We start from the raw sequence: 139,634 nt of genomic DNA, 5'->3' as shown, positions 1-139,634 counted from the left end.
TTTATTCATATTATTGTTGAAAAAATTGTATTCATAGTTATTTAATAAATTTTAAATTGTATAAATAAAAAAATTGAAAATTAGTTTAGAATATTTTTAATATGGAATTTATTTTAACATTTTAACATTTAATTTACTTTATATATTTTTTAATTCAATACAAAACTAAATAATCATTTCTCTAAATATTTCTTTTTCTAACAGATTAAATTTTCACATTTTTTAATTTTCAGTTAATTGGTTTTTAAAATGATTAATTTTCTAAACAATTATTTTTAAGTTATAATATTTTTTAAATAATTCTTTCTTAATATAAGTAGTTTTCTAAATTATTATATTATTAATGATTTATTTTTCTAAAATATTCTTCAATATAAGTACTCTTCTAAACTTTAATTTTTAAAATATATATTTTTCAAGACAATATTTTTTTAAAAAAATTTAAAAATTTCTCTCTCTTCATTTTTAAATAGAAAATAACATTTGAAAACAACTTTTAAATCTTCTTTAATCTAGATAGATAATATAATAGGTGTTAGATTGAGGATGTGTCACCAAGCAACTTAAGCAAGTTAATCTTAACTTTTGTAATTGCGTACAACTTATGTTATGTCCCACAACATGCAAAATTGATAGAGAAAACTGAATTGATTTCCATACGATTTGATTGATGATCCATCAGGAAATGTAGAGGATAAGAGGAGTGGGTGGTGGTTCTCATCTTATACCAGCAAGTGGTTAGGACAACCTTGGGCACTTTCCCTTTTACCAATCTGATTCTTGTGCAAATCCAAAATAATGTGAAATATTTTTGTTCAATTATTAAGGCTGCATTCTAAATACTTTTGTCACAGATCAGAATCTATAGGCACCAAACAGTGAAACTGCAGCAATTTACTGACAAAAAAGTATTAAAGGAATTCAATTATTTTCCAACGAACTTTGAAAGCACAAAAATAATAAATTGAACAATAGAAGGAATTCAACTACTTCCCTCACCCGCTGTACAAAATTAATGAGTAAAAAATAAAGATCTGGTGTTAGTTGTTTATATAGATATATACATAACTAGAACTATATAGAATGAATGATGAGTATTATCTATAAGAATGGACTAGCAAGAATTTCAGCAGAAAAATAGAGTGATCAGCGACTCAACCCATCAACCCATCCATAATATCCAAAACGTTATAGTTTTGGTGGTTTATGACAACTCTTGTACCGAAGATTTCCTTGGCAGGTGAACTCCCAGCACTTTTGGTCCCATGTAAATCCTTCATTTGTCGTTTCTTAGCCAAACCAAGATCCTCGCTTTTGCTGAGTCCTGAGTTGTTTCTCCTAGCAATAACCTCCTCCAATAATCTCCTATCCTCTTGGGAAATTTGGCTTCCCAATTGCTTGTTGCCACTGTCCACGGAAAGAATTAAAAATTGTCGCATCTTAGACTGAAGTTCAAGTACCTTGGGAGGAGACCGCATAGGCATGGGTCTCAAGGTGTTTTGCTTAGATTTTATAAAGCTAATCAAATGGTGAAGCCATGCCAACAATTCAATTATGTAAACATCTATCTTCCTCTTGTCGGCATAATAAAGTGTCTGCAGACGAATCAGGTTACTTTCTCTGGAGGTGTTATCATCGAAGTCATTACTGCAATATCAGAGGAAGACTAATTGTGAACTTTTCTTCTAACTGCATATGTAAACACAACAGTAATTGCCAACAAATATTAAGATATCCAAGTTTACACCAAACCTTGTGTTTGCCCATTCACCAACCCATCCGAAACCTTGATGTGCTCTGTCATGTACATAAACAATTAGCATATTTTCACAAAAGGAAATAAGACCAACACGAAGAAGAGAAAAATGAAAGTATAAGCTAATCCAAACAAATATATCACACATCTTACTTGACAGTATTTGTGGCAGCCGGTACAAGCCACTGAAGAATCTTCTCCATTTCTGCCTTGATCTGAGTGATGGAGAGCTACAGAACATTTATGTCAATTAACATAATCCAAAACAAAATAAAACTGTTTCCTTTAAGTCAATGTGATTACTCGCATAAAAAATTGGCACCATAAAACGGACTATAAAACGGAAGGTCACGGATATTCAGCGTAGGGAGAGTATACCTCTTTCATGTCAGCAATGGTTTGCAACTGAGATGGAAGAGCAGTCTTAATATTGTTGGGCAAACCATGATACAATGTGTCTCTCATGTTTGGAGGAAGTGCTGTGGGACGAGATGCCTAGTATAAACAATTGTTATTTTATCAAAATTATTTCTATTTGTAAGGTCATTACAATCTTGTTCAGCATGATACTTACAATCATATTTATTTGATTGATGATGTTAGCATAGTGCAGCGCAAGACCAGCTCCTCCTAGTCTTTCATGACCTTCACAGTAATTGGTTGTGATTGTACCTGCCACGAATCCACGATTTCACGTGTCTTATTATTATGACCAGGCAACAAGATATAGATCTACACAATAGAAAAGACAAAAATAAAAGGTAGATTTCCACAAGTCAATACATGACTGAAACACAAATATTAAAAATGATGATGCAATTCACTTGATTGTATTGTAGTTTTCCCAAATGCTTTTTCTCAGAAAGTCAATCCAAGCGGAACCGATGATTTAGGAGGAGAACAATTGTAATGTCATTAGTTTATTAGAGTCACATAACGTTTGCTGTAAGGGATGCATAACATGATTCCATATTGATCTTCAGCATTAAGAATATACACTAGACTATATGAAGTGTTTCATTTCAAGAGTTTATTTTCTTTGTAATGCAGATATGCATTTAATTTCGGCCTATAAAAAAAAAAATTGTCTTCAATTTCAAGTGGCTCAACCACAAAGAAAAAGGCAGCTGGTTATTTCCAATCACATCTGAATAAAAAACAAGAGCATAGAAAACATTGGAAAATTTCATCTACGATCTGCTTAGTTCAAAAAATTAGAATGCCTTCGATTTGATTTTTTTTTTCTCGTAACAGGATTAAATGAAAAGTTCAGACTTCAAACCCTTAGTTAATTCCTAGGCTCCTAGTGCAAAAAGAGATGCATATCTTCTAGCTATATAAGGTACAACATTGATTTGTATCCTTAAGAGATAAAATCTCATACCATGGTTTCCCAGGAGCTCATAAATTGCTTGATTTATATAGGTAACAATATCAACGAGCTTTTCAACTATCTGCAATAGCCAAATTGAGTTCCAACAAAGTAAGTCTGTTGTTATGAATCCGCAGCTATAAAACATTCACTTCAAAGAAGTAAACATGAGTAAATACGAAATTCAAAAATAGTAGATGCAAATCAGGAACAGTTCGTTGAGTGAAAATATACCTCTTCCAAAGTTCTGGACCAAAGAGACTTCTTCTTCAAGCTCCTCACAAGCTTTCTTTGGTGCTTTAGCTCACTTTGAAACATCGTGATACTCTCCCCTACGATTTTAAAGAGAATGTAGCTGTCAATGATCGGTTAACTTCAGCAGAATTACATTTTGAAGCGTGCTGCAGATAGTATGTACGTCGAACTGAAAATCCAAACTGGGGTCACCCGAAGCTAAACCCACCAATAATAAGAATATATTTCAGCCGAAAACAAAAATATATCCTCCGCTAGAAGTATTATTTATTTATTTGGAAAGACTTGAGGAAAACTATATTATGAAATTTCTAACCTTTTAGAGGAAGATTTAAGGACTCCATTTCCTTAATCTTTTGCAGATAATCTTGTTCAAAACGTTCATAAGCATTCAATTCATGGTATAATTCCTACACAACAAGGAGAAAATCCGTAAGGAAGAAACTGCTAAAAAAAAATCAATTGAAACTCTAACCATAACAAATAAACATCTTAGAAAGCACATCCGAATTAGGAAACAAATAGTGTGAACAAATATAAATAAACACGGTAGTATGCATCAAAACTGCACAAAGGTCATACCAAAGCTCCATGAATCAAAATCATGCAAGCATAAATCCAAGAAACCAAAATGATAAAGACCGCTTTACTGAGTCATCAATTCACTGATAAAATTAAAAAATATTTAGAACATTATTTAAAATGACAATGAGCTTACAGCGGTATTCCGAACTAGATTGGTAAACTCCTGCATTGTCTTTTCTGCCTCTGCCTGATATTGTTTGTCATCCAGAACATCCAAGTCTAGTCTGATAATTTTTTTAGTCAAAGGTTTGAATGTGAAATTTGTGTGATTGTAATCAGCCAAGAAATCAATCAAGACATGTTAGCTTAATCTTGTCAATAACAATGTACATGGAAACTCACCGTGAAAAATATCTGTCTAGGTTGTGCCACTGCGGATCTTTACACATATTTCCAAATCTAGCTACTTCCCGTGAGAAGACATTGAGTTCTCCCCTACAAGTTCCCCAGAAAAATCATAAACAAAAAGCATAAACAAAATAACCAGCAATGAAAAACAAAAATTCTATTATTTGAACAAGCTAGAACCTTTTGTCCGCCTCAGCAAGAGTTATTAACTCCTTCATGTCAGTCGAGACTAACAGTTGAACCCCCTCCGACTGTAAAACATCCTTTTTAAGAATCTGGATATTTTCTTCAGAAAGCGATTGAAACAAAATTGCTCCTTTGGTTATTGTATTAGCTACTTCAAATGCCAGTATTGATATTTTTTTCCCTCTGGAAGTCACGCCAGAGACAAACCCACTACTAGTATTTAACTTTGGCATGCCACTTCCAATTGTGTCCAAAACTCCCACCGCCCTCTCGCCAGCTTTTCCGAGAAAAGAACCCCTCTGGCTCACCTATGAAAAAAATGACGTCAATCATGAACCATTAAGATTCCAATTTAGAAGATCCCTAACATACCATCAAATGCATCCATAACTACAGAGGCGTGACCCTAACATATTAAACTATTCACACCTGGCGGCCATTCAGAAATTGCAGGCACTAATGTAACTCCCCTCAACATCCAACTATAGAATAACAGGAAAGCCCTCATTCCAACCAATCAATTTCCACATAAACAGTCCTAAGGATACGCATATTTTCAAACCTTTTAAGAACATAGAAAAACGATGCAAGCTGCGCAAAAACAGACCTGTTTTCCTCCAGTTGACGTAGGAGTCGATAACCCAAGTTCAAAGGAAAGCCCAGAGTCGTGCCTCTTTTGCTTTCTACCTTGACCAGTATCAGACCTGGAATCTGAAATAGCATCTCCACGATTCACAAAGCTATTTTCCTTCTTAAGCTTCCCAGAAAACTCGAAGCTCTTCCCTCCAAGTTCAGCATTTCTCTCCACCATGCCAGCCGAACAAACCGCTCCCATTATCGCTGTCCTCAACAATGACCAGGAAAAGAAATGCAACAGAACGGAGGAAACGAAAACCTAACGCTGCGAAAAAAAAAAAGAATAAAGAGCGTAACTGAAGTTGAAGAAACGAGGATTGTTGGATTGGTAGCTTCAGAAGGGAAGCGTACCTATTTACAGAGAGTGTTGAGAATGGAGAAGAAGATTGAGATTAGAAAAGAAGGGGATGGGAATGGCGAGAGAAGGTATAAAAAGGGGAAAGTGGCCGCGAATTTACGACTCTGGAGTTTGACTAAAACCTGGAAAGATAGAGATGAAGGAAAGACATTAGTTCTTGTTGGTGTCATTCATTCATTTATTCATATGGTTGAAATATTTGAACGAATCATAAATAAAATAGTAAAAGTAAGCAATTAATGAAAAGAGGAAACGCGCAAATGGAATGAAGGGTTTGACTCTAGGGAAAAGGAGGCGACGTGGCACTCCCACAATCAATGCCAGCGACGACTATTTCCCTTTCTTCCCATCAAACACCTAAACGTGAAAACACAGCAAATCCAAGTCGCGCCCACCATGTGGACCACCACCACGCTAATTTACACTCCCGTGTCTTAACAACACTTTAATCCCTTTTTACATATTAATTCATTCTAAATACATTACTAATTCAACAGTATCAATTACTTAATTTCATCATTTTTTTTTTCAAAACATGATACGATAATTGGTGTTTCTAATAGCAGCCAAGATTTTAAATTAAATGTAGCGATTCGTACTTAAAGGAATGTTCCATGGGTTGGTGGATGCATGAAAATGCTTTAACATTGAGCTTGATGACAATAAAGAAACAAATAGCCTTCTCAATGGCAATGGGTTTTGGATAACACTTCATACACTTTTTATTTTATATACAAGGAGAATTTTAATTTATTTGATCACGGATCATGTATCATGAAATTGTCAATATTTATACTTGTTTTAATCTTGTATCTAAAACTCGACTGCAGCAAGTTATGAGTGTCTCAATTTCTTTTTCAAATACTAAACTAAACTATCAATTTTCATTTTCACAACCCAACAAATAATACTTGTTTTCTCACGGGTTTGATAGCAGTAAATAAATGCAGATACTTACATCAACTACAAATCATCATTATTTGCATTTTATGGTCTAATGAGTTATCACTAACACCAAATTAACTTATCATGTCGATGAATTTACTTCTGATCAGAAAACATCAGACATAAACAAAATGTATGGTAATATGTTCGTAAATAATCGGTTAAAATTTACGTTTGATCATTTTCTCATTCATTCGTACGGAATTTAATTTGTCACTTACAAAAAAAATATATATGAAAACAAATAAATATTATTATATTGACATGACTTTTAAGTTAAATCTAACAAAATTGTTTTGAATTGACATTATTTCTTTCCTTTAAAGTTGGAACACAACCTTGTTCAACCTCAATCTTTTTAAAACATTCCATTGTTTTTTTAATTTTGAAAACAAAATTTCTTTGATGGATAAAACAAGCCATCACAAGTTTTTAATATTTGCAATTAAGTAGAAAACAAATGTAATGAGATAAAAAAATTAAATCTCTCATTCTCAAAACCAAGCAAATTTAGGAAATTTGAAGATTAGTTTTTTTTTTCTTTTTTTCCTTTGCAACAATAAACATGTGTTTATTGATTATATATATATAGAGAGAGAGAAAAATTAAAAAAAAAATCCGGAGAGACATGCTTTAATCTCTTAGTTAATGAAATAATCAATACAGTTAATTGCCTTTTCCTTAAATCAAATAGATTTGTTTTTAAATTTACACAACAAATATATATTTTTATTACTTTTAAATGAAAAATATATTAATCATTGATATCTATTCAGATAAGGAAAAAAATATACAAATATAGAAATTTAATAAAATAACTAATAGAATTTTGCACCTTTCTCCAAAAGACAAATTTTTTAAAATTGTACAACACAAATTCAGGTTTTCTTTTTCTTTTTTCTAACAAATATATATATTGATTAATAATGTCTCGATATATAAGCAAAACAATCATAAAAAGACAGCTAACATTCAGGGGAATCGAGAGACTTAGTTTTCCACCGACAAAAAAGCTATCGAATGAATCAAAATTTTCACTCCTTCTCAAAATGAATAATTTTCTTAAGAAATTGAACTGCAATAACAGATTTTGTATATTTTTAAAAATAAGTATATTAACTAGTCATAATTAGCTACAGAAGTCAAATAATTTTTTGGAGAGAACATGTGATATTTTGATAGATAAAAGGGGTTTTAATTATATATATATATATATATATATATATATATATATTCTAATATTTTAGTTTTTATAAGAATACTTATCATTTTTAAAACGGTTGGACATATTAGAGATTAACCTATGTTTATATAAATTCTACATTAAACAAATCAAACGGAAATTTGTTTAGTTCAATTTAAATTTAAGATTTCTTTTTGGTCAGTTTTCTTTACACCTTCATAACTTCATTCGACATATCGTATACTAGGAAAATTCAATTTAGCTTCTAATTTAGAATCTTCATTTTGAATTTCTATATTTCATAATTTAAAATATAGTTTTTAACATAATACAATTTAAAAAAAAAAGTAAAAGAGAGAAACAAACTGGTGGAGAAAGAATCTATTTTTTTTAACCTTAACTGGATATGGTTATCGTGAATCCAATCTTGCATTGTCTTTTTTTACAATAATAAGCTAAGTCATCAGTAAATGACATTGAGGGAGATGACAACCATGCACATGATCTTGATCTACAAAATAAATAAAAACAGAGGATGAGTCTCCATTTTTCTTAAACTTTTAATTTTTAGACTCACATGGTACTAGCTAAAATAAATAAATAAAAACAATAATGTGATGATGTGGACCCATGTCGTATCTTTCTTTGGGGAATAAAATATCGGTTTCAGTCAAAACTAATTAATATGAGACAAATTTTGAAGTATCTATACATTATCTTTTTTTCTTACCTTTTTTAATCCGAGATGCTAAATAAAATAAAAAAATGAATTTGAGTGATTGAAAAAATAAATTATCCCAAGCTTTAAATAAATAGCATATTTGGTAAAAAATAACACTAAGATGGTAAATAAAATATAATTAAGGTTGTTGCATCTACTATGAATGTTCCGTCAATGAAAAGCAAGGCGTTAACGTATCATTAGTTATAATAAATGTGTTATGCTCTTTACAATAAATGAAAGATTACATCTGCAAAGGTACGGATAGTTGCATGCATGGTAACTTAATTTTTATAAGTTTATATTGATATTGAACTTAATTTTTGTCAATACATATATTACCATGATTACAATAGTTATACACACTTATAACAACGGTAAACTAATGTTGTAACATTCAGCATTAACAAAATATATATGTATAACAACTCGATTCAATCCGCACATATATTATTTAGTTGTTAATATTTTTTCTAACATTCAATGTTATGAAAAGTTTTATATGATTTATGTTCCACCAAACATTAATAAAAACATTTGAAGCTTCATTCTCAGTTCTTTTATTTCAAGGTAGTACATAAAATTATATGTATACATATGTTCATAATATTTATCAATTTTAAAATATATTAGTTCAATCATATAAAAGTCACTTGAATGATAGACAGAATTTCTCAACAAGAATAATGAAATTTTGCTTCTCAAAATTTTAATTATTTATTATAATGTATAGTTTAGCAGCTGTCTAGCTTTAGCGAATAATATAATTCTAGCTGCGTGATATAAAATAAAAGTTATTTTATTTATTGTTTTACTTCTAATCACAATTCTCTCGACTGAACAAAGCACGTGTCTGAGTGAAACAACTATAAAGAAATTTTATTATTTTATTATTTTAGTCTTGTTTTTCTTAAGTGATAAGTTTGCATAATAAATTTGTTTCCGCAAAGTTATACCATGAACACAATTTCACATCAACTAACTTATACAATAACTCAAATCTTTAAAAAAAAAAAACACTTACAAAATCTCAATTATAAAACTATAAATTATGAGATCATATATTTATGATATTATAAAATTAAAAGATTATAATATTATAAAATTATAAAACTGTAGTTTCATAAATTCATAAAAATATAAAAATATAAAATAATATATCCGAGACAACTAAGTAAAATAATAAAATTATATAATCCAATTAACCACCACATCATCGAATTTAAATAAAAAATAAACAACGAAAACTCAATTGATTTTTTTAATTTTCAATAAACCATGAAAATTTTTTATGACCGAAATTTTCTAAATTAACATAAGCAACCAAACTCTCCAAAAATCTTACCAAATTATAAATTATTTATTTTACTAATTATAATGTTTTTAATAAATTGAAATCAACAACAATTAATACAACATTAATAATGTAAATTTCAAAAAAAATATAATTTAAATATTTTCGCTCATGTGGAAACTACTCGTCTGGGTGAAATCATCAGAATTTCGAGTTGTCTCAACATGCAAGCCACACAATTCATGCCCAATACGAATTCTACCACATACAATTGTTCACACTCATCAGTCAACATCCAATTCATGCAATTCTAACCTATATCAATGATTTGTTCGCAAAAATATGATGATAGGTTAGTTTCCCTTGCCTTAATTGATCACCAAACCACTATTATGGCTTCTCATAGTGAGGCACTCCAATTTACAACCTAAGAGACTGAAATGAAGGTTCATACAGTAAGGATAGGGCCCTAATTTCTGTTTGGCTCGAAAATAACTTCCAGAATTCGAAATTGATGAGACGTGAGAAGAAATTTCTACTTACTTTGAGAGGATGGAGGTTTAGCTAGGAGGGAGGTATCAACTGACCCTTCTGATTTGTTTGCTGAAAATCAAGAAGAAGGATGGGTCAGTATGAATGTTGAACTCTGGTTGAGAGAAAGAGAGGGACCAGTGCAGAGTAAAGGAGAGTTGGGTATGTGGGGTGTTTTTCAGTGAGTGTGAAGTGGTAGAGAAGAGAGAAATAAAATGGGGTTTTACACTAAACTCTAAAAATTAACACATTCCACTTAACTCTAGAAAATGGCATGCAAATTATGAAAGTCATACAAACGAAAACTAAGAGTGTGAGTGAACAAAACAAAAAAAAACTTACTAAAAAATACAATCGAATGGGTTCAAAGTGTTGTGTTCTCTATTATCTCCTAGATTGCAAATTTAAAAAAAAAATTGAGAAATTATTTAAAAATCTTAAAAAAGACAAAGAAAAATAGAAAAAAAAATGTTATTTTTATTAATAAAACTAAATCATTAAACTTTAATATATATATATATATATAATTTATTTATTTCATCACATATTTTTATATGATTTCTTAAAAAATATACTAGACAACCATAAATTTATTTATTATCTTAATTTTAGATTATAAACATTTTATAATTATGAATAGTTATTATTATGTTAACCATAAAATTAAAATTCCATAAAATATGCCCACAACATGCACGTATTGATGTTTTTAGAAATATCCTGTATCATGTCACAGTACACGTAACATCCAAAAGCGAAATTAGTCTATAATTTAATAACTAAAAAACACTTCAGTAGAATAAAAAAAAAAAAACATATACCACATGGATAAATATATCCGGAGAGGGTGAGGGGTCATTTTTTTTTCCCTCTAATTTAGAGGTATTTCCTTTGTTTGTCCTTGTATTCAATTTTTCATTTATTTCTAACATTAACTGCACCTTTATCACTTATAATTCATTTCTAAACTGAACTTTAATTCAAAATTATTTCTCTAGCTAAATTAAAGTTTAGATTAGGTGATTGAAGTACACAATTTAATAAAACAACTAAAGTTGTGTATATATATCATTCAAAATTTTCATTTATATATACAAGATATTTATCTGCATTTTTTTAAATTATATTTAAATTATAAATCAGTTGTAGTAAAATTCAAACAAAACTATTTAATCCTCCAATTAAATAAAAATCTTTAAGAAGTTAATTTAATCTTATTCATTCTTTATTCAATCTCTTTTCACTTTTTCGAGTGAATAACTATTTTTTTAATCAATTATTTATTCTTCATCCATTAAAATAAAAAAAATTATTAAATTAAACATTATAATTAATAGTAACATTACTTTTTTTATTTAAAAAATGTAAAGTACAAGACAATGAATGTCAATTGATATTATTAGGAACAAAAGATGTGTGTAACGACCACTCTTGTACCAATTGATTGTAAGTTTATAACTAATATCTAATGTCAAAATTTGTTATTTAAGAATGTGACAATGAAAATAACTAGTAAAAACATGTCTAATAATTACATAATAATACATTTTTGTCTAAAAATATAAGTTTTATTTACACAATGAAATATTTGCACTTATATTGTTTTGTAACATTTTACCTTTAACATTTAGTTTTGTCAAAAACTTATAATTCAATAAACTGGTTTATCATATGAGAACTTATTGATTAAGAGTATATTAATTATATCGTATGCCAACTTATAAATATACTTTATAGTGAGTTTTTTTTTTTTCTTATAATGATTTTTGTCATTGTTTGGTTACTTTGCATTATACCTCTAGTTGGGAGTAACTTAATATAATAAGTTGTGGAACTTTAACTTTAGGAAAATTTATTTTAAGACAAGGAAAGCTAGCAAAAATTTAGAGTACTATTATTTTTAATTTATGTAGGTAATGATATATATATATATATATATATATATATATATATATATATATATATATATATATATATATTCAATTGTAATTCTTAAAACAATTTGTTATGACAATTTTTAAAACCAAGTTATTTTGTTCTACAATTAATATACTCTAATAATCTTAGGTTAGATTTTGTTTAGGCGTTTTCATAAATTTAAAAATTAACTGTAATTTATTTATTCAAATATAATAGTTACAGGTTTATCTCAGCAATACCTTTAATAATACTTACATAACATAAATATTATGTTTTTAATATATCATGTATTTATAAAATCAGGTGTTAAATGTACATATAGAAAGATGTAACTATTGTGAACTAATTTAAAAAAAAAATGCTAATGCATTCTCAATACCAACATATGTTATAATTAATTATTAAATAACATGTTATTAAGTAGCGAAGTGTATGTTTGGTTACTTCCTAGATGTTTGGTTACTTCCTAGAATCCATTATATGTATCATAAATCATATTGTAAATTTGAAATTTCCGGAAGGAGTTATCTTTTAAAAGGTAGATACTGTAAGAATAGTGAATCAGTTAAGTTAAACTAGACAACGTCTAAATACAAAATTGAAAAATTAGAAAATGAATTATGTAACTAAATTCTTACAAAAACAACATAATTGGACCTAAAACAGTAAAATATATATATTTTTATGCAGAGATAATTAACATTATAATAATAGAATTACGGGTACTTGACAGACGATGAATTTAAGTTTGTATTGTTTTAATTTTGAAAGAAAAAAAAAAACTAAAGAGAAAATTATGATTGGGTGTTGCAATGGATTTGATCTGAATAGAAAATGCACCGAATATAGGCAATGATGGATGGGTAAGAACGTAAATGAAGAATGAGAGAGTGGGGTCTGAGGGATAACGTGAACGAAGTTATGCGCTGGTATGGTTGGTAGCGGTAACATGGCTGTCACCCTTGAAGAATGAACGGCACAGGATACCTCACTCGAAAACAAAATATCCCGCCCTCCATTATTACCATCTTAACCTCCGAATATCCCTCTCTTCTCTCTCCCCAATTCCATAAATGACTGCACTCTCCTGAACGCATCGCACTGCATTTGGGTTCCTTTCCCTCCCACCGCCAAACAAAACTCCAAACCCTAAATCTCTCTCTTCCTTTCTTCCTCCCTTCGTCGGAAACATGAGAGAGATCTTGCACGTTCAGGGAGGCCAATGTGGCAACCAAATCGGTTCCAAATTCTGGGAGGTCATCTGCGACGAGCACGGCATAGATCCCACCGGAAAGTACAACGGTCTTGGAAACTCCGACATCCAACTCGAAAGAATCAATGTCTATTACAATGAGGCATCTGGCGGAAGGTACGTTCCTAGAGCTGTTCTTATGGATCTCGAACCTGGGACCATGGACAGCATCAGATCTGGCCCCTACGGCAAGATCTTCCGCCCTGATAACTTTGTCTTCGGACAGTCCGGTGCTGGTAACAATTGGGCCAAAGGTCATTACACAGAAGGCGCTGAGTTGATCGACTCCGTTCTCGATGTTGTTCGTAAAGAGGCTGAAAACTGTGATTGCTTGCAAGGTATGTTTTAATACACCTATTTCTTCGCTTTCCATTTCAAACGTTCACATATGTAATCTCTGCATTTGTCATCTTTTGATTGGAGTGGGTTAACTTTTCTCTGTCTTTCTATTTTCTAATGCCTTAATACCTGAACAAGGATGGATCTTCAGATCTGTATAGTTTCCGTATTGACGCCTGCCTCTCTCTCTCTTCTATTGCCGTGTATTGCAATTGTTTCGAACTTCCTTTGTCATTTAGAGTAGACGGTCATGGACTGGATCTATGTGTTTCTTTCAGTCTCATGGATGTCGAAGACTTAGATCTGAATGGTAACAGATTTTGAACATTATGATAAATGGAGCATAAGATCCAGATTCATTTTAAATTCTAATGGAAGAATGAGTTTACTGAAATCTTTTATGTATGTGGTTCTATGAGATCCAATGTTCAAGTTGAACTCAACCTGCATAAAAAGCTGCTGTTAGTTTTTGCTCCATTGTTGTATATCTGGTGACTATGTTTAGGAACTGGTCATGTTTGGTTTTGGCATGATAGTGGACCCTATATATTGAATCTTAGATACAAATTGAACATGGACCGGCATCTACTCTTCCCTTTCCTGGTTACTTGGATAGTGCTACATTCACTGCCCTTGCACAATGTTTAATTTTTTTAGATCTATCATAATCAAAAAATAATATAGTAGATCTGGAGTTGTATCACTGTATCAAGAATCAGGATTTTTTTTATGCCATATTTCTACTTCAATAATTGCTTTCTCAAATCTTAATTATTTATTTTATTTTATCTTTCTTGTTGACATTATGCAATTGTATTGCTTGTTTTTGGGAGAATATGACTGGGCTGAGCTGTTAAATATGACCCCTGTTGTCTTCAATGACGACAGGTAGGGACCATCTTAACTTTCTCTATTTTATAATTAATTAAATAGAACTTTATGAAATCTGGTTATTTTTCTACTTACATTGTGGTTGGGATGATATTTGACTATTTCTTAATATAATAATAATAGTAACATTGATGATAATCCAACATTGATACTCTCTATCTGTACTTTCTCAATCAAGCAACTGTCTAAATTGTTATTTTGATGTATAAATGTAATTTTTCTCATTATCTTTCGCTGGTTCTCAAACACTGCACATAGTACATGAAAGTATGTATTCAAATTGGATTTTAATTCTGGGAATAAGTTACTGCAGTATATTAATTTACCCCTTGCACCTGAATTCATAGATTGAAATGGAAAACAACTTCATACTAGCAATGCAGATTCATGAAACAAGTTTTGTTTAATTTTGTTCAGCTATGAGTTATTACATAGCAAACTCATAATATTAATCCAGGAGAGCATGACCCACAACAGAATGTGGTTGGTATGCTTTCATCGTCTTGTAATGGGGTTTCAATTACATTTGAATTTTATTGAAATGCTTAAATGTCGAATGTCATTTGTCTCATACTTGGCCGCTGCTGCTGGGAATCAGAGTTCGTTTCACTAATGCTATATGGCTAATTTAATTTCCTCAGGTTTTCAAGTGTGCCACTCTCTTGGAGGAGGCACAGGTTCCGGCATGGGAACACTTTTGATATCAAAGATTAGGGAGGAATACCCAGACCGAATGATGCTCACTTTCTCTGTTTTCCCATCTCCCAAGGTTTCTGACACAGTTGTGGAGCCGTACAATGCCACTTTATCTGTACACCAACTGGTTGAAAATGCAGACGAGTGCATGGTTCTTGACAATGAGGCTCTTTATGACATTTGCTTTAGGACATTGAAACTCAGCACTCCTAGCTGTGAGTATTGTCTTGTAGTGACACATTTGTTCTCAGATTAGGCATAGAAATAAATATAAGTTTTACTGATTTATCTCCTCATGGTGTATTGCAGTTGGCGATCTCAACCATCTTATTTCTGCAACCATGAGTGGGGTTACATGTTGTCTTAGGTTCCCTGGACAACTGAACTCTGACCTCAGGAAGCTGGCTGTGAATCTGATTCCATTTCCCCGTCTTCACTTCTTTATGGTGGGGTTTGCACCTCTCACTTCTCGTGGGTCTCAGCAGTATGTCTCCCTTACGGTCCCAGAGCTGACTCAGCAGATGTGGGATGCCAAAAATATGATGTGTGCTGCTGATCCTAGGCATGGCCGATACCTGACTGCATCTGCTATGTTCAGGGGAAAGATGAGCACCAAAGAGGTAGATGAACAGATGATCAATGTGCAGAACAAGAACTCGTCGTACTTTGTTGAATGGATTCCCAACAATGTGAAGTCCAGTGTGTGTGATATTCCTCCCAAGAATTTAAAGATGTCATCCACTTTTATTGGGAACTCAACATCAATTCAGGAGATGTTTAGGAGGGTGAGTGAGCAGTTCACTGCTATGTACAGGCGCAAGGCCTTTTTGCATTGGTACACTGGGGAAGGAATGGACGAGATGGAGTTCACAGAGGCAGAGAGCAATATGAATGATTTGGTGGCAGAGTACCAGCAGTACCAAGATGCAACTGCAGATGAGGAAGAAGACTTTGATGAAGAAGGTGAGGAGGAGCAGTATGATCATTAGCTGGATCAAACTTAGGCTATGCCTAATGGTAACTACCAATGCATCATCTACCTTTGCTGCTATTCGTGTATCTACAACCTATGAACTTTCACTTTCATTCCCATTTATCCGTTCTTACATTTTGCCAATTTCGTTGTTAAATGTACTGCTTTTGAATTGTTTGGAATGTGCGCGGTGGGACAATAGTCGATTATTCTATCTGTTTATCCAAAAGCTTCAAGTCACTATTAATTATTTTTTATTTCAGTGCCTATTTCTACTTAATTTATAACAATTTAATTCAAATATGTCGACAACAAGTTTATTTTGCATTGGCCCGCAATCATGGTATGATTGGCTTTTGTAATTTTTTTAATGTCATACTTTGGACCACATTAAACTGATTATGTTTAAATGTTACTAATTTTGAAAACTCGTTATTGTTACCGTAAATAACAGATTAAAAAAAACACCAGACATGAATTTTAATGTAGAACAACTTTTGGTTTATAGTTTGTGTTGCATAAGTTATATAAAAGATAAAAAAATTTATTTGAAGTAGAATATTAATTTTACTTCGACGCATTTCTAAGTGAATGTTAAAAGGATGCTGAAACGGCCTCTCTAACGTCAATTAGTGGATAATAAAATTTTAGTAGGTGGTGAAATAACAATTATTGTCTGTCTTAACTCTACACATTACCAAAACATAAGTTAACTTTTCTTTTATCACTTGTATTTTGTCTTTTCCTTTTTCCGAGAGTGTTTGGTGCAGAAAAGGAGTAAGGAGTAATATTCTATTCTATCATTTACTCCATTAATCATTCTTCAATCATCATCAGTTATTATTGTTCAGAAAGTAACCTCCTCTTTTTAGACTTCAAAGTCTTCGGAAAAACACTTTAGGAATAGGTCTAGTTGTTTCTTACTCTCGTGACCAAAGTAAAAATTATGAGATCATTGTAATTGATTCTCAACAACAAAAAATATAAAAATCTAAGTAAACTGTATTATAATAATTTTTTTAATCATTAAATAGCAATATTTTCTATTATAATAAAAATTTCTTAAAAAATAAAATAAAATAAATTTAAATTTAAAAGTATATTGATACACATGAATAAGTTATGTTTTACAACAAAAGAAATTATAACAAATTTATATCATTTAATAAGAAGTTATCTTTAATTTATAGAGAGCAATATAAAATATTTTAATATTTTATTTCAATGTATTTATTGCAATAATAAAATATTTTACAAATCATGAAAATTGTTGGATTGAGACGAGCATTACAATAATAAAATATTTTCAATCACAAACCAATTTAGGTCGACATTATTTTAATGATGTAAGTGTATCAGAATAATGTGAGTACGAGTACAAATTAATATATCAACTTTTAATTTCAACTATATCTATTTAGATGAATTCAATAATATAGATTAATTTTACTGTAACTATACAAGTCATACAACATAAAAAAAAAATAGTTATATATTTTTTTGCATTGTTAAAGAAGGTGGTGCATTTGATTTGTAGTCAAATTATTTTATACATTATCACATATATGCATAAAAAAAATCCAAAATTCAAAATTTCGTCATCAAAACAAATAGCAGTGGACTATGGAGTAGTATCATGGCCCATGCATTTTGTCTTCTGGCACCTCCGTATATATTTTTCTTAACCTCGGTATATTTCTTTCTGAACTTTAATATATTTCTTCTTGTACACTCATAAATTGTGTAATATAAAATGAAAATTTTGTATTCCGAGTACAGTCTGAAATGTTTCTTTCTTATATATATATTTAAAACATACAATCCAAAATATAATTTTTTATATTTTAGAGTACATAATTCAAAATATAATTTTTATATTTCAAACTATATAATTCAAAATTTATTTATATTCTTGACAATACAATTCAAAATGATTTTTTTATTTTATATTTCAAAATATTTTATAAAACATAAAAATTTATATTTGAAATATAAAATTTTATGGAATGTGGGCTGAAATTACTAAAGTAGATGAAGAATTGATTTTCTAATAAGCTTCTTTTATGGATTAAACCGTAAAAGAAATTTAGTTACAGGTTGATTTTTTGTTTTTTTAAAAAGCTTGCACACACTTTCCAAGAAAAAACAAAAACAGTTAGAAGAAATTAGCCTTTATGAATAACATTTTGACAAATTATTACATCCAACCATTATCACTGTACTAAAATTTATTAGGGAGTACTATTCATTCATATTTTTTAATAATAAGCATAATTTATTCGTGTCTGAAAACAAGATAGTTAAAATAGTTAAAATTATGAAAGATATATATATATATATATATATATATATATATATATATTAATTAAGTTTGGAGAACCAAAATAATATTTAAAATTTAGATGTTTTATAATTATTACTAATACAACCAAAAAATATATATAATATACAATTTAATTATAATTAATAATTTTTTGTGCTTTTAGATTATTGAACCCATAATTAAATCAAAACATATATTATTAAAAAAAAACATTTCCTGTTAATTTTGTTTTGAAATTATTTTCATAAAAAATATTTATAAATTTTGTTTTGAAAAGTAATTTGTAGAAAATTGTTATCAATATTTTAGTAAAATAGTTAGGGTTTCATAAAGTAAAACTTGTAAAAAATATTTACAAAATTCATAATTTTGTAAAAAATAATTATCTATAAAAGAATTAATAGTCAATTAAAAATCTTAAAAAAATGTAAAAAGAAAATATTTTCTTGAAGAATTTAATAAAAAGATTACAGGAAAAATATCATGAAATATAAAGAATTTTAGTAGTTATCAATTTTCCGTTATATATTTTTTTCAATATAAATAATTATATTATGTACAAAAAATTTATCTTCTATTTTATTTCATAATTTTGTTTAATTAAAATAATTTTTTTGTTTAAGTAGGACGTACTTCTTATTCTTATTAAAAATTCTATAGTTCAAAGATGATTAGTAAATTTTTTAAATTTGAATAATTAAGAGTATTGATAATAAAATTTTGAAGTAAAAATTTTAAATTAATTTTTAGTTGAATATGATATTAGCAATTAAATTATAACATTAGTAATCAATAGTAAATGAATGAGTAAGTAAAAAGGTAATAATTTTTTTTATCTTTTTAAATTTATTAAATAATTAAATTTTACCTATAATTATTTTTTTTTAAATTATAAATATAATATAAATTTTACTAATTAATCTATATGAAAAAAATCAGGAGGGGAGCATGCCTCCGACGTCGTAGAATATATATATATATATATATATATATATATATATATAAATCAAATACACATTCATAAAAATAATTTATTTTCATAAATACTTAATCAAATTTAAGTTTATAAAATTTATCAATTTATCAATATTTTATTAAACTTAATTCATCTGATATAAATTATTTAAATTAAATTAAAAACTAGAAAGAAAAATAATGAAATAACAAAAGCATCTTCTCTACGTCACCTTAGGTGTAACCTTTAACCAAATATGCTAGATGTTTTTTTTTAATGCAAAGTAACAAACACTTTTTATTTTATTGATTTTGAGTGAAAGTATAAATTAATCCAGTTTTAACCTTTACGATTTATCTAATAAAATATAAAAATACAATGAAATTATACAGGTAAAATAAATGTTTTGTGTATTCAAAATTTGTGACGAAAAAAAAGAAGAATAAAATTTAAATTATATTAATATGTAATTGAGTAGTATTATTATGTTACAATTTTGTATTAATTTTTAATTAAAAAATAAATTTTAATAATAATTGTATTAGTTTTTAATTTGTTGAAATGTGATGACAACACGCATATCAATGAAATTTTTTAATTATGTTAATTTTTCGGTAAGTTTAGGTTTAATTTAAGTTTTTATTTGGTGAGAAGAGTAAACAAGTAATACGACATAAAATTAAAAAAAAAATGTAAACTTATTTAATTTTTACTAGAATTTTACTATTTTTTATTATGCATAGAATTTAACTTGTGAATACTATAAAAAAATATATGATGTTATGATTTAAATATTTTGACTATTTGTGTAAAAGTATAATTTTTATCATATATTTGATATGGTTTCTATATTTTGTATTCTTTTATGATAATAAATTTGATATGGTTTCTATATTTTGTATTCTTTTATGATAATAAATTATTGATAAATTTTAAAATCTTAATTTCGTTGAGATATCAAAGTTTATTATGATACTTAATATGACCCGAAGTTGTTTGTATTTAATAAAGTAATAATCTAAACTTACCATTAAAATAAAAAAAATTAAAAAAGAAAAATATCAAAATATAGTTTAATATTTCTATAAGTTAAATTACTTTGTACTCAAATTACAATAAAATTTTGAAAGATTATACTAGACAACTTCTATTAATTAAATTACACAACCTAATTTTAAATTTTAAAAAATTTTATTTTGTTTAATATTCTTATATAAAAAAGCTACATTTTATATACAGGGCAATGAGTGAAAGTCCGAAAGGTATATAATGACACATTTTTCAGAATGAGATTGAATATTGTGTTGCAGTAAGATATAATTTAATATTTAAGAGAAATAAATTATCCAATGCAAATCATAATTATATTGTTAGATAATGTTTAATATTGTCTTATTATTTGCACCCGTAAATAAATTTATCACCATAGAAATATATTTTATTTTATTTTATTTTTAATTTAACGTGCAACCATTCTTGTATGATATTAGCAAAAACTTCAGGTAACATTTTTTCTTAAAGGATTTCACTGTTACACATGACAGCTAACAATCCCCTCCCAAATCTGATATTTTTCTTTCAAGATAGACAAAACTCAAAGTGTGTTATAAATAATATTTGAAGCTTTTGCAGAATTCAAAAATTTAAAAATGTCAGTTGGTTGAAGTGAATTTCATCATGTCTAAATAATTAAATTAATCTGACAGAACTTCTAACATCTTAATTTCTTCTAAAAAATTTACCAAGAGAATAATTTTATTGTAAATTATTTCAAAATTTCTGTAAAAATGAATTGCCATTTAAAATTTGTCATCCAAACATTTTTTTGTCTGTATTCTTTAGATGACTAGGGTAAGCACGTAAACAGAGGCGTTATGCATAATATTTTTTAAAATATATATAAATTATTTAAATTAAAAAATTATTTTTTATAATTATAGATATATAATCATAGATAAAATAATTTTAATATTTAAAATAAAAATATTATAAAAAATTTGTGTAAATAATAATTATTAAAATATTTAAATTTGAAAAGTATTACCAAAATAATAAAAGAAAATAATTATTTTATAATAAATAATTATTTGAAGTAAAAAATAATTACTAAAATGATAAGAGTAAAAAATATTAAAGTAATATTATATAAATAATTTTTTATTAGGTATAATTATTTAAATTAAAAAAAAAAGTTACTAAATAATAAAATAAAAAATATTTTTTTATTATAAATAATTATTTAAATTTAAAAATTAGTAATTAAGAGGGTGAAATTAGAAAAACAAAATGGAGAAGAGGTGTATCTGTTTATAGTTATAGATTTTAGATTATTTGAGATGTGATTCACCGAAAATGAGGAGCATAGGCTAAAGAAGATATCAATACAATCTACAAATAAACTGGGGTTTTCCTTGGTCTAGAGTAGGAAAAAAAAAACAAAATCCATGCATAAGCCCAAAAGACAGGCCCAATCTAAAACAGGTACAAGACTGAAACAAACCCTAACTAAAAACACAACAAGGCGGCGCGTGACTTAGATTTTTATTTATTTAAAAAAAAATTAAATTGAATCTTATTTTACTCAGAGGGTAGAGTTACTGAAGTGCATCAACCTTATCCCACGTGCGTTGATACTCATAGTCTTGCACGGTCTAAAGACAAAAAAAATATAGTTAAACAGCACACAAACATGCACCATTATCTCATACTAATCGATTCCTTTCTGCACAAGCTAATATTTGGTTCATTTTTAAGAAATTCCATTTATGAGAGATCGAGGCCGATAAAAAAAAATAATTAAAAACACAACATTGTCATCATCATTATTTTCATGCATTCATTTATGACTAGTAATTAAAATCTTTAAAAACTAAACGTAATCGTATAATTATAGAAAAAAAAAACATCTAATGAGACATAAACAAAAATATTTATATTTAAAAGTAGATAGTTTGAAAAAATAACTAGAAGACACAGTGACCAGTGAGTAGGTAATGCTAAATGCTACACCGTTGCATCGATTGGTGCTTTTAAATTGCCTTAAACTCTGAATCAGAAACGTTATTATCATTATCATCATTCACGAAACAAAAATCCGACAAAATCTGAGAGAGCTTCCCTGATATATATACATTATGTTCTGTGAACAGAACACACTTTAAATTCCTTAGGAATAATACCAACACTAATGCTAAAGAGTGAGAGAAAGAATAGGAAGAAGAATTCTATGTGTATGAAAATAAAGGATTTGGTTAATATAATGATAGTAATAATATTATAATTATTATGATTATTATATCATCATCATCATCTACAAGAGTAACGGGGTTTACTAATTCCTATTGAATTCTTGAACCTGTAAATGTGAAGCCTATTCTGACGGGCCTGAGCTGCCATGGCCCTACTCAGATTCCTGTTAGCCACATTCACACTCATATCCAACGGTTCACAAAACTCCAAACCCATGGACTCTTCCAGTGGTAGGTTCAGATCGGGAATTCCAATTGGGCCCACATCGTTACTACTCGAGGATGCTACTCCCGACGACGCCGTTGCGACTCCGCACGCCGACTGATTCAAGATCAACGGTGGATGATGCGCCACACCGGAGAACTGCGGTTGCTTGTGTTCTACAACACCTTGCATTGGGCCATGACTTAGCTGTAAAAAAAAAATAGCAATTCAATAATCAATAAATCAATAAATCTAAATAAAGAAGTGGACCCACCATCAGAAAAACAAAAGATAAAGCAACATAAATATAACTAGAACGAGAAATACCCAACAAAAAAGAAAAAAAAAAAAAAAGAGATAAACCCAAAAAGAAAAGAAAAGAAAATTGGCATACTAGTGGGAGTAGTAGCAGTAGCGGCAGTAATAATACCTCTTGTTTTCTTGCTTTCAACTTCAAATTGTAGTCTTTCAACTTGTCAAAGTAACACTGGACGTTCTTAATCTCCTGCAAGGAATTTTTCACAGATCAACGACGGTTAAGCAAGATTTCTTCTTTCCTTTTCAAAATTTCACTCTTCTATTTAAGACGGTCCAAATCCAAACACCGGAAACTCGGGAAACAACCCGTGTTACCGGGTTACTCGCTAAACCCCATCTCTTACAATCGATTAAATTCAAACAGAGGAAGAAAGAGAGAGAAGTTACCCCGGAGAGTAAATCGTTGTCTTTGCTCAAATCCTGTATAATCTTCACACAGTGTTCTCTCTTCTGCGAGTTTTCAAGTAAACCCACAAATTACGAGGACGAAAGAAGAGACGCAGAAGAAAAAACATAGATTTGAAAGATTAAAGATAAAAGATAAAAGATAAAAGGAAAAGGAAAATACCCTTTTGAGAGAAACGTTTCGTCTGAAGAGAGAGGTTGGGTTTTCATCGGATTCACTGGGAGAGAAGGAGAGAGGGGTTGCGGGGCTCGAAGCTTCCTCTGCTTTCGGATTAGCACTAATCACAGATCTCTTTTTCTTCCGACCCCACGACTGTGGAAGGATTCCGCGGACGCACCCGAATTCCAATATAAAACTTCGGAGCTTCACGAGGATTTCCGCTACTTCGTTCTCCCTCGTACTGTACGATGAGACACTGGACCCAGTCCTCTGTTTCATCCTCGTAATCTTTCTCCACTGGTTCTACTAATCTCCGTTTGGCGTTCCTCTAAATTTGAATTCCCATTGCAGAGAACAAAGAGGATGAGCGAAACAGATAGAGTAAGAAGGATGAAGAAGAGATAGGAGAGAGAGAGAGAGAGAGAGTTTGTGTTTTTGTGTTGGTAGGAAGAAAGAGGCTCCTTCTGCGTCTGCTTAATAAAAAGAGAATTTGGAAATCCACAGCACGCGCTGAAGGTTGACACGTGTCGTGTGTGGAAGAATTGAGGTGACTAGGGTTTATGGTTGCTTTGAGTGATTTTTTGGTCGCGCTCTTTTTTGCAATCCGATAGGATTCATTGGTCGTGCCATTCATTCAACCAAACCAGAGACTTATCACTTTTTCTTATGCAGATCGTTACCACACTATTCATATTATTTCTTTTAATACTTTTTTTTTTACCAGATTTTATGTATGTTTAAATATTCTTTTAAAAATATTTGATATTGTTTCAAGTAAGCAGCTTATAAGTTATTAGAGTGTATTTCAAAGAAAGCAAGTGGCCTGTTAAATACAATAATTAGTTGTTTTTGTTAATTTACGTGTTATTTTTTAAATAGATAAAAAAAAATAACAATGAAATATCCAAATATTAAAAAGTAAAAGATTACTGCTAAAATATAAATTTCTGTCGAATCTCCTTATAATATTTAGAACATTTTTTATTGAATGTTTTAAATAGGTGTAGAAAATAAAATCTTATGGGATACATACGATACTTTCTAAAATAGAGAATGATATTACTTTTTATCAATTAGATTCTTAATGTTATTTTTCATTCTCGTTGTTGGTCATGTAAAAGAAATAAAAACTCATTGGATTATAAGTTACAATGCATAATAGATTTTGACATTTATAATAATTATTTAAAAACTAATATCTAAAGAAATTTTAGTTTAATAATAAGGATTTAAATACACCTATGTTGACTAATAATACTATCATACGTGTCAATTTTGTTGGACATAATTAAAATGTATCTTAACTGCTATACCACTGTTTTATTTTTCCTTTTTTTAATTATTAAGTTACGTTAAACTTTTATAAATATTTATTTTTTATTCTTTTAAATGAGTCGGAGCTATCTTAAATCATCTTAGTTATGTAATCTGATTTAATAAAATACATTATCATATGAAAAAAACTGTTAGTTATCTTCAAATTATATTTCTGAAAATATATTTGGGAAATTTAAATATGAATTATTGGTGTACGTATATTATGCAAAACGACAAAGTATTCTTGTAATTTTATATGGTTTAATTTGATTCTATTGTTCATGTTTTAGTTTTTACTTGTTCGTACAACTTTTACCCTCTTTTATTATGGTATTTGTATATAGGAATTTATAATATTTTCAAACATTTAAATTCATTATACACAAAATTTATATATTTCCATAAATATACTACATTTAAAATAAAAGAAATTACTGCCAAAATATCTCAAAATATAAATACATGACAATTTTTCAACAGATTCGGTGATAGTATTATTCCTCGAACATAATAACAGTTTAAAAATATAATAGTGCAATGTATTGAACAAGTAACATAATAAGATATAAACTAATTCAAATTCATAAATGTATAATAATCTATAATACATGGATAATACAGGAACATGATACATGTATCGAATATGACACTTATCTTATATTTATTTTAAAAATAACAAGATACGACATGTGATATATGTATATTGAAAAATATACAAAAATTCTTAAAATCATGATAAATATATTATTATTATTTTTGTGAATCCAAACTAAAATTATATATACTAAGCACTGTTAAAATAAGGGTTAAATATGTTTTTGGTCCTTTAATTTTTAATGAATTTTGGAATTAATATAATTCAAAATTTTGGACCAATTTAATCATTCATTTATCAAAATACGTGAATTTAGTCATTTTAATCAAATTTTGTTAAGTTTAATTCATATATTCTAAAATTCTTATATTTAATAAGAAAAGTAAACTAATATTTATAACAATTAGAAATATTCTATTTAACAATTCAATATAAGTATTATATTCAATTTATAATTAAATTTAAAAAATAATTAATAAAAATGTCAATTTTAAAAAGTATTAGTATAATTTTTATAAAAGGTATTAAATTTAAGATAAATTTTAAAGGAAAAAAATTTATTCATTTTAATAAAATTAGGATTAAATTGAACAAAAATAACGAATATAAAGACTAAATTGAACACAAAAAATAAAACAACTACAAACTAACACGTGACATTAACATGTGACACAATTATGACTTGTCACATGATCAATTTTTATAAAATTTAAAAAGTTAAAAAATTTTAAAAATTAAAAAAAAAAGGAATTGACATGTGACATGTACAGTTTAAAAAACGTTAATTACTTAAACACTGTTAGTAAAAATAACTAAATTAACCAAAATTTAACAAAAATGAAAACCTAAATGAACACAAAAAAAAAAGACCAAATTAAATAAAAACAATAAAAATAAAAACAAAATATATATTTAAACCTATAAAGTATTAGCGTTACTTATCGTGCCACGGGACTTGACATGTGAAAAAGAAAAATTACAAATTGATGCAGAACAATACTAATAACAAAATTTGTAAGATACTAATGAAACTAACTTAATTAAGTCAACTTTTTTTAAAATTATAAATCAATTAAAACAAAAATTTAGATAGCATAAATCAAAATTGAGACCAAATAAATAATTAAATAATTTGTTTAAGTTTAACACTTTTGTCCACGGCATAGATAAGAATTTAACTACATGTCTAATCAATAAAAAAAATGTTTTACAATTCAGATTAAATCCACTTTTTGTCCTTTCAATCATGAAATGTACTTTAATTACTCGTAAACATGTATATAAAATGTATGATGACAAATCCACTATCTATTATGTCATAAGAAAAAAAAACACTAGTTGAAAATGGAAACGATTTGGCTAGGTAAAGTTTAAAAAACAATGCCAAATCGATGATCAATAACTTATGTATGGCTTGCAGTAGCTACCTCAACAAAATTAAATTTGCAAATGTAACTTACAAGATTCTGATTCCTGCAACCTTCCCCATCCTTATACTCCTTATAATAAGCTCTCATCTCCGATAAAATCCCACAATCCTTAAACTCAATCTCCTTGCACAAGAGTCTATTTTTCTCTAAGATGCATGCCCTCTGAGAACAAAAAAATCATGAATATCTCAAAGTTACACATCAAAAAGAAATCATCAATCCTCGATTCCTCTGCTGATGAAACCGCATGCGTGCAAGTGAATGATAAAGGAAAAACAGGAAAGAGATACAAAAATAAAAAAGCAAAAACAATTAGAAGTGAAGGAATAGTTTTCCACCAGCTATTCACCATAGTTTTGCATAAGAACAATCCTTTTCTCTTAATTTACCCCCTCATCTTTCTCTTCCTCATCCTATCCAAATCCACAAAGAAAAAGTAATACATCAGACAAGACATACACGTGTGTCAGAGTGAAAGTTCAGATGTGAGTATTGAAGCATACTGTGGTTAACATTTCAAAAGTTAAATAACATCATATCAAAATAAAAATGTTGTTACGGATGGGCATAATTAAGCCATTTTTCTCCTCTTTGCTGCGGCTATAATAACTTCATCATCAGAATCAGTGACATCGTCATCTTCTGAGCTGAGAGCCTTAGACTTCCTCTTGTTAGACTGCTTCGCCGTGGGGTTCGTAGTGCTCTTTTTAAGAGAAGACAAAGGGGAAGTTGGGTTTTTCTTCTTAACAGTCACAGACTTGGTGCTACTCTTGGTGCTACTCTTCGCAGCCGATACCACCTTAACTGGAGAAGACAGCTTCTGCGGGAATTTCTTTTGTTTCTTCTCGAATACTTTTTTTGCAATTTCCTTAGGAAGCAACCCCGATTCCATCAGCCTGAAATTATGCGCAGTCATGGTCATGATAAATAAACAGTCTATATTCTTCATTAACTATGGAATGCATGCTTTATTGCTTGAAAGATAAACCGCAGATATAGATTTTTCTTATTTAAACAATGATTGCATTTTGAAACATGCTTAATGTAAAGTTTCAATAGTATGTGTCGCTTGTTGCTTAAGGTTTGTCACAACATGTTGAGGAGTGATTTAATGAGTGATCATAAACATGGGAAGTGGGGAAATACACATCTATTGTCAAAACTATTAACTATAAATAAAAAACTGATGTCACATCTACCACTTTAATCACTCTGATCTGATATAAAATGTATGAGTGTTGGCAACTGCTAGGTGCTACATACCCTTGGGATATAGGAGGGGACTCAGTTGAGCCAACATATCCTCCTTTTTTTCCCCTTCACTCTTATTTCTGTTTTCAAGTTGAGAATCAGAATTTGTCCATCTCCCTCAACATTTGAGAGGGATGAAAAATGGGTCAATCTCCACATAGGGGAGGAAAAACAGGGGGGCCTCCAGATCTGCCTTGAAAATGGTTTCTCGTTTGCCCAAACAATTTAATATGTTACCAAGACTCACTTGAGGTGTTATGAAAGCTGTGAAATTACTATTGAGCCAAATGCCCACCTCTTAACAGAATTGGTTTCATTCAACTGCGTTCAAGGTTACACATGAAACAGCATTCTACCACCCGTACAAAGTCCACTTCATTGGCAAAGATCTTTAGCCTGATATTATATCCCTAACAAATGAAAACTATCCACAGGGCATTTAGCCAACTGAGACCCTAAAATATTCATTAGTTTAAGCGTTTGAAAAGTTGCTCTTTATTCCAGTTACATGTGTCAAGATTTTTTAGCTAAAAGCATGCTAACTGTTCTTTCATCGCTGCATTCATTATTAACTCAAAAAACAAGCATAATTAGTTTATTCACAGTGAGAGCTTCACGGGCTCTTTCGGTGTTTTTGCTGGAGCCAAATGAGTATTTCAGCTAAATTATTAAATTCTACAAATATTGTTATAAGGGTTAAATTTTTTTTTGTAAGAGCTAACAAAGTCCTAATGGGGCAGAAAACAATAACAAAGCAATTCTACCTCCCTTGATAAATCACAACCTAGTTCCTTCCCTTCTTCATTCTCCAAAGTAAAGTTCCAGATGAAAAGAAGAAAAAAAAAAAAACTCACCAGATTTGTGACATTTCGCTCTGGGGAATTTGCTCGTATAAACTCTCGTAGAAAATTCGAAGAGGATCTTTCTGAAACATAGGAAGAATTACAACCCTGTTACTCAATTCAAAACTTTACATGACCCTAAACAAAAACGAGGGCAAAGAGAAGCATTCGGATACCTCCTCGGGTGGATCACGTTTCTGGCCAGGTAAATCATAAACCTTTTTCGCTCTCTTCTTCTCCTGCTCCTTTTCTTTCTCCTTTGTCTTCTTCTTTTTATTCACTTCCTACAATTTTAAACCCAAACAAATGAAGTAAAAACACAGTCAACTCCATATCATACCATAAACCTTTGAAAACAAATAAAATAATAAAAATGAAAAAGCAGAACTCAAAAACAAAAATGTAAGAGAAACCTTGGAGTTGGAGGTCCTTCTGGCGAGGGGAAGGTCGTCGTCGTCGTCGATTTCCTTCTTCACTTTAAGTTCCTTCTTTATGGGCACAGCTTTAGGTTTCTTCTTCATGGATTCGGGCTCTTCTTTCTTAACTTTTGCGACCATTTTGGAAACGGAACTCTTGTTGTTGGACTCCTCCTCTTTCTTCACCGGCTTAGAGTCATCCGAAGTCATTTCTCTGGAAAATCAACTTCAATCTGCAGTAAGGGGAAAATTCACATCGGGGTTATGAATACCAAAACTTTGTGTTTTGGACAGGCAAGATAGGCCTGGGCCCAAACAAGGTCCATATTACGTTTTTGTTCAACCCAACTTTCAAACATGGAGAATATTAGAAATATGATTACTTGGTTCCTTTTGTATTTACTAACAAAAACACAGTCTCAATATACTTTCGCATATTTTAAATTTCATATAAATTTAAGTTAAGATTATTAAAAATATATAATTAATTTTTAAATAGTTGTTAAATATAAATTTAAACAAATAACATATGTACATTAAATAAATTTTCAAAGTATTATAATGTTTTTTAGAATTTAAAGATAAAATATTTATAAAATAATTTATTTTTAAAATGATTATTAAAAATAAAAATGAGATAACAAGATATGAATATAAAAGAGAATATTTTTTTTTATATATTACTATAGATTAAATAAATATTTTTAGGAAATATTGATGGACAACATATATGTATATTAGTTCTGATATTTATAAAATAGACAACGATATTATAATGAGTGGATACTTGTTACTTGTTAATATATTCATCACTAAATTTTATTTAAATATTTTAAAAATAAGTAATTAAAATGAAATTATTAATTGAAAAATATTAATTATTAAAAAATTCTTTAAAATCGATTTTATAAAGTTGAAATTATTTTATCTTATGTATAAGTTTTTTATTCATTATATTTTTTTAAATAATTGATTATCTAATTTTTAAAGAAAAAATCACGAGTGTCCTATATTTTGATAAATATCACATCCAAATTTTAATGGAAAGTACACATTAAGTCCTTATTAAAAAAAAGATTTTCAATTAATTTTATTTTTAACTAGGAACTTAATTAAATAAAAAGATATAGAGACTAAAAATACATAAATATAGAAACTAAATTATTAAATAAGCCACCTTTTTATTATAAAAGAAAATTAATATAATTTGTTTCTATTTTGAAGTTTAATGAGTTACCATTTTTATATATCATTACTGTATTAAAGGTATTATCATTTTTGAAATTCTGAGAGTCCACTAAATTTTTGTTCTTGTAAGACATTTAAAAGAATTTTTGTTCTTTAAGACATTTAAGAGGTTAAGATAAAAAAATATATTTGTATTACTATTGGTCTTAACTCTTATTGAAGAAAAAGTTCAGATTGAAATGTTTAGTGATACTCTAAATTTGTGATTTTTTTTTGCGTGAAATCTTACAAAAGAAATTCACAAAAAAAAAGAAGTTTGCATGTAATTATTATATGTTGGACTATAATATTTGACAAACCTTTTATTTATAAAATTTTATTTTCAAAATATATATATATATATATATATATATATATATATATATATATATATATATTAAATGACAAACAATTTGGTGACAAAGTTAATAAAATTTCTAAATAAAGTAACTTTTTATTTTTTAATAAAAATTACAAAAATAAAATAATAAAATTTTAGAATTTTTTTTATAAAAATGGTTATTTATGAAATAAATAAAAGTTTGTCAAATATCATTTTCCATATAAAACATTTTTCTTCTCTTTGTAAATCATATTAAACTTTTTTTTTCATCAATTGAAATCCCGCCGCCGCCGCATATACATTGTGAACAATTTAAAGTTTAGCGTCATTTGTTAAAAAATAATTTTCAATTATATGTTATATTTTGATGAGACGATGAAGCATCGGTAGCCCAAACATGAGAATTTGTCCCTCCATTCCATATAAAAAGCTTTGGGTGGAAAAGCAACAAAGAATATATTCATGCAGTTCACCGCCCTCCAGTGGCTTTTCCTTTGGTATCAATCCCAAAGAGAAGACCTTAGAATTTATGCTAAAGCCAACACACAAATAATACACCAAATTCTGTGCTCTTCTGCACTATAAATAGTAGCCACCACACACTGCAGAAGTGAGAGAAACTAAAATGGTGTGGCCGTTGAAGGAGAGAAGGGGTCCAGCATGGAAGCAGGGGTGGACAACAAACACTTTGTGCTCTTTATCTGCGCCACCTCTGCAACTCCTCGCCATAGTTGCCATAGTCATGTTTTTGTTATTTGTTCCGTCTTACGTTAACTTCAAGTCCACCGTGCACACCGCCACTGTCGGTTTCCACCTCTTCCTCTTGCTGTTGCCCCTTTTCTTGATTGTCGTTGCCTACGCCATCTCTAAACATGGATCGCGCCTTGTGCTTCCGGCGCCGCCACCATTCTTGGGTGGCATACGACTGAGAACAGACGGCGGGGGGTTTCCCTGGGGCGTGGCGGCGTTGGTGGTGTTGCTTTTGGTTTTGGCCTCTTACCTCTCCAATTTCAGGTCCATGTGGTCACCTCTCATTTGGACACCCTACTAGATGCTGCAACTATCGTATCGTGTGTAATGTAAGTCATCGCCAATTTTGTGTACCAGTTCAAAATATATATTTTACTTTTGTTTTTGAGTTAGATAACTTTGTATCTTAAATTTTTCAAGAAAATTATGAAATTAAAAGGAGAGGGTTTCTGTTTCTACTTATTATTTTTTTTAATAAATAAATAATTCTCCATCAGGTTACACAGGATGTAATAGCCAGATCCTTTACATGCAATAGTGTCTGAGGTTTTCAGATTCCAAACACGTCATTAATTCCGAAAGTAGAAGAAACACTGTTACTGAAATGAAGTATGCGAGAAAAATATTATATACAATCATTCCTACCATCACAATCTCTTAGCAAATCAAATAAATGATATCATACTCTTCTGTCTCTCTCCCTCTCTCACACACACATATGTATATGTTTTCTTTTTCTAAATATATCAATACTTCTAATTATTTTTTTTGGGGGGTTTTTTCATTAAATAAGACCACTTTGATATGAATATGAGCAAGATTTACGAGTTGTTACATTTTGTATTAAAAATATGCCCCTTTTAACTAAATTAATGTTCTTAGGAATTTCTTTTATTTCAATTGCATTTTTTTAGGAAGCGTGTCCAAAAGAAAACTGAGTTTTCAATATTTAATTTATCTTTTAAAAAAAAAATACATGAAACAATATATTTTTTTCCAACTTTTCTGAAAAGACATGGTCACGAGAGATGAGGATAGATCGATTGAAATAAAAATTATGTTATTCCTATTAAATCATTTAATAGGATAAAAAAGGAATATTTTAATAAAAAGAAACATTAGTATTTACTTTTTTAAAATTTATACAATTATTCTCAATGATATTTAAATAATCAAAGTTTAATTACTTATAAGAATAAAATAAAAATTATAATTTTCAGAGTTGATTTTTTTTGATATGGAAACATTTGTCTAGCACAAAAGGAAATATCTTTCAAATCATACTAAAACAAAACATAGTTAAAAGGTAATATAGTGAATAAAGTTTTTCTTAACATTAATTTTATTAGGTTAAGTTTCTTTCTTTATCCTAATTCTTTCGTTATTTATACCACTGATTATTTAAGAAAAAAATTTCTTTCTGTCCATATTAAACCAGCATTTATTCTCTTGATAATGATCGGTTATTCAAGTATTTGTTGCGTAATGAACGGAAGTTGACTTTAATTTTAGTTTTTGTCTGTCTTTAAATATTATTTGTAAAAAAGTCCCCAGAAAATTGGTAAAATAATTTTACCCTCTCCTTTAGCATTTGCATTAATGGGCCATTACCAAATTCGTGAGTGGGCCGTGTCGTGTACGCACCCACCCACCTTCATAAACGAAAGATGCAGGGACGAGATGAAGTGGGAAGAAGAGTGGTTGAGCAACCCACCCGTCGCATATAAAACTAGTAAACAAAAACATCCAAACTAATGTCACACGTGTCGTTCTAAATCATCGTCAACTGAGAACACAGATTACATTAGATTGGATTGTATTTTTAGCTTCTTTCGGAACAAGTTAGAAAACACAAGACCAGACAAAGTGACAAACAAATAATCTGTTGGGAAAAGAAAAAAAGAAGAAGAATGAAGGGAAGCAAGAGGCCGATCCACACCGTCACGACATGGTTTCGGCGGCAACCGCCCAAGATGAAGGTCTTTCTTGCGGTGCTAATCGGCCTGGCCGCCTTGCTCTTCCTCAGAATCGTTGTTCATGACCACGATAGCCTTTTCGTTGCCGCGGAGTTTGTCCATGCATTAGGAATCTCCGTCCTCATTTACAAACTCACCAAGGAAAAAACCTGTGCCGGTACAAATCCCTTCATTTTCATTGCAATTTTACCTTCAACGCCTTTTTCCCCCCAAAAAAGATAAAAATTACCGTTGACATTTCAGGGTAGGGTTGTGTTAAATTGGACCTTTGGGTTGATGTGGTTTTCGCAGTGTTTTTCTATCCTGTTACGGTATTAGCAGAAATTAATGTTGCATGTTTTTTGTTTGAATGTAACGGGCGATTTAAATATTCGCAGGGCTTTCGCTGAAATCGCAGGAGCTGACGGCAATATTCCTAGGCGTAAGACTTTACTGCAGTTTTGTGATGGAATATGATATACACACCCTACTCGATATGGCAACATTGGGAACGACCATCTGGGTTATCTATATGATACGCTTCAAACTCAAATCTAGTTATATGGATGATAAGGATAACCTTGCAATATACTATGTGGTAAGTCATCTATTTTTTTATGTATAGACTATAGAGTATGTTTCCTTTTGTAAGTGAACAATATACCGTGCACTTCTTTTCTTTTCAGTTTGCAATGTTGCTTTCGTTCTGCCTTGCTCTTAAGCATCTCACAATTTCGTATGTAATTTTTATCTACGGACTAATGCCTGAGGAACTCTTGCATAAGAAACTTTTTTTTGTCCGGTTAGGCGTTAAATACAAAAAACTGCAGTTGGTCAAATTTGAGGTTTCTAATTGGATTAGGGTTGTGTTGAAAACAGTTTAGGAGCTTCTCAAATTTGTAAAATTATTATGTTATGTTATCTTTATGTTTATTGTTAGATGGATTTCCTTTTTTTCCTGCCTGTGTACTACAATTCTACTTGAAGTTTAGTTTCCAATAGATATTGTTGATTCCTTGTGTACTTTCTCCTCCTTAAGAGGAGTATGGATTTCAAGAAAAAGGAGAAGGGAAGGAGATCGTTTCAATGTGTTCTGTTATTCCTGCTAGTTTATTTGGCTGGATTACCTGTTCAGAAACAGAGTTATTAATGTCTGACTTTGAGGAAGTTGATATATGACATGTGCTTAATTCAATTTTTTGTTTTAAAAATCTTCATTGATGACTGAATGAATGGATGATTCAGTTCCTCTTCCTTTGAGTATGTGGTGTTCTGATTTTCTTTTACCAAAATGTAGGTGATACCTTGTGCTGTGCTGTCCTTGTTTATTCATCCAACAACCCGGCATCATACAGTTAATAGGATTCTCTGGGCATTTTGTGTTTATCTTGAAGCTGTCTCTGTTCTCCCTCAACTGCGGGTTATGCAGAACACTAAGGTCTCAGAGATATACTTTTCTGCCTATACCTTTTCCTTATTATCTATTATTTGTTTGAAATGCTGCTGCTGCTACTGATGTAATTATTTCCTTTGCCCGTTAGTCATCCTAAATACAGTGATCTGATCACCCAATTTTGCCTCTTAGTCTTTCTAAATAACGTTGGATTTAATTCTTAAATTCATGTTTCAGATCGTTGAACCATTCACAGCACACTATGTTTTTGCCCTGGGAGTTGCAAGGTTCTTGAGTTGTGCACATTGGGTTCTCCAGGTTTGTCAGATTTTGAACTTCTCCAAGTTTTTTTATCAACTAATTCTTTGAAATACATATAATAATAACATGTAGATTTGTGGTTGGAGAAATTTCATATTTAGAACCTTGAATTATGCATACTTTATTAGAAGCATTTGCTTGAATGTTTCTAAGAGAGTTGTTGCGTAAGAGTTTTGGCATCGAGACCTTTTGTTTGACAGTTATATCTTTTGATCTTCTCAACCATGTAGTTAACCTCTATCATGTTGATAATAGGTGACTATAAACAAGTTAGATGAATGAGCTTTTGATAAAGTTGAAGTGAATAAATGAACGTTAACTCATGCAAGAAATTGAAATCATTTACCTCCTTGAATCAATTTTTTCTTCTTTTCCTGTGAGTACTAGTTTAGTTCATTTTAACTGATTGTGTGATGAAGAAAATGACTGCTTTGTCTCCCTCAGGTAATAGATACTCATGGACGTCTACTAACTGCATTGGGTTACGGATTGTGGCCTTCATTTGTTCTTCTATCAGAAATTGTTCAAACTTTCATCCTGGCAGATTTTTGCTATTACTACGTCAAAAGGTGGATAGTAAAATTCAAAGAATATGCAATATCTTAATATGCTCTTTTGTCAACTTTCTAACGCTTTTCATTCTTCCTTGACTGCAGTCTTGTCGGAGGACAACTTGTTGTTCGGCTTCCTGCAGGAGTGGTGTAATTTTCACATTCCTTCTCAGATTCCTCAAGTTGAGAAATCCTTTGGCTTGTGGCACTTAGAAAGTCAGAATAGATATAGCAGCTAGAGGAGTTTGATAGGTTATGTATACGCGTCACCGAGTGAATTTGAGTTGAGAATGTACTACACATGTAACTTTCTGAAATTTTAGTTTATCTTTTGTTTTCATCACAGTTCTTCAACTTAGTATTAAGAAAAAGAGGAGTTTGACACTCATCCACTAAAATTACACTCACCTTGCAACTGTTTTAATAACATAATAATATATATTAGCATTTTAAATTAAAAACAAAAAGGATTCAATTAAAATATTAGTCAATCATTATTGTACATTTTTTTTATAAGAATTTGTTTTCATATATTTTAATATTTCATTGCTTTTTAATACACATATTTCAGTTCTTAGCACCGTCATTACTATAATCTCTTACACGACGGTAATGATATGGTGCATAAACTTGCGATAAGTAGAATGTTTTTTCCCAACACTGTAAACTACCTCTTTCACTACACATGCAAAAATCTTTATGTACTCGGTTATATTTATTTTTCATCTATGATTCGAAGAAAATAGAGAAAAAGATAATCTGATATATGATCAAGTAACAGCTGTGGTGGCAAAGCATATACAGCTGTAAGGATTGCGTTGTGTTCTGTAATAACCCTTTTCCTATATTTCAGCTTACTTTATTTATTTCCTACTTTCTCTTCCCATCTCACACTCCCAGATTCACACATCACAATCTCCCAAAGCCATAGTTGGCGGCGAGCCACTTAACAAATTTCTTGGCTGTTATAATAATAATCCAGCACCTGTACTTTTCCTTCATAACATTCAATTCCGTATCATATAATATATCTCCCACCCAATAATGCACTCTATAGTGCGTAATCAAATTGCATTTCCCACTCTTCTCTCATACCGTTTGCGTTAGCTTTGTTGCATTGCGTTATCCTTCCGAAAGCTTCCCATGTTAATAGTATGTTTAACAAGTCTATGAGAGTCATCATGTAGAACAAGTATTCAGACAAAAATCGCGTTTTTGGCTTAATGAAGGAGCCACGTGAACAGTTAGTGACGAAGCAAAAGCACTTTGTCGCCTGTTTTTTTATGCTTCCGAAAGCTCTTTTCTTTCACCACCAAATGTCCTCATCACTCACTTATAAACACTTTCAATTTCATGTCTCTTCCGCGTCGCATCACAACAAAGAGTATCCCACTCCCATTTTTGTAGATATATATGGAATACTGTTCTCAATCCATGTTATTGCTATGCCAATACATGAATTGATTTACGTTTTTATACTTATAATTGTTAGAGTGGAGTGTCGTAAACTGTTTATGTTTCAACTATAAATAAAGGGTCCAACTTCACATGCCATGCACTTTTCATTTTCAAGTAAAACACCTCTTCAAATCTAACCATGCCTCTCTCTAAGCTTCTTATCGCATCCCTTCTGCTATCCTTTCTCCTCTTCCATCTACTCCAAGCTGATCAAACGGTGATTAAAATTATAAAGATGTCGCTTCTTCGTTTATTTGTTTACTCAAATACTCCTTCTGCACTGTTTTCATAGCTAACTGATTTATCGTGTTCTTGGGAAACCGCAGGTGCAGGCACAGACCCAGGGTTCTCTTGTTCAGCAGATAGGTATTGTAATGAAATTCAGGAAGATCTAGTATACGTAATTTGATGTAGCTATTTTTGATTTGATTTGATTGAACAGGATTTAGAATTTTCGTTGATTTTGCAGATTGTAACGCTGCATGTGGTGCGAGGTGCCGTTTAGCATCTCGTCAGCGCATGTGTCACAGAGCGTGTGGAACCTGCTGCAGACGCTGCAACTGCGTACCACCGGGAACTGCCGGTAACCAAGAAGTGTGTCCCTGCTATGCCAGTCTCACCACCCACGGTGGCAGACGCAAGTGCCCCTAAGCGTGATGAAGCCATGCAATGCACGTTTCTATTTATATATAAGACATACACGATATATATGTCCTTGCTTTGGTGTGTTGTGTGTTGTGTGTTGCGTGCACAAATAAAGCGTGCTTATTCAACGCGTGTTCAATCCTTGCGTTGCCACAGTTTGTGAGTGTTGTGCCTTTTCTGTCTCTGCTGTTGTATTGTATCCTCAAACTTATATAAAGAAGAGCGCTTTCTGTTATTGCTATTTTGGGTGAGCCTTCCTTCTACACTGTTCAATATCAATTCTTAAACAGAAACATCTGTTAATCAAATTTAATAATACAAATCAAAACTTAAGTTAAAAACTCAATATGTTTTAATTTTTCGTAATCATTATTTTTATCACTGACTGTTTTTAGCAAATGTAGATGAAAAGTTTACTAAGAGAACTAAAAGCTAGTTAACTAGCTAAAGGCTTAAAAGCTTAAAGCTATTCACTTAACATATTGGGTTAGACTTTATGGATAAATTTTTAATTTTAAATCATTGATACAAATCTATTTTGGAACATTTACTGTTTAATTTGTTAATTAATTTTCAACTATTTAAAAATTAATTTGTAGAAAATTATTTGAATTATTTCCATTGTCATCCAGTATATACACTTTTTTTCATTTTGTACATCTACAATTCATCTTATTTCATATTTTAAATATTCTCAATCAAGTTCAAAATAAAATAAAAATAGCATACCTTATTGTCATCATATTTGTATTAAGTAATATAAGAAGTACTTGATAAAAAATAACATAAAATAAACCTATCATATAGTATTATTCATTTCTTGAAGAATGGTGTTAAAATCATAACTGAGTATAGCAATATGTTTTTTCTCAAAATAATTAGACTAAAAAATTTAGAAGGTTTTTGAGCATATACTGTAAACAATCAATATTTAAATGAACAGTGTAACATAAAGTGTAAAAAAATGAATCTTCATATTTTAAAAACAAATAGAACAAGAAACCTATTCCTCTCATGAAAATGAGCAAAAAGAATTATAAATGTTTAAAAATAAATAAATAATAAGAATCTTAAAAACTATAAAAGAAGTACCGCAATCTACTAAAATCAACTTGTTTAATAAAGAACACATTACTATCGGCATATAAGCTTTCAAATATCAGAAAAAATAATTTAAAATGTTTTGTCAAACAATTTCCTAATAACTAAAACTAACAGTAATTATCGAACAAAATATTAACCTTTTTACTTGCCAGGGAGGATGTTTCGTCAGTCCATTCTAGTAGTGAATTTGAGCCTACTCCTAATGATTCTTGAGTGGGCTGAATAATACGAAGCCCAATAGTGGACAATATCTTCTGCACCCCTATAAAAAGATGATAACCCAAATTTGTTCCTCATTAAAAGTGATATATATCTTTTAATTGTCCAATCCAAAATGTATTTTAAGATCTGAAAATACATTCTGAATCTGAATTGTACAATTTTAAATTTACTTAAATGAAATTTATGTTTAAAGAAAAAGAGAGAAATAACTTTTAGAAATACATTTTGGGATGTGTAATCCATCTAGAAATATTTTCAGAACTACGTAACTTGAAATGTATTTTTCTTAATGCTTTGGTGTTGTTTGTATTCTTTAAAATTCTCTTACCAATAATTACGAAAAAAACATTACTTAATAATTTATTCTCCGGTATTGTTAAGATTAGTTTGTCGAAAGATGATTTGGGTTAATTTTACTATCTGCGCACAATTAGGAATGACAAAAATATTCGCGTCTGCGGATATCTACGGATAAAATCTGCGGCGGATAGTTACTATCCACGGGTATTTATTACCCGCAGGTAGCGGGTAACGGGTATTTTAATACCCGCCTATAAACGGGTCGGGTATGAGTATCATACTATCCGTACCCACGGATAGTCGTTACCCGCAAAAAATTAAAATTAAAATTTAATTTATATTTTGTTAAGTTAAATTTAACTAAAATTAAAATTAACAATATATTTTATTATGTCAAATTTAATTATAATTAAAATTTATTTTAATTTTAATTTTAATTTTATAATTTTATATTAAAAAATTTATAAAATATATAATTTTTAAAATATTTGCGAGTATCGGGTATCCACGGGTACCCGCGAATTTTAAAAATATCCACAGATATTTTTTAAGCGGATACCCGACAAATAAACGGACAGATAACAGGTGCATTTTTTTTGGCGGGTCGGGTTGCGGGTAAGCACTATCCATGCCCAACTCGACAATACTGAAGTTGTACTAAAAAAGTAATAGCATTAACGCAACGTTATCATGTTTTGTTTATTAAATTGAGTTTTTTTAAAGGCAATTTAAACTTTGAGTATTAATTAAATATAATAAAATATGTATGCATAGTCAATTATCTTGTATATTATACTCTGTTATGCTTTTTTACCTCTTCAGATGATAAATTTTAAAAAATAAAAATTAAGATTATCTAGATTGTTTTTTCATGTATGTTTCGTACTTTCTTTACAAATCACTATTATTTGTGTTTCCGTCATCGGAAACAAATAGGTTATGAGGTTGTTTACTTATTAAAATGTAATGAATAAATATGTTGATCTATAAACTCTACTATAATCTATATATCTTCGTAGTATATGAGAAATTTTGAAATATCATAGGATTTAAATATATTATTAGATTGAGTTAAAGAGAAAATTGAGTGTATTGATTTGTGAAGATTATATATATTTGAATTGATATTCGCGTTACATTATTAGAATTGAATTGAATGACATTATGTTTGAGAAGTGTTTGGTTTTATTTAAGTTTGAACGTTTTTTCTCTCTCTGTATTACATTACATGTGTGTACTTGTTTTTGTTTTTTAAATGGTTTGGGCGTTGAAGAAAATAATTGAAGTGAAAACTTTTATTTGGATTATAAATAGGAATTTGAAAGTTAGACATTGTAACTTTAGTTGAATGATATTTTATGTTTTCTCGTGTCGAAACAATATCTTTTATATAAAAATTCACATTTGGGTTTGTAATTTTAATTCAATGTAAAAAAATTATATTTTAGAAGGGATTTAATTAAATAAATAAAAATTAATTTTTATAGGAAATTAAATTAAAGAAATAATAGATACTATTTATATCATATGTATGTATCTTTGAAATATAAAAATAAAACATATGTATATGACAAGGAGGGACAAATTTTCTTAAAGATGTATCAACTTGTGAAGATTAATTTGGAAGAGGGGTAATGGATTAGAAGTTGAAATTTATATTGTTATTTTTAAAGGATTTAATAGGTGAAAGTAAGTAAAATTAGTGGTAAAATTTTAAATGTTTGTTAGTAAAAAGGATAACGGACATAAGTAAGATCTTTGAACAAAATAAAAAATCATAATAGAAATTCTGATTTCTCAAAATCCAAAATAAATACAACTTGACATACCTACATAATATCCATTTAATTCACCTCCAATAACATAAAGCTTCATAAAAGTTTATTAAATTCTTCTTAATTTCTCCACTAAAAACTTTATTAAATGCTCAATACTAAAGTTTTTATTTTCATTATAACCGACTTAAATAACTCGAAAATGACATTAAGATTTATTTGACTTAAATTTAAAATATACATTGTATAATTTATTTTAAACTAAAATATCATGGTATCGCAAGATTTAAAATAAAGGAGACAAAATTAATCTAATTTAACTTTTTAATACAGTATATTAATTTTGATATGATACAAACTTAACTTAATTCGTAAATACAAAACTTAAATATCTCATATTAAAGTATATTCTATTATTTATTTTAAAATTGAATAAATATGTCTTAAATATTAATATACCATTATATGCCTTATTATGTTTATAAAATAATAATAATAATAATAATAATAATAGTAATAATATGTAGTTATTTAAAAATTCCTTCTACATTCTATCACTCAAATTATATCATCAATCTTAGTTCAAACAATCTCATATTGATATCCCTTTCTTTTTATATTCATTCAAATTCACTTTCCAAAATTTTTAAATCCAAAGATAACCTTAGTTAGGAATGACAATGTGTGTTTTGCCCAGCGGGTTGTCCCACCTAACGCAGGAACGACTGAGATATTAAACCTCCTGATTTGCAAAAGTCTGACTAGCATAATTCGTAATCTGCATAAAAAAAAACCTTTCACTTATATATATTTATCATTTTATTTCTAGATTTATGTATAAACGTTCCAAATTCTTATATAAATGAAAAATACAAATATTATATATTTTTGAATATAATAAAATTTGAAAAATATATCATATATTAAAGTATGAATATAGATACAAAGAAAATGTTGAATTATTAATTTATTATTCAACTCTACTATTGAAGTATTTACTTAAATTTTATGACCTTATTGAAAGTTTTATGATAAAAAGAAATGACAGTTATATATATTTATTTGCTGGTATGTTAGATGTTAATTATGGAATATGTCAGTTTTTTAAAGATATTAGGTTGAGGTGAACTAATGTGTGTACTTTTCTAAAAACACTAATTAAGAAAACTTTTCTAAAGACTACAATATCAAAGGAGTTTTGGTGCAACAAAAACAACCTCAACACTCAAACTTTCAAAATAAACCCTTCCTATGATGCAAGAATTCAGTAGGTGAAGGACACACAATGGATGCAGTAATTAGCGATAAATGAAGGAGGAGAACTTAGAAGAGAAAACAGATGTGGTTTTCACGTAGGAAGCATGATCCCTGCCGCGTAGAATCAAATAATCATAAATGGAGTTTCAACTTTGAATTTCATTTCAATCTCCAATTTCTCACACACTCCCTTCCTTCCGCACGTGTATCAAACTCGTGTCTTCTCATTACATCCACCTGACCCTTCTCAAACGCCACGTGCTTCTCACGGTACAGGACCTACATTGCATGAAATTAGTTAAATAATAATATTATAATGTTAATTAATTAAATAATAATAATATTATAATGTTAATTAATTAAAATAAAAACAAGAGTAGAGAAAAGAGTTAAATGCGAGGAAGAAACATAGAAACATGCAATGAGAGCAAGCTTCCCATGCCGCACTGCGCGGAGAGATGCCATCTGACATACATGCAAGCCTATCTCCTCTGCAACAATTCATTCTCTAACTAAATTCAACTTTTTTTTTTATTAATTTACAAAACCCAATAATTTTAATTTTAATTTGGTTAAGAGATGAAAATTTAATTTTGAGTGACAATAACTGTCTAACAAAATAGTAATTATTACCCTTCCAAATCCTTCCATAGAAAAACAATAATCACGGACATAACATTTGAGAGGCATCCTTTTTCTTTTTCTTTCCTTTGCCTTTCTTTTCTTGTGAGTACCACACTGCTATTTATTTACCCTTCGCTCACTCTCTCTCTATATATACTCTTTTCCTTCTTTGCCTCAACTTAATCTGTTACTTTATCTCACAAAGAACCTGATTCTCTGAACACGAGGCACGAATTACTTTTCTCCTTCTTCTTTATTTTGTTTTTGTAGAGATAGTTCAGAGGCACAGTCTCATTCTCATTGCTGTGTAGCTTTTTTCCGAATCTACTTTTACTGCCTCTGAACCTTAAACATTATTCATCAGTATTTGGTTGTGATTGTGATTATGATTTTGGTCCGCCCGGCAGTCAAAGGCGGTGATGAATCGACCAAGTCAGAGAAAGTGAAGTGAGAGGAGAAGATATGGACAAAGGTGGAGACGCAACGCCGCCGATGTCTGGATTTTCAAACGCCAAAGGACACATTAACAAACAACAATCTCAGTCTCAATCTGCTTCTTCTTGGAGACGCAACCTCACTCCTCTCAGTACTGGTAATTCTTTCACCACTCATTTTCCTTTTTATACTCGCTTTCCCATCTCCTATCCTTCTCATCATCACTCCAAATCAAACAAATCAATCACTAACTCTATGTGTTCGAAATATAGGTTTCAATGGGAGTAGCGAGTATTCGGAGAAATCAAAGAAGGAGAAGGTGAGAAGCTTGAGTGCCGTTGCAAAAGCGTTATCCATGGGTTGCCGGGTCTCTCACTCTCCAAAACCAACCAAGAAATTTAAGTTTCCCAGAAAGGTACTGCTTCTAGTACCAGTACTGCTTCTGGTCATTGTGTGTGTGTGTGTGTTTTTTTCAATTCCTCTGTTGTTTTCAATATTTAATGATTTGGCAGTTTACGAAGGTCGGCAATGGCGTCGATCATGCCTCTGTTCCGCGGAAGATACGTTCAGGTGGGCTATTTTTGGATTCCCGTTGAAAGATGTCGTGTTTATCTTCGAATAAATATTCATCTTCTTTCCACACTTCCCTTTCCGTCCAAATTCTGTTATTCAACTTTTGTATAAGGGTTGAACAACAACGAGGGGACTCACATTTCCCTCTATTCTGCTATAAATTAAAGGGCTACAGTGTAATGATTCAACCGTGTGTGGTACTTTCTGAATTCTGGAAGGAATAATGGTATTTTTTTAATAAATTATTATTGGGAAATGTTTCTACAGTGGAATTGATTGGTTGTTCTTTTTCCATTTTCCTATAATATCAAATATTCTTTATTATATACTTTTATTTAGGTGGGGATTTTGTCTCTGTTGAAATTGAAATTACAGCTGTGAAGAAACGGGGTCGCGAATCTATCTCTGGGGATTCAGAAAAGGTGAACCATAAGATGGATGGAATGAAATCTCCCCAAAAAGATGGCATAAAGAAATCCAAAGTGAGTGTTGCGGCACCTCTTTATGGTTCAAAACTTAACCTTTTGCTTCGTTTTCTAGCCATTTCAATTTCACCTTTACTCGAGCTTTTGCTTTTCGTAGAAACAAAGAAGCCCGTGCTGGTCCACGAGGCAAGTTTTGCCCGGGCCCATAACGAAAGATGAGGAAGAGGTCGCGGAGACTCTCTATGCCTTGGCTGGAATGCTACCTGATAATGACTCTAATACTAAGAGTGAACCGGACAGTGAATCTCTACCAGAAAACTCCAGGGTTTTCCAGGACCAAGAGGAGAGTCAGAGTGCCAATGTTACTGTTGAAGGTTTCTCTCTCCGTCACGGCACTTTTATAAGATATTTATATATTTTATTAATTTATTACAAGTTTTTAATTTTATCTTTTGCTTTTTGTGTGTCATGTGTTCTAGCCTCGGGAGCCACTACGGATGATGGAAAAAGATCACCCAAGGGCTGTAAAAAACTCGGTTCTTTGAGTGAAACCATTGGTCACGAACAGACTGATTTTACTGATTTTCCTGATAGTGCCAACTTCTTGGTGGCTGCTACTCAAAGCACTGTTCCAAAAGTAAATCTGCAGGCTGTGTCAATGGTTAAGAGTGAAAATGGCGGCAGAGTTGCATTGCATGACTCTGAACTGTCTCTGGACATGGGGTGGGTAGTTTTTCAGTTGCATTCTGAAATCCCTCTGGTCTATCCTTTCCTTTTCAAATTTGTAATATTTAAACTACATTTTTTTTCTCATCTTATTACAGATTAAACGTACCCATTCAACCACAGATTTCACATATTGGGAGGAAATCAAACGTGGAATATCAGACGGTAGTAATTTCAACTTTTACAATTTGTGCCTAAATTCTACTATAAGCTAGTGCCAGTACTATTGGTGTTGTTGGCTTACATTTCAGGTTGGAAGCATTGATCGCAAGCAAGAACAACATATGGTCAAGTACCAAAAAGAAACTGGTATGCTCGTGGACTAAATGTGCTTGTTACAAGCAATGATATTTGCCCCCCCTGTGATTATAAGTATAGGCTAAAAATTTCATCAGTTGGCTGACCATTTTTTATTGTCTTACCAGAAAGTCCAACATGGTGGCCAAGTCTGTCTCCCACTGCTTCACCTGGAATTGTTGCTTCTCATTTGCCGTAAATTTCTTTAATTCACTTCATTTTGTCCTTTTTAGAGGCTAAATCTACCCCCCATTCTCCCCTCTTTATCATGATTTGATGGGTTTTTCTTCTGAAGGTCTTCTGCTGCTAAAACTCTAGATTGGCTGAATACTGCAATTGGTACCTCGAAACAGGATTTGATGGAAACCTGTTCTTCTGGTGAGAAGGTAATCTATGCTTATAGAACTGTTTTGCATGATTTACCTAAATAATGTCAAAAGTTTTTCATCCTGGTCCAGGCACTTCGCTCAAACGCCTATTTGTTGTGTCTGATATTTATTACCGATGCAGATTTCCGAAATTGTTATTCAAGAAAAAAAATCAAGGAAGAGGTGTGCATCTCACGTTCACATCAGTCATATCATCCGTAGCTTAGAAGTGTCAAGACGACTGGCGGGCAAAGGACATGAGCTTTATGAAAGTCATCAAGCAAGATTACCCGAAGGGTCAAACTGTGGGGTTATAATGGAAGCACACAACTTGAATTGGACGAAAAGTGGAAATAGTAATGCCGCCGGAACAGTTCATTCTGCTGCTATAAGTAATTCACGTGAAACTAAGAATGGTATCCTTCACCATGGCCTTTATCACGATATTTCTCGGGCGCCTTCAACATCTGGGTTGCATGGTCCTAAAAAACAGGTAAGCTATGGATAAATCTGATTATAGTATAGCTCCCTGTGTCCCCTCTTCTTCGTGCCTGATTTGATGACTATTAATTTTCTGCAGGGTTTCAACTTCTTGTCCTTGTCAACTGGTGGTAGCGAGTTAAAGGTCAACGAAAGTTTTAATAAAGGTGAAAGTAAGTTGGAACCATATTCAAAATCGCAAGTGCCTTATTTTCAATCACTACAACAGCAGCATGGCCTCATGCCTTTTCAAAGTCCTTATGCCTCAAATTTCCTTGATCATCTTCCTGTTGTAGGACCACAGGTTTTTACTTTCTAGACTCCTATCAATCTTATACATTAATGAACTAAAAAAGTCCTGGGTCAAGTCTAAGAAAAATGGCTTAAAGTGATTATATTGTTCAACATGATGTTAATGGAGCGGCTAAAATTTATTGTCTTAACTTGGAATAACCTGCCCCACCCGAATGGAGTTGAAAGAGAAGCCATGCAATTTATATCCTTAACATACCAACACTCTTTCCCTTTGTCTTATTATCATATTAAGCTCAGTTCCGTGATGCTTTAATTGACTACAGGTCCGGTTGCAGCAGCAGCAGCCTCATTATTATGGTACCCCATTACGTGGAGCTCATTATAGTTCGACACTTTCCTATAAACAACAGCACCAAAGTTTTTGGGCGGTGCAGCTTGCATCTCAAGGTGGCTCTTCTGTAAATTGCAGCATTGTGAGGGCCCAATATCCTAATTGGCAAAGTGGTGGACACGACTCTTCTGTAGCGAGTCCTTGTCTTCCCCATTCCACTGCATCCTTTGAAGCACTTGGATCCAAGATCTCTTCAATCTCTGACCAACAACACCTCTTCACCCTCGCTTCATCAATATCCCGGGCAAATGGACAAGACATTCATCTTGCCTCTTCTGTATGTGAAGAAAGTAAAGGTAGATTGATTACGCAACAATAGTTATGTCATGAGCGCTCTGAAATTGAACACAAAAAAACAGATAAGGCATAGAAATATACTACTGTTTCATTCTTGTCTTTGTGCATGCGCTGGTCTTTTGTGCTACTGTTACGCCTGTCACGGTAATCCATGTGACACTTTGATTAACTCTTTGGTAAAATCAGGGGGAACACAGTAAATATTTAGCTAAATCTGGCATTCATTGCCCTGTTCTTGTCATCAAGTAAATGCCTTGTTTATCAGTGTATTTCAAAGTTTTCGGTTGTTTAAAGGCTTTTTAAGGGATAAAAGAAAATACTTGGTCTGTATAAATTTAGGCTGAATTATCTTCTTTTATTATTTTAACTTTTTTTTTTGTATATATTTTACCTGTTTCATTTATATATTCTTCTACGAAACAATTTGTTATGATATCTTCACTAACAAGTAATATTACTGCCCGACTAATGGATGAAAAATATTTAATAAGATCATAGATGATAAAAATTGTAATGTCTTTATGATTATAACATTTACATATGAAGCAATCTTTACATTTTTGGTAGATTTCACAACATTGATCCATAATATATTGTTCTCATCACTATTTAGACAGCTACTAAGAAGATCACTACTAATATTAAAACGGTTGATGTGGTTAACATATCACCAATAAACTTAAATAAAAATTAACATGATAGGAAAGTTTTAAACTGAAATTAATAAAATAAAAATCTATTTTTAAAGCTCAAAATAATTTGAAACCAAAAATTAATTTTTGAAATCTATTATAGTAACATTTAGCTTTGCGACGTTTTTGGAATCCTTAAATATGCACTTCTGTCTTTTATCCGAATAATGCAATCAGAATATATTTTTAATACTTCTATTTATTAAAATGCAATCATACGTATGTTTTTATATCTTTATCATTGATACTTATTTTCCTATCAAAATTAATATTATTTTTTCAAAATTTAATTATTTCTTAGCAGATTTAATTCTTTGCTGTTTATAATCGTTTTTATGTTTTAATATTGATTGAAAGTACATTAAGTTGGAATTGAAAAAAATTGATAGATATTTAGGTAAATAATGTGCTAAGCTTTTTTTCTTCTCATCTTTTTATCTATGGAAGGATTAGGATATTTCATTTTCACTCAAATCCATCTGCAAAAATCATCCTTTAATTTTTTTTTTAAGTAAACAGATTTCATCCATTCTAGTTCTCTTAACTAGTAAATTTTTAGAAACAAACATAAGTACAAATTACCTATACTTAAAATTTGACACCAATTATAATAAAAATATCAAAACTTAATGTTTGTGACTGTCATTTTTTCTATACTACTCAATTTTATTTATTTTTTATTTCTAGTGAACATATTACTTTGAACTTGTACTTATATCTCTAACATTAAAAAGCTTAGCTACTTTCTTTCTTACCTTCTTGTAAACTTTGTATACATCTCCGTGTGTATCTATACTTTGAATGAGCACAAATATTTCTCATTCTTCTCATGTGATATTCCATTCTCACTTTTGAATTTATTATATATTTTACTGTCACTGTCTCTATTTCCTTCAAAATGCATCATCATCATCATCAATAACTTCAATTTCTTTTCTTTTTATCTATCTGAGAGGTACAGAAAAACCATATCCTAGAATCATATTTTCTTTTTCTCTCTATTTTCTCCTTTTTGATGCCTATATTTTATTTAGGAAGCATGTACCTTTCCACACGCTTCTGTGGTGGGGAACCAGAGGAAAGTTGGGTATGGGTGAAGAGTCCTTCTCTTTAGTTGTGCTCAAAATATATATATATATATATATATATATATATATATATATATATATATATATATATATATATATATTTAAACTCTGGGCCATTTTTGTTATTCAACAGCAGCTACAGTAACAAACATAAGAAACAGAATTCTAGTGAAGTGGACGCGAAGAAACGAAGCTTCCAATCTTCATAACATATATCTCAACTCAACCTTCTCCTTTCTCCAATCCTACACTTCTAAACAATCCCCTCTTATTCTTTCTCTCTCACACACCATTTCATTTTCTCTGCTTCACAGTGGAAGCAACACCAACATGAACATGAAAGATGGCGTCATGCTTGTCAGAAAGGCAGAGATAGACACAAGGGCACCATTCCGCTCCGTCAAAGAAGCCGTCTCATTGTTCGGCGAGAAAGTCTTAGCTGGGGAGGTTTATGCAACTGCAAACAAACTCAAAAAGGTTCTACACATCGCTTTCTTTCTTCATCACTTAATTACACAACTATATGCATCACCAGTGGAAGTTACATGCCACCTTAAAAATAACATCACTTATGACATGTTTGGTTACACATTTTAGAATCTCATTTTAGATGGTTTAAATTATCAGTATTTAGTCGCAAATTTCATTCAAGAGGAGTTCAGAAGATTAGACGATAAATAAATGCATCTAGAAAAATCACTCAGGGAACCATTTCGTAGCTCCAATCTTATCCTTTCTTGTAACAGGGTGCAAGCAACAAATGGTTTATTCAGTTGCAGACCGTGTCATGTGCTTTCTTCGTCGTGTCACAGAATAAAGGCACTGAAAAAAAAATATTAATTTACGCTTTGATACTTTAATTACAATTTATTCATTGTATGTTTCAAGCTTTCTATATGAAGTACTGAGATATTATATATAACTACTCTTTTATAACTTTTTACTTTACCTTATACATCATTACTCTTTTTTCGAGTTTCGATATTTTATGTTTGTTGTATAAAAACAATTTCTCGTAAGAATAGTATATTGTGTGAACTGTAAATCTAGTTTAATGTTGAATGCGGTTATAGATGGAGAGTGGAAGAAGTGAAAATGGCGTGGAGTATTCGAGAATTGAAAACGTCGAAGCGGAGCTAGAGGAGACGCGAGAAAACCTGCAGAGGGCTAAGGAAGAAAGCATGGTGATGGCGCATTGTCTGTCTTCTCTGCAGGAAGAGCTTGAACGCACGAAGGAAGAGCTTCAACAACTGAAGCAACGGGAAACCGAGAAACACCCGGTGGAATCTGAAATCGAAGATGTGAAGTTTGTGGAGAATTTAACGACGTTTGGAGTGAAAAGTTCGAGATTTGACGAGGAAAAGATGGAGTTCCAGAAGAAAAGGTACGTGACGTTCGCGAATCCTCCATCGGTGTCTCATATGATGTTACCACAACAAGGGGTTGAAAAGTTGGAAAGGCACCCTTCTCTGAGGAAGAAGAAGAAGTCGTTGATTCCTTTGATTGGAGCCATTTTTTCAAGGAAAAAGGGGAGTCAAGAAGTTCCATGACACAGTTCCAAATCAAATACCACTATGTTAATTTACCACAATAATTGCCTACTGCATTTTGTTTAGAGTTTTTCTTTTTTTTTTCTTTTTATTCTGGAAAAGTTTATTTTCATGTGCACTTTAACAGACTTCAATGGCAGATCGATGGTACAATCTTGTTAATGTAATAAAGAACGCCAATTACAATTTCAATCTCCTTTTCATCTTTTAAATAAAGATAAAGACAAATAAATTGTGTTAATGAGAAATTAATTTAAATGATGTATGTGCCCATAAGTCTAAAACTTCCTTAATACATACGTTCTATTTATGAGTTTTGTAGTTCACCGATCAATAGAAGGACAATGAATGTGCTAATTTAAGATAATTATTATAGATATATGAACCCATCAAAGTCTAATATATGATTAGTTGATTGGAAAAAAAAATTAAATGTGTAATTAAGAATCTATTTATAACCATGTGATTGGAGAAGACTTGACACAACAATTATTTTGATGATATTCTAGTGAAAGAGGAAGAGAAAATCTGTAAACTATTGGTTACTGTACATAATAAAAAAAGCACAAACAATAAAATTTTGGTTTATATACTTGCCACACGTTATAATCTATTTATATTACAAGTAGTTTTTTTTTGTAAGTTAAAACTGTTTAATGTATATATATGTTCAAACAATATTTTTAATATGTATACAGATCGAAACATACCAAATATACTGTTTATATATATATATATATATATATATATAATCTTACTGATAATTTTATATATAATTTTTTCATTGTTCCCAGACCTCTATAAGACCAAAAATTAACTTTAAATATTTGGGTAGACTTTAAAAGATAGCACAAATGTTACAAGAAAATAGATACTTTACCTTTGTTTTTTTCTCTTTCTTTTTTCCTTCTATCTTTGTTATCTTTTACCTTTTTCATTTTATTCAAAATATTTAAATTTAAAATATATTATTTTTAAAGTTGATTATTTATCGTCTATAAGAATTATAATAAAAAATAATATTAAAAATATTATTATTTTATAATAAAAAATATTATAATCATCAATTAATTGTTTTTTAAAATAATAATAATAATAATTACTATAAATAATGATAATAATAAATTAATTGTAATGATATATTATTATTAAAATAATATATTTTATAATAATATAATAATTATAACTAATATCGATAATTCTTAATATACACTTTTGGGCATTCTTTCTTATCGGTTTAATGTAACATAGAAGATAAAAAAATTGTTTAAAAAAAAAATTACACAAAAAGGATCAATAAGAGTTTCTCCAAGGACAATTACTTGATGTACCGTATCAGTTTCTTCATACACCTTTTATCATAATATACTTTAAGAGATAAATGTTATAATATAATTCATTTGAGTGTACTATTATTATGACATAAAATTTAAGATAAGATTTGTTATCTTTAAACTAAAAATATATATTTTTAAAATATTTAAAATATTTAAAATTAAAATTAAAATTAAACTATATTCAAATATAAGTTTAATACGTATTAGAAAAAAAGTTACATAAAATATTATAGTGAGACATTATATGATTCTCATATACTAAATAAGATAAAGCTTATAATGAAGATATCCGAAATTACTTAAATTCAAATTATACTTATGTATTTAGAAACTATTCCAATTTGATTGGATTTTGTTTGATTTAGGTTTGTAGATATATAGTAAATTTTTAATAATTAGACCATGTTTCAACCGAGGATAAAATCATTAAAAACATCAATGAGTTTATATAATTCCTTTTGATAATACAAACACAAAGGTGTTCTAATATCAATTTAAATATGTGATTATTTTTCGGTAGATTTTATTCTTAGTCTTTCATACTTAATGAAAAGAAAACAAATCCACGAGTTATCTGCAAAAATAATTTATCGAATAAATAAAACTATGTTTGGATTATTGTTGGATTTCCCGTGTAGGATGATCAATGTACTTTCAAGAAAAAGCTCCTTTTTTACTCTAAAAAAACTCCTTTCTATTTTTAAAAACATAACAACATAATTAATTTATGTTAAACAACGTTGTTTTATATAAAAAAAAACCATAAGCATTCCCAAAAATAAGAATTTATGTATAATTTGAGTAGATAAAAGATTAGTTTTAACTTTAAAAGTCATTTATTTATTTTTATTCTCCTTTCATAAAAGTACTGATCCAAAGTCCGTCCAAAAAAGATAATATCTTAAGGGATTCAAGTATGAGTCTAAGTCTCACATGGAGTAAAAATGAGAAAGTTGAATATCATATAAAAATCAAGGTCCATAAATCCATTGTCTTAAAATGTTGGATTGAGAGTGATATTAATGCGTTATATGATTGGACTCATGTCTCATTGGTGTTAAATCTCTCCGTTGCATCAAAATATTTTGTGTAGTCTTCCTACAAATCTTTAAAAAATTAGTTTTTCAGTATCAAATTAACAATATTTATAAATTTGTCACTCTTCTCTGTCGTAGTTATATTTTTCAAACCAAAGAATGAAATATTGAGTGTGAGGAGTAAGTTGGAGAGAGAAACATAAGGTGACACTGGAAAAGTAGGTGCTGCTGACCTTATTATAATGTGCTACTTGTATTGTATGCCTAATGTAATCCTATTTTCATGATTACAGATAATGGGATATTCATAATATATTCTGCTCTTCACGTTTGCGTTAGTAAGGGAAATGGGTGGGTAGATCCACTTCAAATCCATTTTTATAGATAGTAATTTTGTTTTGCACTTCATTATTCATCCAGAACAACTTAACATTCAACAACATTACCACCCAACACAATTGAAATATCAACAAGTAAAATAGAAGCCAAGGAATCGAAGTAACTCCATTATGCAAAATGCAATAATGCTCTCTCATATACATATACATCATCAATCACTATGCATAAGAAAAAAAAAATCGTACGTGTGATGGCGACATAGCTGAGGTACAGAACATTAATCAAAGGTTGTGTGATGAGAGTCTCAGACAACATCAGATTTTCGACCGTCGAAAATGCCATCTTGTGCCGACTTGTTGAAAAACTCGATGCAATCCGCAATGGCCTCGTTGTAATGCGAGTAAGAGGAATAGTAGGAACTGCATGAAGTCTTGGGCGGTTCGAACCGGTCGGAGACTTTGTGCTTCGAATCGTTGGAGCGACGAGAAGGTAGCGAGAAAACAAGGCGCATGAAGATCTTGCGGAAGCGTTGAAAGAGCTTCATCGCAGAGAGGTTGTTGAACTTGGGAGGAGGAGGAGGAGGAGGAGGTTGAGGTGTTTCTTCAAACGACGCTTCTTCAGTTGCTCCTCTTATTTGAATAACAACAAAATTCTCTGTTCCTCTAACGTCGTTGTTCTTCTGCATTTTTCTCTCCCTTTCACACAATGACACCACCACCTTATAGTTTTAAGGTTTTTGTTGAGCATTTAAAGGTTGAGATTATATTCCATAGTGTGAGGCAAAAAAATATTGATTCCCACCATGTGGCCAAATGATTTGCGTGGCCTTCGATGTCCTCTGAATTTGGTTTCTTGGGTTGATTATGTTGGATTAACATCTGAATGTAAGATTAAAATTTGATGATTTGTTGTTTAGCGGGTAAGTTTATTTTAAAAGGGGAAGAATGATGATCGGTCCACTCTGCCTCAAATATAAAACCTTGACGGATCTCTAACAACAATCATTTGTAACATTTGTGGAACCCATCCAACATGTCCAACGTTAAAGCAACTCATTTTTACCTAATTCCTTCTTTCTGGATTTTTCTTTTATACCTACATTCATCAATCCTGCAAAAGTTTCTGCTTTCACCGTCAAATTATACCAAGAATAGTTAAGAATCCAAGTATCAGTCTAAGTCTCACATTAACCAGAATTGAAAAAGTAGAGCACCATATAAGAATCAAAGTCCATGAACCCATTGTCTTAAGATTTTGGGTTGAGAGTGGTGTCAGTGTCTTATGTGGTTAGGCTCATATCTCATTGGTGTGTTGTATCTCCCCAATAAAATCTCCTCTGTAAAACCTGACAAATGGTACCAGAATTAAGATTAATTATATATATATATATATATATATATATATATATATATATATATATAATATTCTTGTCTGATAAAATAGCAGTTAATAAAAATAATCCATCCCCAAAAACAAATTATGAATTCAAGTGAAATTAAATTAATTTCTTAATCAAGGTTTCAACCAGTCACCAAATACTTTCCACCAATAACATAAAAAAAAAACAATCAATCAAAGCATCTAAAAACAAAATCAACCTGAGAAGCCAACTCATTGCAACTTATCTCTTGACCATCATAGTGTTGGAGTTGAAAGATTGAATCTCAATCCAACTTAAATCATTTTTCAAGTTGTTTCGTGATTTGAAGCACCTGCCTTAAAAATTGATCTACTTTTTTTTTTTTTTTCTGAGAATGAATGCTAAAAAAAATTGCAACAAATATGCTTGAAACATAGTTCCTGAGTTTTGTGAATAAATTTATTGAATATTTATAAACATGCAATCTTATTTGGAAACTTTGTTTATATTTTGAAAAGCATATTGTACGTCAAAATATAGTTGATTAATGAAATTTCATTGTGTATATACTTTTGAACTAATTAGTAAATCCATGAATAAAATTAATTAGTAAATTAAATACGACTTACTGGTAACACAAATTGACACACACACACACACACACATATATATATATATATATATATATATATATATATATATATATATATATATATATAAAACTTTTGCAAATATAAAAAAATTGTAAGTGAAGTAAAAATAAAATGTTGATTTTTCGGCGGTTTAATTAATGGACAATAATATTTATAAATCTTGTTTTTTTACACATTCTCTCGGAATTTGTTAAAATTAATAAGTTTTTTTTTTTTACTTCTCTGATTATTTCTTTTCCTTTCCCTGTGAAAAATAAAATTTAAGAAAAACCTTCTCTTTCCTTTAAGATTTTCCTTCAACAAATCATACTAATAGCACATTATAATGACCTCATCCCACGTATTATTGATATTCGTTTATGTTGAAGTAATTAATCCATCAATATGATTCCTAAGAACATATGATTTCTTACCAATTGGCATAGATTAGAAGCTAAGAATATAATCATTGGCCTTCTTTTTGACACGTTTAAAGAGAAACAATGGATATTATCATTTTAAGTTGAATAAAATAACCACGATTACGTCAATAATGATCCAAATAAAGTCACCTAAATTCTCTGAGTTGAGGCAAATTAACCTGTGTCACTGTATGTTATACAAGTTTATTTAAGAAACCGTTTTTATAAGCTTTGCGAAGAAATCATTGTATGTTAATTTTATGATTTTTGATTAATCACATAATCAGTTGTTAAATTTCATTAATTTTTTTTTTCTAATATCTAGAAAGTTAGCTGCATTTGGTGAAAAGTAGGCAATTGCTTTTTTGGCTGTATGATTTTGCTACATCTTCTGAAATCAATATCGCATAAAAATTCAGTGAATATCGTTAAGTTCATGAACATACATATAATACTAACAATATTCCATTATATAATTAGTTTATGAGGGATAAAGAATGTAAAACGTGGTGATGATTATGAATGAATGAGAATAGTTGAACATTGTGTCTGATGAATTTTATGATTATTGTGAAGGTTTGGGGTAATGATGATTAATTCTTGAGACATTAATCATTGTGTTTTGTACTTGTTTTGCCTAAAAATAACAGATTTAGGATGAGATGAGGTCATTTCTGCATAAAAAACATATACTTTTTTTGATGTCATAACAATCTTGTCTAATTCATAGTTTTCGGTAAAATAAATATTCACATTCACTCCAACTGATTTTCTTTGTGTATCTAAAAGTTATCATCGTGATTCTAAAAATAATAGTGATATTTTAAAAATAACCACTAAATTAATTTCAAATTGAAAAAGTTAAAGTAATTAATATTTATTATTTTGAATTTAATTAAGAGATCAGATTCAAATATATAAAAAAAAAGTAAATCTAGTTCAAATTGCATTTATCAAATCAGTTCTATTAGGCACAAAATCAACAAAACCTTCTTCCAATTTTATACTTATAAAAGAAATTTCAATTCTTAACAAAGATAACTACAAGGAAAATTTCAATAATAATAATAATAATAATTTTAAATAAATTTTAAAATTTTAAAATAAATTTAAATTTTATCATAAAAATATTGTTAATATCGGAAAGAAAGAAATTATAAATTAGAAGTAATATATGAAATAAAATAAAAAATCAAACTAAATGCTCAAGAAAAAAAATACAGTAAATTTAATAACGAGAAAATATTACACTATAAATTGATTGATAGCTGTGACAAAACACATCCTGCACCAATTTTTGGATTTATACTTTCTAACCGGAAATCTAATCTTATTTTTTCAAAATCAATATTTATTTTCTTTTCATTCTTTTATTATTCTTTATATAATTTTATTACTGTAATTTAATAATTAATTTTACGATAAATCTCAATATAGGGTATACAATATAATTTACAAAAAGAATGTTAAAAAAAGGAAGAGGAAAGGTTTTGCAGTTTTTAACTTTTAAATTGAGAATATAATATCTCCTAGTGATACTCCTAATTTTCTATATTCATCCTTAATTTGTATGTCCAACATATAAAAGTCCATTTCTCTTCCGTTGGTCCGTTGGATTTTTTCTTTTTCTCAAACCAACCAAAGCCGAACCATTCATTGACTAAACCCATATACTATTTACACCATCCACTCAACATGTGCACCCTAGCAAATACACATGTTAACATCTTAAGAAGTGAATATCTGAAGTTAATAACTTATTAAATTCCAATAGATTTTATAATAAAGATTCTTGAAATTTTGTCATATTTTTTGAACATTGATTTAATTCATTAAATTTAACTTAACTAATTAAGTTTTTATTACAATAAAAATAGCGATTTGGAAAAAACTTTCTAAAAAGTATTATATTCTTATTATAAATATAATAAAAACAAAAATGGAAATTCAAATATATAAAATATATGTCTAATTAGAGATAAACTTAATTTTAATTTACCGCAAAATGTCTCTTGTAATTAGAACAATATTTTTTTATATGTTTATGTAAAATATGAAGTATGAGTTGATATAATAATATTTTTTTTCATGTGCAATGGATCTGGGACGAACTTGAGGATGCAAATGGACATGAAAAAGCCCATTAAGGAAAGTTAGGACAGAGAGAGGCCCAAATAGGAGAGAGAAGGGGAGCGGAAGGAAAACAAAAGGCGGGGTGGCGTGTGCATTCGAACTCAACTGACCGCTTTTTTTCGTTGGCGGCCACTCGGTCTCATCTCATCTCAATATCTCATCACTCACTCTTCACTCAACAACGCATTTTTTTTTTTTTTCAAATTTCATAATCTCATTTTCACCCCTTTTTCACCATTTTCCGTTGTTATATAACAGTGTCACTGTTACTCTCACTCCCGCTCTCTCTCTCTCACCAAAACCCTTTCTTCTCTTCTCCATTAATGTCGACTTCTGGCCAGGATCATCATCAATCCCAAGCTCCTCCTCCTCATCCATCTCAATTTAAATTCCACCTATTGCACTCCCCTTCTCACTTTTCTCCCCTTCCCCATTCTCTTTTTTCCAATTTCCCTGTGAGTTTCCTCTTCTCGATTTCTTTCCGTTTTTTCATTTTCTGTTCATGATCGGATGGATAGATCATGCCGCTGATTCCAACTAACACAATCTCATCATGCAAATTATGTGCTGTTTTCTTTGTCATACAATGCATTTATCTCAGTCATAACAACATCTAACATTCACCTAGTCATATGATTTCTTCTTCGGCACACAGTTTAATAAAATTGTTTTTTGGATTATTATAGATGAGCCAATGCTTTCAGGGAATTCAGTGTTTTATTATAAGTTTCTTGATCTAACTTTTGCTACCAACAACTTTTTGAACTTGCGGATTCAACTAGGTTCTGTGTACAGTAAAAAAAAATGTCTCTATAATTGAATTTTGTTTTTGTTCAACTTTTAGATATTAGAATACTATGCTGAAAAGCTTCCTCGAACTTGTAGTTTTTGTATGACTTTAATGTTCGCATTCAACTACCTATGCAGTCCAGTCAAAGATATGAAAGCAGTCACACAAGTAATCTCGAAGTAGCTCCGGACATGAGTAAAACAGTTTATCTCCCCCCTCCAGTTCAAACCCAGCCTACCGAAAGAGGAAAGCAAAATGGTAAATCAAAATTTTCTAGAAACACAAAATCTGGGACTCACCGACCTAGTGCTGGTAACACTCTTTTAGATCATGATTCTGTTAAACTCTTCATTCCTTGCTTTTTTATTATAACTATTATCTTGCTGAAGTTTATGTTTAGTGCATTTTCCTTTTCAGATTCACCGAATTCAACTGTGGTTAACAACTGTCGTTATGACAGTTCCTTAGGTATGTGTATATTAAAGTATTACTCCACTTACTCCACTGGCCCTTTTTAACTCAATTGTTAAGGTGACTCTCTTTGTAATGCTTATAATATGCCTTGGACAGGACTGTTGACAAAGAAATTTGTTAGCTTGATCCAAGATGCTAAGGATGGCACCCTGGATCTTAACAAAACCGCTGAGATCTTGGAGGTATAGAAAATGACTTTCATAGTTTTGTTCACAGAGGGCTCCTTTGTTAGGCTTATTCTGGGCTTCAGTCCTTTTAACTTAAATTTTCCTATTTGTGCTATTAGTACATGCACTTCTGCTTCCTGGTTTTATAATTGTTTTATAATATATCTAACTAATTTTGACAGGTTCAGAAAAGGAGAATTTATGACATTACAAATGTTCTCGAAGGAGTAGGATTGATAGAGAAAACTTCAAAGAATCATATACAGTGGAAGTAAATATTATTATTTGTTTGTTACTTTGAAGCTTCTTTATCAGAGTTCTGATATATATGATACATGTTGTGTTTTACGCGCAGGGGATGTGATGGACTTGGACCACGAGAACTGGAAAACCAAATTAACAGTCTAAAGGTTTTGGATTTTTTTAGTTGACTCGGTTCAGTTCTCCTGCTTTTAGACTGCTTGCATGGTTGCTTTGAATTGTAAACATGACTTAATTTTTTACACACGACCATCTTTTTTGTCAGCTTTTACATAAGATCATATAAGTGAAAAATGAAAACCTACTTTGCCTCTTTTGATCAAAATAATTGTACGGTTAAGAGCAGCAGAGGATGAAGAAATTGATCAAAATAAAATTCAAGTTGATTGCAGTAATTTTAAACTTAAACTGGTCAAGGCAAAATTTTCAGGTCACATAATTGCATCCTAAGAGAATCAATTGTCGTGAGTATCTGTGTTATGTAGAAACTTAAGCTTATGTGACATGTTTCTGAATGACTTTAGTGTCTCTTACAAAACAATACATGATATGATGCATTTTAATAAGCTTCTTAGACGTGGCAAAATCTGAATGTAACATGATTCCATCACTTAAATATAGATTGGGTATAAACCCCATACTATGGAACGAATGTATTGGTCTCGCCACTTCTATCCTGAACTAAATATGCCAATACTGCATTGTACTAGTGATTCGGTCCAACTCTGACAATTTGATTCAATACAGGCTGAAGTTGAAAGTCTATATGGCAGGGAATGTGAACTTGATGATTGTATAAGGTCTGTTTGCAACTGATATCGTGTGAAGTTCCATATGGTTGATCTATTTTTTTAAAACAATTACCATTTTAATTTCTCAGGAGAAAACAGGAGCTTCTAAGAAACCTAGAAGAAAGTGAAAGCTCCCAGAAGTAGGAATTTCTGATAACTTCTCTTGTGTTTAAGTTGCAATTTCTAGGTTTCTTTACCTGATAGTATGCTTGCTTGATCATTAGGTACCTTTTTTTGACCAAGGAAGAGATTCTTAATCTTCCATGCTTCCAGGTCATTTTTTTTTTTTCTAAACGCTTACATTTTATGAAGATATATCTATTTAATTTACCATTATGACCACTTTACTTATTATCTACTATTTTCACAGAATCAAGAAATTATTGCAATCAAGGCTCCAAAAGCTAGTTTCATCGAGGTTCCTGATCCTGATGAGGTGGTATCTACTTTCGACTAACTTGGGTATTGAAACATGTTTGGTGTATCAGAGTTTTTCTGACTCCTCACTCAAATGAGCAGGAATCAGTTTTCCGGCAAAGGCAGTACAAAATGATTGTTAGAAGCGCCACGGGACCAATATATTTGTACCTCTTGAGGTACTACTCTTCTGTAACATTTCATCCAAAAGTTTCTTTATTAAGTTCTCTCTGTGTTTGCTTTTGTTAAATCTTTGCTTTGTTTGTTTAAAGGTCATTTTTCCTTTGTATTTTGAGTCTTCTAATTACTGCTGAACTTTTTAACCCTTGAAGCAAGGACGACTGCAAGTATGAGGATGATAGTGTCAAACGGGTGAAATTAATGGATCCATCATGGAAGAGTGAGCAATGCAGAAATAGAGGTGTGGGATTATTAGAAAGACAAGACGATGAAAAAAATACTTCTGAAAGTTTCAATTTTCATGGATCACAGGCATCTGGAATTCAAGAAATAACTCCCACTGATTTTGAAGTATGTATAACTTGAAGCTCTGAGTGGTAAAATACCAAAATCTGGAAAAACATGTCATGTTATTGTGTTTATTTGCAGATGGAAGATGACTACTGGTTTCAGTCAGATCCTGGAGTAAGGCTAACAGAACTGTGGGGTACCAATATCTTCTAACTAAGCCCTACTATATGAATTTGATTCTTGGATTTTTGCCCTACATGGGGATGAAAGTCGACCAGTTTTAAAGCTCATGTCAACTAATTCTCAGTTTTTTTTTTGTTCTGTTCAGAAAATGAGCCAATGATGCAGATAGATGAGTTTCAAGACTATTAATGCAGTAAGTGGAGTGAGATTTTCTACAGACCAAGCTTCACAAACAGATACGATTAATGAGTTAGAGATAGACCATAAATTATTCCAGATGACACAAAGGTACATTTCAAACTGTAAATTTCAGCTCTCTTCTCTCTCTCTCTCTCTCTCTCTCTCTCTCTCTCTCTCTCTTTTTCTTTCTTTCTTTGGCTCTTCTTTGTTTTGAATAGGGTAATTGTTACCTCCTACCGTGTAACTGATGAATGAATAAGGTTGAGGTATAACTTCTAAATACAAGTGTTTCAAATTTAACTCCTAATATAAAGTTGCAAATCATCTGTGAAATTTTTTAGGACAGATTGCATATTTTTTCAGAAGTATTTATATCTCACAAAAAAGAACTAAGTTGACGGACAATTAATGTTGCTCTTTATTATGACTTAATTTCTTGTTGAATTTCTTTTCTAATATCATTATATATCTCCATTAATTAGTTGATAGATTCAAATCTAAAATTTATACCGCAAAGAGTGAGAGATTTCTTGAAATTATCCTTAGGATATTTACCCATCCGAGTGATCCTTCATAAGTTTTTTTTTTTTTTCATTCACATAATTTTTTTTAGCAACTCTATTTCATTACAATTTCATCGCCTGATTCTCGTTATTAACCGTTGCTTCCTACAAGCAACAGGTATATTGAGTAATTTCTCTGGAATCCAGAAGTAATTGGTGTCAAACATTGCTGGATATATTTTTTGTATACATAATTGACTTAAAACTTGTATTAAATCAAATTACTTTGCTAGAATTTGTATCACTAGTTACTTTAGGCTTTAATATCATAATTGACTTAAAACACTTTTGTGGCTTTCAGTCTGGTTAAAACTTTTTAAAATTCTTAGTTAAGAGCTTCAAATTTAGGTATCTAAAACCTTGATTTGTTAATTAAATAATAATGTGTTCAGTTGTCACTTTAATGTTATAATTTAATATATATTCTTATGTAATTGAAAGTTTAAACTAATTAATACTCTCTCTACACACATAATAATTATTATTAATACTTATGTTTTTTATAATAAAATAATTAAATAAAATAACATTAATTTAAATTTCAAAATTTTTAAATTAATTTGTTCAATATATTTTTATTTGAAATATACTTTTTTATTTATTAAGATTTTATAATACTTTTTAATTTAATTTAAAATTTAGTTTAACTTTAATTTATATTTTAAAAAGCATTTTAACTTTACTTTGTATTTTAGAAAGTATTTTAACTTTAATTTATATTTTAAAATGTTTTTATAAATTTATTTTACAATTTTTTTAAATATATACAAAAAAAAATTATTCTGTTACACTAATAAAATCAACTACAAATTTTTACTATTTTTTCTTATTCCATCAGTCAACTTCAACTTTTTCGTTTCCTTTTTTTCACTCCTTTTACATTGTTTCTGTTTTGACTATTTGATTGTTTACGCAAGAATGAAAATGAGTTTTTCTTTTATCTATCAATTTATACAGATTTGAGTTTATGAGAAGGAGAGGTAGTTTAGTAACATGAGGTTATAATTTTGTAAATTGATGCAATGAATAATTGAAATTTGTTATTTCAATGTCAATATCTTTAAATTAAAAGTATCATTAGAAAGATTTGACATAATTTCACTATTTAGATTAATAGAATACGACCATGGTGTCATTTTCATATCGATTCATCATTAAGTTATGCATTAACGCAATAAGAAACTTAATGTTAGGATTAGCATTTGCTATATTAGATTTAACTTATTTGGAATTGATTCACTCAAATAAAAATTCACAAAAATTATGTAAAAATGGATACTTTTGTTTGATTTTTGTTTTTTCTGTTTTTTTCATTATACTAAATGTCTGTTTTTTCAATATAATAAAAAAATTATAATCTTATTACAAAAAAATTAATTTTGTTTGAGTTCTATCAATGTTAAATTAAATACATCTTTGGTTTTTAATATAATTATTAAATTTCTTTATTAAAGAAAAATTAACATTAATATGTAGTTAACCTTTTATTTTTTTATTTTGTAAATAGAGAGTTCTTATTGATTTCTTCAAAATTAATTGCATACTAACTCTAATTTTCTCTTTAACATATCTGTGACAATTATTAAGACATGTTGAATCATATTAGTCACCAATGAAATTTAAACAAAATTAAGTTTTTTTGTAAATAATTCAGTTGTTATCAACCAACTATTTTTATTCATATTTTAATACTAATTTACATAAAACATTTAACAAAAAAACTTGTACTACACGTTCATCTTTCACAAATTAATTTAAGTATTTATTGGTTATTTCGTATTTTAAAAAAAAAAATCACACATGCTTCGTTAACCTTGGCTTTTACCGACTACTGTAGTGTGATTCTATTTCTAAAATCTTATCATTGCTGTACAAAATGAATGTGACACCAAAACAAAAGACCTAATATCCTCAGTCCCTAACGAAAGGACTACACTATCATGTTGGAAACAATACATGAAATCCTAAGTACATTAACAACAAAAATATCCTTACTAGAACATTCATCGTTGGAAAGAGCCCATTGTTGGCACATCGTTGGGGGCACGCCAAAAATTTGACGATTCTTTCGCTGATTATTGCATAGAAATTCACAACACTAAGTGCGATATGGAAGGATCACATGCAACATAGTCAATGTACACACACTATACTTTGCGCAATGATAGTAAGTTAGTTTTGATTTCATAAATTTTATTACAGTTCTCAATAGCTGCAACTCTTTTAATAATCGAATTGGTGATCAAATTTATAAATAAGACAATTTATCTTTAATAAAACTATACGTTTATTTCTTTAGATAAAATTAAGAATGACAAAAATATCTATGTTTGTGAATATTCACAGATAAAATTTGTAACATATAATTGGTATCAGGAGATAGTGAATATTTTAATTTTTGTTTATAAATAAATCGAGTAAGTATTGTATTATTTGTGCGGACAGATATCCATTACCTACAAAAGATTAAAATTAAAATTTAATTTATGGTTTTTTAAGTAAAATTTTAATTAAATTAAAATTTAATTCATATTTTATATTTTTTATAATTTTATTTAAATTTTATTTTAAAATTTATAAAATATATTTTTTAAATATTCATAAATATATATGAGTATTCACGAATTTTAAAATATCTGTAAATATTTTTAAGAAAAGTATTTGATAGATAACGAGTAAATCTTTTGTTACGAATCAAGTTTTGGATACGCATTATCCATAGATAACTCGATCCATGTCATTCCTAAATATTATTCTTGATATTTAAAAAATAAAAAGAATATTCTTATAAATATATATTTAAAATCACCTTTTTTATGTTTTTAATATTTACAAATAGAATATAAAGTGGAAAAAAATAGTCAGTATGTTAGAGAAATAAAATGAGCACTTATACTTTTTTTGGTCTAACAAGGAGTTAAGAATGATAAGATCTGGTAAAAAAAATTAAAATTATTCGTAAGAAAGAAAAAAAAAAAAAAACCAATAGATGGAATGAAGCTGAGGCAAGTGATTTACATAAAATTGTACAATTGGACACCCACCATTGTTTTTGAGGCTAAAAGTTGAAACTATTGATGTCCTAACGGATTCCAGCTGATCGATTTTTTCTTAGTCTAGCTCGTGTAACCCTAATACTTTCTTCCATTATGGTATCTTCCAAGGGAGGGTTCTCATCTTCATTTGCAGAAGAGGATGAAGGTGCCATTGACTCTTCCTCGGCAGGTACGGATTGGTTGGTATTTTCAGGCATAGAATTGGACTTCTGACTCTTTAAACCTGCAGCTACAGTAGAGGAGGGTGCTTTAGGCACTTGTGGTTCCTCTGTTACTTCTTTCTGGAGCTGACTTGATGTGTAAGAAGCAGAAGATGGATCTTCAGCTCGTGGTTCTGTTGAAGCCGCTGGTTGGCTATTACTAGATGGGGGTTGACGCACCCTCGCAGTTGATGGTTGCTGTGAAATTGAAGAGATTTTAATGGGAGAAAGGCCATGGAGATGGCATTTGATACAGCAAAGAAAAACTATAATTAACTTATTTTTGAAAAATAATCACTTTTCTCACCCCTTATTTTTTGAAAAAAGCTTTCAAATAATATGCGAGATTATTTTTTCTTATATGAGCTAATCAATCAAATATCAAATAACACTCCACAAATTAGAGATAATTGATCAATAAGACACATGCAAACTATATCTCCCTCCTATAATAACCGTATTAACTTCCATTAGATGAATTTGGTGCTGGCATGCACATCTATATATAGTTATGTACTAACACATGTTAATATATGTGTGTGCATCCTGGAATTCAACAACAGAATGAAGGGCAAGCATAGCAAATCAAGTTTGCGATTTGGAAAGCTTATTTCTCAGGTAACTTTTTTCCGAAAAATTCTCTTAAGTTGACAAAAATACTATCTAATGCTTTCTCCAGAATATGCAGAATCAAGCAGATACCAAGTCTGATGATATAGAAAAAGCTCAAATTTATGTGCATAGAAATTTCAGTATAGCTAGCCACACGTCGATTATAACAGTAGACAAGCCAAGATATGCTCAACAACTACCTGAGTAGGGCGTGTAGAAGTTGTTGATTGGGCAGCAACATACTGCAAAATGTCAAATACTCTAGTCTGGCCATAGCTTGCAGCTTTTTGCCAATACAAAACTGCGATGTCTCCTGCCCTTGTCCTTAGTTCCGATAAGCTGCGATCAATTTCTGGTTCATGTTTTGCAACATACGGTCTAAAGAAAGAATCGTACACATATGTTGTTCCCTAAAACAGTTAATGATATTAAATTCAACCGTCAAGTTGAAGAGAAACAACTAATGGAGCAATACCAGACTCCACCATAGTAGTTAATTTCATACCTTAGTTTTCGGGTACCACAAGTATATGAAAAATGCCAACTTAGCTTCACTGTACATTGGGACCCTTCAAGAAAAATAAGCTGCTTATTTAATAAGATAGCACAATAAACTTTTTCCTTTTATAATTACAGAAAAGACATAGCATTCTCTGCATCCATTCAGAGATACTATCCATTACCAAGAAATAAAAGTATCACCAATCCGCTCACATATTGTCAAAACAGCTACCAAAATCCTGCAACACAAGGGGTACAAAAAGAATTCAATATTGCATTTACCAATAGCTCTGTACAAGTTTTACGCCATGGTGGATGTGCAATCTACCAGTACTGGCACCAAAAGCGAAGCTGTTCAATTTCTGGTCTATTCTTTTCAACTGCCTTATAGCACTCATAGGCTGGGAAGGCATAGCCAAAAACCATCCTATCAACAAGTAGATGGAAATATACAAATTCAATAAATCTTGAAAATTAAAGAAAACCCCCATCATACAAAAACGATCAGAGATTTAGTACAGCATGAACATACACAAGTACCCTCGTAATAAAAGATCCTATCATTGTGTATCCCTGCCATGGAACAAAAAAGAAGAAGATAACTGGTTAAGTCAAACAAGATAGCTTCCAAGACTTCCCAGAGACTGAAACTGAAGAAGAATTGTAAGTCTAAAAGATATACCCATCAGTAATTAAACTTGCTTTAATATGAGAGAAAACGCACAAATTTAGTTACAACGATTGTCATTTCAAAGAGGACTAAGCATAATAAAACTAGGTTCAACACAAATTAAAGCCGTATATTCACATAACCCTAGGCTTCTCAATGGAAACATCACTTTGTGCAACGCAAATTGAAACGAAAGCCAAACGAGGTCCATGTAGTAAACAATAATCGGTTGCGTGCTGATTTAGATTGAAATTGCAAACACACGTGGAAGCTGAGAAACACGCGTTTCTTTTGCGTCGTTGACTCCAAACAACACACAATTCGAATTAGGGCGAAGTAAAATAAAGATCGGTTTGCAACATGGAACTCAAGAAAACAGACGCCAACAACAACGACACAGAGAACCTCGTTGAATTTAATTTACAGTTGGGAAAATAAATGAAGTGAGAAAAGTGTAATACCTGTCTGGTGTGAGAGAAAGAAAGAAAAATCGTGTATAATCCAAAAATAAAATGAGTTTATAGAGAGAAATGAGAGAATGTGAGGAAAAGTGGAGAAAGAGGAAGAGAAGTTGAGAAATGGAGCCGTTTGATTTTGTGTTTAATTTGTAATTGCTTCGATACCAGTTCATGAATATATACATCTACGTATACATACGGCAGATACTCTTTTCTACTCTACGCTCTAACTTAACCCAACCCAACCCAACCATGGATTTGGGTTCAGTGTGGCCTTCAATACTCTTTCTACTTTCATCATAAATTAGTGATAAATTAATAGTTAAATGCATTATGTAAAGAAATGTGAAAAGGTTAAATTAAAATTTAATTAACATAATTGATAAATATACAATGATATATTTTTTTTCTTCAAATATCTTTTCGTTTAATGGTTCATAAACCAATTTCCCAAAATATGGTGAAACATTAAAGCGAGATATGTTTTCATTTACACAAACGATATTGAGATTGAAGTCATAACTAATTAGTTATCGGAAGGAATAATTAATACTTTCATTAGGTTAAATAAGGAATAATATTTCTTTTAATAAATAACACTGATTAAACTATGACGTTAATTTTACTAATAGTACATATAAATTAAACTCTTCATACGCATGACTCGTAAAAATATAAGTAATTGGATGAATTGATAGAGTCTATGAATGGTAACTTCTAATTACTCATGATTGTGATAGTTACAGAAGTTGATAACGGAGCATCCACTCACGGTCCCATTACGGGTAAGTGCTTTCTCTTCGTTATCTATCCATCCATGGTGCTTCTTTTTGTCAACCACTACAAGGGTCAAAGGTAACACTAATATTGCAACATGAAAGTATATTTGACCTCATGAGTTAAATGTGAAACCCTGTAAGGGAAATTTAGTTTTAATTTTTCAAAATAAATGAACACCTTTTAGTCACTTGTTTATGAAATTTTATTATGTATAGAACTTTATTTATTTTTTATACGTACAAAATATAAAGAACAACTTAAACCAATAACAATATCTACTTTTTCTAAAAACAAATATGATTATATCTATAAAAAGTAAAAATATTTTACATTACAATTTTGGACACTTGTTTAAGAGGATAAGACTTTTATTTTCACCACGATCTATTAACTGAATTTTCGTACCTGTTTTTTTTTCTTATTACATAATAATTTGTAATTACAACCCATGAGATTTTTTTAACATTTTAAAATTTTTCAAATTTAATTCTTTTTTTTTTGTTATTAAACTAGAGAAAAAAAAGTATATATATATATATATATATATGAACGTTATTTTTTTATAATAAAAAGTAATAAAAATATATTTACAAAAATAAATAAAATAATTTTTAATTATGAATAATTTTTATTTATTTTATAAATATTTTTTGTTTAATTAAAAAAAATTAGAAAAAAAATAAATTTAGAAAAAAAGAGATTAAATTTCAAAAATTAGTTAAATTTAAATAAAACTTTAACTTGAAGAGTAAAAATAGAAAAAAAAATGGAACAAAGAGAGAAATTCTCTTTATTTATACATAGGTATAGATTTAATTACTTTAACTTGCTAATGTAAATTAAATTTAGTTTTTTTTCTTTATGAAAATAGAAAAATTAAATCTTAATCTATTTTAAATTCAACAAATTAGGGAGTATACTTGTATCTAGTACTATAGAAATAATTTCGCAGTATTTTATGTAAAAAAAATAAAATTAGCACTACTAACTAATACAATATGGGGGTGCAAAAGAAAAAAAATTAGGGTGCAATAGTCACAATATATATTGCGAAAACATCCTCTAGAATATTAGTTACTTAGGTTTGTACAAATAAATTACTTACAATGGTTATAACTCATCTAAAAACTTTCGTTTACTTTTCTTACATATTAAATAGCATCAAATGTAGGAATTTTTTGATTTAATATTTTTATAATATTAAAAAATTTAAAATAATTTAACTTTATTATTTCATCAATATTAAATTGCAAAATTAAAAAAAAAATTTGGCAACTATTTTAATGTAGGAATTAATTACACGTCTTTTCGTATGTAGGGATTTTAATCCTTTTCTCTATGGTGGCAATGTGGACTTGGTCTAGTCCGCAGTCCCACCAGAAAAATGCAGGGTGTGTCAGAATATTGAGTTTGCTGGCCTGCATAAGTCTGGCTTGCAAAAGTTCACGGGCCGCATTGGCTGGCCCGCTGACCCGTAAAAAAAATTACACTTGTGTATATCGGTAACTTTTTTTTTGGACTTCTATATGAACGTTCCAAATTCATGTATGAGTGAAAAATAAAAGTATTATGTATTTTTGAATGTGCTAAAATTTAAAGGATACATCGTGTATGTCAAAGTACAAATATAAATATGATGAAAACGTTGAATTATCAATTTATCATCCAATTGTTCAAAGTTGCTGCTTAATCTTGTGAGCTTATTTTGTGAACTTGTTAAAAAATTTCAATTTGTTGAACATTAAAAGCTTCGTGATAAGAATTTAAAAGAAAGACAGGCTAGCTGATGGGTCCGCACTTATGCAAAACATGTCAGGCTTTTTAGCCCGCGTTGAAAATGCGAAACAAGACAGTCCAATCCGCATTATATGGACCAAGTGCGAACCGCACTAGATCGGCCCACATTGCCACCCCTAATATATATAAGAGTATGAAAATAACTACAAAGGGTTATCGGGTTTGAAGAGGGAAAAAACTAGTTTAACATGTGTAATATTAATAAAATTATTTAGAATTCGAATGCAGGCTAATTTTGTTTTTTTTTTAATATTTAAAAAAAGAAAAAAAGTATAAAATTAAAAACTCAAATTAATAATAAATATTAATTTTAATTTTGAAATTATGAAAAATAAAATAAATAGAGTGATTTAAATAAAATAAATATCACAATGTTATATATATATATATATTAATAATTTAATAACTTTTGTAATTATTTATGACGATAATTATTTTTTCACTAAATATTTAAAATATTTTTAAAAAATTATTAATACTACGTTGGAAAAGTAAAATTATTTGAAATGGTTAATAAAAAATTATTTTATATCAACCTTAACTCTTGTCTTAATCATAACCCTAGTCTTAGCCATTACCCTATATCTCTACAATCCACTTATATTATTCATTTTTAATTGATGTGAAACTTCGTACTAGTCATTTTATTTATTTTTAGCGAATGTGTGACTTTATACTCACATTTAATCATAACAATCCCCTTAAATAGGTTTATGGGATTTTCTACTTATATACTAATCATTTTTCTCAAATTTTTACATGATCTAGGGCTTTAGACTTAACATAATCTCTCCCTCAGTAGGTTTTACAGTCCTTTTTACTTATATAGAAACATTCTTGCTCATTTTTAACTAATGTGGGAGTTCAGATTGACATTGAATCTTAAAAATCTTCCATTAATGGTCAAAACTAAAAACACTAAATTTAGAGTTCTGATGACTTGTTTGTGCACCTGGTTTTGATTTTCTCTTGTACACACTTTGGACATATCAAGGTGAGTTATAGTACTCAAAAAGATAAATGGATATTGAATTAACTTATTTCTCATTGTGAAAGAAGGTAGCAATGAAAGAAGACTAAAAGTGTTAATTTAGCATCAAACACTCGTAATAGAAAAATAAAGATAATAAGGATGTTGCATAAAAGACTTCTTAACAAAAGAAAGTAAAAAAGATGAGAACATACTTACTTGCTTCTTTCAAAAAAGTCTAGAGACAAAAAAAAGTATCTAAAGTAAACCTCCTCACAAGTAAAGAAAAGATAATTTTTTAATTGTTGATCGTTCTTAAATTAATTTAACTTTTATACCTCGGTTAGTTTATTATGGTATTACTACTCACATGATATTTGATCCACTTTATGTAAAAACCTTTTTTTACTCAAGAGCTTCAAATTATCTTTTCAATAATTTAGTTTTAAATGATTCAAAACAGTTTAACAAGCTTAATATAGTCCAGTTTGATTAATTTTTATTGTTTTGTAAATGAGTTCAATTTAAACTAAACTATTTTTTCAATTCAAAATAAATTTTCACAGTTAACTCAAATCAAATCCTCTGGCCCACACTATAGTATTCAAACAATACCTTATTACATCAACTTAGACAAGTGAGTCTTAAGAACCAACATTTTATTTTTGTCAAACAACTTAGTCATATCATCCCCATGTTAATTACAGGATCCTGTCTAATAATTGTTCTAGAATTAACAAGTTTATTTGATTTCGTATATACATGACATCATAAATGAAGGAGTGTTTACCATCCTCCCTTTTGATAGGACTTTATATCCAACAAATATGTTCCTTCAAATATTAACTAGAAAATCATTTACAAAATAATAATAACATGTTCTATTTTCTATTGCAAAAATATGTGAAATGAAACTAAAATTGAGAAAGGGTGAAATCGTGGCCGTTGCTTAGCTAGGCATTCATGATTGATTAAAGTTGAAGCAAAACGAATGGTTGAAGGTGGTTGCATAAGATGGAGGGTCCCTCTCACGCTACACCAAACTACGTCCCTCCGTTCAATTCAATAACTAACAACAACAGCCCACCGACGCAGCTGGCATCACATCACTCACATGTTGACTCTCTCTTTTTACCTTTATACCCTCACTCCCACCGACACACCCTTCTCTTCACATGGGCATTCTCGTCATTTACCAAACAAAAAAGACAAAAGTCACACACAGCCAACGGTACCTAACCTACCACCCAATCCGCTGCCAAATGCTTCCTCCCGCGAGAACAACACTCTTCGCCGTCGCTACCATTTTCTTAACCCTCACCGTATCGGGTCGGGTCAACAGATTTGAGGATACGGCTCCACACACGGAAACAGTAAACCAGGTTGTTGGCGTTGTTCTGTCCGAAACCGAACCTCATTCCAAAGATAGCGGTTGTCATTGTCAGAAGAAGAAGGCATTGCGTTTTAGAAACTGACACCGTCAGCCACAACAATGCGTCGCGTTAGGGTTTGATTATATAACGCAGATCGAGGCCCTGAACTGTGTGGTGAAGCGCATTTTGCAATTTCAATAATATTAATGATATAAAATGGGAGAAAAATCAAAGTCCAAAGGAGGGTGTTGCGGTTGGTTCATCGCATTTGTCATTCTGGCCATCGTCGTCGGCGCTATTGTTTTTACGGTCATGAAGAAATTCGGTCACTCCGGTTCTGATAAAGCTCCCGGTCCCCCTGGCGCCGTTGATCAAAAATATGCCACTGCACTAAAAACCTCACTGCAATTTTTCGATATTCAAAAATGTATTTCATTCTATCACCTCTTTTACGTTTTTTTTTTGTTTTTTTATTTCAATATTTCACAATGTGGTTCTTAATGTATATTAATTAAGCCATAAATGGTATGCTAATGCCAGATTATTAATTTATTCGACTCTTTAGTTTCTATTAGCGATTATTCTATAGGTGTTGTTGGTGTCGGTTAACAATGGTGTTTCCTCGTGTCATGCAGCTGGGAAGTTAGTCAACAACAAAATACCTTGGAGAGGGGATTCGGGTCTTAAGGATGGGAGCCAAGCGAAGCTGGATCTCACAAAAGGAATGTATGATGCTGGGGATCACATAAAATTTGGTTTTCCGTTGGCATTTACGGCGACGGTGTTGTCGTGGGCCATTCTGGAATATGGAGATCAAATGGATCACGTTGGCCAGTTAGATTCGGCTCAAGATTCGCTCAAGTGGATCACTGATTATCTCATCAATGCTCACCCTTCTGCTGATGTTCTTTACATTCAGGTTTATGTCTTTTACAACTTTGGTTTTGTGCCACCTTGCTGTTCACGATAGTTAGTCTACATATGGGAATGCATAAATTTATCGTCTTTTCTGTGTGGGTACTCTCCATTATTCTTTGAGTGTTCTACGTGGTAAAACTATGGGACTTTTTTTTATATTTTAATATATATATCCTGACCTGACTAAAAGATTTGACTTTGATCTATTCAGTGCTGGAGATTCACACAATAAGTTACCTATGCTTTGTCGTCTGTTTGAGAAACGATTTGAAATTATAACTAGAAGTGTCAAATATTTATTAGTTCTGATGGTGATGCAACATGTTGTTTCCTTACAGAGAAAAACTGCTGCATTCACAGTTATTGAATTTAAAAAATCTATATTGTTGTTTTCTATTGGTAAGGTTATTGGTATGCTTGTGCTATTAATCCTATGACAGGCATGAAATTAGATAAGGGATTTTGCACAGGGCAGGGTATCAATTTTAGATTTTGGAACTCCCTTTCCTTGTTGTATGTGCGTATGACGATTGAATAACTCTCATTACTCCTTTTCCTTTTCATGTTCAGCCACTTCATTTTTGTTTTGTGAATTAGGACTATCAAGCCTTTAACAACCTATTCTTAGGTTAACCTTTTCTAACTTGTTTGATGTATTAAAACCACCACGGCAGGTGGGTGATCCTGTTGCAGATCACAAGTGTTGGGAAAGACCAGAAGACATGACTGGAGCTCGACCGCTCATACAAGTGAATGCATCTTATCCTGGATCAGACGTTGCAGCTGAAACTGCAGCTGCCATGGCCTCAGCATCTTTGGTCTTTAAAAAGTCTGATTCTTCGTATTCAAGCACACTCCTCAAGCATGCAAAAGAGTTGTTCACTTTTGCTGACAAAAATAGGGGATATTATAGTGAGAGTATACCTGAAGTTCAGACATATTATAACTCAACTGGCTATGGTGATGAGCTTTTATGGGCTGCTAGCTGGCTCTATCATGCTACGGGTGATGACTCTTACCTTGAGTTTGTGACTGGCCAAGATGGAGAAGACTATGCTGAATGGGGAAGCCCAACCTGGTTCTGTTGGGATAACAAGCTTGCTGGAACTCAGGTATAAATAAAAGATAATGATAGATAGTAAAAATTGTGTTTGCCAAAAAACTGAATAACACACTCCTCGAGTGATTTCTATGAAGCTCCCTCTGTTTTTTCATAACTTGTTATTCAACCAACACTGTTTGAACATGTCAATTTTCACAAAAAGAATCGTCATACAGATCAATAGAACTCACTAGAAAAAGCTCCATATTTTTCTCCAGTTTCCAATTTGTGATTTGATTAAATGGGAAAGACAACTATTAGCGAGTGTTGCTATAGAGAATGGCTTTTCTGATTTTATTGCAACCTACGTACCTAGACATCATGCAGAAAAGACACAATGACGGCTTATATTTCTGTCTTATGAACAGAATTGAGCTAAATCAAGAGTCTTGTGGCATTCATGTGTTCAGGATCAAGATTCTAGCTAGAATAATTCTAATTATAACTGTACAAAGCTGACTTTTTTCTATTCGCATATATTTTCTTTAATAATTCAACCTTGTTTGTGCAGGTTTTGTTGGCTAGATTAAGCTTTTTCAAAGCAAAGGACATTTCAAATTCGTATGGCTCTGGGCTCCAAAGTTACAGGAAAACAGCTGAGGCTGTAATGTGTAGCCTTCTTCCGGATTCTCCAACAGCCACACAAAGCAGAACAGATGGTAATATTCTCCTTGATTGCTATATGATTGGATACGTATGGCTATAATCATACGTTTTCTCTCTCACAGCCACGTATCATTTTTCACATCATGACATCTTTATTGGTTAAATGCCCGGTGCCCAATGCTCAAGCCTTCTACTTGAGGGATCTAGAAAGGGTCAAATGTTTTCAATCTTACACCATCAGCACCAGTCTGTTTGCAATATTAGAACTTAGATTGCATCATGGTTTTTAAGATGCAACACTACCGCTTCCCCCAAGATTCATTATTAGGAAAATTGAGAGTTTTTGATTAACTTACTAAATTGAATTATAGGCAGATTTCTAATAATGGACATGTAGGCTAATTTTTGTTGCCTGTGATTTTGGGAGTCAAGACATAAACACACTGAATTCTGAATATAGATAGAAATAATTTGTTTTTTAGGCCTGATTTGAGTACAGACATAGGCTTTCCCTAACACACCTAGGGTTGTCCCCTAACCAACCGTTTCCTCCTTGCAAGGGGTTTCCTACTAGAAACACATGAAATAACAATTTTACGCCTTAGTTCCCTTTTACCAGTCTACAAACCAACTTTATATCATATTAACTGTTGCATCATAATCTGTAATTACATAACCTAAAATTATTATAAAAATAACTTCTCAATATCAAACTACTTTAAATCTTAACCTTTGAATGCTTCCCAGTATAATATCAGTCCTGTCCTCGGGGCTGAAATAGGGAAACTTTTTGTTGCTGATCAACATTTCAATTTGGTTTCATCAATTCAAGCCTTTTGGATTCTTCTTGTTCTTCCACATCATCATCTTCCCCTAGGTTATCACATGTAACTTCCTTTCAAGACTTCAGTGAAGTGGTCCAAATGGTTGGCTACATGGAAAATGACCTTTTCCCCTCCTTTTAACTTTCTTTTGATAAGGTAAAAGCTATTCCACAATTTTTAAACAATATTTACCGCAAGCAAACACACTTGAACCATGTAAGGAAATTAGAAAGTATTTTATTGACAACACTCATACCAATAACATTCTCATCTCCGATATTTGTATCAATCAATCCCTTTAAAATAAGAATATAAAAATATGTTGAAATGAACTAGAAGATTCTAAAAATATTTTCTCCAAATCGCTATGCATATATTGAGAATATTTTCATCCTAATAATTTCCTATTTATAACACCTCCCTTCAAGTTGGTAAGTGAATATTGATTTTTTCCAACTTGCCTACAAGATTCTAGAATCTGCCATAAGGAAAACACTAGTGGAAATGTCCATCATCTGAATTTTTATAGGGAAATTTGTCAAAATTATCCTTGATGAAGTATCTGTCAATTCTAACATGTTTGGTTCTATCGTGTTGTACTAGATTATGGGCAATCTATATGGATGACTTGTCATCATAGTACAATTGCATAGGAATGTCGAGCTTTGTTTTAGGGTTATTTACATTATAATTTTCGTCTAGAGTCCTTCACACATCTTGAGCAATGGCTCAAAATTCAGCTTCTGTACTAGAATGAAATACTCTATCCTGTATTTTGCATTCCTGAATTACTGGACTTCCTCCAAGAAACGTACAACTCAAAGATGGATTTCCTGTCGCTAATAAAATCTGCATTAGTATATCTATCTTCAGGGTCAATGTCTTTTTTCCTTAACGATGATCCCTCTTTTGGGCTGACTGTAAGTATTGAAGAATTTTGTGAATGACTTGCATGTGTCCCTTGGATCATGCATAAACTAACATACCGCATTTTACATAAACAATGTCTGGTCTTGTGTGTGATAGATAAATAAGCATTTTTACCATTCTCTAATAGTGGGTCTTTCCTGCAAGAGGACTCTCTTTGGTGTTAATTTTATGATTTTATTTAATTAGAACTTATGAGGTTCTACATCAAAATCTTGTTTCTTTGAGGATATTAAGTACATATTTTCTTTGAGATGAAGCTCACCATTTTGGAATAAGAAATCTCTTTTCCAAGAAATTATTTGAGTTTTTCTTGGTCCTTTATTTCAAATTGGACCACCAAATTTTCGTGTAAAACTGATTTTTCTATTTCATCATCTCCTATCACAATCTTATCATCCACACTTTATGAATAAAGTGAGTTTACCAGTAACAAAGTACTTTATGAATAAGGTATGATTTCCTTAACTGTGTTTGTATCCTAAGGAAACTATTGTTTTCGTAAATCACCCATGCTTTTGGAAATCACTTAACACCATGTAAGGTCTTTTTTAGGAGACATACCTTATTTCTTTCGCCGGGTTTCAAATTCTAGAGGAATTTTCATGTAAAATTCTTCTAAAGTTCCTTGAAGAAAGACATTCTTCACATCCAACTGATGTTAGTCCCAACAAAAATGAGCTGCCAAAGCAAGAAGAATTTGAAAAGCATTCATGTTTGCTACCAGAGCAACTTCTTGTAGTCAATTCCATAAGTTTGCGTATATCCCTGTGTAACCAGTTTAGCTTTATGTCTGTTTATCGTTTCGTTTGCATTATATCTCACTATAAATATTCTTCTGTACCCTATATTCCATTTGCCTTGGTTTGTTAACCATCTCCCATGTTCAGTTTTTTTGTAATGCATTCATCTTTTCTCCCATGGCTCGAGTCCAATGTTTAGTTTTCATGGCTTATTGGACTGAGGTAGGAATTTATGTGGCATATCAATACAACTTCAATGTTTATTGAAGAGATTGTCAGTGCAAGCATATTGAGAAATATGATGTTTAACATATTATCTTTTTCCCTTTCTCAATGCAATGGGTAAATTCTGAACAACACTTACCACCTCAGTATTATCTTCAGGGATCCTTACACCTCTAAATCAAATAACTGTTCTTGCTCCGGAGTCAATGTGGGTGGTTTACTTCTTTGATGTTTTTTGCCAAAGAATTTGTCTTCTTCCTTAATGTGCATTGTTCGGTCCCATTTATGGTGACTTAACCAGTGTGTAGTTGCCCTTTCTGTGCAAATGAAGGCCGTGGACTCCTTGACCTTTGGTTTAGTCTTTTGAATTTCAGAACACTTTTACATGCTGACCAGCCATCCAGTTGAATCTCGCCCTTCGAAAGTGGGTACTCATACTTGTACTGCATTTTTAATTAAAAGATCTTGAATCCCTATCTAGAAAGCTCTATGAGGGAGTGTTGAAAAGCTCTTGATCATTCACTAGTTCTGACCAGGCTAGAATTTCCTTCCTTCATTTCTATAAAATATATGGATGTCTTGAATTTCATCCGCCATTTTTTGCCATAATTATTGTGGTGAGAATTGGCTTAGTATCTCCTTGAGACTCATTTTCTGTACATGCTTTTCCGACGATTCTGCTCCAAAGTTATTGTTCTCAAGAAACAAAAACCTTGATTTCTGAATGAAGATAGAAACAATCAGTTTTTTAGGCCAGATTTTAGTACGAACTCAAGGTTTCCCCCCAACACATACAGGTAAAGAGGGCAGGGTTTTCCTGTAATAAGGAGTTTCCTCTTTCAAAACATACAAAATTACTACCGATAAGTACAGAATTATAACTGCTTGAATAGACTTGGTCTATCATACGATAGTCATTGCTCCTGGATAAAGTACTTTTGAAATGTAAACGTTTGAAATTTGATTTTTAGATTTAATATTTCTATGCCTTATGTTCTGCAAATAAATTGTTACTTTTCTTCTATATTACAGATGGTCTTGTATGGGTGAGCGAATGGGACTCTTTGCAACATCCTGTTGCATCTGCATTCTTAGCTGTTATTTACAGTGACTATATGCGAACATCGCAGACACCAAAACTACATTGTGATTCAGATTCCTTTACTGCATCAGATCTTCGAGACTTTGCCAAATCTCAGGTATGCATGCATTATTATTTGCACACAATATCTGTTTGGAGTGATCCATGCTCAGATATAAAATTTATGTAATACTTTTAGGCTGATTACGTGTTGGGCAAGAATCCTATGGATACGAGTTTTCTGGTGGGTTACGGCGATAAATTCCCGCAATTCGTGCATCATAGGGGTGCTTCAATTCCTGCCGATGCAAAAGCTAGCTGCAAGGATGGATTCCAGTGGCTTGAATCATCTGATCCAAATCCCAATGTTGCTACTGGAGCCCTTGTTGGTGGACCCTTCAAGAATGAGACTTTCATTGATTCCAGGAACAATACCATGCAAACAGAACCAAGCACGTACAATAGTGCTGTCATAGTCGGTCTCCTATCAAGTTTAGTCACCACGTCTTCTGTTGTTCAATCCTTTACCTAAGCTCCTCAGTTGCACTTGTTGACATAGGTTTGTGTTTTTTGTAGCTTTATTCATTTCCCTATCCTGACAAATGGAAAGTGTTGTTAAAAGCATGAGACATAATATTGCAATGATGTGCTTGATTGTATGAGTGTAAATCATGAGGTTTGATAGGTTTATCGTGTATATGTACGGGTGTAGTTTGCTTTGGCATTATTAGCTCAGCAGGTGTGGAGCTATTTAGTTGTAGTTGTTCGTGGAACACATTTTCAAAATTTATCATTACTATTGTTATTATTAGTATTACTTCTCCCATTATTCTTATCATTAGACTTTGATCATATTATTGATCTTTTGTTTCATTCTGTAGTACGAGCACTTTGTTTGACACAACCAACGCCCGACATGGTACATTTTGTTGGCATCTACGACTACCTAGTCCTAACGTTGTACATTATCACTTGCCTACATGCAGTGATCCTTGTTGTTCAAAGAAGATTAGGAGGAAAGGATATATGATTGTACTCTTTTCCTTCATTAAGGGAAGAGCAACAACCTAATAAGAAGAAAATAATACTACTACCTTACTTCACAGTACCATGGTACACATCACCTCATGTTAAAACTGAAATTGGATAAACTGTAACTAGTGATGAAATCTATACAATTATATGGGGAGTGGTTTGTACAAGGTTCTTGGATTATATGACTAGGATGTCCTATTGTATTGTAACACCGAAGAAAAATAAATACTTGATAATTCACTTTAATAATAGAATAAAAATGTATAAGTATATAAAGTCAAAAAAATAAAAAATAAAATAAAATACTAACATTTTGAGTTATCAATGTAGAAGAGACTTAAGAATCCTTATGTTTTTCCATTGGGCTGATGTCATAATAATATGTTCATCAGTATTGACCTTTTTCCGTTGAATTCTCCTCCAAAGATCTAACATATTTATATAGCCAAAAGAATCAATGAAAATCAAGCTACTGAAATGGAATTAGATCCTACCATGTTAGCATTTTTAATTAACAAAATCACAATCCTAACTAAAATAAGAGAGAATATTTTAAAATTAAATAAATTATATGAACTTTTATCGTAGATTGTTGACATTCTCATTTTAGAGAATTTTGACGAAAATTCCATTTGTCTCTGCCAGGCAGGATCCATCTTCATCATTTTGAAATAAACAATAATACACACCTCAATTAAGAATATATGTTAAATAAAGATAACCTCGTAGCTAAATGAAAAAAAAAAAAGTATTGATGAAAGCATGAGAAGAATTTGTGATTCAATAATTCATATACACAAACAAACGAATGTTATGACATTATAATTATATATTCAAGTGAAATAAATAAAAAAAACATTCTTTAATATATACTATCCCAAACAAACTATTTATTATTAAAATCTCAAATATGAAACCTCTCATTTTAACAAGTCACAGTCGTAATTCTTAAAGTTTTCAATAACTTTAATTAACATACGAACGCTGCTTCTGCTTACATAGTCAATAGTCAATCTTACAGAATGGAAAAAAGATGGATGGATGTGGTTTTTCAAAGTAAAGAAATGATGAAGAAGACAATGGCGGAGGTTTTAAAATGATGGATGGCAACAGAAGGAAACAAAAAACTAAGCTAGTAGCTTCTGATTTGAATGAATAAAGGGAGAAGCAGACGAGAATGTTTACTTTTGGGTTCAACAGGAATTGCTGTGCCAGAAAGTTTGTTGTTTTAGGCAACAAGTCCAAGCTTAAGTTCGTGATGGTCGCCAAACATTCAAAACGCTAATCATTTTGTTCTTTCTTTTCACTGAATTCAGAGGCTACGTACATATTCAAACATGCTTTCTTCATATTCCGAATGTCGACCCTCTTTGACGGTAAAACTTGTGTGAAAATAGCAAAAGGAACACACCAAAACGGATACACATTAATTAGTGAAAAGTAACGAAAAAAGCTAAACGCTGATTCTTTTGGTGGGGCCTCAAATAAATTCATTACGTCACCATAAGCTAGCTTAAACAAGACTTCATTAAGAACATTATAATCACTTTCTTTTGGTTCCTCTTTAATCTTTTTGACCACCATAAAATAAGAAGGGAAGAGGAAAGACGAATCACTGCACGCAAATAAAGACTACGAAGACGTGATTCTCACCGGCACTGTAAATTTTATGAACGAAGGTGATGCTTATCCAATGCTCAAAAAAAGGGAAAAGAAAAAGTAATGGAAAAGGTAGGCCAAAAGGTTTTTTTTTTTTCTTTTTTTATTATTTCCTTTCCATACTCATCACCTTCCTTTTCTCCAATAATGAAAGAATCGCAACGTGAAGAGTTCCCATTGATTGTAGTTCCCAAATACCACCTTCACGTGCTCATGCATTCCTTCTGGTTCCTTGCTCAACATTAATTATTGCATCCTCTCCTATCATTATGCTCGATACCTTTGTCTTTCAGATTTAGTGTTTCAAAAATGGTGGATTGTTTCTATCTAAGCAATTTAATATTAACGATCGACTTGGTAGGTTCATCCCACCTTAACACCTGTGAAGAACTCAGTCCACAACAACAGAGACACATAGGTTGGGAGATATCACATTATGGCACCGACAAGATCAGTAGTTAGAGAGCATCCAATGAATAAACACCAAGCGCTGCTTCTTCGTCTCAAATTCTAAAGTTACGTAAACCTTATAAGTTTTCTTTGATGTAAACACGTAAGTTGAAGACATGGTTTTCCTCCACAGCCTGAATTTTAGTATATAGCAAAATTGTGAGATTTTTCTTCAAAACTTCTGTTTTGTACACGAGGCACCTTGGAAGTTGTCCATTGAGTACGGCCAAGAATAGGTTTCCTTTCAGCGCTTCAATTATTCATCCACAATAACTTCATCTATGCTCCAAAATGGCTGCTTCAATTATGAAGCTAAAGTCTCCAAAATGTTCCAGATACTATGTTGACAAAAATAATGATGTATAAAGAAATGAAGAAAGTATAAAGATATTTGGGGAAGGAGCCAGGGTTGTCCCCTCTTGAATATACTGGTGCCTATTTCCCATTCCCCTTATAGCTAATAATAGGATCTCCCTTTTGAGAAGGTAGGAAGTGATAAGTCTTAGTAATATAAATTTTATTCACATTATTATTTCTCTTCATTCATTCATTCATTCATTCATGAGTGGGTCCATCCCTGAGGGACCATAGCGTTGGTTAGAATAAGACTCAGAAAGTGTGTCTTTTTTTCTGAACGAGTAGTTGGCTAAGAAAAAAAAAGAATAGGGTCCCGTCCCCGAACCCTCATCACATCATGGAATGGAACCTCATCATGTGATTCACGTCAACATTCCAACCATTTTTTTATTTTATTTTATTTTATTTTATAACTTCTTTTCTCTATAATTTCAACGTGTCATCATTGTTCTCCATCCACAACAATCTTTCTCTTAAGACCTGTATTCAACAACTGCTTAATTATATTTATATACGAAACTTACACCAATATTACAAATCAATCACCGACACGATATGCATATATATATAACTCTGTATTCATATATGTTCTTGGAGCATCGAAGTCAAATTCTAATGCACAATTAGTTGGTAGCTAAGAAATCAAAATACACAGTGCTCTAACAATGAAGAAAGAAAATTGCAGAGTGAATATATAAGCTTATAAGGCAAATAAATTACAAATCCACAGGTGAACTAAAAACCTATTCTGTGGAACATTTCATCTGAGGTTATACTTATACACTAAATTTTAAGATTAACCTAGGCTCCTCCTTGCTGATGCATTAGTGTTGTTGTTGTCGTTGTTGTTCTGTTTTTTAGTCAACGGGAAATATCTGACTTTGCAGTGTTAACTAACTGTTGCTCCATCTCCCAACTTAGCTTGGGGGCCACGCCACAGTGCTCGGGGACATATTCCTGTTCAAAGTGGGAAATCAACGGTTCAGATAAATCGGATTCCACCCACCACGTTCTCCCACGTGTGCATATATCATAGGCTCTCTCTACATATAACATATTATTAAATAAATATTATTATGTACCTCAAGTTTGCACATGAGGTCTTGGGCAGTCTGGGCAGAAACAATAATGTGACGGGCAGCAGGTGTTACGAAACCTTCGTCCACAGCTTTGTCCATGAATGCCAGCAGCGAGTTGTAGTACCCATCCACGTTCAACAACCCCACCTGTAACCAATTCACTCCCATCACTTTTCTTCCCCCCTTTTTTTTTTCATTATTAAATTAAATTGTTACTTAATCAATCTTAATTCATCATGAGTCACCATTCAGCTTCCAAAAATAATCATCAATCAATTACTTCTCTTGTTTGAACGGTAAACACCATCATTCTGTCTTTTTCTTTGACTTCCCCAAATAATGCCTATTTATTACTAATTAATAACCCAGTCATTTCGCTAAATAAATTTCCTGATGTATTAAGTGACGTCAACACCCAAAAAAAATTAAAAAAATTAAAAAAATACTGCTTTAATACATACTATTATCTTAGATGAAAGAGTGGAAAAGAACTTGTTTTTGTTTTTTTGGTTAATTTTGGAAATCTTACCGGTTTATCATGGATACCTAACTGAGCCCAGGTGATAATTTCCAGTAGTTCTTCGAGGGTGCCATATCCACCTGTCGGAACATAAATTTGCAAGGAATTATTATTACTGCCAATACTAGGAATTTCATAGGAATCACCGCCAAAACAATTCGATCATACATACAACCCATACGGTTGACAGTTACAGAAACAGTTATCTTGGGAAACGATGACAAATTATTAAGACGGGCGTATTTGTTATTTATATATATTCACAAGCAAACATTAAAAAAAAAATTCTTTAGTTCATAAAATTATTGGTATAATAAAAATCATTGAAAGGGGTGAAATAATAATTTGAGAGGTGAGGTGACAGTACGTTAGTTAAGAATGTTACTGTTTGAAAAACAATTAAATAATAATAATAATATCTGGCTATATTTCCACATAAGTGGAAGAAAAGAGAATTTTGAAAAAAGAGAAAGAGGGTGAAAGAAGAAAAAGAAGAAGAGAAACCTGGGAGTGCAATGAATGCATCGGCTTGTCGGGCCATCTCTGCTTTGCGTTGGTGCATGCCCGATACAGCTCTCACTTCTCCTACACTCTCGCCGGTGATCTGAACACATCGTTTAACCACTGCTATCAGTTCTTGAATGAATGAATGAATTGTGAAAAGAAAAAAAAAAATATGCAAGTTGTGGATAGAAGTGTACCTCTCTTGCATTAAGTGTGTTTGGAATGATCCTGTAGCAGTAGCAGAGGGAGAAGATTGATGAGGAATCGGATATATATAAAAAAAAAAAAAAAGATGAAGAAGAAAGAGAGAGAAGAAGGGAACGGTGAGTTACCCTAACACGTGGCGTCCACCATCGTATACAACTTGTGAGATTAGACCCATCAACCCTATGCTTCCTCCTCCATACACCAAATCAATCTTCCTCTCCACCTACACAGTATACATATCATACATTTCATTCACACCTTTCTCATACAAACAAAACACAAAAGATAATGATATTAATTATAATATATACTTGCCAGTTGTTTTCCGAGTTGAACCGCAGCGAGTTGGTAGCTGGGGCTTCTGCCAGGGCTGCTACCACAGTAAACGCAGATGCGTCTGAAGCGAGACTTGGTTGGGGATTGTTGGTGTTGAGGTTCCATGAACACAGAAAAGAGAAGAGAGAAGAGAGAATAATAATATTAGGCAGAAAAAGGAAAGAAGAGGGGAAAATAAGGAGTCAGCAATCACTTAGAAGCCAAAAGTGAGGGGGAATCAGAATTGGTGTCATTGCTTCTCTTTATACTCACTCTGTCTCATAAATAAAGATGAGAATGAGAGTGCCATGCTACCCACACATGACATGATAATATTAACCATATCATATCAATTTCCCCATCACATCTCCTATCTCTTTCATCTCTCTCGTCTCTCTCATTTCTCATCTCGTCTCGAGACATATTCTTCCTTGTTGAATCTGATTGACACTTACTCCGCTATCCTTTTTCCTTTTCTAGTTCTCCGTATATTCCTTTTCCAAATTCCATCCATTATACATTACTACACTTTTCAAATCCCATAATGTAAATTCCTAAAACATTTTAACACCCTTCAAAAAAATAATAAAATTCCACGCCTTCCTCAAATAAACAAATCTACAATGTTGGTACGTACGTCACATGTACGACACTTTTTAGTCAGATTAATATTATTAATTAAAAACTTAAATATTATGTTATAATATCTTTGATGCAAACAAAAACAAATCCCAGTTAGCACTTGCTTTGTGAACACAAATCATGGTAAGGCTTTTTTTTTTTTTTTAATGATAGATATGATGCACGGAGGCACAGTGTAGCTAGAAAAAACCTCATCATATCATGCTATTGCAGTTTCTTTGCGGTTCTCATATATTCGTACGCTGTGCAGTTCAGTGGCCCAAAATAATTGTCCTTCTCCACCATTTTCCTAGAAAAGTAAACGGAGAGGATCATCACAAACGTTTAATAACCATTTCAAATATAAAAACCAAAATATCACACTTTTATTACTTTACTCTCAAACAAACGCTACATATAAAATAATTAAATGAAGGATTGACATAACCGTTAGTTTAATTTTGGAGACACATAGTATTAAAAAAACGAGGTTAATTTTTCTGGTTTTTTTTTTTTTTTTTGCGGGTGTGAATTGTTTAAAAGTTTCAAAAGCTTGATGATGTTAAAAGTATAAATATAGATAGGAGTCCCAGTATTTGGGAGTTATAGAAGCACACGTGAATGTCACGTGAAGTTTTGAATGTTGTCTGCCCGGCCCGTGATTCGTGAATTGCTTGGTATGGAAACAAAACCCAGAAGAAGGCATAAATATCTGGAATATAATTTCTTACTAACCAAATAAATCATTAATCTTTATTAAAAAACACTTATATATAGTTTTGAAAAAAATAGTTCTATATATTCGTAAAGTATCCTCTTTTCATAAAGCATGCACACATTAACAAAATATTTAACGTCACTCTTACGTGTTGTTATAACTATAGTGTTGTCTTGAATTGTTTATGGATGAGTGGAAATTTTTTTTATGGACCTACTAAAAAGATATATCTGATAATCATAAGTTTTATTTTTTATTTTATTTTTTTTGCAAGAATGATAATAACAGCTGTAGCGGTTGTTGCATGTAATACAGGACCAAGCCTACTGGGCCTGCCCGATTGCCTATCAATCACAATTGTAATAATGCATAAAAGGGACATTTCCTGAAAATATTCAAAACAATAAATAAAATCCACATGCTCTAATATCTACTCAATTAAATAGAATTACATAATTTAGGCATGTTAAAACATTTTTAATGATAATTTTGCAATCTAGGAATCCAATAATATCATTAATGATGATGTTGTACTTAATTTTGTGGATGATGGTACTTTGAAGTTTGAAGAACAGGTACAGTGGCATGTATCGTCTTTGTCAACCACTCACTGCTCAAAAATCGAATACGTTGCTAATTCAACCTATTTATGAACCTGTCATTTTCCAACCTAAGGAGCAAAGAATGTTTTACTAATATTCCATTCACTTTTACATTTTTTTTTTCTTTTTCTATTTTTTTCCTTTTTGGTCACAGCCTACCCACACCGTGGATGGAATGGGAATAAAGTTGATGATACAAAAATGAGAACGAAGCTTCAACTATTGTTGCGTTCTTTTCATCTCTAATTTCCCGTTTCCACTTTCTTTAAAGTGCTTTCATATTTGGAGTTGGATAACGGAACCTTTGTTTCAATTTGCGCCAAAAATGTCACACAACCTTTTTTACTTTCAGCCTTCTGAATCATTTACAAGCCACGATTTCACATTCACATTACACAAACACATTCGTTGAAATTTCTAAAGCCAAACATAACTAAAGAATAATTTACATTTGTTCTTGTTCAAACTAAAGAATTTCCAATGAAACAAACAAAATATGACTTGACGAGTATTTATGCCTATTTAACGCACTTTTTTTTTTTATAATTCTTTTCTTTTCGGGCGGTGTGCTTTTGAAAAGAACAGTCTAAATTTTATTCCGAGATTATTATATATAAAAATATAGTACTTTGAATAAACCATTTACAATCAATAATCTTAAGAAATGAATGTACGAGAACAAAGATTGGTAAAGCATTTTTGTTGCAGGACCATAATTTGGTCATAAAATTAATGATCTAATTTTGTAAGACTTTTCTATTAAAGTAGGTTAACATGATATAAAAGAACAAGACCTTTATATGAATAAAAAATATTTTTTTGTTTTCGAAATATATATAATATATGAATCCAACAATTAAATAAAATATCATTGAGAGTATTAGTCTTGTAAGACCTTTACATTAGAATAAAAATTATAGAAAAAAATAAACGAAATTGGATTCCAGAAAAATTAAATTAAAAAATACCAGTCTTTTTGAAACTTCTTGAAATAACGCTATTAACTCTAAAAATATTTATACCTACTAAACGGCTTGAAAGATCATTAAGACAATGAATTTATAAGTTTTTATCCTTAAATTCATACTTGGATTTCAACAATTTCTTGCTGATAACTCCTATTTGCATCGCCAACGGGACACATTTGCGTCTCGTCAGACTTTCGCATACTAGTGACGAGTTTTTTTTTAGAGAATAGTAATAGGAAGATACAAAAATGAAACATAAGTTCAATTCACACATAACTCAAAATCTTAAGACAATGAATTTACGGATCTTCAACAAAAATTAAAATTAATATAAGTACACTATTTTTTTTTTCTTTTGGTGAAGAAATACTAAATTTAATGTGAAGGCATTTCTAATTTGTTATTCTTCTTTTTTTTTTTAGAAAGGGACTTGGTATAAACAAAGAGTGAATAATTTAGACAAGACATTAGATACACTATTAACCAAAAATCTTATAATAATAAGTTTATAAATCTATATTAATCAATGTTCTTAGTTCTCTCGATATAAAATTCAAACTCATCATAATTAGATGGCTAAGAAACTCACCTATTTTTTCATTATTTATTGGTATATATCTATCGCATTCTTTTTCATATGATATGAAATTATATATGCTTTTACAGAACATCAATATTTTAGAAAAAAAAAATCTTCTATATTTTAGTTAGAGTTTTACACAATTGTGTATTTTAGACTCAAAAGCTTGGTTCTTCCCTGTTTTTTTTTTCTCTCTAAAGTTTATTTGTTAAATTGAGAATGTAGGCTGTGTCCGAGTGACCAGAGTGAGTACTTCTTTTTTGAAAAGTTATTTCTTTTTTCTTTCCTAGGAGAGTTTGCAATTTAAGAGTTCAAAAAATTGCCAAAAATAATAATTTGAAAGGACTTTTCCTGAAGAGTCAATTTTCATTCATAGTACATTTTGATAGATATATTTAGTTTTTTCCAACCTATGATGTAGAATAAGAAAAGAGGTCGGTGGCCCCATATTGATCGTCCGATGTTAAACTATTAATTCTGTGCAAAAATTCCACTTAAGAGTTTTATTACAAGCTAATAATTTACATGCTTAATTTATACAAAACAACATAACAGTTTCATATAAACTTAAAGAATAAAAAAGCAACAAAAAGCAAAAATAAAATAGTTAGTATAATGCATTCCTGTTTCTCTCTCTATCGCGAGGATCACATTAACTATTTGTTTTTATAATTAAATAAATGATCTTTTTTTTTTTCAATTACACGTTGGGAGTAAATACTTGTTTAGCGATCTAATAAACTTACAATGATTTGACTTGACTCAAATATCATGTAAGATAACCTCAAATACATAATTCATGTTATTCAAAATGAGATACACCCTAAATATTTCTTTATTTGTATTTTTTTTATGTGTAAAAAATTGTAACACCCTAAATATTTCTTTATTTGTATATTTTTTATTGCTAAAAAAAACAATAGAAGATAGTATTTAATAATATATTAAGCAATTATATATTAGAAAAAATCCTTATTTTTTTATTAATTTTTTATCGTCTATAATTTCAAAATATATTGATTTTGATATTTTTAATATATATTACTTTTTTTAACTTGCTAAAATTAAGCGAACCCAATATAAGAGAGTCCAAAAGAGAATCTGTATCACATCAAACAAAGTAGATAAAAAAATATTTTGATGTAATTCAGTATTTTTAATAGTTATTCGACCGCACAACTTTAATACGAACTTAATTAGACTAAATGATTTAAGTGATAATTAAAAATAGGCGCGAAATGATCGAAAAATTTGAGATGGCATTTTAGTCCCCAAATTGCAAGGCATGAATTAAGTGGCAGCAGTTAAATGATGTGATGGTACATAATGTGGGAAGCAAATAAATTGATGTCATAATCCAATTTTTTTTATTTATTTATTTATGATAATTATAGATTATCGTAATAAATAGGTACCCCATAGAAGGTGGTTTGCACTCCGATAACGCCGCGTGGGACATATCTGGTGCCTTCCAAATGTTGTCCCTTTGGAATCCCAATGCCACGCTCTTTTCTTTTCTTTTTTTTTTTTTTTTTTTTCTAATGAATCACATCATAAAATATTGTTTATCCTTTTCCTTTTCTAGAACAAGGAAAGGAATCAACTTCTTCCAAACACAAAATAGGAATGAATCTTCCACACTTCAATCCAAAAACATCTATCTTACGTCTTCCTTCTTGTCTTACCCTTAAAAATGTAAACTTTCTTTATACATTTTTTTTTCATATAAATGTGTTTTTCTTTAATGAGCCTAAATTATTGTAAACACAACTGTCCTTGAATATATAATATGTTAAGTGTTTTTTTTTATTAAGTGGCATGATGAATATGATTTTCCCCTCTTAATTATATATAGTACGAGCCTGTCTCTAAAAGGCATGCACATCTGTGCTTCGCACAATTCAACAGGAATGTGTCTCTCTTCACACTCCTTCATTGCTTTCACAACTCGTGGGTGTTAATTAATTTGGGAATATTATATATAACATAGTTGAATGTGTGAACCTCAAATTGTTTAATGTTGTGTGGTCCTTTCACTGCGGCTTATTTGTATAATTACGGTCCTCATAACGTGGATTTCATAAATACAATATCTAATTACTATTAATTAGTCTCAGGAAGAGGCATTTGCGTGTGCTAATTTGATCCTTCACAAAAGTCAAGTTCCTGTTATTTTCTTAACACATTAATGAACTTTATTCGTTCAAGACTTTAAGGTCTTACTGGCATGGTTTTTGGGGGCCACGAAAGTTCTTTGTCTAAAAAACAAAAGAAATTAATATCTTTTACGACTTTCATGTTGTCGTTTCACGCTATGGATACAAGAAATTCACTCATTTTGAAAAACAAATGGATGAGAAAAGAGCCACTTGGCATGCTCCGCGTTGAGGATTTCTTTTTTCAAAACAAACATTTTAAAGATGTAATAACACACTTGTGGGTTGTTAAATATAGAAAATGGAGATTTTTTTTTTCTTGGCCCAATAGAGTTGTTCCTATCAGAAACGTCTTTCTCACTCGTTGTCTCGTTATCTCTTACACTTTAACCTTTCAAAATTAACTTATATATAAACTAAAATGCCTTTGCTTTTTATTGTATTATAGTTTTTTTTAAGTATTTAATCAAGCCTAAATTTAAAATATTGATAAGGATTATATTTGTTACTTAAAATATTTCAACACTACAATATATAACTTATTTTTTTCTCCGTTTAACTCTCTAGACAAAGCAAAATTTTGATACTTCTTTTTATGTTATTACTATAGCTGTCAAAATGGATAATCCGGCCCGATCCATCACGAGTTGATCACTTAATGAGTCAACCAATCTGGTTCACTTATTAGCGAGCTAAAAAAATTCGAACTCGACCTGACCTACGACTGGCTGATGGGTTAAACGAGTTGACTCACGGGTTCACTTAATTCAAAAAATATATTATTTTTGTTTTCAGTCAAAACTAAATTCTAATTCTAATTAAAATCTAAATAAATTTTAATACAATCCAAATACAAACTAAAATCACAAAAGTATAAATTATCTATGTGTTGGCTAAAAAAAATAACCTAACATGACCCAAATGCAAAGCCTAACTTAACAAAAAACACTTGTGTGACTCTTCATTTGCAGGTTAGTGAACCAATCTGGCTCACCATGAGTTGAACCCGAGTAAGTCGGGTCAAAAATCAACCCGTATTTAAATTTATAAAAGAATTTCAACTCAATTCGGCTCAAACCTGTGATGAGCTGGGTTAGCTAGTGAGTTTCAACCCATTTTGACAGTTCTAATTATTATTACACTTGGTGAGTTCAATCTGGATATAGATTCAGCTAGCATAATAACATTTACATTATTACTTAATCTCATAATATTGAGTAAGTTTAATCGATCCTTAAATAAGTGTTATAGTTATTTCAGGTTTTTTTATTTTGCTATAATTTTTTAATTCCATAGTCGGAAACTGGTTAATTAATGGATAATTTTTCTTCCAAATTAAATAAAGTGACCAAGACTTATAATGTTTGAAATTAATTTCACACTTAATTGTACTACATTTAATGAATTTAAATATGTGAATTATATGAGATTCCAAACTCTTTATTTAGTACGATGACACGTCATTAAATGAAAGTATAACTCCTTTCTACCCTATCCGTTAACATTAATTTGAGTTCTGTTTTAGCAACAAAGTCCAAACACAATGCTCTAAGCTTTAGACAGTGGTGAGAGGAGTAGAAACAGTTACCAGGATTCTTCACCAACCTTAACTCTAACAGTAACGTATGATGCTGCTGCTGCATGTAATGATAATAATACAAAAGTTGAGGAGCTGCGTACGTATATGAACCGTATACGGCGTGGTCCGTTACCCGTACTACATACGTACAGAAGGTATCTGAATCTGAAGACAAGGGGTCTCTCACTCTGGCAACGCCCGACACATACAACCTGTGACCTCTGACTGCGATGCATTCGTGTGTTTGATTGCTTTGCAATCATTTTATATACATTTGTTGCTGAGTTTCACTTCCCAATCCCTATCATCAACTGTTTAAAAACGCGTTCACTTGTTTCAAACTTAATTGCAACTTGGAACCACACACACCTATTACTTCCCATGCATATCTCACCTCATTGCATATGTGTCGGTGAAATACTTAATCTTCTATAACCTTATCACTTCAATCGTATGTAACATACCTATATACATGAAACATATAAATAAGTTGCTGGTGCCAATTGTTTTTAACTACCAACCGCTTATAATATGACATGGATGTAACTCGGAACAGTTAGCTTAGAACTGGTTCACCAATTACTGTAAATTTTCTCACATTAGATTCTTCTATTATCTCTAAATAAAGAAAGAAAGTCATATGAAAAATGATGGTGGTGAGTGTAGATTAGAGAAGGTAAACATGCTGTGTTGGCAGGACAGATATGGTGGACCAGCTCAAAGAGAAAAGAGGTTCATTTACGATATATATATATATATATATATATATATATATATATATATATATATATATATATATATATATATATATATATATATATATATATATATATATATATATATATATATATATATATATATATATATATATATATATATATATATATATATATATATATATATATAAAGTTATATATATAACTTTATATATAAAGTTATATATAAATTAGTTTTTTCATGTCAAATTATATTTAAAATTCACCTCTTAATATTTTATTAGAGTCGTATGCTAAAATATATCTTAACAAAATTTATTTATAAATAATTACAAATTTTACAAATTAATTATGTAATGTTGAATTTCATTTCAAGTTCATTTTTTTTTTATAATATCAGAGTTATGGATTAAAGAACATAATTATAACGAATTCTTTTTCCACATTCAATTTAAGATTTTCTCCCGAAAACAAAATAATTATAACATTAAAAACGTATAACTATTTCAAAATAAGAATAGAAAATATGAACTTTTTCTTGTATTTCTAAATCCTTAAATGTGAGCCCGGAATGAATTTGAAGAGCTTGGAGTTTTTTCTTCTACTTTTAATGCATTTGAAACGCGAAGATTGCTCAAATTGTGGTGTTCCATCAATTATCAATTACGGAGGAACACCCTAAATTAGGAAAACAAGGTTACATCCAATAAACTACTAATGTTTTCTATTGGAATTTGAATTGGATTGAAGGATGGAAAATAGAAAACGAAGAAAGAAATAAAGGAAGAGTAAAAGCGAAAGTATTTAGATTAAGAAAAGAAAACGAAAATAAGTGAACATAAAAATACATTAATTTATCATTGATAAATTTATTATTAATTTATTATTTTATTATAATAAAAGCATAGATATTAATAAATATAGTCGATTAGTATATATATATATATATATATATATATATATATATATATATATATATATATATATATATATACTATAAAAAAATTTAAACATAATTATTTGTATTATAAATATTAATAAATATACGTAAATTCTTCATGTAAATTTCGTTATATTTATATTGAAAATTTGGGATGACATTTTCATTTTCAATTTTTATTCGAATGAACTGGTTTCTTAATTTTATTCCATGGGCTCTGATTCATGGATATCCCAAATAGCAGCCCATACGTATAGTAATACTAGTGCAAGCAACTTGCTAACAAAAAGTGCCGAAAAAAGACAGAGGAATCAAATGAAAACGAATTACTCTTTATAAATGATGGGTGTATTTGGAAAATAAAATACAGATTTATAACTGTTTATTAATATAATAATTTCACGAATTTTTGTAACATAAATAATAAATACATAATATTATTTTGTAATTAAATTACAACTATACTCTCAGTCTCTTAAAGTACACAGATACATGAATTAGGACTTTGAGTTTGTGTTTGTCAAAGGTTATATGAAATGGAAGTGCTTCTTATGTACCAAACATGATGTCTATATTATGACATTAATGTGTACTTTTTCTCCTTGATTGATGATCTACAAATAGGTATAGAATTTGGCGTTTTGACTTATGAGATCTTAATGAAATAGAACATTATGATAAGATAGTGGATAATCAGTTATTTTCCGGATGTATAGTATGTTGGCTGAATGGGAAACACAATGCAAGTTGTTGTGCCCTTAATATATGGAAAACATAAGCACATTAACCTCAAATCTATAATTGTTCATAATTTTCATTCGTTGTAAACATATTATTTCTCATTAATATAGCATGAAAAATAAAATATTGATTTGAAATACAAACCCAATGAACAGGACAAGATTTTTTTTTCAGAATATAATGGATTGGATAAACGAAATTTATTAATTCATTAAAAATACAGTCCAAACTGATCGATTTAATAAAAGTTCACTCTAATTAATTAATCAATTAACAATTTTTTTTCATGAATATCCAATTCATCTAGAAAAGTTATATTTAAAAAAAATATATATTCTATAAATATATTTGGAAAAGGTAATAATTAAATTTCATAAAACAGATATAAACATGATTATTGAAAACTATTTAAAAAGACATTGTTTTAAATATATATTTACGAAATGTGGTAAAAATTAATTTTGGTATGCACATATCAATAGAAGAATTCGTTATATTTTTAAAAATAATGAATACATTATTAATCGTCCAACAATATATTATTATTTTATTGTCCGCCATCATAATTTCTATACTCCTCTAACTCTATCAGAGGAAAAATGATGAGTTTTCCAACATAGGGTAAGTAATTGATGTGTCTATTTTTCTAAATTAAACAAAAAAAAAAAAACATAAGTCTCTATTGTCAACAATAAGTTTCAAGATCTTGGAATTTCCATCTTTTACTTTGAGCCCATTTGACATGATGAGCATGAAGATGGGTTAGATTGTAGTGTCCCATCGATTACGAACAAACTTCCAACAAGTGGAAATGCAGATTACGTCCAATAAAAGACTAATGATGGGAATTAGGAATTTAGATGTGTTACCTTTTTTCCTTTTTGGTTAACCAAGCTGATCCAATTGTTTTAATTTTTGGTCACTATCATCTTATTCCTTTTCTTAATTGGGTCAAACAGTTATCTGATTTCTTGATTTTAGTCCATCGCCATGGAGATAATTAGTGGGCTTTTACAAACGGTGGCCCATAAGTTGTGATTCACGGGAATCCCAAGAAACAGCCCAAAACACAATCTTTGTTCTACCACGATGTCTAGTCTCGCTCCTCGCCGTGCGACAAAAATATATACGGAACTTGCTAAAAATAACGATGACAACAAAAGCAGAGAAACCAAATGAAAAAGAATTAGACTCCTAAAGCGATAGATATACTTAAGAAAAATAAAATACAGACTCGTAATTGTATATTAAAAATACGATTTTCTTTTTTTTCAGTTCCAAGAGTGAGAGCGAGTTTTATCTTGTAGGAGAAGATGTGAATGAGGCTTAACGTGGAGTTTAGTTGGAAAGTAAGGATGAGAAGAAACGAAAAGTAATAATAGAAGTTTGACATTAAATAAAAGTTTGGAGTACTAGGTATATACGGCATACAATAATTCTTTGAACAGGGAAGAGGGGGTAACCTTTACTTACTCGCACGTACCCTTCTTTTTCTCTTTAATCACATTCCTAGGAACATAACATCCAACCTTTCACGTTTTTATGGGCTCCACAATCAGTAACTCTTGTCTACTATTCTCCATGCAGGTCTCTCTCAAAACCATTCATTCATTCAGTCATCGTTCCTGAGTTGGTTTGAACAGGGTAGATAAGACTGCAATAAATTTCACAAGAAATCACATGCTATTTACAATCTCTCAAAACCATTAATTAAGGTGAAGATTGAAGATTGCGAACAAATATTTTCCACCCTGTCTCGGACCCATCTAAGCATAGGTGTTAATAGAGTGAAGACCTTTTGTTGCAAACTAACGAATTTGATGCCGATGAAGTGACAAAGCACATGTTAAGGTACACGGTAAAGTCCTTGGGTGCTCGTGATTCCAAGCTTAGCTGTGATGGGGCCAAGCCAATTCTATTTTCCCCTGCAACAACATAAACCCATGCATATATACCTAACATCTGTGCGCCTTCATTAGTGTAAACTTGCGATACTGCGTCGTATCTCACCATAAGTATTAATGAACATTAGGGTACCCACCCACCAAGCTAGTAGCTACATTAAGGAGATCGGTTGTTCGAGTATTGAGTCATCAAAACGTATGCCTATTGTCGGTGTAGACCTATATCTCATACCAATATCTAAACATGTTTTTTCTTCTGTCTTTTCCGATTTCAATGTTAGATTTTTTTCTATCCCAGATGCTTTTCGTTAATCCCTGTCTACCACTTAATAGGTAAACCGGTGAAGGCTATGTTTAGTGGACCATGTTTTTTGATTTAGCATTTGCATTCAGAAAATGCTCCATAATCCAAGTTGCTGTTACCACCTCTTTCTGGTATAACGCACCATGAGCTCCACTACGAAGTTGGGAAAACTTTAACCGTGACTTTGAATGGTGTTTGGTAAATTCGAGAAAGGTTGTTGCTACTGCCATTTCATGTCCTTACTACTCGTAATGTCCCTTCAGCTTTGAGTGCAAAAGTAACGTGGGTGCATGTGCTCAACAGAGCCTGCCAGGGGAAGGTTGTTACCACAGTTAATGTGAAAAAGAAAAACTAACTTCCCATAAATATATGTATATGTTTTTTTCTTCCTTGGAGCGTGGTGGGGTAACATATCCCATCTCCTACTTTCGTTGTTCGTAACAAATACCAACCAATCTCAGTCACAGAACATGGGTAGCCTCTTTTCAAGACTGAAACCTCTGATAACATCAACACCTTGGCCCAACCCTCACATTTCACATTTAAGACTTTCTTTTAACCTTTTCCACCACTCTATTTATTACCAGCTACCCATCTCCATGCACACGAAAATCGAGAGTCCAAGTCAAACAAAGCTTACCATTTATTACACAACTTGCTACCAGCGCCACAATTCTCCAACAATTTTGTTACGTTACAGCTAAAACAAAAATTTTATATTTATGTATTATCAAGTATAAGGTCTGAAAATCCCCATTGAAATAATGATAATACATAGCGGGTCTTATCATCCAATGATGGAATGGCGTGGACACCTTGGTGCCTCATAATTAGATAGAAGCAGTTTCCGTGTCCGAATGTTAAGCTGTGAGAGACCACAAAAATGATCATAAGATTAGTAAGAAAATTGGATGCTTTCGATGGCTTTATTAGTGAGGCATTGAAAATAAAAAAGAGAGAAAAAGAAAAAAAAATGGTGAGGTGTATGAAATGGGATAATGAATGAATAGAGGATGATCACATGCGATGCCTGGTAATAGAGATACAGAGAGATACGTACAACGAAGGTACTACTGGTTGAGATGAGAGGCATAGTTAATGCATAGAGATGGAGAAGAAAGAAAAGCACGTAGGTAGTGATATATTGGGTGTGAATGGTGACAGTAGAGTAGTTATTCTGCAGAAAGAGGGAAGTGCAGAAGTCCTTCCACATTTAATATTTTCTCGACCAATTTATAGCTGATTGTGACCCCTGCTTCTCCATTGCTACTGCCCTCTCTCTGCTGCATGCCTTTGCTGCGTTGCCTACATTGTTAACAGGACCACACCCCAACCACTCCCTTTCTCTCCATCTCTCATCACTTTCATTTTTATCATCCTAACCTTAGTCACCACGCAAATTATACAAACCTTTTCGATCTCTATTTTCTCAACTTTTACCATGTCTAAACTCACACTGTGATTCAGGAATCTGTTGCTGTTTATGTGTTCACAATCCACAACGCAATTAATATAAAAAATTAGCACAATAAAATTTTTACTATTAATATTAAATTTCGATAACTTTCTCTTATAACATCAAGTGTCATATTCTAAGTGATTTTGAAATATTAAGAATGAGAGGAAGGTAAAATAAAAATCACTTAGAAGATGATATCCAAGATTGTAGGAAGAAGTTGTCTGAAATTTAATAATCAAAAAATTATTTTTTAAAAAATTATGTTACAGTTAGGGTTTTTTCACGATTATATATCTTTATGTAATAATGATATTTTAACGTATTTTTCATTTACTCACTTTTAATCTATTACTTCAATTAGATAATCATCGTATCACACTATTAAAAAGTTAAAATATATAATTAAAAAGTTATTGAAATAATAAGTTAAAACTGAATTAAAAGAAATAAATTAAAAATAAAGGAGAAACAATTATATATTATTGATTGAATATAATAATTAATATAATAGATAGTGGTAAAAAATTAAATTTAAATTAACTTGTCATTTTAATATTTTTTTAGTGAATGATTTTAGTAATCTCTTACAGTCTATTCTCAATTTGTTTGTGTACAATTTTTGTTCCTCATATATATTTCGATTTATGTATCACTTGGTGCAAGTATTAGTTAATTTATTGAATAACATAATCCGTTCTAGTTCATTTTTACAATAAGATCTTGTGGTATGCAAATTTTGTGACCAGAGAGTTGTGAGGTTGAGTTTTTAAAAGAATAAATTAGTTGGATTTTTATATAAATATGCAGAGTTATTTTGAAAATTAAATTTATCTTTCCCGTGAATATGTACGATTTCTTAGAATTATTAAAAAAATGTGATGACATTTAAAACATTGTTATAGTATACAAATATTCGTATATTTTTTAAAATTTTAAAATAATTACAAAACAATATGTTATTTAATGTCATCTGTTGAAATTTTTTGTTAATTAACCCAAATCCACTGAACCACTTGGCTTGATTCAGAGTCCCATAAATCTTGGTACTTGTGAAGCAATTTGATGTTACTAATTTTGACTCAATTAATGAAATCATCCCCTAATGCCTCTATCTCTATGTGGGTGATATTAATTTGCTTTGTTTCTCTTTAATTAGTTAAGTACTAAAGAAAAGATATTAATAAATGCGGATATTTTCTGAAAATAGCTAATTTCTTAAATTGAATTAATTGAAAGCAATACATTTATGTTAGAGCTCCCCACGAGAGAATCAGAATTTTTCTAGAGGATTAATTTGGTTTTCTTATTAAAGAAACATATACTTAAGAAAACTGTAGACATATATTAAAAAAGTTAATTTGTCGAACTTTAACTATTCTCGACACAATCTACTTTAAATTACTAACATTGGTGTCATGGTTCACGATAACCAAATCTCATAGTTATTTAAAAAACATTTTTGTAAGAAATAAAAAAAAAAAAACAAACTCAAACGTTTATATTATCTTCACAAGAGAAATAATAATATAAATGGAGATATGATGTTTTTAAGAAGCAGTTTTTAAGTCCAAATCAGCCCTATAAAACCGATTTACATATACAAGCAAAACTTTTTTACTAACCCATTTAAACGAGAGTTTTGGATATTGGATTTTATTTTTAAACTCATTGGTTACATGACTCATTAAAAACGATTATTTTATAGTTTTTTATCTCTAATATTTTTGGTTTTTTTTCTCTGCAGTAATTTTTTTTCCTTGAATTTGTTTGGCTAGTCTTTAAAAATATGAAATAAAGTGGTTTAAACAATGTTTAATGAACTAAAAAAAATCAAAACTTATCGAAAGTATATAGAAGAAATGTTCATTAAAAGATTATAATAACGATGAACGTGTAACATTTAAAATCTTTTAATATTATTAACTGTTGTCTTAAAATAAATAATGTCCACAATAACGTTTTAAAATTTTTATTGTCCTTCACTCATTTCTAAAGTTTAATGTTATTAAATTACACGTGTGTGCTGTCTTTTGTCATATAAGCTTGGAATGGGTTAATTTTACCTTCCTGTGAACCTTTTCTATAGATTATCACTTAATCATGTTTTTTTTTTCTTTTCAAAAGATTGTTATTAATAAAATATTGAGTAGATAGATATTAAGCATCATCATGTTAAAGATTTTTTATCAATTAAAAATAAAATGAATTTATAATATATAAATAAGTGTGAACTTCATAAAATTACAGTTAAAATTTATGATGATAAATGTTTTTCATTATTTTATAGTTGAATTTGTATAGTAGGTTGGGACCTAAGAGGAAAAAAAGTACAAGAAGAATGGTACGCCAATATATGATTAGAAATTTGATTTGTATGAATGAGGGTATTGAAGTTGTAAAGTTGTAAAGTTGTAAAAGAAAGTGATGAATCGACAAAAATGTGATTACCTACGAAGATAGTCATATGTATAAATAGATTGATGTTGCTATGAAAAGGGTAGAGTGGTGGTGATTTCTATATAAAGAAAATTGTTATTAATCATAAGAATAATAATAATAATAATAATGCAAAAGAGAAAAGATGAAATAGAAAGGACATAAAGTTGAAGAAAAATTCTCCCCCGTGGTGGCAGCAAAGTTTAATGCAAGCATGTGAACTCCTGCATTCAACTGTCAACTCATAACATTGCATTGCATGTGTTTGTACTATCAACTCAATAATTCTTTATCCTTCTTCCACGCTCCTTTTCATTATTCTTACAACTAATAATAATCTCACTTTAAATTGCTATTTCGATACCAAGAAAATGAAAAATAGACCCACCAAAACATGTTTTTACGTCAATAATAAAAAAAAAATACTTTAAAAATCACTTAATATCATTTCAATGATATATATGTTAAGTATTTCGAAAGATGATCACTCGACATATATATCACCAATGAGATATAAACTCAACTCACACATAAGAAATTGATAATATTCTTATCCAAAAATTTTAAAATAATAAATTTATGAGTCTTCAACTTTATATGATGCTCAACTCTTTAATTTTACTAAATATAGGACTTGAATTCACGTTTAGATTCCCAATAATAATATTTAAAATCTTCTTCATATCTTATATTCATGAATATTCATGAGATACCATCACACCAAATACACACGAAATATTTTCACAACTCACAAATAAAAAAGATGAAAAATATCTTAAAAGGGAATCTAATAACCTTTTCCTTCTCTAAATTCATTCAATTGCAATTCTAATATATGAACCTTGATAATTAATATATAAAAGAAAACAATAAATTGTTTACTTTCCTCTCCATTTAGTACATATTTTAATAATAAATCTCTCACAGGCCGGACTTTTCTATTTAAATAAATCAGAAAAATAGATTTAGACATAATTTTGACATAATAGAGGATTATAAAAAGGTATCAGAAATGGAACCTGCAACTCTCCATCCTTGGTGTTGAAAATGGTGCCAAAAGAGCATGCAATGTATTGATATTATTTCATCACGGCCTATGAGAAATGGGTCGTGTTAAATCTTTCACCTTTTCATTTTTATTTAATTTTTGTGCAAATTTTCTTAAATACTTCGTGGAAACATGGGAAACTGCGGGCATGCTTCTTCTTCTCACTATTCTACCTATTTCCACTTTCACAACTGTAAATATAAACGACAAAATATATTTATTCATTCCGACTTTTAGTAAAATCGTACTCCATATTTCTTTCTATTTTCTATCTTACGTCATTTAGAAAAAACAAATTAAGTGAAGTGTGAGTTATGAATTGAGAAAGGTACGTTGATAGAATAAAAAAAATAGTTTTTTTAATTAATAAAAATTATGCAGGACAGATAAAGATGAAGGATGTTGCATGTAATCAGTGTGTGTGAAAAATGAAGAATGAGCAAGGCAGTGCGACGCTTTCCTCATATATTAAAAACACGCCAGCAAGTTAATTAATTACTCATAAAGCTTGTTTAGAGTATAATATCAATACAAATTTTATCTTATAATCTGATTTTGTGGGACTGAGTTAGATTTAAAATTCTTTTATTGACATATTATTAAAGTCATAGTTAGAACCTATTCTAGTCAGATTTTTCATTTGTTTAGCCTATTGTGTCATCCACTATCAGATTACCTATTAATATCTAATTTCATACTCCAAATCTATATACTTTAGTTTGAAGTACTTTCACTAAATCCATGCATTATCCTCGATATATTCGATATATATAGAATGCAAAGAAAAAAATATGAAGGTGTGGGAAAATAATTTATTTTGTTTTCTATTTTGATTTTTGTTTATGTTTTTTGTTGTTTAATTTGCATTTTTAATTTGTTTTTGAAAAAAATTTAATAAAAGATATTTACATTAGATTTTAGGATTTGATTCGATAACCGGAACGGTCATAAATCTAAAGAAATAGGAGTTATGTTGATATGAGTGGATTGTTTCTATGATTTACTAATTGAGTTGATTTTGAGAATTGTTTCATTAAATCTTTTCTAAAAGAGTTTTTAGTTGTATTAGCTTTTAGCTTTAATGAAAAGGATAAACCATCATGTACCATTCCTAATTTTTTTAGTGACTTGCTCATGTTGTGTGTATACTCTAATATCATTTATTTTACATCTTAAGTGAATGTGAATGATCTGATATGATTGAGGCATTTCTTATTTCTAGATACTTGGTCAAATAAACTTACTTTAATATTAATCCATTGGTAGTCCCTTTAAGCCTTAAATATCTTTTTCTTATATGAGCTTAAAGAGAAAAATATCATGTTTTCCCTCATCTTAGGAAGCTAGGAAATTATGTTAAGATTGCTTGGGAAATAAATGGCAAAGATGAGTACCTCACTCACAAATATAATAAAAATGACAAAAAGAAAGAAGAAAAAATGATGAAAGAAGTTTTGAAAAAGAAAATAAAAAAGTATTAGTTTTCTCAAAAAAAAAAACAACAAACGAAAAATATATATTTTAAATTATGCTCCATTATTTTTTTATATTTATTTCAAAAATTCAAAAATCTTAAAAATTTTCTTACCTCCTTTGAAAAGTTCCTATGATCTTTTGGTTGTATATTTTTTGAAAGTTTGTAAATGTTAAAACTTTGTTAAATATTATGAGTGTTTACTTGTATTGATAGTTTAAGTCAAAATATTTAAATGAATTTTAGTGAAAAAATATACATTTTAATCTTAAGTGATATCTTTCATATTTGATTCTCAAATAAATTTAAAAGGTTAATTCATGAATGAAAAATATAATTTTTCTATTTGTATATACACAATAAATTAATTCATGTAGTACAACGTACATATAAAAAAAATAACACATAACAAAGTTTTGAAATTATTAAATTTTTTTCAGAAGTGTAAAACAATAAATATATATACTTTCATTTAATATTTTATGAATAAGAGTTAGACACATTATTTAATATTTTTTAAAACTACTAAATTTTGATAAATTTTTTTATAACATGAAGTGTCATCTTTTAAATAACTTTAAAATATTGAGAATAAGAAAATGAAAAAAATAAAAAAATCACTTAGAAGATACAACTTAAAATTGTATAAGAAAATTGTCAAAATTTAATAAAAATAATAATTATTGATATTAGAAATAATAAGTGTGTAGAGAGAAATGGGCCATGGTGTCTATGGAAAGGGCAACAAGGGGAAGTTCTTAGCTCCCTTAAGCAGCCATAGGACCCCCAAGACGGTCCTAAGCTAATTTGATTTGTCCCCACAACCCCACATGAGTCTGTTTCTAAATCTACCACTTACTTTTCTCCCCAAAGCTATCCATAAATACCACCACCTTCCCTTTTCCCTTTCACAACCTTTCTCCAAACAATGGCTCTCAGAAAATCAACTAAACTCCCTCAACCACCACTCATCAAGCAAATCCTCAAGAGGTGTTCCAGCTTAGGCAGGAAAGACGATCATGGCCTTCGCTTGGACGTCCCCAAAGGTCACTTCGTTGTCTACGTCGGAGAAAACAGAAGCAGATATATTGTCCCTATTTCCTTCCTCAATCGCCCTGAGTTCCAAACTCTTCTCCACCAGGCAGAAGAAGAGTTTGGCTTCGATCACGATAAGGGTCTCACCATTCCATGCCAACAACACGTTTTCGAGTCTCTCACCTCCATGCTCCGATGACGGACTTCACTTACCATTTTTCCTTTTTATAAGGACCACAAAACCAAGCTGCTTCACTGCTTCTCTGACTTTCTCTTCTTCTCTTCACCCTTTCTTTCTTTATATGTATAAACCAGGTTTGTATTTTAGAGCATCAAACAATGTTGTTACTATCTCCTACTTTAGATTGTAAATGTACTAGAAACCACCCATTTTTCCCACAGAGGTGAACCATCCAGTAATGTACCCTGTTGGAGAATTAATTAAGAGAACCCATATATTATTATCTACATATATATACATACACATATATGTCTATGTTGTCTCTCTACAACTCTTCTCTTCCATTTCTCCTTTCTCTCTCTTCTGCAACATCTTCCTATAAATATGCACTCTATATGCTTTTCAATGTTTACACACATGAACACATGAATAATGCTCTTTGTGAGTGAAACAACTTTTGTATTTTCAGTCAATAAAAAAAATATTACGATAAAAAAAATTCAGTCTATCTTATATTTCTTTTATAAACAGTTATATTACAGTAAAAATTTATGAATTATCGATTAATAAAAATTATCGCATAATATAATTTATGACGATAAAATAATGTAACCTTTTAATATAAGTAATTAATGAACTATTTTACTGGTTAGCACGTGAAAACTAGTTAATTAACTCTAAAGCTACAAAATATCTCTATATATGGTGAACAATATTTGAGTGGCGTAAAAAAAATATACCTTATCAGTATAATATTCGTCCAAGGTTAGATTTTACTATTTTATTTGATGCATCATCCGTGTCTGCTCTAAATAATATACGCCACACACACGAACAGTTATGACCGTTGAAACTTTACAATCAGAGATCACTTTGATCGGACTGTTTTATCACGAGAAAGAGAATTTTAATAGTAAAGTTTACATTCTTTCTTCCCTTAAAAATTTTGACAGTAATACAAATTTGTTCATAAATTAAATTTCAAAAACATAAAATAATACTGTGAATACTTTGTTACACGAACCAATTGTTCTAACTTTATATTGGAGAGAGACTATATATTCATATAAAATATTATCTATCTTGAATGCAAATTTTTGTGATTTTTTTTATCTAATATGATATTTAGTTTTTTTTTTTATTTTGAAGGTTTATTTGTGGTATTGACTGTTGGCGAAAATGTTGAGATAAGTGATATAAAAAAAATATGAAAGGCACATGATTTGAAAAGAGAGGGTCCCTTAGCACACGGAAAACCAAACTGTAAAGTAGGAAATTGAAGAAGGCCCAGGGTTTCACTCTAACCTGCGGGCCAACATGATGACTACCATACCTACACTACACCCTACACTGTTATCATATTCACCTCCTTATATTGTTAATATTCATTTCTTCAACCAATATATATTAAGCAAAACCTTATAAAATAAGTTAAATACTATTTTAGTTCATAAACTTGAATATGATTAGATTTGGTTTATCAATTTTAAAAATAAATTGACATAACTCATTTAACTCAATTATATTAAATATTTTGAATATGTTAAATTATGTTACATACTAATATTTAAGTTAAAATATATCAAAAGAGTATGTATAAAAAAACTTAAATGTATCTAGACATATCAAAAAATTTAATGCAGTTATATTAAAAAAAATTATACTTATTCATTTTTTTTATCTTAAGAATTAAAATATATAAAAAGTTTGGGAGAATAAAGAATTCTAATAATTTAAGAGTTAAAAACATATTTAACCAAAATCAATTACTTTCTTGACTTAAAATTATATTTTATTTTTTTGCATTTTACTTTCTAAAAGATTAAATAAATATTTTTTCTATCTTTTTAGAGTGTTCATTTTTATAAAATCTATCCAAACTAAACCTCAAATTAATAATGTTCGAGTCGTGATGAACTTGGTTTATTGATTTAAGATTTTGAATTTAGTCTTATGAAAATATAAAACGTGCCTAGAAGAAAAACACTGCATTAAAAAGTATAAGAGTAGAAAGGCTTTAGTAAAGATATTTAATTTTTACATGTTAAATATTATATATTGATATTAATATTATAATTTCATTTTTTACATATTAATGGTGTAAAACATTATTTATTATAAAGATTTTGTCTTGATTAACCAATAATAAAATGATTTTTAAAATAATGTTTGCTGGAACTCTATAAACCTATCATGTATATTAGTTTCATAGATAATTTTAAAATTTGTTTACGTTGTTGGTATACGGACTAATTAGTCGTAAGTATATTTTTAATATATAAGTGAAAGTCAAAAACTGGTAGTCAAAAATTCAAGTGAGTCAAAAAATTTTATGTTAGATAAAAAAAATAAAGTTAAACATTATATAAGAATAAATATTCATAACACTATTATTTTAAGATTTTGGATGTCAAAGTGATGTCAAATATCTTATATGTGTAATCGGTGTCAAATTATTTTGAATAAAAAAAATAAAAGATGTATCTCTTATATAGTATTCTTGTATTATCACTTAATTGGAACACCTCATGGGTTTATATATTTGAATGTATGAAGTACCATTAATTGCAAGTTGTTAGGGAAAACATCAACATGAAATACAAATAATAGCTTTTGACATGTACGCACATTCGTTTCGTTAATCAAATTATTTGCTTGTTTAAAAATATTAACTTTCTACAAATATTTTTTAGATATAACCATTAAAAGTTAAACAAAAGGAGTTGTGCATTAAAAAAACTAAATCAATCTTGTGTGTTGTGTGTGGCAAAAAAAAAAAAAAAGAGAATTTTATGGAATAAGAACAAGATTGTTTTGGTGGAGCAAGATTATATATGAGAGTAGTAGAGGTTATATAATGGGATTACGTCACATGATTTGTCTGGATTTTTGATGGGATTTGCATTAAATATGACGTAACTTATACATTACATAATTTTTTCAACATTTTTCTACAAGTGTAATATATGAGTGAGGTAATAAAGAAGTGGTGTTCAGCCAAAAGTCCTAATTTAAATAAGCATAACCATAAATTAAATATTTATTAAAAAATAAAATAGATATCTTTTATTTAACATCTTAACTCAAGACTTTGTGTTAAATATAGGATTATGAAAAATGTTTTTTCACACCAAGGAAGGTTATGTTTGCTTATAAAAATTTAATGTATTCACACATTAACGAGTGATGAATATTTGTATGTTTGTTGTTGTTTATTTTTTTGATTCACATAAATGTATGAAGATGAATATGAAGAAGAGAGGTGTTGAACCATCTTCACTTAATCGATAAGATTTGTAAGGAAACAAAGTAATATTACTCAAATGACCATTCTTTTACTCTTTCTACTTCTGCTTCTGCATCTTCCAAATTTTGTTCTTACAAAACACTCCATTTGATTGTGAATATGGAAAGATTTTACTTTGACTTTATTTTTTTATTCTCATTTTTTATTCCCTAACGTGGTTTAGGATAAACTATTGATTCTTTTAAAAGAAATGATAATATTATATTAATCAATAATTCACACTAAATTATGTTAGAGAATGAAATATAAGAATAAAAAAAAATGTAGTTGTAGTATCATTGTTTGTGAATATAAGCGTTCGGAACCAATTCTCAAAATTTTTACATATTTTCATAATCGATTATAATATGTATATTAATTTCCATAACTAATTATAGAGGTTTTAATATTTTAATATTTTAAGAATTGATTTCTTGAATATATTAACTTTGTAGAATCTATTCAATGGCTTTTGATATATTTAAAATTAATTCTTCTTTGTCAAAGTAGATTATTTAGTTTTAATTTGTATATGTATTATAATAATTATTGTTATCATTATATTTAAATTTATATCACATGTATTTTCAAGAATAATTTTTTTTTTAAATCTATTGTATTCATCAAATCATACACAAACTTTCATTTCAAATAATATTATTTTTCTCTTGATCCAAACAGCACCACCTCTCAAATTCATCCATTAATTCTCTCAAATCCTCTCCCCAGTCAAAACATATCCTAAATGATTGACAACTTACTTTTTAAGGTATTTAATCATTAAAAAAATCAACTTATATATATATATATATATATATATAAATAAAGCATGTAAAAATTTTATGGAGTCTCAAAATTAATAGTACCCTTAGATTATATTTATTTATTTTATTATGTGAAGGAGAAATTCATGTTTATATTTATCTTTACGAGATAGAAATATACTCACATGCTTATACAGTAGTATTTTTAAATGTTAACTAAATATTTTGAAAAAATAATTACATTAAAAGGGAGATAATATTTTAAGAAAATTGAGTTTTAAAAATTAATTTATTTTCTAATATTAATACCAAAGAACATGAAATAACAAATAACGATAACATAAATACATTAATATTAAATAATTAGAAGCATACTCAATAGTTATCTTCCAAACTATTAAATTTTTATATGAAATAGTATTTTCTTCTCATTTTTTATTTTAGTGCATTTAAAATTTTAAGAATTCAAAATAAACATAAAGATGTGATGTCTTAATTCAAAATAAACTTTAAGTTATTGAAGCATTAATTGGTTTTCATCTACTTAACATCGTATTGTGTAATTTTAGTCAATTTTTTTAATAAATATTTAATAAATTGAAAAAGGTTTTGTAACTCTCGACAAATTTTTATCAATAAAATGTAACTTAAGACAATTTTTTATCAATAAAAGTTAAATCTTTTGTAATATATGTATCGGTAAAACTCATAAAATTTATCAATAAATTATAACTTATATTATCAAATAATATATCTTATAATTAATTTTTTCAATAATTTATAATTTTTAATAAGTCTTATAAGAAATATTTATATATATATATATATATATATATATATATATATATATATATATATATATATATATATATATATATATATATATATATATATATATATATATAAAGGGAAGATGAGGAAGAAGAAAAGGAGGAGGGAGAGAAAAAGGAGAAGGAGAAAGAGGAACATAAACCATGATAATAATGACACATTAACACCCTGACTATGGTGGTCGCCAAAGAGAACTAGAGACGATGATCGTGAACGAGGTGGTGATGACAACAATTGTGGAAGGCGATGAAGAGAGGAGAAAGAAGGTGAAAGGAAAGGAGCAAGAAGTAAGGGAAAAAATGAAGAGAAGGGAAAAGAAAAAGACAAAATCACAATATTTATAACAACTAAAATTCATCAATGATTGTAGATGGATATTTAATAACCATGTATCAATAAATTTTTTATTATCAATAATTACTGACGAATATCACACTCTATTAATAAAAATGATTGATAATCATTTTACTAATAAATTTTTAATTGTGAATAATCCGTGAATAAATTCAAAGACAATTTTTTGCTATCACTAACTTTTTTACAGTAATTACACGATCTTTTAATATAACTTGAAAAATAAGGTTAATTAATCTCCAATCCTATTTGCCTCTTAGTTACCTTTAACTGATATATTAGTATAAAGTTCTTAAATTATATAGAGAGAGTGTTAAAAGTTAAAATTATTTAAAGATAACAATTAAAATTAATACCAATTTTTAAACACTATTTACAATATTGTCTGACTAATTTCCTACATAATTTCGGTTTTATCAATTATTTTATAATTTTGTAGAATAAAATTCAAAATAAGGAAATATTTTAGTTACATATAGATAATAATGACATTTGAAATTGTTTTCTTTCTACCTAAAAAAACCGTTCTGTTGTTAGGCAGATAAAATATTAATAATCTCACCAAAATAAGCCCAAACATCTACATATATTGTTAAAAGTCTATAATGCCCGAAGAAGTTCGTCCATTAATTTCCTTATTTGTGATGATATCTAGAGTAATTATTTTTATTTAGTTTAAAGATTTGTTTTAAGAAGCTTATAAAAATGTTGTAATTATAATAAAAACTGAAAATTATAATTGTGAAGAAATAAAAGAAAAATTGTTGTAATAAAAAAAGGACAAAGGGTTAGGCTCCACCCTCATCAGGTTGATATTTGTAGAGGCAAGTTCACATGTTCTCTTATTAGAATCACTACTTTATCATCCCATTGCCTACTTTATCTTATCCCTCCCCTGGCCCCAAATTCTATTGCGTGCAACTTCCAACTTCATATTGTAAAATATATCATCAATCTTTGGTTCAGATATTTTTCTGTTTAGTTTATCTTTTATACATTTATCATAAAGAAAATAATCATAATTGCTTTTTAATTATTATTTTTATCAGCTATAGTGCAAAGTAAATAATTCATTTTATAGAATAAATCAATAATTCAAGTTATTCCGTATGAGATAATCAATCGCCTATTACATTACATGCGCATAAACAACAAATTGTTTATGAATGAAAAAAATTGGTTCATAATTTTTCATGAATGAACTCTTATAGAAATCTTATGCATAATTGAAATTACTTATTCTATTTTGTTGGAAATCACATGTCAACTAGAAATAAAACGATTTTATAATATATAATCAGGATAGATTTCATCTTACAAAAGTTGATTTATAGCGTTGAGTTATGTTTAAAATCTACTTATTATCATGATATTATAGTCATGAATTAAAATCTATTCAGTTAGTATCTAGTATTAAGTTTAAGATGTATATATTTTGACGTGATAAGACATATCGGAGATCTCATATCAATTAGAAATAAACCATATATATGTGAAAAAATATAACCTATCAGTGGTATTAGAGTCGATGGTTCCGGTGACTGACCGCATAACCATAACCGAAATGGGTCACCATACACATGAAGGAAAATATATATCATATGAAAAAGGAAAAGAGAAAAAAAAAAACAAGGGACTCACCCTTGAGGTGAGATTATTGGGAATAGTCCAAATGTGACTCAAAAGTCTCACATTGGATAAAATAAACAAAATTAAACACTATATAAGAATAAAGACCCATTACATTATTGTCTTAAGGTTTCATAATCTTTCAATGACTATAACCATAACATATGAAACATAATCCTACAATTTTGATATGATAAAACATATCGGAGATCTCACATTAATTAGAGATAAAAACGTTTTCATATTTTATATATATATATATATATATATATATATATATATATATATATATATATATATAATTGAGTCCTAATTTAATTTAAGTTCCTGAACATTCTAATGACTAATTAGTACAATTGGACTTGGACAAGCACATTTGCATAAAAAATACGCTTAAAAAATTTTGGAGCTTAATTTTTTGAAAGAGAAGAAGAAATTATTTATTTTCCTTTGCAGTCAAAAAATATCACTGTACCAAAACAAAAAATAATATTTGAATAAAATATGTGGTAACCTTTAAAATGGAGCAACTTATCCTCACAAAAAAAATAAAATTAAACCAATCGATGCAAAATAATAAAATAAAATCCTATATATAAAGTTTTTAAAAGAAAATAACAGATATAATAGAAAAATAGGGTGAAACTAATGTTATAATAGAACTCATAAAAAACGATAGATAAAAGTAAATAATTGATTGAAGTTTAGAAATTGAGTGAATGATCTGTGAAAATAAAATTAGGTAATATACTACCTTTATTAATGAGGTGGGTGGGTTTTAACAGGGGTAAGTGATGTATCGTGGTCATTCACCAGGTTACTCACAATTTTAGAGTGGCAAGCTCTGAAAAAGGTCCTTCTTATGTTCCTCATTCAACCTTAACCATTAAGACGATGTTTTTTTCATTAAAATAAATTATATAATTTTTTTTATCAAAAGTGTTATGTTTTAATTTAAGCATTAACTAATGTTATATATTTTATTATAAAAAATGATGTTATCATTTTTTGCTTTTAAAAATCCTAACCTAAAATTTGGTCATAACAAAAGCTAAGAAAGAATTCAGTTATTCTCATTTTACAGCCATATTTGTTGGGATTATGAACGAAATGGGATATTCATATTCATATGTATACAATCCAAGAATTGGCACATTCCTAAAGACCCTTTTGGTCAACACACATCATATCATAATAATTTGATCCATTAGAATCGATTCACGTTACATTGAATATATGAAATATGAGTACAAAAAACATTATGATGAAGTAGTTGGTGTAGTTTGAAGAAAAGAATGGCGAAGAGCAAAGAGGTGGTGCTGATAATGATGCATAATCCATTCTACATCGTTCAATATCGTCTTCATTCTTTCCCTTTTTTGTTACCATTCAAATCAATCACTCACCATCTAAACCATTCGGATTCTCTTTTAAATAAAAAAAAAAAAATTTGTCTTATTACATGTGACATCAATCATCATGTGACAAAGGTCAAGTAGACCGAGTCATAATCGAATCGTGACGTTTGAACAAATACATTTTGAAGTAAAAAGAGTTGCGCCCTAACTAATAACTATAGTTTTTGACCTAGTAATAAACACTCGATCCTAATAATTGGTATTAGAGTCAAAGTCACACTACCGAGTCGTAATCGAGTCGTGGTATGAAATAATATAAAATCATTATATTTTTTTTACATATTTTTACTTCTTAATATACAATACCATTTTATTTCTATTTTTTTATCTCATGTCCTCTCTCAACTTAAGTTAAATTTGACTTTCATACACACTTCTTACACCCATTATTTTCCTTTATAACTGACAATGTCTCTTTTTTTTTCTTTAACTCGTGATTTTAAATTCTTTTAATTTTAAAAATCTAAATATTATGTATAATGTTTATGTATCGTATAAGATAAGTGGATGTGGTTCTGATAATATACATTTAAATAAATTTATTACGTTACAAAAATACAAAACATACTAATTAAATATTAAGACACTTTTGACCTGACATACCTAATCTAGAGTCAGGTCTACTAGAATATTAGAATACAATAAATAGAACATACTTGAGCATACACTGTTCATTGATCATTATAATTATTGTATGTGTTTTAAGTATAGTTGATTTGAGAATCAAAGTTATAAATAATTGAGTTTTTCATTCATATATATAGGAGACTTAAGTGCTAGATGATTTCAGTCTAGAAGAGAACATGTGAAATTCAAAGAAATTGAGAAGATTGATATATATATATATATATATATATATATATATATATATATATATATATATATATATATATATAAAATAAAATAACAGGACAAACATTTGGAGATATATACATGTTTTACAATATTTATGGGCAATAGATTCATTCACATGTGGAATATTATTGTAAATATATGTATGAATTCGTACGTTAATAATATGTCGTTTTTTTATAAAAGAAATATGAAAAAATAGATACTACAAAAATTTTGTAAACATTAATATTATCTTTTATATTGATAGATTTTATAACTATGATAAAAATTAGATATTACATTGACAAAGAATTGATGTAATATTTATTTTCAATATCAGTTAAAAAAACAACTACTATATCCAAACCATTTTAATTGTCTTTGTAATTGTTATATAAAATAAATATTGTAATGTTCTCTATATAATTGATATAATAATTGCTTTCATTTAAATAATTATATGATAGGTGACATCAATTATTCTGTGATAATAGAAGTTAAGCTGGTTAGATTACAATGAATTCAAAATGTTTGAAAAGTTACATTCACAAATAAAAAAAGTTATACCATAACTAACAGTTATAATTTTTAATCTTGTAGTAATCACTCGATTCTAACACAATAAATCAATAAATCTCCATATCTTTCCTCTTCTCAAATGTTGTATCAAATCCAAAAAATGTTTATATGTATTTAATATTTAATGTTGAAGTCATAATAATGATATTAATTGACCTTAACTATTTTTATTTTAAGATCTCATATCTACTTCTTCCTCCAAAATAAAAATATTGTGAGATCTCATTTAATATACTAATGTATATCAACCAACAAATTTTAATTATTATATTTAATAAATTGATCGTTACCAGAATATATAATTATTTAATTAAATAAATTCACCTTTTTGCTATAACCATATGATAACATTCTAGAATATTTATTGATAACCATTATATCAACCAAATGATAACAAAACTAATAACCATATGATAACATTCTAGAATATTTATAAATTTTACACATTTATTTAACCTTAACTTATACGTTGTGTTTACTTTTCCCTCTATCAATACAATAGATAGTCATAAACAGAAAAAAAAAAAAAAGTGGTCTCTATGTTTTCTAACCACCAAATACGTCCTTATAGCAAAAAGGTGAATTTATTTAATTAAATAATTATATATTCTTAATCATGTATATGCCTTTAATTGAAAATATTCATCATGTAAAAGTACTTTTACGGGTTTCTCTTCAATCATACATTTTAATATTAATAAAAAATTGTAAAATTCTTTTATAGGTCATACTTTAATGTTATATATATAAATGTTGGGCGGTAAAGTTTTATTATTTTCTTGATTTATTAAATTTCAAAATTTATCCAAATATAATAAATGAATTTCTTAGTATAAAAATATGAATTTTGTTCTTCTCAAATCATTCCAATTACTTAAGTTACGAGTAATAAATTGGCAACATATAAGTCTCATTTTCAAAATTTGTTAATGACCTTTTTCTCACTTTTTTTTATATTTTTCTTTATTATAAAACTAATATTTATGTATGTATGTAGCCTCGTGTGCATATTTAATATCTTGCTTTTTTTTTATATAGTTCCATACTTCAAATTAATAAGTTGATTTTATTAAGGATTAAATATTTGTTTTCTTTTTAAATTTTGACATAAAATTAAAATTAGAATTTGTCTATGTTATAAATTTTAATATTTGATATATGAATTTTAAAAATAAATAAATATAGGTTTCTAACTCAATTACATTAACTTCTTTTTTTTTCTGTGTAAAACGTGTTTTAGAATACCGTTAAGTTTTTTATTTTGTTTTGACACATTTTATTCAAATATAAGTTTTAAACATCATTTAATAAGCTAAAAAAAGTTGATATCATTAAATTAAAAAAATTATATTAATTCATTTTTAATATTTTAAGATCAAAATGTATCAAATTTTAGAATAAAAATAAATTTGATTTTTCATCTTAGTAAGAATAAAAATATATTTAACCATTTTATTAGTTTTGACATTATATTCAATATAAGGAGCTCCACATGCATGTAGGGGTTATAAGTTGATTTGTCTATGTGAAAGGTTTAGACAACAATAAAATTAAATAGTTAAATATATTTTTAGTCTTTGAACATTGACACGAAATTGGAATTTGTCATTGATCGAAACTTATATGTATTTTGGTTTCTAAACTTTAAAAATAAATGGACATAGTCATTTTAATTCAATTACATTAATTTTTTTTTGACGTATCAAACGCGTTTTATGCTACCATTTAAATTGTTTACACCATTTGACATATTCTCGCTTTAATATCAGCTGAGAAACGCATTGACATGTCAAAAAAATAGAGATTGAGTTAAAGTATTATATCCATTAATTTTTAAGATTTAGGGATCAAAATATATCAAAATTTTGAAGAAAAAAAAAACGATTTTCAATTTTAGATCAAAGTTTAGGTATTAAAATTATATTTAATCCAAAATTAAAAGACAATAAAAACTTTACTCAAATTTTCTTATACAACACATTTCAGAAGTAGGAGGTTTGTTTTATGAAAGCAATGTGAGTTATATCTGACATTTTTTGAAAACTAAACCAACCTACTTGTTTGTTATGGAACATGTCTTTCAAGTTCCGAGCTCGTTATTTATGGTGAATTTGACAAAAAGCACAAGCAAAAAAATGTTAATTCCGCAAGTGAACAGCAAAAAGAAGAGCTGTTCCAGAACAAGACATTGTTGGAATTGATATATTTCATACCCTTTTTTTTTTTTTTTATTAATCTTTGAGAGGTTAAGAAAATCTGGGAATTGCATTGAGGACTAGTCTTCCTAACTTGTTTGTCTTTATTAATATTCTTCAAGAAACACAGAAATTAAGGACGACTATGGCCCAAAACAAAGACTGCCCCACTAATGTAGGATGGTTTGTGTCGGTGCTCCCCAAAACATAGAATGGTATTTTATGAAATTGGTAATTTTGAATTATTTATGTTTGTAAAATAAATCCATATACAGGAAATTCATTGAGAATCTAAAATGAAGCTAATTTTCTGTTTGGCTAAACTTTTTCAAAAAGGAAGCTATGTGTATTTTTAATTAAATGTTAAATTTTTTTTTCTGAAAAAACAAAAACATTATAGTAAATTTAATTATCATAAAATACTTAAGAAAAGCTTCCCATCAACAATAGTAGGTATATTAAAAACTGTCCAAAAGGGTGCACCGTTTTATTTGCTAAATACTTAATATTACAGTAAATTTAATTATCATAAAATACTTAACATGGTACCTTTATCTAATTATCTTACATTGTTTACAAATTATTGTTTTGTTGTTTTATTTCAATTAATTTCTATTAATCTTTATCATTTTGTATAATCAGTTTAGTTGTTAATTTAACACTTAATTTTTCTATAATTTCTAAAAAAAATGCTGATAATTTAATTATATCTGTTCAATCAAGATAATAAAATTATAGTAAAAATGAATATAATTTTTTTTTTAAAAGTTTAAGTGTAAGTCTAAATTTTACATTGAGTAAAAATAAGAAGTTAAACATCATACAAGGATGAAGGTTCATAAATTCATCTTCTTAAAGTTTTGGATTAAGAGTGATATCAATCTGATAATCCTCTTTTGAAAGATCTAACAGTTTTAATCCTAATGGACCAAGAACTAAGATTAATTATTTTCCGTTAATTTATAAAAATAAAATAAAAGAATTTATCGTCAAAGTATAAATTTATGAAGTATTGTTAGTCTAAACAAAAATAAGTTAAAAGTATAACTGCCTAATATTTTCACGGGAAACTCATTACAATCACTGGATCTTGCTTGTGAAAGAATTATGGTATGGATAAATTTGTGAAATACAACATATTCAACATATCCTGTAAAGTTCAGATACTATGTCAAGGATTGTCCTTTGCTAATTAAATTACAGAACAGAGGGGGCAAAACAATGGAAAGCAAAGAAAGAAAACTTATGGTACAACCATACATACAAAAACCACCTCCTTAATTAATTACACAAACCTCCCCAAAACTCAATTCTGTCAAACAAGAAGGGTTTGGACCTTGGTGCTTTGCAAAAGTCACCACCATGTGGCTTAGTCGTTATGAATTCAAATAGAACCTGCGCAAAGTTTAATGACCAGATTTTCCTTTTGGTGAAAAGAATCTACTAAAACCCCGTGCATGCTTCTCGGGTGTAGTGGCAGAAGAAACTGAAGAAGAGGCTGACTTGGTGGGTCTGTGTTTTGGTTTTGATTTAGAATGCTGTACTGGGGATCTGGCTGGAAGGGTGGATTCGCTGTCCGAAGGGCTAAATAAACTGTTGGAAAAATGTAACGGAGACTCCGAACTCAATCTTTGAACAAAAGCTGAAGTAGCATGGTCCATCTCCATCTGCCCTAATTCTTGAAATTTTGGCCCATTGGTGGTGGGTTCATCTTCTGTGAATCCTTCATCCTTTGGGTTTACCTTACTGTACGATGAATCGATTGGCTCAGTTTGTGGACGTAGAGCATTTAACTGCTTGCCCAGAAGAAGTATGGTTTCCTGACACTCGGCTAGCTTTTCAGCAGCAGCTGTCAAATCTCTATCCTGCATTTACAATAGAGATCAATCTTAGACTTTTAACTCATCCAAGGAAATCACACATTTTAAGATACACACTTTATGAAATTTTTAATCATCATGAGGGCCTATATTTTCCTAACTTAATTTTCTTTTAACATATTCTGCAACATGACATGCGAAATTCAACATGGTCATTGATATCCACAATGGAATTAGAGCCTTACATGCGAAGTCTTGTGGTCATCATCAGCTGACGAGTACTCAATCCTGACAGACAGTAACACAAATCAGAAATTTAACCAGCATAAGAGATTTCCGTCAATTTAGATATATGACACCTGCTTTTCATGACATTCCAATTTTGATCAAACATAAACACAAATGCTGAAAATATGTCATCAATGGACAGTAATTAGGGTTGCAACGCATGATTTCAGTACTTGTACCCAGATATCAGATGATGCCTTACCTTTGTAACTGCTCTTCTAGATCCTTGCTCCGAGTCAAAGCAGCTTCATGAGCCTTCCTTTCATCTTGAAGTTCATTCTCCAGAGATTCTATCTTAATTTGCAGACGGTTCATCTCGGTTTCCATGTCCTGGGCACGTGTTTCAAGAGACTTGTACGATTCTGCCATACACTTTAGCTGCGTCTCAGCCAAGCTGTTTGAGTTTTTAGCAGAAGCCAATTGTGATTTAACTTCAGCTAGATGTTGTTCAGTCTCTAGCAACTGAGACTTGGTTATTTCAAGAGTTTCAGTACAATTTGACAGATCAGTCACTATTTTTTCTTTCTCTAGTTTCAATTCTTCAAACTTTTGCATTGACAGTTTTTGTGATGCAGCATCCACTCTAAAACCTGAGACCAAATTCCCATCGTCGGGAACCTCAGGATTAGAAGACGAACTAAGAATATGGGAGCAGCCAGTTTGATATCTTTCTCCGGATGAATTGTCTTGTGCTAATTTATTTTCTGGCAAAGCAATCTTATCTATGCAATCAGGACTGTTACTTTCAACTTCTGTGCCCTTGTAGCCGAGAACATTAAATCTGAACTCACTTGCTTTATCTAGAACATAGGACAGGTCGAGAACAAACTGTAGCAAGCTTGCATTGTTGCTTAATGTTTTATCAAATGTGACGGAGAAGTCCTCAATCTTTTGCCTCATTTCATTTCCGTCACAAGTGATGTCATGAAATGTCATTGCTTCCTTGCCAAGGAGCAGTACAAATTCGTGAATCTGAGAAATTGCAGCTTCCAAATCTGAAGTTACACGCACATGTTCTCTGAGTTGCTGGGATGAAATGATGTCCTTCTCAAGGTTTAAGCCAGCATCTTCAGGGTCATCCTTCCTATCACATGTAGCATCAGAAGGATGCGCATCCACTGAGTGGCGGATAGTAATGTCAAGCGAATCGTCAAGCACATGTTTAATATCCTCCACAATCTTCCCTATGTCAGCATCCTTGGATAAGGACTCAAAAACCAGTAATATTCTTGATCTAAGTTCTGCTAGCATCAAGCCACTAGCATCAGATTGAGGATCGGGGGCTGACATCAAAGCATCAGAAGACACTTTATTTGGCAATGGATTTGAATTGCCAATTTTTTCAGACGGACCTTCTTTGCCAATACTGACTTCTGATACATCATTGTCAGTTGTCTTATTGTTTGAAGAAACTGAAACAGTGGCGTCTGCATTGGAATCATTTGACAAACGAGCCAACTTCTCCACCTCCAGGAAGTCATCCATTAGTTCCAACTTATTAGAGACCTCAGATTTGCTTGATTCCTCAGTGCACTTTTCTTTAGGAAATTGGGAATGCCCAGGAACTATTGCTGTAGACCAAGATTCAGCACAACTTACTGCATCGTCATTTCCATCTTCAGACATGGAGACCAAGCTTGGTGCACTGCTTGCATTTTGATTATAAATGCTTTCGTGAGACTGTGCTTCCAAACTTTGAAGTTTGCTCAGTGTTTTGGCGCACATACTCCTTGAGGCCTGCAATTCACTGTTACGTTTAGCCAAAGCTTCTTTCAGCATCTTTGTTTCTTCTTCCATTGCCAATAAACGCTCTGTAAGAAATTCATTATCCTTCTGGAATTTCTGCACATTCTCCAGAGAGAAATCGGGTAATGGAGACAAATTAGGGGAAGCAGGCTTCACAGGGGACTTCCTTAATCGACTTTCTCCAAAATCTCGGCCCAGGCTTTCAACTTCTAGTTTCATCTGTGCAAGTGCAGCAGGACCAGGTAACTTTTTCCTCACGAGACCACGTAATCTTTGGCACTCAGCCTCTAACTTAGCAATTTTTTTTACACCCTCCATGTGCTGCTTGTTAGCAGCTTCAGCAGACCTCAGACTCATGTTTTTTTCTTCATTGCGAATTTCAAGCTCTTTGGAAACAACATGTAGTTCATATTTAAGTGAATTATTTTCCCTTTCACATGCTTCTATGTTGCCCTTAAGAAGCTCAATTTCAGCCTCAGCACGAGCCTTATCTTCACTTAATTTGATAAGCATGTTAGAGCGCTCCTGCAATGACCTTGACAGGGCCCCATTTTCAGCAGCAGACCTAAGAAGTTCCTGCTCAAAATTCGTTATCTTTGCCTCGAGCTCCCCCTTAATCTTGTCTAATTGCTTGGTTTTTGAGAGAGCAACTTCCTGTATTTTCAGCTCATGTTCTTCCTTAAGGTTTCGGATTTGTCGCATACACTCTTTAAGGGCGCCATCTAAATGTGTTGCACGATCCTCGGCAGTGAGTTTCAAAAGAGTGACAGATTCTAGATGATTCTTCAATGCCAAAGCCTCAGCTTCAGCCTTTTCCCAGCCTGCAGTGTTTTAAAAACATTAAGAATGATGAGAATGCATAATACTTGATACAGCTTCTTCAGCTACTTTACCATGTATAAGATGGTAAATAAAATCATGAAGCATTTTACCTGATACAGCTTCTTCAGCAACTTTAGCATGTTGCTTTACCATGCTTTCCTTGGTATTTATCTCGGAGTTTGCTGCGGACAGCTTTTCATTAATTTCCTTGATCTCATCCTCCAGTGCCTGAACTTTTTCCTCATATGTCTTCACTTGATCCTCCAAGCCAGACAGATGCGAGTAGGATTCCACAGAGATTTGGACGTAGTTTGGTTTCTTGTTATCCTGTACACATGTGAATCGAAAAAGAAATAGAAAAGACAAAAAAAAAACTATTAACTAGAATCACATTGTTGAATCAATCAAACAAGGGATAAGAGTTTGTAGTCACATAAAGTTGGCAATCCATGTTCTACTCCTAGACACACACACATACACACTAGAGAGTGGGAAAGTTGAGAAAGATAACATCCACAAAGTGGCAAAAACTATAGACATTAAAAGCTGCTATAACAGTCAGACTCAGACAAAAAAATAAAACAGAACTCAGTTGCTAAATAGAACTCAAGGTGGAAAATTTTCAAAGGAGCAAAAGTTCTGCACATATTTCTTGTGTGAAAAATGCCAACAAACAAATATACCTGGTTGTTGGAAGCATCGGAGGAATCCAATGCAGTAGCTGCTTTCTCAATCACAGCCTTCTCCGATGATTTTTTCTTCCAAGGCCAGCGTCGATCCATCGCAAACTAAAAAATCCACGTAGCGTTAAACACTCAGATTAGGTTTTCACCACACAAAATTGTCACACTAACAGAAACAGACTCTGGTGCAAACTCCATAATCAATTCTACCACCATTCTAGATAATTAGATTCGAATGACAACAACAGAAAAGACGAATCTTCAACCAGGACTTCAATTTTTACATCTTAAAAATTCCAAACATCTTAATTAATTAGGCAAAGAATATTAAAAAAAAAAAAAAAAAACCCACCTTGGGATGCAACTTAATAACTATGCATTGTAGCGTAGTGCGTATATAAATGTAATTGTGGGTGGTAAAAACAGATTGGATTGAAGTAAGGTTTTGGATGTGGATAGAACGAAATTACTAAATTGGTGAAACGCATTGAAGCAGCATGGCACTGCTTACGCGTGTGCTGGAGTGGAGTGATGGAAATGAAGTGGTATTTATGTAACGGCGATTTCCGAGATCTAACGAAACCAACCACCGCACTTGGCTAATGTGGAGGTGTGCGCATGCTATAGCCGTGCACCATAACTATCAAAAGCCACATAATATTCTTTTCTCTCCACTGCACTCCACTCACTGCTCAGACTTGAGAGTAAAGCAAGTTAGTGGGCATTTTCATTTCTATTCTTCAAAAGATAAAAGTGAGCTTTCGTAATGATTGTTTACTATGCCTAACCGTCTTTATCGCCCAAATTAGATCCCAATTAATCGAAATCAGGTATCGAACATTAGCGCCACCACAATTAATCTTGGTAAAATTCTCCAACGCGTTAAAGAATGAACCAAATGTTTCTCATTCCTAAAAACAGCAACAATTGGAACTGCAGGAACAGCATCACACCGACAATTTAAAGAAAAAAAAACGAAAAAGAAAAAGAAAAAGTTCTCCCTCCATGACCAAATATATGAAAATAAAATTCAAAAAATAAATAATAATTCGTAGCGTGCAGTGCACTGTGCAGTTTCACTGAAACTGTTGCGAGCAGGAAGACAGAGAGCGAAAAAAACGTGAATGATAAACTGGGGAAGAAAATGTGAATAAAATAAACTTACAAAAAAATGGGAGCGAAGATAATGCGAGGCGAGAGGAGCAGTGGAAGCAAACAATGGTATTAAGAGATTGAAAAGTGAAAAGTGAAAAGTGAAAAGTGAAGAATAAGCAAGTCAATTAGAATAGGAGACGGAGAGAGCGGTGGCGATGGCGGTGGTGGCAGCAGCGGCGGCGAGGTGGTTGCTATGTTCCTAAGATATTCGGAATAGAAGGTGTGCAGTTTGTGTCTCCCGAAACTTAAAAGCAGGATGTTGAAGGAGACGCAAAACCCATTTTGTTTTTATATTTTTGTGAGGCAAATAGAATAAATATATTAAATAAAATAATGTTGGGCAATCTTGATCAACGCGTAAGAGAAAAGAAGTGTGTGTGTGTGTGTTTTTTTTGTTAAGCAAAGTGAAGATTGAAAAGGTTAGTGGTGGTTTGACGCAATTGACCCTTTGGGATGCTTAGAATGGTTTGTGTCAGACGCAAGCAAGCATCTGAATTGTGAGCTGTATCCGATTTTGGTAAAGAAAAGTGGTGGCATTAGTTTTCTTTTACTTTTGGATTCTGAAGTGTTTAGTTTTTTAATATGTATGTATTTAATTGAAGTGTGATTGGTAAGTAAGGAGTTTGGACCACAGTAAGTGAGTGGCATTCTACACTCTACAGCTCACACATTTTGGTGTGTAGCTAAGCCATGGCTGAGTTGGAGGCTCTGTAACTTCATGGCCACTGCTCACTTCCCATGCCATCAGGTCAAGAAGTCCTTGGATTCTTATTCATAACTTCTTCTACTCATGCCGTCTTACCAAAATTATATAGTGAATATTATTATTTATATTAAGTTTATGAATTTTTTTAATAATATAAAATTTAAATTTATATCTGATAGGTTTAAGCACATAAGTTATTGACACTATTTTCAACCCAAAACTTTAAGACAATGGAGTTTATGGGTCTTTATTCTTATATAGTGCTCTACTTTCTGAATTCTGGTTAATGTGGGACTTAGACTCACACTTGAATTCCTAACAATTTTTTCCTCAATGGTGGGTCCCTTTAACCACATTCGTACCCTTCCCTTCCAGCAGAAGCATTTCCAACCACGAGTACCCCTTTTATGTCCTTTTTTGTACCGTCGTTCTTCTTGACGGGACACGCTTTACCTGGAACACTTTGTCACGAAGACTTTCGATATTAAAACTATACTGCACTCGTCTGAATCAGTTTTAACCATAGACTCTGATATCACTTGTTAGGTTTACAATAAGGGAGTATCTTTACGATAATTTTTCATTAGATTCAAAATCTAAGAGGGGTTCGATGGAATTGTGTTGTGTTGTGGTCGAGAATACCATTTGCTAGTTATAATGGTTGACAACAATTTATTCTGTGGAGTTCATTTATTATACGGTTTGTTTTGTTTGTCTATATCGTTGAAAAAAAAGCTAATATAAGTACGATCTGATAAAGTTTCAAATCATAAATATTTAATTTTAGAGAAATTGTTGATCTCGCATTTAATTTCGTTTTTTCTTGTCTCCTTCTGCGAAAATTAATATAAATGTTTTTGAAAAAACATCTTATTTGATGTAGAGTATGACGTATCGTTTACTTTCAATTCTTTTCCAAAATATTTTTATTAATCAAACTATTGATTGCTGGCTTTATTTAAAGAAATTAAATTTATGAATTTGTTATAATTTAAAAATGAGTTAGTATTTCATATTAGAATTGGTCCAGAAAACAAATTTTGTAAAGAGGGTATTTGACGAAAGAAATTTGAAAAACCCAATGGAAAAGAAAGGATTGCATGATTATTGGAAATAAAATGTGAATAATATATTATTTTCACTGTAGAGATCATATAACAATAACAACTATTATACATTCTAATAACTATAAAAAAAATATGAAAGAGAGAAAGAAAAATATTATTGTATTTTTTATTTATTATCTGGGTTATAAGTTTAATGTTTTGTAACTATTAATTTTATATATTTTTGCTTTTAAATAAAAGGTTTTCAATAATTTAAACATAATTGCTTGAACTCCATCATTAAATTTGTGTATCAACTCGATTCCCCTCATGTTATTAATATCTTATTAATACAATATTAATAAATATTGTAAATATATAGTATTTTTTTATGGTACAAAATACTTTAGAAAAATATAACATAATAAATCATTAATAAAATTTAACATAAGTCATTGTTATATCATATATAATGATTTACAGTTAATTAACTGCTGGCTCGAGGATGAGTAAGATATCAAATTTAAATTTTGTAGATAAAAAATACATTAGATATTGTGCATAATACAACATTCAATATATGCAACATAACATTAAATTACACCTTAAATCAGCATTGGTTAATTCAATTTTTTATTAATAAAATTATTTGTCTTTAAAACAAATGATCACTATTTTATTTTCTAAAATAATAGTTTACTAAATACTGCTTAAGAGTTACATATAATATTCACCACCAAAAAAAATCGATAGTACTCTATATTAAACTATAATGAAAGGGAAATACACAGAAATATGAAAGATATAATTATAATTTATAAAAGGTGAAATCATGACCAAATAAATGAAAAAAAATGCTTTTAGTTTATATATATATATATATATATATATATATATATATATATATATATATATATATATATATATATATATATATATTCGTGAATAAAGTGAAATATTGCTATATAATAGTTTTCTTAAATTGTTAATGAAACATTTATCATACATTTTTAATTTGTTCCATATTTTTTGTTCATTTTGTCTTGATAAAAAATATGAGTTATTTTGTTAGATGACATATTTATTAAGAATTGTTTTTAATATGTTAAAAAAAAACTATTCATTAGGAAAAGAATATATATCTATTCTTGCACGGGATTATACGTCCTTTAATGTATAACAGTATAACAGTATAAAGTATAATTAAATGAAATAAAATAAATATAATATTGAACACGTAAATAGTTCAGACTAAAATGAAAAACAATTATCATCTTATTTATCATGAAAAATAGTTATCATCATCTGCTGCTGTTTTTAAGGAATCAATTTCAAAAGTATTCATCTTATATTTGTTGAATTATCTCGAGTATCGTAATTAACTATTTACTTTGTAGTGATATCTAATATAAGTTTATTTAGAATGTAAATTACTTGATAATTTTCATTAATTTTGTCTCAAGTAATCTTTAGTTACTAATTTTTTGTCTATGAATAATTAAATCCAATTTTGAGCCCGCAGAAATAGGAATGTTACTACATTCATTTATCACGTCAATACACCCTAATAATTCAACTAATACATGTTCTTACGTGAAAATTAAGTGTAGTATAAGTAAGCTATACAATATATATTTGTGATTTTTACCAACTTTTAAATGTTAATCATTTACAGTATAAGTAGGAATATTATAAACTCAAATACAAGATTATTGGCCGCTTAGATTATCCTAATTAATAATCAAATATCATTTATGACTTGTGCTGCATTTTCCATACATGATAGTCCATATCATGAAAAGCATAGCGTGGACTTTTTTAAAGGGATATGTTGAATTCAGGTGTGGGCTAGTAATACATGGTAAACATCAAATCGAGAATAATTAAGAAAAATAGTTGGTCGGTCCAAAGTCGAAAATAACAACACTTTGAATCTTGATAATATCTTAGAATAGATTTACACTATTTTTTTAATACAAATTTCAATTTTCGGAAATTTTGGTCGAAAAATAATTATTTTTCGATCTGTAATGTTTTTTTTTATCATTAAGTGGTTTTTTGAAATTTTTGAGAGAAATGACCTTAGATTTATATATTTATATTAAGTTCAAAGTTTTCTATATTTTTTGTGAAAAAAATTTGATGATAAATTAGTTAATTTAATTTTCATTCATATAAAATAATATAAAATATTTAATATTTTATTTTTATATATTCTTTTATAATAAATATAATTTGTCTATATTTAAGAAAATAGGACTTTTATCATAAATTTAGTTCGCCCCTAATGTTTTTATTTTTATTTTATTTTATTCTTTTAATAAAATTTTATGTTGGATAAATAATGTTGAGTTTTAAGATATCAATAAATTTGAGATGTCAAAATTTAAAATGATAATAATTTATTTGAAAACAAATAATTAAAAAATATTTAAAATTATCTAATAATTTAAAATGGTAACAAGTACACGAAATAGAAATGTACTGACACTTAACTTTATAAATGATTTACAAAATAAATTATTTATACATTTATATATGTCCAATTAATACGATTGTTTTTATGAAAATCTTAGTCTAATTCAAAGTTTATTGGCATCTAAACACAGGTAGAAGAAGTAGAAGGTCTGAATCAGGCTTTAGCTAAGCCAGGTTTTCCGACCATAAATTCCTTACTGATGGCAAAAGCAAAAGAGCAGTGAGTGGTGGAAGAAAGAGACAGAGAGTATATGGGATCCAATGACTAAAGTTCAAACTTAAGCTCAGAGAATAAGGTTAAAAAAAATAAATGTTGTCCCCACTTACCCACTTCTCATGGTTTTTCGATACAGTAATGTGCTGTTATATATTTTTTAGTAGTACAACTTTTAACTATCATAATATTTAAAAGAAAAAAACAATGAAATGTGAATGTATTATTTCATAATTGTAAAGGAAAAAGCCTAATTTTAATAAATTAAAAGCCTCACGGGACTTTGTTTCAGAAAATTTTACACTATTCCTTCAAATTTGGCTATCAAAAGAATGGGACCACGTTGGGTTGCCAGGTTGCAATTTCAAGACCTGCAAGAATGGAATCAAAAGTTACTTTAACCGTAACTTTTACACAAATCTCATTATCACATATTATTTATATTTCACGTAATTTAAATATTTTTGCAGTGGCAAAGCTTTAATATTTCGTTTGGTCAGAAAGGGAGAAGAAAATAGAAAGAATTTTGCATGAGCGAGAAAAAGTAATAAAAAGGTATAAAAATGTGTAAAGAATAATTCGGATGTATTATTTTAAAGAATAGGGTACCATATATATATATATATAAGAGTGCTATAATTTCTCATCTATTAAAAGTATGATAACTGTACAAATTTGTTCATAGAGGTAATAATGCCTAAATTATAGCTAATACAATATTTGATTACATAATATTTGCTAATAAAATATTTGACATATCTTAACACTCTCATTCAAGTTGGTGCATGAATATCACACATTCCCAACTAGAAACTCATTAAACACTCTCTTTGACACTCTTCTCGTGAGAATATCAGTCAACTGCAATTATGATCTTACATAAGGAAAGAAAATTATTACAGCTTCAAATTTCTTTTTGATGAAATGTCTATCAATCTCCAACATGCTTTATTCTATCATGTTGCACCAGATTGTGAGCAATTGTTATAGTCGACGTATTATCACAGTACAAACTTATAGTTTCATTTTGTTTAAAGCCCAAATCTGATAGCACATTTTTAGTCCACAAAAGTTCACATACACCTAGTGTCATGCCTATGAATTATGCTTCAGCACTAAATCTTGCTACTACATGCTATTTTTTACTCATCCAAGTTACAAGATTCCCTCCTACAAAAGTAAAGTATCTAGAGGTAGATCTTTTATCATCTTTTGAACCTGCCAAATCTGCATCAGTGTACCCTTATACTTTTAAGTTTACATGATTTATGAACAAAATAGTTGGTGCCGTCAAGTCATTCAAGGGTGAGCGCTTCGTGCATATGGGTAGCAACGGAAGTCCCAAAATCATGTTTCTCCGATTGATTTTCACCAGAAGGAGCCATCAGAAATATTCAAATAAATAAGCACCGCTTCCTATATTGTAGAGGATGTTGATGTTTGGCTCTTGATACTGTATAAAAATGGTGTAAAGAATAATTTTGACGTATTATTTCAAAGAATAGGGTATTATATATATATATATTACACACACGTACAAGAGTGTTATAATTTCTCATCTCATCTATTAAAGGAATGACAACTGCATAAAAGGATTATTTGAGATATCTTAACAAAAGGTAAAAATTAAATATGAGTGATGTCAGCAAATTACTAAAAGGATAGTGAGGAGAATTTTTTTGCTTAAATGGAGAAACATTTCTTACAACATTGAGTTCATTTGGGTTAAGGAAATTTAAGAAAAGGATTATGGATGACCTTGTCGAGGTATAATTTCTTACAACATCTATTATATTTTAATTTCTAAATTAAATAAAAATCTTTTATTTTATTATTTATTTATTTAATGCTTAAATTCTTAAAGTAGTTATTTATCGTGAATTTAACACTAATTAGTTGTTATAATTTTGTTAGCCTAAATAATAATTTATTTTTATATTTTATTATTCATGAAATATTTAATTTTTACATATACATTTGATGTGAATCTTAATTTTTTTGTTTATTTAGTTTATTTCAATTTTATTATTATAGCCAAAAGGTATCTTGTCTGATCAGCATAATACTCGATAAATCTTCTATTTTTATTTCATATGTTCTTTCGATATTGTGTTTGTCATCATACTTACTATCAATAGTAGACTCATGGAATACAACAAGAATATATGAAACACTAAAACAATACCATTATTACAACATTTGTATACTTTTATTTAAGATTTAGTTTTATACAGTCCGACTTCCAATTATGTGGAATGGATTTGTCCGACTTATTTTCTCCGTACCAAATGCGAGATAAACTAAAATAGAATGTATCAATCCATGTTCTCAAACAAAGATAAAAAAAATAAATAAAAAAAGTTCTGCTTCATCCTCTTCTTTATTTTTTTGGAGTTAAAAAAAATATATTATATTATGACTCTCATTTATATTAATCGATGACTCACACTAAATCACAAAAATAAATGTTTTTAAAAATATTAATTGCATTTCATTGTTAACAAAAAAAAAAAGAAGGAACATTTACCTTAAACCAATTCAGTAAGTTTTGTTGTAGAGTTAAAGAGACACCAACAGATTATATACATAACAGACTACTATTTGGTGTATTAGCCATAATCTGAATTATGATGAATTGATTGTTTAAACTGAATTGTTACGTGTGAACCAGAGTTGAATGCAATGAATTAGTGTGTATGTTGTATTAGTGTATCTGATCTTGACTTTTAACTTCTCACAGTCATTTTCTTGAGCCTTCTTCGATTGACATGCCAGCTTATTCTTCCCTACTAATTTTTATGTGCTCCAAAGTCCTAATCTCTCTCCAAACTTTTTTCTTTCTTAATCACATTCTCTAAATTTTGGTATTTCCTTGATGTCATGCTTCCTCTTTGTCTCTTTAAACAAAAATGGTTGCCTTTAATTGTGTCGTTGTTAAATTAAAGAAAATGATGGAAAGCCATTCACCAATAAAAAATTGACGAGAGGTGGAAAAACTGATCAAGAAGCAAACCCTTGAAATCAGAAAAGCAAAAGGGAGTGGTGAAGTAAACCAGCTAACAACCAGATTAGAAATGTAATTGTTATCCATTGAAACAATAATCAAACACCTTTTTCATGATGAAAGTAAACAAATATTGTTTTTAATCACAAAGAACGAAACAAAAGCAATGTTGTGATTCTTATCTTAATGGTACATTTGTCTGCAATGAAAAGGGTGGGTCCAAAATCCCCGACCCTTAGGGGACCCGAATTCGATCATTTCTTATTATCAATTTCTCCATTTCTCTTCTTCTTACTTTTGACTTACGTTCTTTGTCTTTTATAATCATTTTTAGTATTGATTAGAGATACAAACAATACAAAGATAAGGGATTCTCCAAAAGACCCAAAATAATTCCAACATATCAACATCATACACACCCCCAAACTAATCATAACATAATTACTCATAAAAATCATTACAATTACGAGTTGGATTCTGCATAGATAGAGACATTCAAATTTCAATCAATCAAACTATTTGCAGCTCCACCCACATATGATCTTTCATTGTATACATAATCAAATTTAAAATATTACGTAACAAACAATTAGTACACTTCAATTAATTATGTGATGTAACTGTTTTCTTTTTAAATATTTAATCAAGGGTTTAATCTCAAAATCTGAATCTATACAAAAGAATATTTAGTAGTTGAAGTCCACTTCTTAGTTAGATTTAGTGTCTTGAAAAATTATGGTTGACTAAGAAATTGGTTTAAAGAAAAAAAAAGTAATTAAATATTTTTCTCATTATCATATTATAAAGCTTTTCTCTTTAAAAAATTATTTTAGTTCATTATAAGCATTAAAACATCCATTCTTCTATGATTTGTTATTATTTATAAGGTTTACGTAATATTTAAATCAATGCAAAAGTAAAATACGTATAACATAAATTAAGATATATGTACATAATTTAATAAAAAATTAAATTTATTAACTATACAAACGCATATTTTTATATAATATACCAATAAAAAATTAGTTTATATATGAGCTCAGGTATCTGTGAGCAAATTCGAGGAGGTCTTTTATGGTAAATAGAGATTCTACAACAGAGCTCAGATGCACAAAGCAAACACCAGACGAAAAGGCGGTGGGTCACTAATTTTATGGGGTGTAAAAAGAAATGTCTGGAATATGTTAAAAAGGGACAAGCCCAGTGTCAGTAAGAGATTCAAAGTAAGGGGGCTTCTCTCTGCACCCCAAACCTTCTCCTGTACTTCCAATAATTACTCTTTTGACTCTAATCAAAAGTATGAAACGGATTTCGAAATTCGTTTCATAAATATTCATGTTTTTTTATGAAACGGATTTCGGAATCCGTTTCAGAAAAGTATGAAACGGATTCTGAAATCCGTTTCACAAAAAAAAAAAAATTGTGAAACGGATTTCGGAATCCGTTTCAGAAAAGTATGAAACGGATTTCAAATTCCATTTCAGAAAAGTATGAAACGGATTCCAAAATCCGTTTCTAGAAAAAAAATTAAAATTTGTGAAACGGATTTCGGAATCCGTTTCATACTTTTCTGAAACGGATTCTGAAATCTGTTTCACAAAAAAAAATTAAAATTTGTGAAACGGATATCGAAATCTGTTCCAGAAAAATATGAAACGGATTCCGAAATCCGTTTCTAAAAAAAAATTAAAATTAAAAATGTAGTTGTCGTTGATGTCGTTGATGTCGCTGAGGGAGGGGTCAAAGGTAGTGTGGCGAAGGAGGTTGAGCTGGGAGAGGGTTGGGGAGGCCCATGGAGAGGGCGGGGAAGTGGGTGGAGGAGGCGATGAGGAAGGTGAGGCCTTCGCCGGAGGGGCAGGAGGGAGAGGAGAGGATGGAGAAAGAGAAGCGGGAAGAGAAGGAGGCGGTGGAGTTGGTTTGGAAACGAAGAAAACAGAAGGTCAAAAAGGTAATTATTGGAGGTACAAGAGGAATTTGGAGGTGCAGGGAGAAGCCCCCTCAAAGTAATAAAAAATGGGCCAAACCCAGTACCAGTCCAGCGGACCCAAAATAAAACACAACATGATTAAAAATAAAATAAAAACGGATTATGGTAATTTTAAATTTTGAAAATTAGGGGCTGAGCGTGATCGCATTGACCAGAAGTTTTGGATCTCAGAGCACTATTACTTCTTCAACATCTCACTCTGATACACTTCAACATTAGATGTGGCTGTAATAAATCAAATGGAGATGACCAGTTTTATTCCTAATTTTTTAATTTTATTATTTTACTGTACAAATTATATAACTGATGAACACATTCCATGTTACATAGACAAACTCATGTGCATGATTTCAAATTTCATCATTTATAGAAGGAATATATACATATCCATAACCTACACTCAGCCTTGCTGGTTTTGGCTAATATACTGTTTATCCACGCGCACTTTTCCACCTTTTAAAATAGCCCACATTTTTCACGAGTTACTAAATGTCATTCAATACTTATTTACCCACAAATATTCCTACAATATTTAATTTTAGATAATAATTTTTAAAGTTTTCAACATTATCCTAATTTCTTGACAATAATAAATATTAGGAATTTGGTCTAATAACCTAGGTAGTCCTTATGCTAAAAGGAATAAAGATACTGTTGGTGAATTATTGAATAAGAGTCTATTTTATGGGTAGGACAACTCATTGTAAATCATATCAAGCTCACGTTTTGATGGTTATGATCTGTGGATCTAACTATATAGACTTAGTTACTACCCTTCTTTTCATATGGTCCATCTCTATCAATAGCTTTTCTAAGTTCTGCAATTGAACCATTCAAAACATGGCTCCTGCGCTTACACTATCTGTTATCAGTCCAATCATCTCAAATTTATTCTTTAAATATATTTATTTATTACTTTTATTTAGTTATAAATATAATTAAACTTAATGATGAAATTTTATGACAGTGCAGTAATTCAAACTTTCTAAATAAATTTATATCGACTAAAAATAAGACAATTTTATAATATATAATTGAGTATAAATCTCTTTTTATATATTAATTTTATAAAGACAAGTTAGATTAAAAATCCACTTCATAATACAATATCGGAACCATGATCATCTGGTGCTAGTTTCACGCCCAGCTTTGTAGCATTTGTAATTGCTTCAAAAAGCAATGTTGAACAACTTTTGCTTTTAGATATAGTGAATACTTCTTTTCCATTACAAAATGTATATTTCAAACTTCTTACATAATAAAGAAAAATATTTTTGATTTCTCTTTAATATGCCCGTCTGATATTCTAACTAATATTGATTTGAAATCGTACAAGGTCTATTTGAAAAACTTTATTCGTAAATACTTTTAGAAGGAAAAAAAAAAGTGAAGTAAAACCTTTCGCACATTAAAATTAACTTTTATGCATAACCAATCATCATCGGCGTTAGTAGATCATTTACATTATTTATTTTTTTAAGCCGTCAAAGAGGACAAATAAGCAAAGGCTATTCTAAATTAAGCAGCATATTTAAAGAGTTAATCCGTTGAAATAAAAGATTAGAGGTACTTGTGTTGTTTTTAACTTAAAGACACGTTTGCTTTACAGAATTGGTTGTTCATTTTTTGCAAACGATGCTGACACACCAAACATTCTATATACAGGAAAAAATTGTTTATCACATTATTTTTACATTTAAGTTAAAAAAGAAGAGTCTAAAGTCTAAACTAACTTAGCTCGTAGGAACATATAACTGTGATTAGTAAAGTGATGACGTGCCTACCACATGTAAAGTCTCTCCTTTCTACAGTTTTTTTCATCTTTTCTTTTGCTTTTGTTCCCACCTGACGTAACCATTTTTATAAGACACCCTACCTCACTCGTATTCTTTAATATTCATATCAATTTTAAATCCAAACAACAAAAATATATTAAGAAAAGAGAAAGAAAGAAGAAATTGTGAATCAATAATAGAGAAAACAAGTTTGTAAATTTAGTCCAACAATTTTAATATATTATGGATTTTTGAAAAATATAAAAATATTTAACTAGAAACATAAATCAAATGACTGTATCTGTATATTGTAGCTATAGATTATTGAAAGGAATAAGAGCTTATTCCAGAAAGGAGCTAAGAATAGGAACAAACACAGTGGAGTGCAATCTTGAGAAGAAGTCAAAGACTCATAACTGGGTAATTAGTTGCGAGATACAGTTGAAGAACTGAACTAAGTAAAGAAACAAAATTGTATAGGTGATGACAGAGAAAGAAAGTATGGACGATGAGTGATGATTAAACGTGTACTTTGGTGCTTGCTTTTTCCTTCACGTGGATTGATGCTATGCTACTGATAAGTCTCATTTGCTGTGTCCTTCTATGATTGCATAGTACTAAAAAACAAACAGATGGAGAATCTAAAATAATTGAGCATGGTGAAATTCAGTTGAATTTGCATGAATTATTACTGGTGGGAAACGTAATAATATTAATAATAGTGAAAATATACAGCATCAGGGTGAAGTAGAGTGAAAGCCGGGACGACTGGGTGGACCATTCTGGTAAGTAACCCTTTGCCATCTCCTCAGCATTCTCCGCTGAATTGCACTGCAGCAACAATGTTGTTGTTTTCGTTGTCGTTTTTGTCATGTGAGTGTGTTGGGTTTGGTTCAGTGGAGCAGTGGTCGAGATTGGAGGCAGAAGTCGAGGTTGTTTATGAGAGGGACGTGACAGTCGTCGAAGCGGTTGGAGGGAGGGGGATCGGATCGTGAAATGAAGCGGAGGAGGTGTTCGAAGAGTGTTTCGTCGCAGGGAATGGCGAGAGGACCGTGGTGTGAGAATCCGTACTCTTCCTCCGCCTCCACTAGTAGCTTCTGGAACACGGGGTGGTTCAGGTAGGTGGCACGTACCACAAATCTCCTGGAGTTGCTGCCCACGCACACTGCCACGTGTCCCGCCGGAACATCGGAGGGTACTTCTCGGTGGGCCGACATGCGGGCCTTGCTGCGCCACCGCCGCAGCATTTGGCGGAGCCTGACGATGTGCCGGATTCTGGTGCATTTTGCAAGTCCTCCTTCTGACATTGAGATTGGCATTTTCCCTCTCCACTGTGTTTGTGTTTGAGAAAAGGAAAAGAAAAATTGGGAGTGGGGGTTTGGAAAAGAGGGTGGTGGTGGTCTTTTATAATGGGGTGTCTCACACTGTGCCCTTCCTCTTCCTCATAATTACCAAACAACTGTCTCCACTTTTTGCACCATATTCAACCCTCTCTCTTCTCTTCACCAATCCTTGTCATATACCCAATTTTTTAATACACTTTTTTTTAAAGGATTTTTGCTAACCTAACTGTAACCTCCACTATTATTCCAGTTTATCAAAACACCATCCTTAGATATCCATGAAGATAGGAAACACATATAAATGATGATTACAACTTACAATAGTCATTATGTTATGATTAAGTAGCAAGAGAGAGTGAGTTGATAAGTAAGTTGGAGAGAATAAGTGAACTAGAGATGAAAAAAAAAAAGAGGGAGAATTTAATTTGAGTATTTCTTATTTATGAAGTTATTTAATTGATGAAGTTTTAACACGTGTAAAATTGTGCAAAGTGTAGACTTTAAATATTTTTGGTTAAGAAAATGAAAAGCACGTCTAAGAAATAGAGGTGGTAAATGTAAAGAAACAGTGGTCAACAGAAAGATGTGTTGCGGAGTCCTTGAATTGCATGATCGAGTGGAAGGCAAAATCATGAGTAATGCACAATTTCAGGATCTTCACCTTATAGCCTATATAGGTAGGCGTGTCACAAAATCTTTCCCCTCCTTTTTCTAGTTAAGCTGTATTTGAAAAAGATATTATTGGCAATAAAACAAGAAAATAATGTTAAATAGAAAGGCATTTGAGAAACAATTTTCCAATCTCCAAATCTGACTACACCCATGTGCGAAGATGCCTGGTTGTAAGTTTTTTTATAATTCCGAAAAGAAAGAGCCAAAAGGAGCCTCCTAGTTCCTCCACTCCCATATTTGCACCATGTTTTCTTAATTCATGATCCACAATGACGACAGTGGTCACTTGAGGTACCATGAAGAGCTATGGTGCTTGCAGGAGAATAGAGTTAAGTGTCAAATTTTGCAGATTATGATTCATGGGTCCACTTTGCATGTTTTAGTTAATAGGGTGCATCCCCCCTGATTTCCAATAATTTCATCATACAACCCCACTCGTTAGGATTTAAGAATGTTTTATCACAAAACACATATCTTAGCATATCTCTAGATTAAGTTAATCAAACATGAACCAGGAACAGTTTTAATAATGTCATTTAGTTTGTACCTTAATATCCCCCTAGTTTTGCTCTTTACCTTCTGGGCTTTCGTTAATTTCATTTAATTGGTTGGTGATGAGACCAAAAACTGTTGGAAGATATGAAGAATATATGCTGGATTTCTGGAGGCTCGTCTATTTATTTAGACGTTGTTTAATTACTCCTTTTGTTTCTATTAGTAGGAGAAATGTGTCTTTTTAATCTTTACATTTAAAAATCATTAAGTTTAATCTTTTATATATATATAATTCATATCGATACTATTCACATCATACTATTTTGTTCTTTCAAATATGATAGTAACATATATTAAGCCGTATTAATGAAAGAAAGATGATAAACGTAATTTCATGAAATTAATATTTGAATTCTACCTTAAGTTATAAATAAAATCAAGTGCAAATGCAAAATAAATTTAATATATTACTGTTTCTAGAGAATTGGGTTTGACGCTTTGTTAATTCAGTGAATTAAATCTATTTGACGTGTGGATTCTTGTACCAGGACTTGTAAATAATTGATTTTTAATTTAAATTAGAGGGTTTTAATTCAAGATTTCACAATTAACATAAAATTAATGTGTAATTCGTTTATATTGTGAACCAATTTCACAAATATATTTTATTTACTAAATTGTCTTTTTATTATATGAATGTAAATTAAAAAAGTCATGCATTTTTTTTTCAATAATTGTATTTTTCACATGAAAATGGAATTATGTGAATGGAAATGGTGAAGATGGAGTTGGATTAAAGCAAAGGTATATGAGAAATAAATTATCAGAAATAAAATAAAGCTGATAAAAGAAATTGAACATGGACCCAAATTGTTCTAATAATTATCTGTAGGAGTTTTCGTTATTTTGTTCACGACATTCAGGTATCAACTGTGTTGTAAATATAATTTGGTACCAATTTTTTAGACATAATTAACCTATTAATTTCTTTTCCTCTTTTGACAAACAAACAAAAATAAAATAAAAAAATTACATAATAATTAAAATGTTTAATTAAGATACTCACTTTTATTCATGTGTTGTTCGTTAATTTTATTCATGATTTTTACCAATAAATCTTAATATAAATATCCCTATTTAATTTTGTAATTCATTTTAAATATCAATATCGTTAATTGCGTTAATCATTTTTGTCTAAAAGAACCTAATTGAAACATCTTTTTAAAATTCGAGACTCAATTGACACATATTTAAAAATTGGTAACAAACTTGACACATCCGAACCAAAGTAGATATCATTCGACTAATTAAATATAATTAAAATAACAGTGTAAAAATCCCTCCTATTGCATCGTAGATGTCTACTGCACCCACATTTGCACCACATTTGTTCTCTCTTAATTTCTTTGAACTTCATTCATGAGTTTCCATTTTCAATACGTTTTGAGCTTCACCTTCTGATTTTCATTCCTATAACGACGCTGTCTCGGTATCTTTTTCTTAATTTTTCTTGATTTATTTACTCCCTTTCTCGAATTTGGTAACCACAACAATTATGTGTAAGTTCAATGGTAGAAAAAGAATCCATTAACAGTTACAAGTCTCGTACAAAAAACCAACTACAATAAAGAGATATGTTTTTTGGGCTAATTGATTGAACATTTTGACTCGTTGGTTTTTGTTGATTTTTCCCAGTGATCGTCGATTTGTATAAAATATGGGAAAAATTTATATACTAGGTTGATTTCCATTCAACCAATTGAATCAAGTGACATGGTTCGAGAGAATCAAATAATGTGGTTTCATTAGCTGGATTGCGACATCTTTGTTAAGATAAGATTATATTTGTTTTATCTTTAAAATAAAAATTCAATATTAAATAAATCAAGTGTATTTTAATAATTTAAATAAAGATAAATTAGAAAATTAAAACAGAATTTATACTTATATACTCATTTTTGTTTTTATATTTAATTTTTTAAAAAATTAATATATTCATATTCATTTCTATTTACAGTCGATTGCGAGAATTTTCATCATCATCAAAAACATATTCAAATAATACTTAAAAACACTAATTATTTAAAATTCTTAATTCTTAGTAAAATGTTATTGTTTATGCTCTTATTATCTCAACTTTCTTAGTAATTGCCAATATTGTAATTATCATTTATATACAAATGTAAACTAATTTAAATAATTTTCAAGAGTATAACTAAACAAATTTAAAAATAAAAACTAATGTTTGAATTTATATACCCATATAAACTAATTTAAATAATTCTTAGACTATAACTAAAAAAATTTAAAAATT

At 30.1% G+C, this 139,634-nt stretch overlaps 17 protein-coding genes across 27 annotated transcripts; 9 read left to right on the top strand and 8 right to left on the bottom strand.

Annotated features, from left to right (window-relative positions):
* Window positions 1–911: 911 nt before the first annotated feature.
* Window positions 912–5,734, bottom strand: LOC114164234. Of its 2 annotated transcripts, XM_028048822.1 has the most exons (13): window positions 5,490–5,734; window positions 5,110–5,403; window positions 4,497–4,810; window positions 4,311–4,403; window positions 4,102–4,192; window positions 3,700–3,793; window positions 3,363–3,460; window positions 3,141–3,210; window positions 2,331–2,428; window positions 2,135–2,251; window positions 1,910–1,986; window positions 1,753–1,797; window positions 912–1,647 (listed from the first exon to the last, which is right to left on the bottom strand). In XM_028048822.1, exons 2-13 carry the CDS (start codon window positions 5,335–5,337, stop codon window positions 1,155–1,157), a joined length of 1,818 nt encoding a protein of 605 aa, XP_027904623.1. In that variant the 5' UTR covers window positions 5,338–5,403; window positions 5,490–5,734; the 3' UTR covers window positions 912–1,154. The 2 variants fall into 2 exon arrangements, with proteins under 2 accessions (XP_027904623.1, XP_027904625.1); XM_028048824.1 differs by having other exon boundaries at window positions 5,110–5,681.
* A 7,367-nt stretch (window positions 5,735–13,101) lies between these two features.
* LOC114196303 (tubulin beta chain-like) lies at window positions 13,102–16,503 on the top strand. Its single transcript, XM_028086905.1, has 3 exons — window positions 13,102–13,680; window positions 15,214–15,483; window positions 15,578–16,503. Exons 1-3 carry the CDS (start codon window positions 13,281–13,283, stop codon window positions 16,255–16,257), a joined length of 1,350 nt encoding a protein of 449 aa, XP_027942706.1. The 5' UTR covers window positions 13,102–13,280; the 3' UTR covers window positions 16,258–16,503.
* Window positions 16,504–22,566: 6,063 nt separating this feature from the next.
* On the bottom strand, window positions 22,567–24,310 carry LOC114162501. Its single transcript, XM_028046416.1, has 4 exons — window positions 23,859–24,310; window positions 23,678–23,740; window positions 23,403–23,477; window positions 22,567–23,179 (listed from the first exon to the last, which is right to left on the bottom strand). Exons 1-4 carry the CDS (start codon window positions 24,132–24,134, stop codon window positions 22,826–22,828), a joined length of 768 nt encoding a protein of 255 aa, XP_027902217.1. The 5' UTR covers window positions 24,135–24,310; the 3' UTR covers window positions 22,567–22,825.
* A 2,849-nt stretch (window positions 24,311–27,159) lies between these two features.
* On the bottom strand, window positions 27,160–29,970 carry LOC114196299 (DNA ligase 1). 2 transcript variants are annotated; one of them, XR_003606656.1, is made up of 5 exons: window positions 29,704–29,970; window positions 29,467–29,574; window positions 29,303–29,373; window positions 27,536–28,093; window positions 27,160–27,359 (listed from the first exon to the last, which is right to left on the bottom strand). XR_003606656.1 is itself a non-coding variant. In XM_028086899.1 (4 exons), exons 1-4 carry the CDS (start codon window positions 29,914–29,916, stop codon window positions 27,769–27,771), a joined length of 717 nt encoding a protein of 238 aa, XP_027942700.1. In that variant the 5' UTR covers window positions 29,917–29,970; the 3' UTR covers window positions 27,392–27,768. The 2 variants fall into 2 exon arrangements, 1 of the variants encoding a protein (XP_027942700.1); XM_028086899.1 differs by lacking the exon at window positions 27,160–27,359 and having other exon boundaries at window positions 27,392–28,093.
* Window positions 29,971–31,901: 1,931 nt separating this feature from the next.
* LOC114163737 lies at window positions 31,902–32,327 on the top strand. The gene has a single exon (XM_028048032.1). It carries the CDS (start codon window positions 31,902–31,904, stop codon window positions 32,325–32,327), a length of 426 nt encoding a protein of 141 aa, XP_027903833.1.
* A 1,539-nt stretch (window positions 32,328–33,866) lies between these two features.
* LOC114164153 (putative ER lumen protein-retaining receptor C28H8.4) lies at window positions 33,867–36,634 on the top strand. Its single transcript, XM_028048696.1, has 6 exons — window positions 33,867–34,159; window positions 34,380–34,579; window positions 35,279–35,419; window positions 35,612–35,692; window positions 36,140–36,264; window positions 36,352–36,634. Exons 1-6 carry the CDS (start codon window positions 33,937–33,939, stop codon window positions 36,398–36,400), a joined length of 819 nt encoding a protein of 272 aa, XP_027904497.1. The 5' UTR covers window positions 33,867–33,936; the 3' UTR covers window positions 36,401–36,634.
* A 1,114-nt stretch (window positions 36,635–37,748) lies between these two features.
* LOC114164502 (gibberellin-regulated protein 1-like) lies at window positions 37,749–38,590 on the top strand. The gene is made up of 3 exons (XM_028049200.1): window positions 37,749–37,921; window positions 38,031–38,070; window positions 38,174–38,590. The coding sequence occupies exons 1-3, from the start codon at window positions 37,844–37,846 to the stop codon at window positions 38,353–38,355; spliced, it is 300 nt and encodes a 99-aa protein (XP_027905001.1). The 5' UTR covers window positions 37,749–37,843; the 3' UTR covers window positions 38,356–38,590.
* A 5,135-nt stretch (window positions 38,591–43,725) lies between these two features.
* LOC114195913 lies at window positions 43,726–48,171 on the top strand. 2 transcript variants are annotated; one of them, XM_028086358.1, is made up of 14 exons: window positions 43,726–43,858; window positions 44,039–44,223; window positions 44,339–44,481; window positions 44,579–44,636; window positions 44,979–45,121; window positions 45,222–45,438; window positions 45,544–45,787; window positions 45,889–45,955; window positions 46,042–46,099; window positions 46,216–46,282; window positions 46,383–46,473; window positions 46,598–46,948; window positions 47,036–47,239; window positions 47,514–48,171. In XM_028086358.1, the coding sequence occupies exons 2-14, from the start codon at window positions 44,094–44,096 to the stop codon at window positions 47,898–47,900; spliced, it is 2,160 nt and encodes a 719-aa protein (XP_027942159.1). In that variant the 5' UTR covers window positions 43,726–43,858; window positions 44,039–44,093; the 3' UTR covers window positions 47,901–48,171. The 2 variants fall into 2 exon arrangements, with proteins under 2 accessions (XP_027942159.1, XP_027942160.1); XM_028086359.1 differs by having other exon boundaries at window positions 43,727–43,858; window positions 45,015–45,121.
* Window positions 48,172–49,826: 1,655 nt separating this feature from the next.
* On the top strand, window positions 49,827–51,405 carry LOC114164253 (WEB family protein At1g75720). Its single transcript, XM_028048849.1, has 2 exons — window positions 49,827–50,135; window positions 50,732–51,405. The coding sequence occupies exons 1-2, from the start codon at window positions 49,989–49,991 to the stop codon at window positions 51,206–51,208; spliced, it is 624 nt and encodes a 207-aa protein (XP_027904650.1). The 5' UTR covers window positions 49,827–49,988; the 3' UTR covers window positions 51,209–51,405.
* A 2,620-nt stretch (window positions 51,406–54,025) lies between these two features.
* On the bottom strand, window positions 54,026–54,691 carry LOC114195969. Its single transcript, XM_028086424.1, has one exon. The coding sequence runs from the start codon at window positions 54,604–54,606 to the stop codon at window positions 54,226–54,228; it is 381 nt and encodes a 126-aa protein (XP_027942225.1). The 5' UTR covers window positions 54,607–54,691; the 3' UTR covers window positions 54,026–54,225.
* Window positions 54,692–58,597: 3,906 nt separating this feature from the next.
* On the top strand, window positions 58,598–62,509 carry LOC114162719 (transcription factor E2FC). Its single transcript, XM_028046680.1, has 14 exons — window positions 58,598–58,923; window positions 59,396–59,570; window positions 59,676–59,726; window positions 59,829–59,914; window positions 60,082–60,170; window positions 60,255–60,309; window positions 60,908–60,960; window positions 61,041–61,091; window positions 61,176–61,224; window positions 61,322–61,387; window positions 61,471–61,547; window positions 61,701–61,899; window positions 61,978–62,035; window positions 62,168–62,509. The coding sequence occupies exons 1-14, from the start codon at window positions 58,792–58,794 to the stop codon at window positions 62,209–62,211; spliced, it is 1,185 nt and encodes a 394-aa protein (XP_027902481.1). The 5' UTR covers window positions 58,598–58,791; the 3' UTR covers window positions 62,212–62,509.
* Window positions 62,510–65,728: 3,219 nt separating this feature from the next.
* On the bottom strand, window positions 65,729–68,378 carry LOC114196225 (putative HVA22-like protein g). Of its 7 annotated transcripts, none has more exons than XM_028086795.1 (7): window positions 68,266–68,378; window positions 67,667–67,707; window positions 67,463–67,561; window positions 67,317–67,373; window positions 67,139–67,202; window positions 66,834–67,043; window positions 65,729–66,219 (listed from the first exon to the last, which is right to left on the bottom strand). In XM_028086795.1, exons 2-7 carry the CDS (start codon window positions 67,696–67,698, stop codon window positions 65,848–65,850), a joined length of 834 nt encoding a protein of 277 aa, XP_027942596.1. In that variant the 5' UTR covers window positions 67,699–67,707; window positions 68,266–68,378; the 3' UTR covers window positions 65,729–65,847. The 7 variants fall into 7 exon arrangements, with proteins under 7 accessions (XP_027942596.1, XP_027942597.1, XP_027942601.1 ...); XM_028086796.1 differs by lacking the exon at window positions 68,266–68,378 and adding an exon at window positions 67,817–68,255; XM_028086800.1 differs by lacking the exon at window positions 67,317–67,373 and having other exon boundaries at window positions 67,417–67,561; window positions 68,266–68,377.
* Window positions 68,379–73,043: 4,665 nt separating this feature from the next.
* On the top strand, window positions 73,044–80,443 carry LOC114164063 (endoglucanase 10-like). The gene is made up of 6 exons (XM_028048542.1): window positions 73,044–73,609; window positions 73,818–74,101; window positions 74,775–75,212; window positions 75,714–75,861; window positions 79,560–79,726; window positions 79,808–80,443. Exons 1-6 carry the CDS (start codon window positions 73,399–73,401, stop codon window positions 80,138–80,140), a joined length of 1,581 nt encoding a protein of 526 aa, XP_027904343.1. The 5' UTR covers window positions 73,044–73,398; the 3' UTR covers window positions 80,141–80,443.
* Window positions 80,444–83,671: 3,228 nt separating this feature from the next.
* LOC114196304 (probable cytokinin riboside 5'-monophosphate phosphoribohydrolase LOGL10) lies at window positions 83,672–86,197 on the bottom strand. The gene is made up of 7 exons (XM_028086906.1): window positions 85,735–86,197; window positions 85,545–85,642; window positions 85,410–85,440; window positions 85,213–85,312; window positions 84,718–84,788; window positions 84,192–84,335; window positions 83,672–84,066 (listed from the first exon to the last, which is right to left on the bottom strand). The coding sequence occupies exons 1-7, from the start codon at window positions 85,858–85,860 to the stop codon at window positions 83,971–83,973; spliced, it is 666 nt and encodes a 221-aa protein (XP_027942707.1). The 5' UTR covers window positions 85,861–86,197; the 3' UTR covers window positions 83,672–83,970.
* An 18,689-nt stretch (window positions 86,198–104,886) lies between these two features.
* On the top strand, window positions 104,887–105,493 carry LOC114164533 (auxin-responsive protein SAUR50-like). Its single transcript, XM_028049243.1, has one exon. The coding sequence runs from the start codon at window positions 104,909–104,911 to the stop codon at window positions 105,212–105,214; it is 306 nt and encodes a 101-aa protein (XP_027905044.1). The 5' UTR covers window positions 104,887–104,908; the 3' UTR covers window positions 105,215–105,493.
* Window positions 105,494–118,176: 12,683 nt separating this feature from the next.
* On the bottom strand, window positions 118,177–123,874 carry LOC114163037 (filament-like plant protein 4). Of its 2 annotated transcripts, none has more exons than XM_028047082.1 (6): window positions 123,611–123,874; window positions 122,446–122,550; window positions 121,873–122,089; window positions 119,397–121,761; window positions 119,152–119,194; window positions 118,177–118,951 (listed from the first exon to the last, which is right to left on the bottom strand). In XM_028047082.1, exons 2-6 carry the CDS (start codon window positions 122,542–122,544, stop codon window positions 118,493–118,495), a joined length of 3,183 nt encoding a protein of 1,060 aa, XP_027902883.1. In that variant the 5' UTR covers window positions 122,545–122,550; window positions 123,611–123,874; the 3' UTR covers window positions 118,177–118,492. The 2 variants fall into 2 exon arrangements, with proteins under 2 accessions (XP_027902883.1, XP_027902884.1); XM_028047083.1 differs by lacking the exon at window positions 123,611–123,874 and adding an exon at window positions 122,798–123,559.
* Window positions 123,875–135,498: 11,624 nt separating this feature from the next.
* Window positions 135,499–136,207, bottom strand: LOC114164527 (indole-3-acetic acid-induced protein ARG7-like). The gene has a single exon (XM_028049238.1). It carries the CDS (start codon window positions 136,127–136,129, stop codon window positions 135,704–135,706), a length of 426 nt encoding a protein of 141 aa, XP_027905039.1. The 5' UTR covers window positions 136,130–136,207; the 3' UTR covers window positions 135,499–135,703.
* Between the last annotated feature and the right edge of the window lie 3,427 nt (window positions 136,208–139,634).

The sequence above is a fragment of the Vigna unguiculata genome, chromosome 9 (assembly GCF_004118075.2).
Source record: "Vigna unguiculata cultivar IT97K-499-35 chromosome 9, ASM411807v1, whole genome shotgun sequence".
Taxonomy (NCBI): Eukaryota; Viridiplantae; Streptophyta; class Magnoliopsida; order Fabales; family Fabaceae; genus Vigna; species Vigna unguiculata.
Note: the sequence above shows the minus strand (reverse complement) of the source record. Positions and strands in the feature narration are given on the sequence as shown.

Excerpts from the sequence above, each read along its gene's own strand:
- LOC114164234 (XM_028048822.1), bottom strand. The coding sequence starts at position 5,337 with ATGGGAGCGGTTTGTTCGGCTGGCATGGTGGAGAGAAATGCTGAACTT. Across the intron at positions 4,811-5,109 it reads CGTCAACTGGAGGAAAACAG|GTGAGCCAGAGGGGTTCTTT; the intron begins GTCTGTTTTTGC and ends TTTTTTTCATAG. Across the intron at positions 4,193-4,310 it reads CTAGACAGATATTTTTCACG|ACTAGACTTGGATGTTCTGG; the intron begins GTGAGTTTCCAT and ends AAAAATTATCAG.
- LOC114196303 (XM_028086905.1), top strand. The coding sequence starts at position 13,281 with ATGAGAGAGATCTTGCACGTTCAGGGAGGCCAATGTGGCAACCAAATC. Across the intron at positions 13,681-15,213 it reads AAACTGTGATTGCTTGCAAG|GTTTTCAAGTGTGCCACTCT; the intron begins GTATGTTTTAAT and ends TAATTTCCTCAG. Across the intron at positions 15,484-15,577 it reads GAAACTCAGCACTCCTAGCT|TTGGCGATCTCAACCATCTT; the intron begins GTGAGTATTGTC and ends GGTGTATTGCAG.
- LOC114162501 (XM_028046416.1), bottom strand. The coding sequence starts at position 24,134 with ATGAAACAGAGGACTGGGTCCAGTGTCTCATCGTACAGTACGAGGGAG. Across the intron at positions 23,478-23,677 it reads ACAACGATTTACTCTCCGGG|GAGATTAAGAACGTCCAGTG; the intron begins GTAACTTCTCTC and ends AATTCCTTGCAG. Across the intron at positions 23,180-23,402 it reads TGAAAGCAAGAAAACAAGAG|CTAAGTCATGGCCCAATGCA; the intron begins GTATTATTACTG and ends TTTTTTTTACAG.
- LOC114196299 (XM_028086899.1), bottom strand. The coding sequence starts at position 29,916 with ATGACTTCGGATGACTCTAAGCCGGTGAAGAAAGAGGAGGAGTCCAAC. Across the intron at positions 29,575-29,703 it reads GAAGGACCTCCAACTCCAAG|GAAGTGAATAAAAAGAAGAA; the intron begins GTTTCTCTTACA and ends TTAAAATTGTAG. Across the intron at positions 28,094-29,302 it reads AGCGAAATGTCACAAATCTG|GCTGATGGAATCGGGGTTGC; the intron begins GTGAGTTTTTTT and ends GCATAATTTCAG.
- LOC114163737 (XM_028048032.1), top strand. The coding sequence starts at position 31,902 with ATGGTGTGGCCGTTGAAGGAGAGAAGGGGTCCAGCATGGAAGCAGGGG.
- LOC114164153 (XM_028048696.1), top strand. The coding sequence starts at position 33,937 with ATGAAGGGAAGCAAGAGGCCGATCCACACCGTCACGACATGGTTTCGG. Across the intron at positions 35,420-35,611 it reads GGGTTATGCAGAACACTAAG|ATCGTTGAACCATTCACAGC; the intron begins GTCTCAGAGATA and ends TTCATGTTTCAG. Across the intron at positions 35,693-36,139 it reads GTGCACATTGGGTTCTCCAG|GTAATAGATACTCATGGACG; the intron begins GTTTGTCAGATT and ends TGTCTCCCTCAG.
- LOC114164502 (XM_028049200.1), top strand. The coding sequence starts at position 37,844 with ATGCCTCTCTCTAAGCTTCTTATCGCATCCCTTCTGCTATCCTTTCTC. Across the intron at positions 37,922-38,030 it reads TACTCCAAGCTGATCAAACG|GTGCAGGCACAGACCCAGGG; the intron begins GTGATTAAAATT and ends GGGAAACCGCAG. Across the intron at positions 38,071-38,173 it reads TTCTCTTGTTCAGCAGATAG|ATTGTAACGCTGCATGTGGT; the intron begins GTATTGTAATGA and ends TTGATTTTGCAG.
- LOC114195913 (XM_028086358.1), top strand. The coding sequence starts at position 44,094 with ATGGACAAAGGTGGAGACGCAACGCCGCCGATGTCTGGATTTTCAAAC. Across the intron at positions 45,122-45,221 it reads ATGGCATAAAGAAATCCAAA|AAACAAAGAAGCCCGTGCTG; the intron begins GTGAGTGTTGCG and ends TGCTTTTCGTAG. Across the intron at positions 45,956-46,041 it reads CAAACGTGGAATATCAGACG|GTTGGAAGCATTGATCGCAA; the intron begins GTAGTAATTTCA and ends CTTACATTTCAG.
- LOC114164253 (XM_028048849.1), top strand. The coding sequence starts at position 49,989 with ATGAACATGAAAGATGGCGTCATGCTTGTCAGAAAGGCAGAGATAGAC. Across the intron at positions 50,136-50,731 it reads CTGCAAACAAACTCAAAAAG|ATGGAGAGTGGAAGAAGTGA; the intron begins GTTCTACACATC and ends ATGCGGTTATAG.
- LOC114195969 (XM_028086424.1), bottom strand. The coding sequence starts at position 54,606 with ATGCAGAAGAACAACGACGTTAGAGGAACAGAGAATTTTGTTGTTATT.
- LOC114162719 (XM_028046680.1), top strand. The coding sequence starts at position 58,792 with ATGTCGACTTCTGGCCAGGATCATCATCAATCCCAAGCTCCTCCTCCT. Across the intron at positions 61,092-61,175 it reads GAAAGTGAAAGCTCCCAGAA|GTACCTTTTTTTGACCAAGG; the intron begins GTAGGAATTTCT and ends CTTGATCATTAG. Across the intron at positions 61,548-61,700 it reads ATATATTTGTACCTCTTGAG|CAAGGACGACTGCAAGTATG; the intron begins GTACTACTCTTC and ends TAACCCTTGAAG.
- LOC114196225 (XM_028086795.1), bottom strand. The coding sequence starts at position 67,698 with ATGATAGGATCTTTTATTACGAGGGTACTTGT. Across the intron at positions 67,562-67,666 it reads TTTATTACGAGGGTACTTGT|GATGGTTTTTGGCTATGCCT; the intron begins GTATGTTCATGC and ends ACTTGTTGATAG. Across the intron at positions 66,220-66,833 it reads CTTCTACACGCCCTACTCAG|CAACCATCAACTGCGAGGGT; the intron begins GTAGTTGTTGAG and ends TCAATTTCACAG.
- LOC114164063 (XM_028048542.1), top strand. The coding sequence starts at position 73,399 with ATGGGAGAAAAATCAAAGTCCAAAGGAGGGTGTTGCGGTTGGTTCATC. Across the intron at positions 75,862-79,559 it reads CACACAAAGCAGAACAGATG|ATGGTCTTGTATGGGTGAGC; the intron begins GTAATATTCTCC and ends TCTATATTACAG. Across the intron at positions 79,727-79,807 it reads GAGACTTTGCCAAATCTCAG|GCTGATTACGTGTTGGGCAA; the intron begins GTATGCATGCAT and ends TAATACTTTTAG.
- LOC114196304 (XM_028086906.1), bottom strand. The coding sequence starts at position 85,860 with ATGGAACCTCAACACCAACAATCCCCAACCAAGTCTCGCTTCAGACGC. Across the intron at positions 84,789-85,212 it reads TGCATTCATTGCACTCCCAG|GTGGATATGGCACCCTCGAA; the intron begins GTTTCTCTTCTT and ends ATGTTCCGACAG. Across the intron at positions 84,067-84,191 it reads ACCTCATGTGCAAACTTGAG|GAATATGTCCCCGAGCACTG; the intron begins GTACATAATAAT and ends CACTTTGAACAG.
- LOC114164533 (XM_028049243.1), top strand. The coding sequence starts at position 104,909 with ATGGCTCTCAGAAAATCAACTAAACTCCCTCAACCACCACTCATCAAG.
- LOC114163037 (XM_028047082.1), bottom strand. The coding sequence starts at position 122,544 with ATGGATCGACGCTGGCCTTGGAAGAAAAAATCATCGGAGAAGGCTGTG. Across the intron at positions 122,090-122,445 it reads CCGATGCTTCCAACAACCAG|GATAACAAGAAACCAAACTA; the intron begins GTATATTTGTTT and ends ACATGTGTACAG. Across the intron at positions 118,952-119,151 it reads ATGACCACAAGACTTCGCAT|GATAGAGATTTGACAGCTGC; the intron begins GTAAGGCTCTAA and ends TTGTAAATGCAG.
- LOC114164527 (XM_028049238.1), bottom strand. The coding sequence starts at position 136,129 with ATGCCAATCTCAATGTCAGAAGGAGGACTTGCAAAATGCACCAGAATC.